General features: G+C 43.1%; 14 protein-coding genes and 5 non-coding genes across 19 annotated transcripts in view; 10 read left to right on the top strand and 9 right to left on the bottom strand.

Moving 5' to 3' along the window:
• Positions 1–219: 219 nt before the first annotated feature.
• On the top strand, positions 220–8368 carry LOC137903383 (rho-related GTP-binding protein RhoA-D). The gene is made up of 5 exons (XM_068747538.1): positions 220–356; positions 4791–4946; positions 6777–6897; positions 7634–7764; positions 7840–8368. The coding sequence occupies exons 2-5, from the start codon at positions 4791–4793 to the stop codon at positions 8011–8013; spliced, it is 582 nt and encodes a 193-aa protein (XP_068603639.1). The 5' UTR covers positions 220–356; the 3' UTR covers positions 8014–8368.
• A 151-nt stretch (positions 8369–8519) lies between these two features.
• LOC137903372 (putative helicase mov-10-B.2) lies at positions 8520–19701 on the bottom strand. Its single transcript, XM_068747527.1, has 23 exons — positions 19489–19701; positions 19299–19404; positions 17564–17745; positions 16682–16775; positions 16436–16577; positions 16103–16352; positions 15903–16016; positions 15626–15803; positions 14567–14709; positions 14277–14453; positions 13758–13870; positions 13491–13687; positions 13018–13115; positions 11863–11960; positions 11672–11770; positions 11410–11512; positions 11176–11293; positions 9851–10042; positions 9693–9764; positions 9480–9605; positions 9322–9410; positions 9122–9234; positions 8520–9036 (listed from the first exon to the last, which is right to left on the bottom strand). Exons 1-23 carry the CDS (start codon positions 19614–19616, stop codon positions 8975–8977), a joined length of 2994 nt encoding a protein of 997 aa, XP_068603628.1. The 5' UTR covers positions 19617–19701; the 3' UTR covers positions 8520–8974.
• Positions 19702–37100: 17399 nt separating this feature from the next.
• On the bottom strand, positions 37101–46525 carry LOC137903628 (protein Wnt-2b-A). Its single transcript, XM_068747758.1, has 5 exons — positions 46356–46525; positions 43114–43334; positions 40216–40493; positions 38763–39027; positions 37101–37330 (listed from the first exon to the last, which is right to left on the bottom strand). The coding sequence occupies exons 1-5, from the start codon at positions 46523–46525 to the stop codon at positions 37101–37103; spliced, it is 1164 nt and encodes a 387-aa protein (XP_068603859.1).
• Positions 46526–65149: 18624 nt separating this feature from the next.
• ebp (EBP cholestenol delta-isomerase) lies at positions 65150–66972 on the top strand. The gene is made up of 5 exons (XM_068751558.1): positions 65150–65223; positions 65998–66310; positions 66383–66419; positions 66540–66670; positions 66758–66972. Exons 2-5 carry the CDS (start codon positions 66001–66003, stop codon positions 66970–66972), a joined length of 693 nt encoding a protein of 230 aa, XP_068607659.1. The 5' UTR covers positions 65150–65223; positions 65998–66000.
• A 127-nt stretch (positions 66973–67099) lies between these two features.
• trnaf-gaa (transfer RNA phenylalanine (anticodon GAA)) lies at positions 67100–67172 on the top strand. Its single transcript has one exon. It is a non-coding gene; the product is annotated as a tRNA-Phe (tRNA).
• Positions 67173–67499: 327 nt separating this feature from the next.
• trnah-gug (transfer RNA histidin (anticodon GUG)) lies at positions 67500–67571 on the bottom strand. Its single transcript has one exon. It is a non-coding gene; the product is annotated as a tRNA-His (tRNA).
• A 360-nt stretch (positions 67572–67931) lies between these two features.
• On the top strand, positions 67932–68003 carry trnae-uuc (transfer RNA glutamic acid (anticodon UUC)). Its single transcript has one exon. It is a non-coding gene; the product is annotated as a tRNA-Glu (tRNA).
• An 853-nt stretch (positions 68004–68856) lies between these two features.
• Positions 68857–72574, top strand: ccdc115 (coiled-coil domain containing 115). Its single transcript, XM_068750819.1, has 5 exons — positions 68857–69035; positions 69597–69700; positions 69782–69894; positions 69984–70178; positions 72025–72574. Exons 1-5 carry the CDS (start codon positions 68916–68918, stop codon positions 72150–72152), a joined length of 660 nt encoding a protein of 219 aa, XP_068606920.1. The 5' UTR covers positions 68857–68915; the 3' UTR covers positions 72153–72574.
• Positions 71208–71280, top strand: trnaf-gaa (transfer RNA phenylalanine (anticodon GAA)). The gene has a single exon. It is a non-coding gene; the product is annotated as a tRNA-Phe (tRNA).
• trnaf-gaa (transfer RNA phenylalanine (anticodon GAA)) lies at positions 71727–71799 on the top strand. The gene has a single exon. It is a non-coding gene; the product is annotated as a tRNA-Phe (tRNA).
• Positions 72575–73459: 885 nt separating the features above from the next.
• si:dkey-109j17.5 (zinc finger BED domain-containing protein 4) lies at positions 73460–76133 on the top strand. Its single transcript, XM_068752241.1, has 5 exons — positions 73460–73609; positions 73813–74046; positions 74159–74418; positions 74521–75112; positions 75303–76133. Exons 1-5 carry the CDS (start codon positions 73460–73462, stop codon positions 76131–76133), a joined length of 2067 nt encoding a protein of 688 aa, XP_068608342.1.
• A 2107-nt stretch (positions 76134–78240) lies between these two features.
• Positions 78241–80095, top strand: apobec2b (apolipoprotein B mRNA editing enzyme, catalytic polypeptide-like 2b). The gene is made up of 4 exons (XM_068745217.1): positions 78241–78534; positions 78800–78980; positions 79519–79865; positions 79955–80095. Exons 1-3 carry the CDS (start codon positions 78254–78256, stop codon positions 79858–79860), a joined length of 804 nt encoding a protein of 267 aa, XP_068601318.1. The 5' UTR covers positions 78241–78253; the 3' UTR covers positions 79861–79865; positions 79955–80095.
• Positions 80058–86538, bottom strand: LOC137907848 (carcinoembryonic antigen-related cell adhesion molecule 5-like). Its single transcript, XM_068752205.1, has 15 exons — positions 86346–86538; positions 85464–85748; positions 84991–85254; positions 83926–84216; positions 83456–83734; positions 83052–83321; positions 82603–82893; positions 81916–82179; positions 81715–81829; positions 81481–81638; positions 81286–81387; positions 81028–81096; positions 80784–80843; positions 80612–80680; positions 80058–80504 (listed from the first exon to the last, which is right to left on the bottom strand). Exons 1-15 carry the CDS (start codon positions 86536–86538, stop codon positions 80443–80445), a joined length of 2772 nt encoding a protein of 923 aa, XP_068608306.1. The 3' UTR covers positions 80058–80442.
• Positions 86539–89241: 2703 nt separating this feature from the next.
• On the bottom strand, positions 89242–93814 carry LOC137901215 (proliferation-associated protein 2G4-like). The gene is made up of 13 exons (XM_068745230.1): positions 93679–93814; positions 92896–93024; positions 92707–92812; positions 92527–92596; positions 92301–92393; positions 92156–92219; positions 91976–92054; positions 91419–91497; positions 91210–91343; positions 90993–91087; positions 90449–90576; positions 90262–90315; positions 89242–90174 (listed from the first exon to the last, which is right to left on the bottom strand). Exons 1-13 carry the CDS (start codon positions 93764–93766, stop codon positions 90037–90039), a joined length of 1257 nt encoding a protein of 418 aa, XP_068601331.1. The 5' UTR covers positions 93767–93814; the 3' UTR covers positions 89242–90036.
• Positions 93815–95319: 1505 nt separating this feature from the next.
• LOC137905948 (receptor tyrosine-protein kinase erbB-3-like) lies at positions 95320–106367 on the bottom strand. Its single transcript, XM_068750235.1, has 28 exons — positions 106289–106367; positions 104616–104770; positions 104336–104522; positions 103689–103814; positions 103522–103584; positions 103317–103435; positions 102165–102306; positions 101899–102012; positions 101697–101814; positions 101539–101612; positions 101347–101437; positions 100858–101060; positions 100632–100764; positions 100421–100514; positions 99931–100088; positions 99788–99844; positions 99341–99482; positions 99114–99233; positions 98889–98987; positions 98184–98369; positions 97924–98079; positions 97728–97803; positions 97484–97630; positions 97314–97411; positions 97076–97240; positions 96916–96987; positions 96332–96617; positions 95320–96215 (listed from the first exon to the last, which is right to left on the bottom strand). Exons 1-28 carry the CDS (start codon positions 106365–106367, stop codon positions 95320–95322), a joined length of 4356 nt encoding a protein of 1451 aa, XP_068606336.1.
• A 4069-nt stretch (positions 106368–110436) lies between these two features.
• On the bottom strand, positions 110437–114760 carry arf3a (ADP-ribosylation factor 3a). Its single transcript, XM_068753258.1, has 5 exons — positions 114679–114760; positions 112030–112182; positions 111778–111888; positions 110683–110807; positions 110437–110598 (listed from the first exon to the last, which is right to left on the bottom strand). The coding sequence occupies exons 2-5, from the start codon at positions 112175–112177 to the stop codon at positions 110437–110439; spliced, it is 546 nt and encodes a 181-aa protein (XP_068609359.1). The 5' UTR covers positions 112178–112182; positions 114679–114760.
• A 3642-nt stretch (positions 114761–118402) lies between these two features.
• wnt10b (wingless-type MMTV integration site family, member 10b) lies at positions 118403–121087 on the bottom strand. The gene is given in 6 exon segments (XM_068748182.1): positions 118403–118903; positions 119017–119138; positions 119141–119183; positions 119286–119467; positions 120120–120382; positions 121014–121087. Coding segments are annotated over 6 exon segments (1185 nt in total).
• A 3291-nt stretch (positions 121088–124378) lies between these two features.
• Positions 124379–127336, top strand: wnt1 (wingless-type MMTV integration site family, member 1). Its single transcript, XM_068742755.1, has 4 exons — positions 124379–124479; positions 126056–126309; positions 126474–126739; positions 126845–127336. Exons 1-4 carry the CDS (start codon positions 124379–124381, stop codon positions 127334–127336), a joined length of 1113 nt encoding a protein of 370 aa, XP_068598856.1.
• Positions 127337–136903: 9567 nt separating this feature from the next.
• Positions 136904–139329, bottom strand: part of ttll9 (tubulin tyrosine ligase-like family, member 9) — a 7725-nt gene continuing 5299 nt past the window's right edge. The window contains exons 5-13 of the mRNA XM_068752184.1: positions 139314–139329; positions 139132–139222; positions 138966–139006; positions 138791–138878; positions 138466–138524; positions 138131–138327; positions 137689–137802; positions 137210–137334; positions 136904–137038 (exon numbers count right to left, since the gene is read on the bottom strand). The exon at positions 139314–139329 is cut by the window's right edge and continues 53 nt beyond it. Coding sequence (XP_068608285.1) covers positions 136968–137038; positions 137210–137334; positions 137689–137802; positions 138131–138327; positions 138466–138524; positions 138791–138878; positions 138966–139006; positions 139132–139222; positions 139314–139329 — 802 coding nt within the window. The 3' untranslated portion in view covers positions 136904–136967. The remainder of the gene's footprint in view (positions 137039–137209; positions 137335–137688; positions 137803–138130; positions 138328–138465; positions 138525–138790; positions 138879–138965; positions 139007–139131; positions 139223–139313) is intronic.

Genomic DNA, 139329 nt, shown 5'->3' with positions numbered 1-139329 from the left:
ACAAAAACATGCAATTTATCAATTGATCAAAAAAACCAAACATCTGTATTTCCACTTGACTGATTTGTAAAAATGTAATTACATTTTTTTTCTGCTTAATATTAACCGACATTACCAACACTTGTTAGTTTAATTTCCATTACCATGAGCTTCTAGCAAAAATAATTAGACAGTATGAAACTCTGATTTCCGAGGGACAGTAAAGTATCCTCCTGGGCGGGTCTCGAGCAGCGGATCGCTCTGGCCGCTTTCCTGAGCTTTCTTTCCACCCTGATCACAGGCTGCTCCCACGAACTGGCCGGCTGCGGGACGGAAACGCGGAGTAGTTTGGCATTTGAAGGCACATTGTGGGAAAGGTAAGGGAAGGAACAGCCTTTTCCATGACTTTACATTTATTTTTTTGGAGTAGTCAAAGCGAACGCACCTCTCAGAAGACGCGTTCACGGAACCCAGATACCACCGAGCGGCACCTCGGCGGGTTGAAACCTGTTACTCGTTTGGAAGTTTTCTAGCGGAATGGTTCCGGCTGTCTAAATATTTGGCTGACAAAAAACGGAGACAAGTTAGTATGGATAAACCGCGTGGATGCCTAAGTTTGGGCCATGTCGCCAAATTGCGTCGTAGTTGTTGATAGTAAATGTCCCTTCGCGTCACCACGCCCTTCTTGTACTGGTTGTAATGCAGAACCTCATCCGGTTCCCCACTGAAAACGGTGAATTACAACAAGAGTCCCGAAAATATATATTTAATGCAAAATCAGGACTGATGCCGGCTGTTTTGCGTTGCTTGTTCTACTACATAAATACGACATAGTCCTCGACACGTCTCTATATTTCTTCCCGAGCCTTTGTGGGCATCCTTTATGCGTGTTAAGGAGGGATGGGACGAACAACGCTGGCGTGTCCAGTGCGCAAGCGTGGAACCCCGGATTGGTGCGCGTATCGCTTTAACAGAAACCCACGTGACCGGATACAGGAGTTGTGTAGTCCGGATGTTCCGCGCCAAAAAGGAAACAAAATGTATCGACTTGTTGCGGGTTCGTTGATGGAGATCACGTTGTTTGCTGTCCCTACTGGAGTTCCGCTTTGCTCCCATTCATGGATCGTTCTCGGAAGTGTGTGAATGAATCCATTTTTAGTGTTATTTCATATGATTGAACACTTTGGTTAATAAAATCTCATATAAACATTTTAACTCTGAATTGTATTACACAAATTTGCTATATTTTACAAGCCAACTCTTGAACATTTACACAAACAAGCAAACTTTGAACCCTTCACATGAACAACTTCACTCAGCAAACAAGTGGAGAAAATGATATTATACAAAGATGATCATAGTTTAAGTGAGAGACGAGCAATTTAATAAAGATTAAATATTTCACAGGCTAATGTTGGGTTTACAGCATGCAAGCTTTTCCTTCTTTTTTCCATCTTGTTTACCTGCATTGATTTTAGGTCTACAGCGGTGTGTGTTGAGTGACCAACACAGTGTCAACACAGTTTGTGTAATGTGTCAATGCGCTCCTTGAGGTATCATTAACCCATCACTAGAAGAAAGTATGATGTCATTGTTGCTGAATGCTTTTTCAGATGCCGTTTGCAGATATAATCCTTAAATAGAGACGCTGAAATTCTAAATCTAATCAAAAAAATAAATTGAAAGCAAATTTAAATGATGTAAACATTATGACCAGCCAGAGCAAAGCAAAGCGTAGCGGGGCTATTTTCATTGTGTGATTAATTCCCGTTTCAGTTCCCAGGAGTTTAGTTGTAGTTTTAGATCTGGAACATGACGCCGGGGGGGGGGGGGATTTTTCAAGGGTCAAGGAGTGAGGTTCTTTGTTTGGGACAATGCAGTTCCAGAGTAAAGTGATGTCATAATGGTGATGTCACCGTATTTCTTTTGTACAGTTGAAGGTTGCGACAGTATTTTGAAATGGCCTTGAGTGGAAACTGCCATCCTGTTCGCGTTTAATGACAATAGTGTCTGTGAAGTGATTTCTACTTCTGATGTCACTCGTCACTTTGCGGATGTAATCCGGAGCCGCTGTGAGCGGAGTATGTGGTAGTGGTATTATTTGCTCATACAGAAGCTGCAGATGGTGGTGGTTGCATATATTTAAAATCATTAAAAAGAGGAGGAGGGGGGAGCGAAGAATTATTTCAAAAATATAATTACAGAAATAATGAAAATGTGTTTTACTGCCCAATAGTTTTGCAAGGTTTTTTGAGAATGTAGTACTTCAACAAGAAACCTCACAGTAAATATTGTCTCCCCAAAAAGCATCTATCTGCGCCGCCCGGGTCGCGGGCCAACCTGCCGCGGGGAGAAAAAAGCATCTGTGCTGCATGTGCTAGAAATGAGAACTTTGTCCTTTGCTACCAAACAGGGACAAACATTATGCAAGACAGGATCATTTATCCTAAGGCACGTGTGTGTGTGTGTGTGTGTGTGTGTGTGTGTGTCTACGTCTGCAGTTATTAATAGGTGCATTTAATTTGCTTTGAATAAGGTTAATGTCTGCTGTGAAACTCGAATGGAGAATAGGAATGACATTTGGTTGTACTCCTTCTGCAAATAAAGATTCGTTGAAGTGACCTGAGGGGGTGGAACTCAAGGGAGATCTAATGGGATCAAGTGAGTTGAGGACAGAAATACACGTATAAATGGTGAAATAGAAATACAAAATTCATTAGAGTGGGTCTCTAATCGCACCTAAAGTGTGTGACAAAACTGGATTATCGGGTGTAATGACGTTTTCAGGAAGTGTCGGGAACGTTACAAGGAACAGATGATCCAGAAGAGATCCTGGATTCTGGATCAGTTTGAAATTTTCTGTAGCATTGCAGTCAATGGAGCTTCAAGATGTGTTCCTCAATATCTCGGTTGATTATTGGCCGATATTTATGGAATTTGAAACTCTATGCACAAACAATAGGACACTGTACGCATTTTTGTGTGTCAGTTCATGTTGACAGACCTTCCAGTGTTGCAGTTCTACCAAGAAGATTTAGTTTACATTTCCAGCAGAGCAATGTCAGACTGATCTCCAGTTATTGGTTGCTGCTGAAGGCACAGCGAGCTATCCAGTTCCCGGGAGTGAATATATATATATCATACAGGTGATCTATGTGTTTGGATATGATTTATGTCTTTCCTTATTAATTATAATCATTTCAAACTAAAATTGTGTGTTTCTTCGGGTTGCTTTTAGCTGTTTGAAGATCCAACACGGTTTAGTTTGAGTAACGCACACACCTCGAAGAAGCGAGACCGGGTCCAACGCTTTCGCACCGGGATACGTGGGTGTCGTTTGGGGCTGCGTCTGAAAACATCTGTTTGCTTTGACAGATGCCGTGTGTAAATGAGCCTTGAGTGGCATGTTTGTACTGTTACAGTACGCAGCGCGCTGTGGGAGCTCTCGTCAATACGTTGCGTTGCTGTCTTGAAGCACAATATTTGCAGGACTAGACTTGTTCCTGCGTTCTGGGGGGGGGGGGGGGGGGGGGGTCGGTAGCTCGAGCATTTGTGTCTTCCCTCTGGTAGCAGAATGACTTATAGCAGCCTGCAATGACGGGACAGGCGGCTCTCTGCAGACATGAAACACTGGCCTGATTGGATTCATGGGAACTGAGGGTATAATTTTTTTTTGTCTTCAGAGGAGACGGTTGAGTTTCTCTGTGTCTACTCTTGCAAAGCATTCGCCACGTTGAGCTGCTTGTATTATTTATTTATACATAACCAGTAGATACAGAGCAACATCTATCTCTTGCGTGGAATCCGGCTTATGATTAACTCCTTTCAGCTTTTCTGTCGGCTCCCAACTATCAGGCTCTTTAGCTATTAAACGCTCCATTCTGTTTACCAGTTAACTGTCTGCCTGCTGCTTGGCGGGGAGCAAGGTAGTCTCGTCACTTTTATGGTTGCTTCACTTAAAATAAGAGAAGATGGGACAATATGAGATGAGATAAGAATATGCTATGGGAACACTGGGAATGAAATGATGAAAAAACAAATGCTACAAAGCTGAGGACTGTCGTTTCTATTTTTAATGCCCTCGCTAAAGGAGGAATATTGGGTTGTTCATTGATCATTTCGACTCCAAAATCTCCCCTCCTGCAGCTTAACCTTGCTTCAGAGGATTCTAATCTGTTTAGCCAGAACGATCGTTCTCATAAGAAAGACTCCACAATATTCTGATAAGCCGTGTTATTGCTAATGTTGTTCTGCCCCGACAGTACCTGAAATGAATCTTCTGTTTTGTAAATGTTAAATATGGAGGTGCATTATAGCTGGATCATTGCAGTAAGTCGATTTATTAGGTTTTGTATTTTGATAACATGTATTTGTATTTTTTGCTGCGCAGAAATGGTAGATTGTGCCACCTGTTGCTTTCTCTGCATTATTGTCAGATTGTGGTTGATGGCTACGATTCAGATGCTGTCTAGCATTCCAGCACTGCAAAGAGACTGTCCAATACGGGTGTTGACAGAAACTACTAAGAGTTGTAGATCGCATGGCTGCAGAGATGCAGGAGGAGGCCGTGTGTTTCCAGACGACTGCTGAAGCCTCAGCCTGACCCCGTTTTCCATCTCGCACAGGAAAGGGAAGAGGGTGCGGCTCTGAAACCACTTTGGTCATCTCTTGTTTTTGCCACTCATTCTCACCTTACTGGGATCCAGTTTGGTTGTTTTGCCTCCCTCCTCCGTCTAAAGGGAGTTAGCTCTCACCGTTGCGTCTCCGTCCTTCGTATACCAGATGACCCACTGTGCGCTCTGTGTTTATAGATGGCTGCAATCAGGAAGAAGTTGGTGATCGTTGGAGATGGTGCTTGCGGAAAGACCTGTCTGCTCATCGTCTTCAGCAAGGATCAGTTCCCAGAGGTCTACGTGCCCACAGTGTTCGAGAACTACATCGCTGACATTGAAGTGGATTGTAAACAGGTAGACCTGCTAAATACTTTAAATGTACATCTATTTATTTTGCTCACACGATAATGAATAATTATCAGTAAGTATGTACACTTCAAAGTGCTTTGGATGATGCTATATTTGTACTGTGTTTTTCCTCCAGTGGGCCTTGGTGTCAGATTTTGTCAGTCTTCAGTTGATACTAGTTCTGCCAAAGAGAAATTACAATTTCCCAAAAAATGAAGCAGAGAGTTGACAAATCTGTCTGCATTTTATATTGACCAGTTGCATTGATAAAATGCTGCTTGACATTATTTAATTAGTATTTACATAAAAGGAAAAAAAAAAAAGAAAATGCTTAAATTCCCAAAATATTCCACCCCAAAACATTACTCTTCAGTACATTAGAGGGTGTATACACAAAGATACATGAAAACAATGTTAAACGTTTCTGTGTTGCATCCTGGAAACCGCCATTTGAGAGATCCTAAAACCAACCTGTAAGCATGGAAATGAGGAAAAAGCTTTAACACAAAAGCAAAAGGCAGGATTTTCAACACTTTGTTGTTGTGTGCAGAGAATATGGTGGAAAAATATAGGAGTAGGAGATCTGCTCTGGAAACCAAACCAACCACTAGAATGAGCCCGGGTCTCCTAATAATGGAAATGTAAAACTACCGAAATATCTTTAATGCCAAAGGGCAGCATTCCAGTAACTGTTAGAAATGTTTTTGATTTTGTACTTATGGGACCAATCTTATGCCACTAATGAGAAACAGACCACCAAAGGTGGAGGCACATGTTGGGGGGGGGGGGGGGGGGGGGGGGTTGCAGCAGGAAACGACACATGCGGCATTCCAGCTCAGTACATAATGACTAATACCCCATTTCCTGTGATGCATAAAACAAAATTGACTGTAGTCAAAGCCTTTGAACTATTTGATCCAGACAAATTAGATGTGGGTTAAAAAATAGGCACGTAAGTGTCACTGTTGAACTCAAAGATTACATTAGAGTGAAGGGGTTGTAGGGATGGGCTCCTCTGCCAAGTCTCGTTTTGGGAGCACAAGTCAGACCGTTTAGTATTTCCCAACAAAGGTTTCTGCACCCAACAGTCTCATATTGAAGTGGTAAATTTAGCTATTAACTTATCATTTGTGGTTTTTCCATTTATATGGTTAGAATAAGATTTTAGGAATGTTTACCAATTGGGATTTGTCTTTGGAGTTTTCAGGTTATAACTCAGTAAAAAATGTAAACAAAACTGTCCTAATCTCCTCTATCATTAACATCAGATTGCAACCAGAAGGCATTGAGATTTTTTAAACACATTTGCTTTCTTGAGCTGATGATGGAGGAGTCTAACATGTGAGCCAGCTTCCTTCCATCTCTGAGCATGTACAGATCAGGTGGTGACAACAATAATGGAAAGAGAGCTGCAGAGAGGAAGGTAATGCTTGAATAGATCATAGAAGAGGGCCCTGAGAGACACCTAGTGGTGGAAGAATTCAGAAGCAGCGGGTGGGGGGGGAAGGGTTTGTGGATGTGGTGCCTCTCAGCCCACTGTCGCATGTACTGTAGCTGTAATTCAGAAGGCAGTGTGGTCAGACCATAGCCATAACAATAATCAGCTAACGAGGAAGACTCTGCAAGACATGCTCGGCGTGGAGAGATGTCGGAACAAGCAGGGACGCACTGTGTGGTTCCTCTCGGCTGCACAAAGTGATGTCAGCCGTGTTTTTTACCGTTTCCGTGCAGCTGCTCTCCACGCTCGTATTCTTTCTTTCTTCATCTTGCAGTCACTGAAGCGTGAATGGCATCCCTCGTCCTAATGGTCTGTTTCGTTCTTCCGCTTTGTCGCAGGTGGAGTTGGCGTTGTGGGATACGGCGGGTCAGGAGGACTACGACAGATTGAGGCCCCTCTCCTACCCCGACACGGACGTTATCCTCATGTGCTTCTCCATCGATAGCCCCGACAGTTTAGGTAATTTGCTTACAAACTTCTTCTTCTTGGGATTTGGTTTGGGAACCGGAGGGTCACCGGTTCAAGTCCTGGCCCAGACAAAGATATGGAGGACCTCCAGGACGCTGCCGAGGTGCCCTTGAGCAAGGCACCTTGTATTTAACAAGTAGGATTAAATGATCAGTTAGTGGCTTCCCTCTTCTAGTCTGGTTTTAATCGCACATGACTGTTTCCCTGTAGCAGCATCTCAAATGAAGTCAGTGGAAAGTTGTTACCAAAACCTAAATCTGTAATTAATATGAACTGTGATTGATGTACTCTTGAAGAGACTGTTATTGGTTGTACGGACTATAAAGTGGCTGCTCAGAGATTATTGCGACACTTTTTTGGAAGCACAGATGGAATGTGACACTTATTTTTAGAATATAAACTGAATGTTCTTTGCCCTTAAAAATCAAATCCAAGAGAGGGAGGAAGATGTGTTGTTTAGTCAGACTTGAGCCCTAGGGCGTCTCCCAGTGACTTGATATGAGCAGTACCACAAATACTCTTATCACAGCCGTCTAGAAAGCACAAATACTGACTTTCGGCCCCGCCCGTGTGTCGGGGTCAGTTTGTTTGTGTCCAGTCACAAGGGAAACATCAAGGCGTCACTCAGCAGTCCTTGTAGGGTGAAATGCTGGGAATTTACTGTGCCTGGGCCCGGAGTTGATTTCCTTTCCTTTCCTCTTCTTTCTTTTTTTTATACTTCTTACAGAGAACATTCCCGAGAAATGGACTCCTGAAGTAAAACACTTTTGTCCCAACGTCCCGATCATTCTCGTGGGAAACAAGAAGGACCTCAGAAATGACGATCACACACGCAGGGAGCTAGCAAAGATGAAACAGGTACACCTGGCTTTTTAATCTCACTGTTGAAGGTCTGTATCGTGTTCAACATCTGTCTGTATATTCCACCTGCAGGAGCCGGTAAGACCCGAGGAGGCCAGAGACATGGCCAACCGCATCGGTGCCTTTGGCTACCTGGAGTGCTCCGCCAAGACTAAGGATGGAGTGCGGGAGGTTTTTGAGATGGCTACCCGAGCGGCGCTCCAGGTCCGCAAGCGCAAGAAGAGGGGCATATGCCAGCTCCTGTGAAAGGATGTTTATAATCAGCACCTCCCCCTTTATACCTAAAACTTCAGTTGTTTCTGTGGACTATACTTAAGACACACGCTACATAAGGAAATGAAAGACTGACACGCCTGTTTCAAAATGGCCTTTTAAACACACCCGGTTCCTTTTCTGCTAGTTCGCTGGTTTGTTTTCCTGCCATCCCGTCTGCTTGATGGACCTGCCTCCTTCCTCTCTATGAATGTAGGTTTGTATTTTATACTTTACTTCGTGGATGAAACATTGTTTTGACATTCCTCAAGAGGAGATTGGGCATTGAATGGGGCTGCCTGATAAGGAAAAATGATAGCGAGCTTGAACTCTTTTTGTGCATCTTAAAGGTACACTCACAGAATTGGTGTGAAAAGCCTGAGTCATTGCCAGTCGCTGCAACCACAATTTCAGCTTCAGCTATTTTTTTAAATCAGACGTGTATCCTTGTCTTTCTGTGACAGAAGTATCTGTAGCAAGAAGACGAAACCTTACACATGTTATCCAAGTGTATTTAATAGTTTACACATCGATCACCATAAGCTACAGTCGTGTTGACTTTACCAGTACATTCAAATTCAGATAAAGTTGTGGGCTTGGGCTATTTCCTGGATAGTGCCTCTATATCTGTATTGTCAGACACTGTAGAGGGGGAAAAAGTTGGTCACATTTTACAAATGGGAGTGTGACGTGTTGAATGCCTAATGGAGACGAGTGTAAAAGTATTTTTGAAATACTAAAATTGTAACTGGTTATTTCATATTAAATGCATTAAACAACTTTTAAGTGAAAGTCATGCAACTGATTTAATCCTTTTATTGGTCGTTTACAATCATTGTTTGGGAATTACCATTTAAGTATGAAAACTCATTAAAATTGACAGAGTTTTCCATGATTCCATACGTCAGTGATTACACTGATTTCTGTGTGTCAAAAACCCTGACCATTGTGCCCCTCACAGCTCGCTCCTCCACTCCGGGTCCATGTATTGCTGAACAACGCTCTCGGCTGTTCCCACTGAAACGAACAAGATGGTCATCTATAAAGAGAAATTCAAAGCGTTTATTTTAAAAGGATGATAATAAAAAAGTTGGGATGTCACCTTTGACATCAATGTCGATGTACAGAGAAGCAAGTCTGTTCACTACGTCGTCATCTTCCTCTGCTTCACTAAATCCAGTGTAGCCTCCCTGCTCTTTACAGAACTGAATGAACCTGCAGACAAACGGGGGGATTTGGAGCAACAAGCGTTAGCAGGAACAAGTCTCGTGAGGAGACCAGAAGTAGCCACGTCTCGCGTACTTGGCCCAGGTAGGATCTGTGCTCAGCACTCGGGGGTTTCCTACGACAACCAGCAGGGCTTTAGCTCGAGTCACCGCCACATTGAATCTCTGGACAAGAGCAGATTGTCAGAATGCCGTTTTGTGCATCGATGTGCAGTTCGTGCGTTTGCTGTATACCTTCGCGTTCTTGACGAAGCCGAGGTTGAACAGTTTGTCAATCTCCGCGTAGTTAGGGCTGCTCCGAACTGTGGACACCAGGATTACTCTCCTTTCCTGGCCTTGGAACTCCTCCACAGAGCCAACCTGACACACACACAAATCCTTATACAGTTAAACGCTGAAGCCCCTCCTTGTGTCATTTGATTAGACAATCAGCATATATTTAGATACCTTAAGGCTGTTCATGTCCTTGTTTTTAAGCTCTTTTCCAACTTTGTTCAGAGCCACACGGATTTTCTGCACCTGTGACGAAAAAAACAAGAAACAGCATTCACATGTAAGAATTGTTTTCTGTGGACTAAAATGAACTGAACTGAATTAACTCCCACCTGTTTCCTGTAGGGGGCGATGATGCCTATGTCACCCGGTGAGATTGAAGCCAGGCCTTTCTTGCCTTGTGTCTGCAGCAGCTTCTTCACGTAGTCCATCAGCACCTCCACCTCAGCCACGTTGAAGAACGAAGGACTGCTGGCCTCACGTTCATCAATACCAGTCACGCCTTGGAAAATCACTGGGAAGTCCTGAAAGATATGCTTCATGTGTTAGAACGCGAGAACGTTTTTGAATATTGAACTCCATTCTTCACCGTGTACCTCATCATTCTGGGGGTTCTCTATAATACACACTTTATACATATATTATAAAGACTTTCCATGCAAAAGCTGTTATCGACACAAACAAAACTTGATGTGGGGGATGCCAACTAAATGTATTGTTGGGTAACAAAATCTGACTCATGCTTTTGAAGATTTGAGAAATGAAGAAATGACTGTACCTCTGGCATTTAAATTCACTTCACAAATGTTAATTACAGATCCATGTTATCACAAACTTTCAATCACGCATGATGGCTGCCACACACACACAGCCTTTTTCATGCATGTCACCTGTTAAATCTTCATTACCTGCACATATGGGCTGTACAGAGTCCTGAAATAAAGTCGGTGACAACTCTCAGACAAATACTCACAATCCTTAGAGATCCTCATGATAATGCAAGTCAATTTAGAGATGTGCCACTGAAAATGTTGCCAATTAGCTGTCTATAAAGGCACCTATTGGGAGACAGGGTTGCCAATTCTGTTCGTGCAAAATCCCTCTTCTGAACCAATAAGTATCCAGCTCATTCATTTTTTATTTTACCTTTATTTGATCAGGTAAGTCAGTTGAGAATTAATTCTTTTTCAATAACGACCTGGACCTAAGTTGCATGTTTTTTTGGTGGTGGGAGGAAGCCGGAGAACCCGGAGAGAACTCACGCAGACACGGGGAGAACATGCAAACTCCTCACAGAAAAGCTGCAAGTTGGATTTGAACCTCCGACCTTCTTGCTGTGAGGCAACAGTGCTAACCACTGTGCCACCGTGCTGCACATCAACATCTGTGAAATTCTTTGCAATGATGGTTAAATGCTGCCACATTAATTACAGCATCTCATCATGAACAGGAGTGCGAGGTGGGACGATGGAGGAATAACAGGCTAATGATGCTGCATCGTTCCCATTTGCCGGGCGGGGACGCCCCTCCTTATGTTTCAATTGTTAAGAATGCCAGCCTGGAATTATAGCATGAAGTGCTGAGGAATATGCAGAATCTAAAGCTGCCTTTTGCACATGCAAGTGTAGGTCGTGTGTTCTGAAAGGAGAATCCCTACCTTCTTGGGGAGGTGTTCCCAACTGCAGTAAGAATTGCGTAAGATTTTGTCCGCGCAAACCTGCAGCTCTCCGTCATAGAAGAGGTCGTTGGGAATCTTCAAGATGGCAGGGTGGGACCTGAACAGGCAGAACACAAATGGGTTATAAGAGGTGGAGAAATCAGACATATGTCATTAGCCATATAAAATGCAACCATTACCCCCCCCCCCCCCCCCCCCCACACACACACACACCTGTAGTTGCGCAGCAGCTTGGTGACAAAGCAATTGTCAAACGCACCATTATTCTTCTGGTACAGAGGGAAATCTTTCATCAGACGCTCCAGGAGGGAGATTCCTACAGACAAGAGAATCTTTAAAATCCAGAAAGGCATATATATATATATAAAAAAAAAAGTCTGAATCCACGTGTAAAGTAAAAACAGAATGTCGGACGTTTACCCAGGTAACAGTATTACAAAGAGGACGGCCTTTATGCTAGTGCGACTTCTCTTACCCAAGCCGTATTTGAGCGCGAAAGGTGATCTGAGAATAGGTCCGAGCTGCTGAGGGTCACCAGCAAGAACAAGCTGACCAGAATCTGGATGGAGCAGGCCTTCGATGCGTGGATATCAAACATTAAAAAACACACAAAACAAGTTAATAATAATTACCAAAAAAAACAAAACCAATGTTTGTTCCCATTACCTGCCAATGGCACTAAACATTCTGTCTCCACAGCGTGTCCTGCTTCGTCCACAAATATGTGGGTGAAGTGGCCCTCAGGGATGCCGCCTGTGACCAGCCTGCACACACGTTAAACATGCTTTCACAGATGTTAATCAGGTTGCAGGTTGCACACTGGCAGCGAATACACAGCGGATAAATTAAACACTGAACACATGGCCTGTTCATCTTCATCATCATGTTCCCACTTCTAAACATCGCCGCTGCTGTTATTGGGGTGACGTGTGTTATAGCATCCAAAGAGTTCAATGTAATTTTACTCTCATCTGACCAAACTATATTCCACCATCTATGGAGGACTTGGGGTTTCTCACATCTGGTGAAATGTTCATGTCAGTGTCTCCTTTAGAAATACAGTGACAACAAATTCGTTTAAAATGCCTCAGAAGTCGAACAAAGTGTCGGAGTTCGAACACGCGAGTGGAGCCGAGGCAAACCAAAGACACGCGAACGAAGGCGGCGTCTAACCAAGCAGGTTCAGTTTGAGTCGACCTGCAGAGACTTTGCAGGTTTTTCACTTTGTGTGCGTGATTTTTTTCATTTTTAACTCTATAGTCATTAGTCATGGATCCAAAGAAAGGCAGCAGTAACACTACTGGAAAATAAAAGCGGAAAGCAGCCAGAACAACTGTTGAATTGAAGAAGGAAATAATAAAGAGAGTTACCAAGTCATTTTATGGAGACGAAGGAATAACCCTTCCCTCCCGACACCGCAGCCAAAAAGGTATGTTAAATTGGGTTAAATGTACTTTTATTATGCTTTTGGTTTTTGTACTATTTAGACTTTTATGTGTTATCTATTGCTTAGGTACACGTAGTTAAATATTAATATAACTGTAGGCACATAAATGGGCATTTATCTGGTGCTTAGGAACAAATTGACCTAGTTACCATTATTTCTTATGGGAAATATAGTTTGGGTTTAAAATTGTGCAACAAATTATGTTCCGACAACCGAGGTTTCACTGTGTGTGTATATATATATAATGAACCCAAGATGGTGGGGTGTTTGGTACTTATTTTACCTGCTGCATACACAATGTGAATATGGTAGTGTGCAACAGTGAAATGCAACATTTGTGCAGCGTCATGTAGGTGATCAAACATCAGTCGCACCTTCCAGCAGTTATTAGCGTCGTAACAATGATCCTCTTCTGCATCAGGTTCTCTTTAGAGGGATAAACGTAGCAATCCCCGAACAGGTTAGAGCAGGCCTGCAAAGTACCAAAACACACATACAAAACAACAAACACAGAACAACAGTGCAAAAACATGAAGCACCAGCAAGTTCAACAGTGTTGCAGTAGCCCTGGAATGGGGCGGATAAATATGCCATCAAATTGTTTATCTTTCTAAAGAAGAGTCTTAATAACGTTCTGAATCAAACACACTGGCTTAAAGTGATAGTACGAATACAACAAGCGGGCTGTACCATTTTTAGATTAGATGAATTTGGGTAGGAATGTAAAGTTAGACAGAAAAGTGATGGACTAATGTCCCTAACTTTGAACGCAGGTCCATGCATTATGCAGGAAAAAGGGCTAAAATGACCACGTTCACATTTAGCATCAGTCAGAAGCCCCACCCACTTTTAATCTGTTGGGAACATCATTGGGGCTGCGGCTGCAGGCGTACATGCGGAACACATTGTGTTCATCCACGTGATCCAGAATCTTATCGCAGAGCAAATCGGCAGCGCTGTTGGAAGGAGCACAAGCCAGGATGCGGCAGGAAGCTTGCGACTTCTCTATCTGCTTGATGGCCTCCACCAAAGTCACAGTTTTACCTGGACGGAGAATCATCAGAATAGTCAAATCTCAAATGTACAATCCGTGTAATGCTGGTACTTGCTGTACCTGTTCCGGGCGGGCCAAACACCAGGTAAGGAGCCGGTTTGGATGAGCCGGCTATAATGTGCTGTACAGCCTGATACTGTTCCTCATTTCTCTCCAGCTTTGAGTCAAACAACCTGTCGAGACACAGAGGAGGGGGGGGGGGGGGTGTCATACGTATGATGTCAAATATGCGTCAGCTGCGTTGCCGTTATGTTTACATGCACAGAAAATCCATGTCAGGTAGGATAAGTGTCGTTTCATCACCGTTACAATAACATGGTTTGCGAGGTTCTAAGAATATGATGAACTCCTTAAACCTCCTTTAGGTCTGATAGACATGAATCAAGTAACCAGGAAGAAGAGCAACAATTAACTCACTTTAACAAACAAATTAAGTATGAAATTATATACCCAATTCAAATCAACACGTTGACGCAAATCGGATCCTCCACCTGTACGGTATTTTCTGAACTAATGGGAACGGGAACAACCTGTGGTTGTGTAAACGCACGGTTTAATCCATGTACTGGCACGACTAACCTGAGTTGGGGAAGCGTTGTTTGCTGAGAGGGGGCCGCGGGTGCAGTGGGGAACAGCACCGGTTCCAAGTTGTGTTTAACTGCCAGCTCTGCTGCTCTGTGCGCAAGACGCAATATCAGGCGGTTGACGATGAATTCCACATTGAATTTCATGTTTTCCAAAAATAGCTTCAGCAATCTGTAAACAAATTCAGAAACAGAAAATGTGTGAATGTCGGACACCAAAAAAACGCTTTTAAACACGAGCCCAAGAAATAATTACTTTAATATTGTGTATTGCGAACATCTTACTGTAAGTCGAAGCCGAGTTTGACGCTGTCGAGCTGCACGCCGTGGACGTAGCCGCGGTACTTCACCTTTGCTTGTCCAGCAGGATAAACCAGCAGTGCGTCCCCTCGCAGCACGGATGGACGGTTCTCAGACACCCCAGGCACCTGGCAGGTCAGTGCGTTTCATCGTTAATGGAAATAGAGTAGAATCGTTTTAAACATCTTTGGCCTGTCTTCCAATAATTATCAAACAGCATTCATCAATTGTTATGCAGGAAACACTAGGGGTGTTCACGTGGACGTATTGAACCGGTTCGGTCCACTTGCGTACAGTTTCGGTTATATTGTATGCTTTTCTTCCTCTTTTAATTTATTATTAGCGAGATCCAAGCGCTCCGTGTGGAACGGAAGTCCCGGACGACTTTCTGCACGGACGCACTATTGAATCAAGGGGAGGCGCGCTGGTAGCACGAAGGCGTGCACACATAGCAAAACTAGTAAATGATTAGCTCTGTATTCCAGCTAGCTCTGTTGTTAGTGAGCGTGTTCTCTCCTCTGCTGGAGATGCTGTCACGGCAACCAGCCCTGCGCTTTCTGCAGAAGATGTGGATAAAGTTCATCTTTCTCGCCAAGAACCTTTAGCTTGATTAGGTAGTTACATTTGTCATATTCAGGCTGTTGTGTTCGAAGTTTACAGTTTTAACTTGTTTAGAATTTTATTAAGATTATGAAATTGTTTTTCAAATATCTAAATATCACACAAATGGGTCACTTTTATTTATTTATACAAGTTATATTGTTTTGAATTTGTTTGTTTTTTTTTAAATAAAAGCATTTCAAGTAATTCTTTTCTGCCTGTTTTTGTACCAAAAATTAACCGTGTACTGATACACCACTAGAAAACACCCATTTTAAGATCAATGAAACTAGAAAGAGATGACTGTCAATTATATGCCAAGAAGTGCAGAAGGGCACCTACCACATGATAATTATCTCAATTAAAAAAGGCCCCGATTGGACAAATTAAATGTAAATGAGAGATTTTGTGAATTTGGGGTGAATTTGAGCAGCAGACACTGACCTCCAGAATGAGTAGCTTTTTGTTGACTTTGTCAAAGGTCATCACGGCCTCTTTTACTTCATTGTTGGGAATGTTGTATCTCTTGATGTCCACCTCCATCTGTTGCTCTTCCAGATACAGCATCAGCTGAAACTTCTCGGCGTAGATCTTCCAGCTCAAGGAACTTTCCAGCAAAGTCCTTGCGGACAGACCAACAAATGGGAAGTTAGTCCATTACGCAGACGGTTGTGCCTTCTCTACCTGACTGACTGCTGAAAATCGAATCCGAACGACTTACTTTTTATCGTGGACATAAGCAGACTGCTTCAGCGACTTGATGAGCTGACTCATATACGGTGGCATTCGATAAGCTTTCAGCTCAACCTCGTTTTGCAAGTTCATCACTGACAGTCTGCAAAGAGGAGGCAATGTGCAAAAGAACATCACCGAGTTTACGCTTGATGAATAGTTAATGATGTGTTGAGTGGACAGTGATACCCGTCAGGCCGCAGTCCGTCTACGACCGTGTAAGTCTGTTCGGGGGTCCAGGCGGGGAGGGAGCGAGGTTTGTAGGGGGCCACAGGTGCTAGCTCCCGTCCTAAGGCCGTTATAAACCGAACTTCAAGAAAGCGCATAATGTGGAAGGCAGCGGAGTCTTCCAGATCAGGTTTGAATTCAAAAGCCAGAGTAGCCGGATAGAAGCCAACCGAAATGCAGCAGAACTTAACCTGGATGTCATAACTGCTACCTGAGAAGCAGAACATGTAACCCATGTTTATTGTGTTTATCGTAAATCACCTCAGTTATACTGCGGCCACATATCTGCATTACCTGGTTTCAGAATTAGAGGGTTTTTCTTGGTCACCTTGAACTCATCTATCAGAGTGAAGTACTTGAGCCAGTGCAATGGGGTGTAGTAAGTGAAATACACAGGCTTCGTTCCGGTGTTTTTTACTGTCAGGTTTAACACAGACTGTTTCAAACAGAAAAAGAAAGCCGTTTAAGTTCACATTTGTCACCTGATTAACGAGAGATTCACCCGATTCCGCTGGAAAGCATGCAACTCATCACTATCACCTCGTACGTGTCCACAGTCAGGTCAAGTTTCCCTTGGTTAAACTGGTGGTCGGAAGTAATGCAGACATCATTTTTATCAGCGATGAACCGGTCCCTGTAATGCAACAAGAACAAACGTTATGATGTAATCTACTGGTTTTAACACTGCTCGGTTAAAGTGGCCCAATCCGGATTTTGTTCTATTCCTCCACAGCACAGATTAGCTATGAATGATGAGCGTGTAACATGCAGGAAAGAATCACACGTTCTCAGATCAGATTAAAACGCTTCTGCCAGGCAGTAATCGGACTCTCGTGTTTCTTCTACACCTTAAAATGCGATCAATATTGTTCTTAATATATTGCGGTTAAACACACACACACACACACACATACGTGTGTGTAATTGGAAATGACTGTTTTCAAATGAGGTGCAGAATCGAGTGAAGGCAGGTTTGAACGGCTGGAGGAAAGTACCAGGTGTGTTATGTGATAGGAGAGTGTCAGCGAGGATGAAGGGAGATGTCGAGAGAGGCCAGACTTCGATGGTTTGGACACGTCCAGAGGAGAGACAGGGACTATATTGGTAGAAGGATGCTGAGGATGGAAAGTCCAGGGAACAGGGCTAGAGGACGACCCAGGAGAAGATACATGGACGTAGTGAGGGAGGACATGGGAGTGGCTGGTGTTGGCAAAGGACAGGGTGAAGCGGAGAAGGTTGGTTTGCTGTGGCGACCCCAGCTGGGACAAGCCGAAAGTGCAGCAGTGGTAGTACAGCACTGATGGAAGATTGTAGTGAATGCAAGGTTGCTGTCAGTAATTGTATGAGAAGAACTCTAAGCGACCAGCAGCGGTAGAACCACGATGACAGGAAAAGCATGGGGCTGCTTGAGAAGTGTGTTACCTATCTTCCTTCAGCGTGGTCATCAGGAGTCTGGCTAGATTCCTTCGAGCTCGAACCCCCGTCAGTGCGTCATCTCCGGAGGCAAAGGCCTCCACAGGTGTGGGACTGGCAGCCCGCGCGTTGAAAGAATCTGGCTTACGGCCTCTGGGTGAATGCCACTGATCCTCATAAAGAGACTTGACCTGTGCATGGAGATCACTTGTATTAACTATATATTCCATCCATCCATCCATCCATCTTCCACCACTTATCCGGGGGCCGGGTCACAGAGGCAGCAGTCTTTCCAAAATTCCCTGTCCCCAGTCACCTCATCCAGCTCTCCCGGAGGGGGGGGGGGGGTCCCGAGGCGTTGCCAGGCCAACCGAGAGAGAGTCTCTCCATCGTGTCCCAAGTCTTCCCAGAAGCCCCGACCCAGCAGGACATTCCCGCTACACCGCCCCAAGGAGGCGTCTAGGCCACCTCAGCTGACTCTACTCGGAGTGGAAAGGTCGAGAAGAGTCAGCTGATAAAATCCCAGTGGAAATTCTATTGAGATTTTTATTGTGTAAATCTCAATAAAATCTTGAATTACACTTACACATTATAGCACTGTTATGACCAGTAGTCATGCATGCGGTCACCACTTAGTGCTAGTCAGCCTAGTCTATTCAATATTATCATTGTGTTCTTGAAACTTGAAAGTTCATTGCCAGATATAAAACTCCATAGCAGGGTTCAGACTATAGTATAACATGTTTATAACAGTTAAAGAGCAAAAACAGGTACTATGTTTATCATATATTTTTTGTTTCTGCCTAACTAAGGCGAAATCATTAATAATCTTTGTTTAATTAATATATTGATCAATCCGGGCGATGACACGGTCCTTGATTTTCATTTTTTCATAGGGTTTTTGAACCGCTCTTCGTCTGACCCGTGACCCAGGCAGGACCTGTTTGCCATGGGAGACCCTACCAGGAGCAAAAAGCTCCCGACAACATAACTCCTGGGATAATAATCCTGGGCACTCAAACTCCCCCAAGAGGGTGGCAGTTCAAGGGGGAGTTAATTTCATATTGAGGGAATATATATATATAAACACTGACAGCGAGCTGAATGCCCTGTTTTTGTGATTTTTCTCAGTCGAAGTACGGGACCTATTGGTGTCCTTGACTTTTAAATGTAATCTGGATCTACAATTTAGTTTTCAAGATCTGTGCTTCTAACTTCATGGGTGACACCTACAACATCTCCACATGGGGGGTATCTGGAATTATTTTTATTTTGTATAGGACACAGTTTATTGTGAGACAAATCCTAATTAAACATATTAGAAACTAAAGATCATATTGTAATTTTAAACATGCTGCGCTCTTCGCTATCAAACAGAACGAATGAGACCAATGAGATTTAAAAACACATTCATAGGAGATGAGTCAAACCGATGAGTCAAATCAGTGTTGTTTTAAGTTTATGCGGAAGTTGCTGCTTCCTGAACAGTTTGGTGCTTCCTATTAACGCAAAACAGCGAAACATGAAAAGTGCTGCTAAAGAAGGGGGGAAAAAAGCATTATTGATTATCATTTGACATAACTCTGCTGTTCAGAGAAAAATGGGCATCAGCTGGAAGAGTCTGCGTGACCCGGATCTCGATCACAGCTGCGGAAATGACTGCATGTCCGAGTCGCGTCTCGTACAGAATTAAAATAAAGACTTTAAATCGTCTGGTGCTGATCGTTCGCAGATAACAACCTACCTTGACGTTGAAGTGAACGACGTCTCTTCGTTTTGTTATTACTTTGTTAAAGGTCTTTAGGGCGTAGAGGACCGAACCGAAACATGGATCTTTGGTCTCTGGAGCTCTTAAAAACACGCAAAAGAAGGCTTTCAGCCGCATTCTGGAAAAGTCATCCACGTGACCAAAACATTGTGACGACCCAACTTACCTGCTCCGAAACTCCGCGTTGTAAATGTCTCTCAGTTCAGGTTTGGATGTAATGGATGTTCGATCCGTCTCCTTCAAATACTCAAAGAAGTCCATCCCGACCTGGCAGCGAACACCTAACCGCGCCATGCTTCACGGATCGATGCTTGCGGATTCAGACCAATAAAACAACAAAACAAGGCGATATGTGAAGACGCGCTGCGTTCACGGCTCCTTCTTATCCGAGTGGCGATGCGCGGATTGATACTTAAATATCGATCCCAGACTTCATACTGTCTAGAATCGATTTAAAAATATATATATCACAATTTCTTTACTTCGGTAATGTCAGGTGATGTACGTGTATATCGGGAACACGGTGGAAAAAGTAGCCAAACTGTTGTGATCTCGTTCAAATGAGACGCGATTGGTGAGAACTACTTCTTCCTCCGCCTGGGTAAGTGTGTACTGCGGCACGCGTCTCAGTCAGTCGCTGAAGAAATGGCAGGACGGAAACGGAGCCTCTCTTTGACCCGTTTTAGCTCCACAAACGGCAAAGACGCGGCTTGTAGTATTACGTATGTAGTACACAACAAACCCTGTTAAACACCTCAGACAATAACAACACAACATAACGTCAAACAATAACACAACATGACGGAAGCACCCGAAGCGCGTCATTCCGCTGAAACGAAACTTAACGGAACGGAAAGCTAAACCTGAAACGAAACTTAACGAAACGGAAAGCTAAACCTGAAACGAATCTAATCATGAAAGTGAGCGATTAAACACGTCAATGTCATTTTATAACAGGGAGGGGGGTCTAACATCTGCATCGTGAAAGTGATCCATTTAGATTCACTCCAAAAACTGGTTTCTTCCATGGCGCATGCCTTGTGTTGGTGCTGTATGCAGAGAAGGTCCAGAGCAGCCCGGTTCTTTTAACGGGGTCAGAGAGGTCAGGTTTTTATTGAATCAGCGGAGCTCTGGGGAGAGTTTGGAGTCCTTCGGTTCAGTCATATTAAATGATACAGCGAGGCAGAGCCTTAAAAAAAGAGTTTGGAGTTCTTGGGTTTATGGTAGCGAACAATCTGGCATCGTGGGCAAAAAGCGTCAGTCAAAAGGTTAATACTCCTAAATCAACGTTCCCTCTAAGCTGCGCCCGTGCGTAATTACGCACTGCTGATGCGGTCTTCGCGCAGCGAAAATCTCCGCAGCGCACAAAAACAGAATCCAACCTGAATTGAAAATAAAAGAAGCACGTAAAAATGAATCCTGTGCTACTTCTCAATGTGAATGAATTTTATTTTCCAACATGTATTAAAATATGTAAGTATTTGTAGATACAAAGGAAAGAAATACTGATAAAAAAACAAAAGACACAACAAAATGCAGCACATAGCTCAAAAAAGGAGTAGGAAGAAGTGGAATACTTATTTACAAAAATGTCTACCCTATTATTCAGTTTATAGCAAAATATTCAACATAAATACTTGCATTAATAAACAATAAAATACTATCATATATAAATAAAAAAATATATACTCCATCATCCACAGTTCACACCTTTCCTCTTCTGTATGCCTGTTTAGAAAAACAAATGTTGTACCTCCTTTGCTTGTTAATTTTATGTTGTATTTGTTGATTTTATCTCTTGTTTTTATGTTTTTTTATACTATTGTGCACTTTGAGGTTTGCTTTCAAATATAACGTTCCTTTTCAGGCTCCGCGCTGACGAACACACTCAAATTAGTGAATGTAATAAAAGTGAAAGAACAACAACTTGATGTATACAGAGACAAAAAACTTTCTGAGTCTTTTGGCTCAGTTTTAAATAAGGCAAAATTAATAAAGGCTGAGAATGAATTGAAATAGAGTGACGGAATGGTACAGGATTTTGTGAGGCACACTTTGGCCATTCTGAAACCAGCTTGGGATGGCAAAGACAGGCATGAAAGGGAGCAGATAGAACAGGAGATGCAGGTAATGAGAACGGAGTTAGAGCTGGTTAAAAAGAGGCAGGACACAGAGGAAGAGGAGGAGGAAGAGGAAGCCAGTGCTGCACCCACGCGTAAATCACAAGGTCAGAGGCGAGTCGAGGAGTTAGATTGTGAAGAAGAAGTAATTGTTGTGAGGCCAACTTCAAATGGGTTGAGGGGGGGGTACCTTAGATAGGATGAAGGCCATGGGTGATTTAGGTTTGCGAAAGTACATCCCTGATAAACAGCCTGAAAGGCGATATGACCTCCGGAGGAACCCCGAGAAGAATTCAAAATATATGACGCCCCTCCACCCCACTAGAGATAGAGCAGGAGAGATAACGCACACTTATTCTCACACTCTCACTCTCGGATGCAGAGCAGATCAGGAGAAAGCTGCCTTCACCCAAGGGGGGGGGGAGGGGGGGTTCAGCTTCAAGACACACCAATGTACATGTAAACAGATCATGAGGCATATCGAACTCAACTATAGGTGAGCACAATGTGCAGCAATAACTGAGGATTGAATGTAAATAAATAAATGCTGAATGAGTATAACTGATGTCACAGCAGCAAAGGTGCAAAGAGAGAGTCCCATGATGTTAACTGCGTCGCCGAGAGGTTCCGGTAGAAGTCTGAATTTGTGGGGAGGAAGGGGAAGTTGTAAATTAAGATGTGTGTGACCACTGGATAAGCGGGGAGGGGGCACTGTGTGTGTTTGTGAGTGTGTTAAGAGGTGAGGAGCAGGACCGCTTTGGGGACAAAGGTCGCCCTCCTCCCCTGAGTCATGCAGCCCGGGGCATTAGAGCAGGCAGCCGGTGGAGCCACCAAAAGCTGAGTGGAGTGGGTGTGAATGATCTTTGATTATTGTGACCGCTGGTCACAAACATGTGACAAGGTTCCAGGCAGTCCATTGATCTCTTGTGACTGTGCTCTGTAGGTGGTTTCTGTTCTGCAAGCTGATTGGTGGAGCCGGCAGCTCATAGAGAATGTGTTACCTGTGTTTCTTCAGTTTCTCCTGAAAATCAGCGCGACTTTGATTCGTGCAGAAAGCACGTCTCACCCTTCTGTCACACAGTCTTTAAGTACCACTCAAGGTCACATATTTCTCACAGCTTTCAGTGCATTCAAGGGCTTGTTTTTTCCCCACACAGCTCTTTACACATACACAACAGAAGAACATCAAAGTTCAATGAAATGATCAAAGTTTGCTGCAGAAGAGTTTATTCTTTAAATGCCGCAATAAGCCCCAGTCCAGGATTTTCGAGCGCTGTGTCCCTGCTGATATTCTTTAGCTGTTGGGAAAACCCTGCTCATTTTCTCACCTTCTAGTTACAGTTCAGCCTCTTAACAATGTTTTTTTTTATATAACTCTGACTGGAATATTAGGGACTTTCTGAGTCCGTTTGCATCACTCATATTTATAACCAGATCGCTTGCGTAATTAGATTAATGCATATACTGTATATGCTCTTTTACCCTGTGCTTTCATGTCCTTATTTCTGCTTATGTTAGGACATATGGGTAAAATTAAAAGGTTGCTGAGAGAACCATCTGAGGGTAAATTTGACCTCATAAAGTGCTGAGGTAGGGGAGACCAGGGACAAGACGGGACATATTTGGAATGGATGGGGAAGTACTGATCATGACCCAGATTGTATGTAGGACAAAAAGTCAAACAGGGGTACGAGAGACATTTATGGTAACACCAAGGGGGGTGTCTTTCTCTCAAGCAGTTCTATAAAGTAAGTGTACATTCTGAAGTACTTGGACTCGGTTCGCGGAGCCTTCACCTTGACGACGAAGCTGCAACCAGTCCCCAGAGCTCTGTTCATTTGTCTGCAAGATCTCAATAAACGTGCATCATTGAAACGAACTTGTGAGAATCCTTTCTGAAACCCATCAAAAGAACCGGGGAGGTCTGGACCAACAAATGCATTCCTTGTTTAGCGTATTTTTCTACAACAGGCTTTCTTACATAAAAAGATAATGGCCAAAAAGCAATATTTAAGACATTTTAAAACCATAAAAACTTAACGGCAACATTATAATAATATTACATATGTTTTAAATAAATACTAAAATACGACTAAGTATTCACTAAAAATGTGCAGAAAGTGTGTAGCCTAACGGCGTACCCCATGAAAGTGTCTCTCATGTTTATCTGTGTCGAATATACAGCTGCTGTTGAGACTGTTTTCAGGAACCTCCTGTGTAATGTATTTGGTCCGTGCCTGGGTTCCGTAGTTACGTGATGACGTAGGCATGTTAGTTGTTGTGTGCGCCGATGTGCCATGTAGTTCTGTGACCGGCTGAGCCTCATTAAAGTAAGGATTGTTCCAGTATCCGCCTCCTCATTCCTACCATCCGTAAAGGTGAAAGACACAACATCCTGTTTTACCTATGTGAAAGTGTTTGTCCAGTGGATCAGGTCTGCAATCCCAAGGACATATTGATCTGTTTGTCTGAGAAAAGGATGAGTGAGTGCAAGCCTGAGAAGGTTTATTACTGAACTCTGCCCCCTGCTGACTAACACCCCCTGCCCTACACATCACTGCATACGTACTAATAGAGTAGAATAGAAATAGAATAGAAAGCCTTTATTCTCATGGCATAGTAGCTACACAATGAGATTAGGAGTGCTGCTCTATCTGGTGTCTAAAAACAACATAAAATACAAATGATAACGGAACATTCAAGTGATTGCAGGATAATTAAACCCCCCCCACCCCCTCCAATCACTTCTAGTTATATGGACATGTCACAATCTGTATATTTATTCTATATCCTTCCATAGAAATAAATTATCTTGTTAATGAATCACTCCTTTACAGTACTAAATAGTATCCGGCCTACATTTTTACTATTATTTCTTCAACTTCCTCAGCTGTCTTCATTCTGTTGTGTTGTTCTGATCAGTTATGTCTATTTCTGTGAAAAAGAAATACCCTGAGAGCAATGGCAGAAAAAAATAGTTGAGAGAAATAAGAGTTCCAAATGTTGTGGCATTTGTTCCTTGCATGTGCTAAAGGATTGCTTTTGAATCCTAGGGTAACGGCAAATCCAAAAACTCTATATTGTAGGCTACGAAAATAATTTTGGACAGCACGATGGCACAGTAGGTAACTGTTTTTAATAGTTACATTTGAGCACCTTTGTGGAATGTGATAGGTGGCTTGGTTTACCAATTTTACATTTGAAGATTGGCCACTAGATGGAAGCACAGCTTTGTTTTAGACCAGTAAGCAGACTGGCTGTTTCGATGCTCCAATAGTCATCAAATAGTCAGTGGGTTGTCGATTTACCACAGGGATGACATGACAACGAACCAAATCAAATCACAGTTTAAAGCAGATCACACTAAATACACAGACTTCATTAAATATATATACACAGAAGCATTTTATGTTTGCAATATAGTTGGTGTTTCTCATTTTATTATGTTGCACTGATTTCACTCATATTTTAAGTTTCATTCATTCTTTATTGTCATTGCAACAAGTCTGATCAGATGTGCAGAAATATGAGCACATGTGTATGTAAAGATTACGACTACTGTACTTTCGGCTTGTCCCCTGAGGGGTCGCCACAGCAAATCAACCTTCTCCACTTCACCCTGTCCTTTGCATCGTCCTCCCCAACACCAGCCACTCTCATGTCCTCCCTCACTACGTCCATGTATCTTTTCCTGGGTCGACCTCTAGCCCTGTTCCCTGCCAGTTCCATCCTCAGCATCCTTCTACCGATATAGTCCCTGTCTCACCTCCCGACAAAACAATCAAAGTCTGTCCTCTCTGACCTTATCTCCAAAACGTCTAACCTTCACTGTCCCTCTTATTGTCTCATTTCTAATCCTATCCAACCTCGTCACTCCCAAGAAGAACCTCAGCATCTTCTTTTCCGCCACTTGTCTTGTAATGTTTTTTTCTCTTCATGCTTGTTGTGAAGTTTGGAGTTTAGGAGACGTGTGTGTGTGTAGGTAGGTGTGTAGGTATGTGTGTGTGTGTGTGTGTGTGTGTGTGTGTGTGCGCGTGTGTCTGCTTGTGTCGGAGGTGTTTATCGATGATTGAAGAACATGACCAAATGAGGATTAGAGGAATTAGGGGGTTGTGTTTGTTTGACACGAAACCTTGTCCACAGGCCGAGGTGTTTGTTTCTCCTGTGTCAGTGTCGGTGTTCTGCGTGTGTCTGTCGGCCTCCTTATCTGTCTGTCTGGCCACGTTTGTGTCTGAAACTGTGTTCTGTGAGTCTGTGCGATGACTCAGCTCAGCCGTCCGACTTGCTTTACTGTATAATCTGTCATCAGTCCTGCTGCAAGTGACCCAGCGGTCGTCTCATTGTCCTAGCGGCTGTGACCCCCAACATGAGCCGGAATCACACCACCCATAGCAAACGTTTGTGTGTTTCCGGAAGTGTGCGTTTGAGAGGGAGATAGATAGGGTGTCCCTGATTGCAGCATGCGCGTGTAACCTTATCAGACAGCATGTCAGTTGCATTGTGTGTATGTGGGGGTTTTTTTTGTGCATGTGTCACGGACCCAGAGAGACAGCGGGGCCAAGCAATGACTTAAACGGCCACAGCTGCACTTGCATTGCAACTTGGTGTTTTAATGGAGGGACGCGATGGGCTAGAGAGCAGGATAATGACCGCTCTGGCCGTCGGAATGCCTTGATCTTATCGCAGTGGTAAGAGGGGATGCTCCCACTTTGGGATGGTTTAATAACCCTTGCTCTAATAGAAAAGCAGCGTGGGCCACTGAGGTCACCCAGAAGCACATGGCCACTCCTTCCACACACACTTGTCACACTTCAGTTCAAACCTGCAACCCTGCTTTCCTCGCCCGAGCCGTTTCAGTTTTCTGTGGATGTACGTTTTTTTCTGGTCACGGTTCTTACCTATTATAACACTCATTTTGGTCTGCATTAAAATGAGTCTGTTTGTGATGGGAATGTCCTTTCTTCCAGAAGAGGAATAAACAAGGGAGTAGAAGTCCAGTCAAATGCAACAACAGTCTTCCTCTAATCTGTTTGTTTGAAACTTGTGATGAATCTGTAATTTTCAGGTCTTATCCACACCTATTAGTCCATGTTAAAGGTTGAGTTATTTCTCCACACCATTTGGTTGGATGCCAGTGGAGGATTGTGTGTGTGAGAATGTTCCTCTTTATCTCACTCAATGAGTGAGTGGAGGTTGGCTGTGAGGCTATCTGTCCCTCTCAGACACCCAATCTGTCTTTGTCACTGTGCTTGCAGCCTACACACACACACACACACACACACACACACACGTTACAATAAATGGATGCTGATACGCCACCCGTGCCACATTAATTTGTATTTTGCATGAGCTGGACCAAGCGTCACAGAGATGAGGGGTAAATGTTTTTAGTTGGATCAATTTGAATGTCTGTCTGTGTTTGTGTCTCTCTGTCAGGACAGACAGACAGACAGGCAGACAGACAGGGTGCTTTCGTTTAGCGCTGTGCCTGCTCTGAAGTGTCCCATTGACTCTGCTGAAGTGGACTTATAGCCGATATCTTTCTCGTTCCTGGATCCAGACAGGGCTGAGCGCCGCACTCGTCCTGCCCTCCTCACACCGGTGAGGCGTCTCTCCTCATGGCTTAGTCCCACACTTTAGATCCCCTCAACAGCACATCCTCCTTGTGTTTGGCAGAGTGCTGCTTGATGAGCGGTGCTGCTGTAGGTAATCATCTGTGCATGAGGACAAGACAGTTGTTAGGGTTAGGGTTAGGGTTAGTGATGGTGAGGGTTAGGGTAAGGGTTAGGGTTAGGGTTAGTGATGGTGAGGGTTAGGGTAAGGGTTAGGGTTAGGGTTAGTGATGGTGAGGGTTAGGGTAAGGGTTAGGGTTAGTGATGGTGAGGGTTAGGGTAAGGGTTAGGGTTAGGGTTAGTGATGGTGAGGGTTAGGGTTAGTTATTGTTAATGATGCTTTTACAATGCAGCTACCAAAATCATATCCATGACACCATATGTGCAATAACAACTGCCGTCATAGACCAATCATTCACTCACAAAATCTGTCATTTCTACATTACATTCACACAATTGATGTTCAAGCATTGACTATATTATTGATTAGAAAGTAAAGTAAAAAAGAAAGCTTATTTGAATGAATTAATATTATTTTGCAGTTTGGATTTTTCACAAGGATGAAAACAACAATTACAACTTATGCATACTTGCAAGGAGCAATGTGTGAGGTCTAGGACAAAAATAAATAGATGTTTGAAATACTTTGACAATCCAGCTCCACCACACACACACACACACACACACACGCACACACACTATATATACAAACACTGCAACAAACACATCAGATTAAACAAACAGGATTAAATCGACCATCAGATGTTTCATCTTGTTTATTGAATCTGAGTAAAAATCAAAGTAGGAAACCCTGTAGGTTAATGAGTGAGCAATGTAGGATCTGGCAGGAACATTGTGTGTGTGTTTTTACCTCTCCAAGGAGGTTATGTTTTTGACGGCGTTTGTTTATTGTTAGCAGGATTACGTAAAAATTGCTGGATGGATCTTTGTGGAAAAAAAACTCTTAAAATGGGTCTTGGTCTAACAGATCCCATTAAATTTTGAGAGAGATCCAGATACCCGTCTGGATTAAAAAAAAAAAAAAACAAGACTCCGGATTTAGCCATTTACTTATAATGGAGGCTTTTTCCAAAAATCATATCCTGTAAAATTCAATTCACTCATCAAAAATCACAGTCATAAAGGTTCCATTATTAAGATTCATGTTTATTGTCGTTGACGTTATACACTTCTTACACTGCAAATACACAACGAAATTCCATTTACACTCCAGTACAAGGGCCCCTTGAAACAACCACACACACATCATGCATATATATGCATAGGGGCCCTAGAGCATGCGGGTGAAGGCGCCGCCATGATCGGCACACCTGGAGCAATTGGGGGGGGGGGGGGGGGGGCGGTGCTCAAGGGCAACTCGGCAGTACTCTGACGGTAAAACTGCAGCACACATTCCTCATTCAATCTGGGCTGGGACTTGAACCGGTGAACCGGTGGACTCTCCGCTTCCCAACCCACCGAGCAACTGCACTAATCAGAACAAGGTCAGGAAAAAAAATGTACATTGAAAACCTAATTTACAGATTGAAAAATTGGTTAGAAATACACATCACTTTTACTTTTCAGGGTTGGTGTATAAAAGGTGCCAAGAACAATTTGGAACCTTTTGGTGATGATCCAGATCACCATGTGGACGGTGTAAATCCAATTAGGAGGGGAATGAGCTGCTTGGCGGAGGTCTGCACTCTCCGAACCTTTCAGCGTTTTTATTCCAATTCCAGTCTTTATTTTGAACTAAACAAAGCTATACCAGCCCCGCTGATGGTGAAGTTAGATTTGCATTGCAGGCACAACAGCAGTGTCAATATCGTCATTTCACACACAACAAGAACAATGTTCTGTGAACTGGAGAATGAAGGGACACGCATCGGCAGACACAGTCACAAGAAAAATAAATTCCCTATTTAATGTGAAAGACGATTGATCAGACTGTAGTTTTTATCTTCATGCAAAGTGTGAACCCTGTCAAGGAGCTCTCGTTACATGAAGTCAGTCTCAGAAGTCCTGCAGAGATGTTATTGCATCTGGCACCAACTTAAACTGGGGGGATTGTAAAGACCTGCTGTGCTACTGGGTCCAAGATGTGTGTGATGCATTATGGACGTTGGTAAGCATTTCCTGCATGAACAGCATCTTTTTTCTTATTCTTCTCCTCTCTGTCACTCTCACTCTCTTACCATAAACTATCGGGTCAGGAGTGCAGCGTGATCGCAGGTCTCAGGAGAACCAGGCAGCCGAACTGTGAAGCGACGCCCCCCCCCCCCGTCAGCATCACCTTCCCGTGCGGCATGTAAATCCGCCAGATAACATGTTCCTCGTGTTGTTGTTGTATGTGGCTCGGCTCGCTGTGTGTTAAACAGCTGTTGGCGTGTGCTTTAGTGTTTAATAAACATATTAGACTTCTGTTTATTCTCCCCTAAACTATCACAGTTCAAACACTCGATAGAGTCGGAGCTCCAAGCCAATAATGGAGATATGAGCAGCGCTATGGTACTCTGAATACTGAGAACAAAATTGTCCTGCCCATGCTATACATGTGCATACACACACACAGACCTACATTACACTTTTATATATATACTACATGTACACTTTTATACTATATACACACAATCTTTGCATGCAAGGAGACATTTTTTAGACCAAGGTGAATCAAAACACTGGATCAGGACGTGAAGACAAAAATAAGTGTTGATGTGTTGCAACTTCTGTGGCGGGTGTTGATGTGTTGTGACCGCTCCTCTCTCCTCTCTCTTTCTCTCTCTCTCTTTTTTTTGTATACTAACCAGGCAGACATCTGCTACCACATATATCTATTTCTTTATTCAATTAAATTGTAATTGCCAAATTAAATGCTGAATCTCAAGTTCACAAAGTGCAGATATTAATATTAATGGCAACAGTAAAACCTTTCATCGAAATGCCGTGGGAATAAAATGAAATACAATTCTAGGTATATGAGATCAGGCTTCACGTCTGTAACGCAACAATTGAAGCTTCATTATACAGCACTTGATTGAGTTATTTTCTTACAGAGCAGGGAGGCTGAAGCATAAACAACTCTGAATGGAGAAAGGGACATTGGAGTTTCCCCTCTGCTGTTTTTGTTACGCCAGCACTTTATTGTAAAACTGAAATGATATTGTTCCCGTGGCAGCTCTGTGTAAATGTTTTGCACAAAGTATTCCTCCATTTCATACCGAGCGCTTGCTCTGTTTACCACTGTTTACTGAGCAGCTGAGGCTACTGTCTCGCGTCCTTGCTCTCCATCAGCCACCTCAGTGCTGGTGAACGGGTGAAGCCTAGGCGTGAGAAGTGTGGAGGATTGTCGATGCTGCAGGCATAGGCACCAATCAGAGAAGATTTACATCTGAAGACAAAGATAATCGCACGTTTTGATAATTATATGTCCAGACCAAGTTTAGTGCCAACCCAGATTATACACCATATTCCAGGAAGGTGAACAGAAAATTTAACATTGAGGAAAGCTGCACCTCAAAACACAAACAAAATCACCCTTTGCATTCCACGTAGGATTGTTTGTCTGTGTTGTGTCGGTTTGGGATTTGTCTTTGGGGTGGAATTTTTTGTGTTATCTTATGCAGCTAGTGTTTTTAAAGGTGAGGAGACGTGGTGGTTGGGAACGGGACACTACTTCCAGTCGTGAGGTAAAGACATTTACCTCACTCTAAGCAACAATAAACACAGTCGCGACCGCGGTTTGAGTGCGGGTAGACACTCCAGTAGGTTTAGACACCTCTCATCCGTTTCCCACATAGCAAGTTGGAGCCTTGTTTTTTCTCCAGTTTAAAATATTGTAAAGTTCAAATGTGTCTTTGTCCCGTTGGGGATTTGGGGAGGCATTCTCTTGTATCTTTGCGTGCTGACGTTTGAGCATTGCTTGGTGCCATCTATCAGTGTCACTCAGGTAGCCACGGTATCACTGTTAGTGTCAGCGTCGGTGTGTGTCAGCTGGTATCACTCCCTGGTGTCGGCGAGGCCTATACAATTTGAGCCTGACACTGCATCTGTCCTGTTTCCCACACCTCTGGCTATTCTTCTCTGTGTGTGTATCAGTGTGCATGGTCAGCCCAAAAAAAAGAAAACCAGATTCCCTGCCATGTTGGTGGAATTTCAACTATATTGTCAGGTCACTGTTGTTTGTGCCTTGCGAGGTGCATCTATAAATTCCAATACAGTCAACGAGATAAACATGCGGCCACCTCCAGCAGGGTGCCTGGAAGCCGCACCTGCAGGACAGTCCGGGCTCCGATGCTGAACTTGCCTCCGAGCAGCGGATGAATTATATCAAAGATAAATTAGGGATGAAAAATTGGTGCTCTGTCAGGTCACAGTGGCTTTCCACTCACAGAAAATTCATTGAGGTCAACCTGCATATATGTTTTGCGCATGCCAGCAGTTGGAGCAGTTCTAAAAGTGCTGATGGTTGAGTGCTGAAATACTGCACCTGCTGATTTCCTGTTTTGTTTAAAAGAAGAACTCATTTGGCTGCCTGGTGCCAGTTGAACTGATACTTAGAGTTACTTGGAAAGGAAGAACTGCAGTTGTTGCTGCGGTGTTAGATGGGCACTGCTGTGACGTCTATCCAAAATTCGAACCATTGTGGAAAAAGGGCGGAGAAAATTGGACAGTTAGTGGAGGGACTCGGGGGGGGGGGGGGGAAGTGTTAGGGGTGGTAAGTGGAGGACATTTTTCACGGTAGGTCTGATGAGGTAAGTGTTTTATGCCTTCGTCCCCTTTTTCTCTACGCTACAATTCATACCCACACTTCCTCGCCGTCTCTGTCCCGACACCCCGAGAGTCCTGGCAGGTCATGTAAATATTAGTTTGAGCTCCCTAATAAATCTACACCTCCTGCCACTCCCACACCCTCCCCACGCAGACCTGTTCCCAACAGAGCTGCACCAAATACATAATGGCTGACCCCCCCCCCCATCAGATAGGCCAGGTTTTAATCCAGCAGAGCAGGTGCTCCTCTGAATAAGAGTGCCTCTCTTCTGGCCAGCCAGAGAAGAGCTTAGTCACACAAGTGAGCCGTGAATGTTTCTGAAGTGTCAACAGGCGACAGATCAGTGGTGGCCATTCATAGCACTGAAGGCTCTCTGCTGATACAGACAAACTTTGTGACCATTGACCTCACCAGACTCCCCTTCCAACCTCTGGAAATAAAGTACCCAGGCTCCACCAGTCCTTAAGGGGAAGCTCATTCCATCTCATACACAAACATTTGCATGAGTGACAGGGTAAAAAGTAATGCTAACATACTTTGGGTTTGACCGTACGGGTGACAGGTGAGCTCAGGGGGCCACTGGGGGTGGGGGGTGGGGGGTGGGGGCTGCGGGTGTGTACATGTGAATGTGTGCAAAACAGATCATATGGCTGACACCCGGCCCACCTCAAAACAAATGTTGTTGGGCAAATTGGTGGTGGGTTCTCTGGCTATTTGCCACCAACAAAGAGGCCAGGAGCAGGAGAAAAGTGGAAGGAGGGGGTCAGCGGAAGGGCGAGTAAGGATCATTAAGAATCATTCATGAAATATGTAATGTCCTTAACAAACCAAAACCGATTCAGGTGATTACCATAAAATATTTTACTTATTTGCTGACTATAGTAAATTGACAAATTCAATTACGGTAGATCAAGCAATGGATTCCAAAATGTGTGGGAAGAACAGCATGCATGACTGTCACCTGGAATAAGCACCCTGCATACATAGAAGAAAACTTGTATGGAAAAGAAGTTCTGAAAAATCTCTACTAAAATGATAATACCTTGGTGGTTTTCAAAATAAAATACAGCAGTGAAGCTGGGCTTGAAATAAGAAAAGCTTAGGCAGCAGCCTCTACTATGGCAGAAGATAGTCAACAATGTCTCTGTTACCACAAGGAACTGTTAGAGATAATCACATCTCGGAAAGACTTATTACAAAGTGACCTCGCGTTCAGCAGTCAGGGGGCGTTTTTTTTTTTTTTAAGTGCCAGAGCAGTTGGGTAGATGCCCCTCAGAGGGGAACAGGTTGAACATATTAGCTCCCCTTCAAGGGCTTTTTGGGCTAATAAGATCTGTTGTTACGGATTACTGGAATTGCTGGAATTGGTAAAACATGATCAGAATAACCAGTGGGTGTTGGGGGGGGGGGTCAAGTCCTGTCAGAGTGGAGTTCATCCACAATTCTCAGGCTTGCTGTCATTTGGCAACCATATTTCAGACTGGTATACATTCAAGGCTGGATATAAGACCACAAACCACAAATACTGCAGGTAAAAAAAAAACTCTTTGTATTCATAATCCTGTCTGATGTCTGTTTAATAATATTACTGTTCTTATAACCAGATGTGTGAGTGTAATGTTTTTATAACGAATAATCAATCCTACAAAGACTATGTGAGTTCTGATAAACTAAATTATCTCTTACACGTCCAATATTGCGTGATGACCTCTCTGTGCCTTCGGTGCAGTTTCCCTCACCCGTAGATCTGGCTGCCAGCTGTGAAGACTAATGGGTTTGCTTGTGATCCTCAACAAGCACGTGAATCCTCTCAGCTTGGCATCCAGGACTCCAGATAGCTCTGCCACAGGAAGCTGGCGCTCGAATGGCCTCCGTCTAGAATTGCTTGATAATGTTACCCTGAGGGACAATAACGCTTATCTAATGATATGGGCCCCCTGTGGATATTAAAAGACCACTTCTAAGATGTGGAGGGCTCTATTTGTAGCAGATGAAGTCAGCAGAATGAAAGAAGATTCATGAGTGGTCTAATGTTGGTCCATTAAGAACTTACTGCAAAGAAAGAGATCTTACTGATTGAAAAGACCAATGAGAGAGATTTTCTCAGCTGCTCTGTTGGACTTTAAAGCATCTCCAATATGGACTCAGTGTGTCCAGTCAGGCCTGGACATTCCCGCATTCTCTCCCAGCCCAGGCACTGAGTGCTGTTCATGTCATCAGGATTCACTGACCAATACGCAACACAGTCAAAAAAAAGAAGAAAAGCAATAAAACCAGAAAGTGTATCAGAGCTATACTGCGTAAACAGGAAAGGAATCGCTGTAATGTGTAACGTGTGATTGTGCTTAAATGTTTTCTTTAAAATCCACACCATTAATAATGCTGAACTATACCGTTACAGAGACTGAACTGGACGGAGGAACTGGGGGGCAGGAGGGGGCCGAGACAGAGAAGATTGCTGGAAAGTATTCCCTTTGATAAACCGGCCAAGAAGCCTTTGATTAAATGTGGTCAAAACAGGAGCCCACACTAGGTCCTCTGTGGCACGACCATGTCCAATCACCAGCTCTCAACGGCCTGGGGTAATTACAGCCATCTAGTCAATAGCCCGGGACCCACCTGGAATTCCGCAGTGGGAGGGGTGGATTACCCCACCCCAATTCACTCTGAATTAGCTTTTGTTAATAACATAGATTGTATTATTACTGCCTGGTGTCCTTTGTGAGGAACAATGATTGTAAATGAATTTGTGTGTGTGTGTGTGTGTGTGTGTGTGTGTGTAGGTGTGTGTGTGTGTAGTTGTAGGTCAAATATTCAATCCGCTGTTTTCAACAATCAAATCACACAAAAGTAATATAAATCCAAATGCCAAACTTCATAGACTTGCTCTGGCAGTAGACGCCCAAACCTCCCCAGGTAAGAGATGGATGTTTCGGAAAGCTGATCTGTGGAGTGATGAAACAAAACTGAAACGTTTCGCTCCTATGTGTCCGTAGAAGGAAGAATGAAGCTGAAAGGAACGCCTTACCTGCGCTAGAACACGGAGGTGCTCCGTGATGAACCGGCGAGGAATGGGCTAACATTCCTCAGGAATGCTGCCGGGACCTGCTGTCTGGCTCTGCATCGCGTTTGCGGTAGAGGTCAAAGCAAACTACGACAGATGTTTGTCATGAAGGAGTTGAATAAAGCAAAGTTGCATTATATGCGGTATTTTGGAGAAATGTGTAATATCTTTTGAAACTGTTCATGCGTGGTTTGGTTGCTGCACACTGATGTACTACACACATTAATAAATACTGCTGGTTCTCACTTAATGAAGTACTCATTTAAAGACGACTCTGAGTTACGACGGGGCTTTTTACGAAATGTAAAAGTATGTTTAGCAACAAGGAATCGCTGTTAGGATGAGCGGAAAGCACTGGCAGCAGAGTTGTGAGTGAGTACATACGTAGAGTATAAATGGCCTACAAGTATGCAAATATAAAAACATTTAATCTCTGCTTTATCCGCCATGCAGGTCACGGGTGTTGCATGGAGCCTATCCCAACTTTTCTATGCGAGAGAGCCAGGATACACCCTGGAAGCGTCGCCAGCTTTTTGCCGGCCCCGCGATACGCTGGCAACACATTCGGGGTGTGCCACGCCTCTCGCCCTTAGCAAGCCGGAATAGGCTCCAACAACTCCCTTGACCCGCAATGTGGAACAATGGACGAAAACAGATGAATGAATGAAAAATGTTGGCCAAGTTGTGGCTCCACAGGTTGCTAAACGATGTCGGGGACTTCGGAGTATAACTGCGTCGTTAAGTGACGACCACCTGTTGTATATCTGGTCAGTAAATCTAACGTAAAGGAGGGGGTTGAACAATTTTGTTAGGTTACACAAAATGCCTACATACAATCCACCTATTAAGAAACTAAATATCCTGTATATGCTTATGGGTTGCAAAAGTGTTTCTAGTTCACCCTCAAGTTTCGATAGAAGTACAAACATGTACTGCACAATTCAGGGATTTCAGACGCACTTCATTTTGTCTGCCGTTCCTGGCTCGGTGCCTCGACTCTTCCGGCCACACGGGTGTTGGTCATAGTGCAGAAGCTTCTCAGTGCACCAGTGGAAGCGATGGCTCACAGAGTGCAGTGGTACCGTGGTTGAGTTGCGTCTGTGCGGGCCTGACTATCATTTGCTCTGCTCTGTTGGTGCTACATAATCTTCTTATCATCAACCTTTATGTTTGAGCTGCCCGGACAAAAAAAAAACAAAGATTCCAGTGTCATACCAATAAACTGTATATTTCATATGAATATCTGTTTGGATAAGGCAAAATACACAATGTTATACAAGCAAGCTGGAGAGCACAGGAGTCACATTTGCCAAATAGTTTTTGGTTATGTGCGTATGAGTGACCATCCAGGTCTTCTTTTTTTATTTTTTTCCTCTTGTTTCCTCTTTTTATTCTTGGCACCATCAGTTTTTCATCGTAAAACTAGAGTACACTGAATATTTAGGATAATGGGAGCGCTCTTCTCTCTCCTTATGTCAACCATGTAGTGCAGACTCATCCGCAGATGAGAAATGAAACAACACATTACAATTTAAATAAATCCATTTCAACAGCCTTTTTTTTTTCAGTTGCATTCAAAGTTTCATTAACGCCATCCGCCCATGTGCTCGTTTGATCGTCCATCTCCCCGTCCTTCCTTGTGGTCCTCTGCCTTGACTTCAGTTTGGCCACAGCGATGTCGGCTTCTCAAAGTGCAACTTGTCAAGCTACTTCCCAATGTCCAACCAAGTGTTTGATTTTGTGGTACATAAAGTATTTTCCCTCACTAAGAAAGAAAGTTATGTGAGTATATGATGTTGCAATAATACTGAAGGCTCAGGTAACGTTAAAAAAAAAGGGTGTCTGGAAAGCCTCATGAAAGCAGCAAACATTTTAAACCAGAAACACACACAAGAAAAAAGGCCATCTGGACCGAACCTCTGATAAAAGCTCAATCCCCTTGAACCATAAAGTTTCACTGCTGATCATCATATTCCATTTCAGACATTGGGTCCTTCCCAAGGGGCTAAAGCATTAATGCATATTGACTGTTACTGAACTCTAGTGCTTTAACAGAGATGGGTAGAAAAGCCATGCATTGATGAACTGACGTGGGGGGGCGGAGATGAACAGTACTTTTGGACAAACTTTCCCAGAATGCAATGTTCTACAGGCTGTCCTGCAAAGGACCAAGGGGTGGGGTGTGATTATAAAAGAAGGAAGGTGCGGTCTTCAGGTCTTTTCCAACCATTCGGCTCGTTTGGGAGCTTTGCATGTGTGTACGTCCACAGCTTCCTCGCAGTCCTTGCACTCCACGGCGCAGCACCATTTGAACTTGCACTCGCACTTGGTGATTTGTTTGACTCTCGTGGTGTCGTAACCCCGCCCACAGCACATGACCTCACAGCCGTCCGTGCCGCGCGATGTCTTGTTGCAAATCCGCCCAGCTGTACCCAGGGATCCTGCAAGGAAGTACGAAACAGTTAGTTACCGAAGAGGGGAAGCTTCTCTCAACTCGTCTTCGGGTCTGCAGTGAGCCGAAGTTCTCACAACAGCTGCAATGATTACTTGACAAATCAATAACTTGGTGAAACGAAAATGAATGAACTGTTTCAAAATCAAAAAGTAAATAGCCTTGCTCTTATTTTCGTGGGATCTACTGAATGTGAATGTCTATGTTTTCAAATGATTAGCTGGTCTTTGCTGGACTGAACACAGCGCTGAAGTGTGATGGTCTTGCACTTGTGGAAGCTAAAAACAGAAATAGTGAACATAACACTACATTTCCTTCCTGAATTTTCCTTCTCTGTCTCGACAAATAAGCATCATGATATTCTGCAAATAAATATATTCTCCAAGGTCACTGGCTTCTTTACAAATGTCTTTATCTAAGATTAAGACCCCTGCATCCACTTCAACTCTCTGCTGAATTCAATATTTGATATAAAGAACCATGCGAGTCATTGAGTGCATCAAAGTGTTTAGCAGTCTCGCTAATGCTGTGACATGTTGTCTTGTGTGAATGTCATCCCCACAGAGATTAGTGCTAGTGTGTTGTGTGAGAAGTTCCCTGTTGGAACTGCTACCTATCACAACAAGCTTTTCATAGAACAACAGACCCACAAACACAACTATGCAGTGTTGGTAGAGCAGCCTGTAGTTACACTGCCTTTCCCAAGCCACTGCTCCCTTTGAAGCCAGTGTGTGTGTGTGTGTGTGTGCGCACGGGGGTTAAATGGACAGTGGAGCGTGACAGACAGGCTCTCATACTCTGAGGCCCACTCTGCCCTCCAGCTATGCTTAGTTCAGACAGGGAGAGAGGGAGAGACTGTGACAGACAGAAAGAAATGGGTTTTTTTTCTTATTAGATGCTTGTGTCCCGAGGGTGTGGATTCCTTTGGGAAGGTGAGAAAGAGGGGGGGGGGGGGAGGATGGATAAGGAGATTAAGAAAAGACAAGGAAAGGGAGTGAGAACATGGAAGAGCTGGGCTTCAGAGGGATGGAAGTGTCAATGTCAAAAATCCGAGAAATACAATACAGATCGGATCGATGGGGGTGAATCGTGTCAGGGCTGATCAAGACTTCTTCTCACCATGGAGATGTGTGTGTGTGTGTGTGTTGACAGAGATTGATAGAGATCAGGTGGTCACAAAACCACCATGTCCCCAGGGTACAAGGATATTAGCTTGCACAGACATCACACAGGAGGCCTGCTGAGTTATCTGACTGCCATTACACAGACACAAACACACATAAACACACTAGTCATGCATGAACATATGCACAACATACACATAACACGCCTAAGACACAACACAGTCGGGGCAATCCATCAACATCCATGAGAAACTGCCTCAGTCAGTCAGTCCAGTCCGTCTTCTTTTACCTTCTTACCTGCTGATTTGTCTTGCAGGCAGTAATCTGGAGAGTTCTCGAAGTAGACCAGGTCGTTCTTGGTGGCCTTCCTGAAGGCTTTGTTGGCCACCGCAAAGCCAGTCCCGTCCTGGTTCATTGTCACCTCTATGGCCCCGTTGTATTTCCTCCTCAGGTAATCGCCAGTCTTCCTGAGGTCGGCCATGGCCATCCAGCATGTCCTCAGGGTGCAAGAGCCGCTCACGCCATGGCATTTGCACTCCAGCTTCATGAATCGCTTCACCGCCTGATCGCATAAAGAGAGGCGGGGATTGTGTGTTTTAGCCATCTGTAAATTTGATTTATTCGTATGTTTAAAATGCAGCAATTGTGAAAGAATAAGCCCCCATAAAAACATTTTACAGTGAAGTCTGAATTAACCAGAAATACAGGGACACTACTTCTGAAAAAAGATTAAATACACAGGGCCGTGATTATCATGTGATATGTATCTTATAATATATGATATGATATATGTTTATGCACACATGTCAATGCAAGCTGTATGTCCCTTGGGATTTTCGGTTTCACAGCAAATCAAGCTCAATATAATTAGAAATCAGCCCACACAGCTTATTGACAAAACACATGAAAGTGTAAAAATGTTACAGACAGATCTTGATACAATTTTGAGGACAAATATTGGGAATGTTACCAGGAACAGATTATTAAATTTGGTGATGATCCAGAAGAGATTCTGGATTATGGATCACGTGGAGTGATGAAACAAATCTCAAAATTGCCATTAACATTGCAGTCAAAGGAGCTACAGAATTTGTTCCTCAATATCTCGGTTGATTATTGACCGATGTTTATGGAATTTGACGGTCATGTAGGGTGGGAACCTCTATCTCTATTTTACCACCAAATTTCATCTGGATTTGATCCAGAATGGAGTCAGGAAAAAAAAGTAAATCTTAAAATTGAAAACCCCATTTACGGATTCAAAAATCAGTTAAAAAATACACACCAACTCCAATTCACTTTTACTTTTCCTGGTTGGTATATAAAGATACCAAGAACAATTTAGAAGCTTTTGGTGATGATCCAGATCACCATGTGAATGGTGTAAATCCAATTACGAGGGGAATGAGCTGCTCGGCTAAGGTTTGCGCTCTCTGAGTGCTTTTATAGTCTAGTTTAAATTTACAGGAAAAACAATTACAGGCATATTCAAAATGAGTACACTCTATTTATCTGAATCTATGCATTTATTTTGTGCAACCTTTCAACATAAAAGTGTTTAATGAACCCCTCTTTTTGCACCAAATTAATGGGATAAGTCACCGAACTCTTCCAACTAACTGATTTCCAGGTGGAAATCAAATTCAGGACACAGACGTATCAAAACATGGCCTACAAAACCAAAATGTGCACTGCAAAATAAACTGTTTAGCATTGCATTAAATTGATGTCGCTGTGATCACACACTTACGGTTCTGCCACAGCGGTTGTTGTGAATATTCATGAGGGCCCGTGCGTCTCGCACCGTCCTCTCTTTGGCATCTATGAAGGCTTTGGCGAACTTTATCCCATAGTTGATATTGTCACTACAGCCACCCCAGTCAAACTCTCCTCTGTCATCGCCCGACCTTCCACGCTTGTTGGGGTCGCAGTTGCACGTCTTCAGCTCCCCCTGGCTACACGCTCGAGTGAGCGCGTACACCACTCCTGCAGATGAGATGGCGTAGACAAACGCCGCCTCGCGGCTGCCTGAGAGACGGGAACAGACGGAGAGAGGAACGCAAACAGTTACTCATCACACAATGCGGTTTTGTGCATGACTAAAAACTGGAAAGTGTGCGGCCCAAACGTTAACAAGCATGCACAGACACGGATCATGCCATGACCAGCGCTGGGTGTGAGCCATGAGGGCAAGAAGGCGCAGCTGACGGGTGCATATCAGGCCTGATGTGGTGTATAGGACAGCGCTGTTTAAATATTATCATGGAAATAATCCTCACTGTGGGACTCACGTAAATTGTTTAAATACAGACACAGTGATACCCCATTAATCAGCGCCAGGGTGATGTCATGACATTATCTATCATTGCTGTGCTTTTTGTGGTTCTTAGAATATGACTCATGTTTTGAGTGGCTCAGAAAAGAGCTGATGTGTTGTTATGAACGTTATTTCTCCGGTAGTGTAGAAAAGGTTTTTAATGATTTTGTGTCCTAACTGGCCACCTGATGACCATTTGGAACCAATGCTGGCTCGCTCTCTCGCTCTCTCGCCCTCTCTCTCTACCAAATCTCCGCAATTCAGGTGAAATCCTTCTTTCAGACATTGCATTTATGAAGAAGCCGCAACATTGGGAAAACCCTCTATTAAATAAATGACCATCACATTACATTTACTATGCATATTCGCGCTCACCAGAGGCAAAACCCCTTTCGTCCCTTAAGCAGGACCCAAAATATTGCATTTATTAAATGCATGTTTGCTGTGGAATTTTCCAAGAACATTCAACTCCCAAGAGGATGAACCTTATTTTAGAAGCTGCCAACACATGATGTGTTTCGGCTGCGTTTCCCAGTCACTGAATGTTGAGCCGCGTCCCGTGACTCCAGGCTCCATCTCATATTTGGGCCACATGAATCAGCTTTGACCTCTATTTTAATCAATACCGTTATAAACACATGTTTCACTTTGGTGCCGCATGAGTAACCGACTTCAAGCGTTTACGTATGATTTTGCCGCTGCCCAAACACGGATGACCCCGGCAGCACTGTGACTGAATGCTTCTGCCTCGGTCTTCTGCAGACACTGACGGAGGACTGAACACGCTCACTGCTTTCACCACCAAGTCTGTGTAAACAGGATGCTGGACCTTAAATGTTGTTTTATATTAGGTTGCCGCGCGGTTGCACGTTAACAAAATGTGCACAAGACAGTTGTTTCTTGGCTTTGTTGAACTGCACCTTCTTCCAGCCATGCCCACGTATATAATTGCTTTATGCTGAACTCAACCTCAAGCTCTGACGTGCTTAAATGCTGCAAACAGTTCCATAAAGTAATGCAATGGTGCATTACATTTACTGACATGTATGAATTCAGTGTTAAGCAGCACACTGCCCTGCACAGTGACATATTGAATGCAATGTACACATTCCATCATCAGACCCCCTCAAAATAACATATTAAACTAATATATTGCTGATTATCCAACGATTATTGCTGGGGTTAGTTTAACATCGAAAAACCAGATGCAATTCTGTCTGAACGAGCCCCGGCTGGAAGAGCCTACCTGCTCTCTCTGCATTCACTGGAATGTCCCATTCCTTCTCTGGGGTGAGGAGAAGGGGGCAGTGGGTGCTTTTGGGTGGGGGTGAATGTGGGGGAGGATGGAGGGAGGGCATTGCTGGTCATCATTCAAACCTGTGTTGTTTGTCTGATAGTGAGAATATCTCTCTAAATATTTACATCTACATTACTGTTTATTCCTTCCACCGCACACACACACACGCACACTCACACACACACACACACACAGTTTCTATCTCCATATCTGCTACTTTTTCCATGCATCGTTGGACCTCACATGCTTAGGATGGCTGTGAGAGGGGTAGTAACAAGCAAAGGAGAGTCCGTGTCGACAGATAAAAAGTCTGTTCAGACAAGCATCCAGCGGTTGGGCAACCTGAGTTCACGCCAGTGAACTAAATCAAGCATTTACTCAAAAATGTGTTTTTTTTTTACCGGTTGTGCTGCACGCACGGGAGACTCACAGGTTCATCACTGCACACATTGCTCTGCATTCAGAGCACGAATCTGCTAATGTATTTGCACTGGCCGAAGCATTATCGATCGATCAGTAATCATTTAATGCTTTCTGTGCTATAACCAGCTCACACAGAAGCACAATTTTTGTTTCGTTTCGACTAAAGAGCTCAGACGTAACTGTTTAGACATTAGAAAATGTCACAAGCATTTAAAGGATTCATATACTTACACTGGATTTTAAAAAACCAGAAACATCTACGCTAACATTATGTACATCTCTTTGTACATCTGTAACAAAAGCACGCATCTATTACAAAACAGAGACGTCTGGCGAAGAAGAGCGAAATGACGACAGGCCCTTGCCTCGAAGCCTGCGTGTTTATTGACGAGGCTTAAGGCATTGCAACAGTCCATTAGCGACTATAAACATGGAGCACCAGCATATATGAGTATGAGAAGGAGAGACCGGAGAAAGAGCAGAGCGAGGGGAGAAGGACAGACAGGAGAAGGAAGAGATAAGGCAGTAAAAGTGAAGAGGAGCGAGAATGAGAAGCAGATGGGGCTCGGGTTCAGGCTAAGTATCCGTACTCTTTGGCCACATGGACTTACTGCGTAGTAAGACGCGTCCAAACACGGTGTGGTCGCGGTCTAGAGTGCTGCAATTCCAACGGTGGTGTCTGAACTGGTGCTGGCACTCTCTGATCCACTCTTTGGTGCCCTCGCCGATGGCCTGCATGATGTCTGGATGGCGCTGACAGAGTTGCCGTTGCTTGTTCACCAAGCCGGGAATATTGTCGCAAATCACACGGGCCCCCAGGGCACCAATGTACCTGAAGACACAAAACAAGTTGCTTTACTGTCAAACAAGTCCGGGTTCATTCGTGCGAGTTAATAAAACGACGGCAAGCACACGATGCACCTGATTGCTGCTTCGCTCACACAGCAGGTTGACACAAACGTGGCTACACACACACACACACACACACACACACTTTCATCAGGAGGAACTGTAGTAACAGTCCTCTGTGAGTCAGAGTTCACTACACTTAACAGTTTAAGGTTTGTAAGAAGGAGGGGGAGGGGAAACCATTTACTCTGCTCTCCAAATAAATAAGCACTTAACCTCTCCACAAGACCTGCGTGTGATCGTGTGTTTAAATGTTTCCCAATGGAATGGATGAAATCACGTTGTCACAAATCAGAGCACAAAGTCCGGGGCCTCCAATAACCCTGTCAAACTAAGACCCCCATTTACTCTCGGCGCTGCTCTGTCTTCCGTCTGCTCGCTCTCATTCTCATCTCACTCACAGTTCTCCTGCTTTCTCCTTCCAGCCTCCTTTGTCCAAATCAAAGAGATTCTTGCAGTGTCCTCTTGTAAATGCTGCGCTGATCTGGCCAAACCTTTAGTCCAATCACCATGTTCTCTTTTATATCTGTGTGTGTGTGTGTGTTTGTGTGTGTGTGCAGGAGCCCGTCCTGCAGCTCAGTGGCTGCAGCGCTTTGGCGGGTCACTGAGGGGAGGTCAGGGAGCGTGTAGCTGTGTGGTCAGGTTTTATGAGGCTATAGGTGACAGGATGGAGACTGGAGGCTCTCGACTCTCCATGAGTGGGATTAGAGAGGAGCGGTAAGAACAAAGTGCTCGTCAGGGGAAAGAGCCAGAGCAGCAATTCACACTTCATTCTCTGTCTTGAGGACTTGTGGATTTTATTGGATAATAAATCGGGATCCACAGGCCTAATGCAACATGCCGTGAAGCTCTGTAATTTATATCACATAGATCAAAACATTGATGAAGGACAAATGGGAGACAAGTTAGTGAGACTTCTATTGACGGCTGATGACACGACTTCTCCTCCTTGATTACATTCACCTTCATTTTTTGCATTTCTGTATCAGGGGTCTTTCTATTATATTGTTTACCTTAGCTAATTAAAAATGTTGTAAAACGTTTTCGCCACTGTGATCAATTTCCTTTCAATTTAGTCTGACGTCACTTTTCTTAAAATATATGATATCTAATTGCAGAATCAAAATGAGTTTACTATTATATAATCAATAACGCTAGCCATCAGGAGGTGTAATATATCCTACCAGCCCTCGAGCTCATGAATCAACTGTGTCTCCAACTCTGCTTAAGGTTGCCATGGTGACCGCAAAAGAGCAAAAAAAAAAAAGAATGCTTGTCCCTCAGAGAATGAGAAGAAAGCAGAATCTCAGTACAGACAAATGAAGCTCTGGAGAACAATGTTGACCAAGGAGGTTTCTTAACACATATAATTTGACTGGATTAAGTTAATAAGGTCAACTTTAAAAGCAAATATTGAGCTTTACTGCTTTTAATGACAACGGAGTTTCTCGCTGAATGTGTAACTAATGACTGAAAGCTGTGACAATTGTGGCTTTTTGAGCATTTTTGTTTGAATGGGAAGCTTTCACTGACAATTTTTAAATATGAAAAAAGTTTCACAATTTTTTTTTAACTCATTTTGAGCAATACTTAAATCAACCTTATTGGCCAGAGAGATAAACATAATCACAAATATACATTAAATTGAATATAACACGGTTTTCTGGACTATTATAATAAATGAAAAAAAACCCACTATCAATTTGCTTTCCATATTTGATTTTAAAAAATGTAACACCATTAAATGATTTTATTGTTAATGCCACATACCAACGGAAATCTGATTAACATTATTAAACTGTATCTCCAACACTAAATTCCCCTGAAACACACTCTCTTCCCTCTACTCCCCATAACTGCTTTTAATCTACACAGATTATTGGGCATGCCATCCCTGCTCTGCCCGCCCGCCCACACACACAGACACTTCTTTAAACACGTTCACACAAATGGACAATTTCGCGTGTTGCGCAAGCAAGAAATATATATATATTTCCGCCCCTCTCTTATGATGTAGATAGATCTTTCTGCGGTATTTCTTTTTAGAAAAGTCATTCCTGGATGTGTGTGTGAGTGTGCGTGCATGGTACCTTCGTGGTGAATTAATGACCGCCCTGCCTCGTTGAATGCGCGCTCCAGCTGAGCTGAACATGCGCGCAGCCAACAGCGCATAAATTACATTTATTGCTCTATTATTATTGCTCAATATGGCAGGCCAACAATATGAGCCGAAGAAAATGTGTTTCAGAAACAAAATCCTGAAGTAGTTTAAATAAAATAAAATTCACCAGCTCATAATTTTTTTTTTGTTTTTTTTTTTTACTATTAATGCCCCATAACTTTTAACTTAAATTAAGCGATGACAGAAAAACATATGTAGAGTTTTGCTTTCATTTCTCCGTAACAACTAATACGAGGCAAAAAAAAAAAAGAAACATACTGAAACTGTTTCCAATAAACCCTGCTGCATGCGCCCAGATTATTTGTAGCATAGATGCACAAAAGAGGAAGAAAGATGAAGTTGACAAAGGCAGCTCTGTGCAGTTATCCGATACAAATCATGACGTTATATATAACATCATGTCTGTCTGATGGAAAATCGTTCAAATAAAATCATAGGATCAGTTTTTTCTTTTGGAAAATATTTATTAAAACAGTCATAAGTTTAATTATTTGACAGTTTATGACGTTTCTTGTGAAATATCCAGAGCAGTTCCAGCGCTGATTTAAATGATCAAGATCAATGATTGATGTTCAAAACGTGCACGGCGCTTCCTCGAGACTTTTATGCCCAGAGCCGTTATTTAATTGGACTATAATAATAATAATAATGTTATTAATGTAATTATTATTTATAGTTTATTTCTAAAGGATGCGCTAGTTCACCTCCCATTCATCTTCTTGGCAGACAGGTGTAGGTGTGATGGATGCGGACAACACTCACCACCATGAAGAGTCCACCCGCGGCGTCACCAGCAAGAGCAGCAAGAGACACGCACAGTAAATCCTCGAACTGGCACCCGGGTTTTGGCATGAAGGGGACCGGGATGCGAGCCTGGCTGACGGGCCACTCTTGCCCGTCCGGAGGCTCAGAATCTTGTTTAAACCCAGCATGGCTTTGTGTTTTTAAACCCCAAATGATTTCAGGAAAAAGAAAAAGAAAAATCCCAACTTTATCTGTCAAGGTTTGTGTGACGTTGATTACGTTGCCGGTCAAAAGGTAGGCCTCATTATCCAACGTGTGCCTCCATATTAAAACTGTCAGGAGAGTGAGACGCGCGTTCTCGCTGCCATGTGCGCACCAGAATCCCCCAAGAAACACGTCTGGCTGCAGACAAAAGCTTTACCTGACGACGCAAGCAACAAGTGTGGGCTGCTGCGCCGCGCTAGTCCGTTCTCCAAACACCTAGTATCCTTGGGAGGCAGATGCAGAATCCGAATCACAGCTGGAGCAAAAAAAAAACACACACACACACACACACAACTTAACCGGTTCTGTTGGGCGTGTGACTCTTTGCTGGCTCGGATGCTCACGCTGGACCGCTCCTTTATCAGTGCGCTGCAGACAGTCAGTGCTGTGAGTGAGAGGAGGGGAGGGAGAGAAGGAGGGAGAGAAGGAGGGAGAGAGATGAGGGAGGGCTCCCTGCTGACAGCTCGTCTCGCCCATTGGGCAGACGCATGGGGTTACAGAGTTTGACTAGGAAGGAGATATGAAAGAGGGATGGATGGAGAGAGGCGTGTCCTCGTGGGGTGATGATGATGAGGCGGTCATGGTGGAGATGGTCCTATTTTCAGGCGTTAACCTCATACAGAAATTATTAGAGCCGTTAATAATGATAAATTATGTTTTATGTTCTTCACATTGCAAATTTATTCATTTATTTTTAACAATTTTTGTTCATTCCCAATGGAAACTATACGGACAGTCCTATTGGTACAGACCGTCCACAGTGAGGGAGTGAATGTCTGACTCGCACCAATTTGGAAATGCAGTTGTGACTTTTCAAGTATTATTTTATCTGCTCTACTGTAATCGTCGCTCATTAATGAGTGGAATCATGTTACTCACTGGATACCCCCCCCCACAATCACTTTTCACACATTAATCTGCAACTTGCTGCATGGAAGGGAAAAGTAAAAGCCAGCTGACCATCTGGCGCACTAATATTTAATTTTAAAATTGATTAATGTTCACACGAGTAAAGATGCAAACAAATGACGGCAAATCTCTGAGATTGTTTGAGTTCTTGTTATTAACAAATACGTTGATAAATATTTGCCATTTTGCCATGCACACCACCCCAAAGCACAACAGAAAAATGAACGTCAGAGAGAAAAGCAGGGAATGTGAGATTCGGAGAACAGAGCCAAAATTGTCCAGTGGAACAGCACTATGGCTTAAATATGAACCACATGTGTGGGAGAGTGAGTGCTAAGACAGTGCATGAGTGCTTGAGTCAAACATTCACACACACACACACACACACACATGTTGAGGAGAACGACTGGCCTTACCTACGCAGTGCACTGCCACGCAAAATCAATTCTCTTCTACTTTCATTTGTCGTCAAAGGGTTCAATTCAAATCTACGTTTAAACAGACCTCAGACATTTCTGCTAGACTTTTTTTTTTTTTCACCGACACTATCCCATTGCTAGATGTGAACCTTTGTGGCGAGTTTGTAATACTGGATCAAGAATGCCACAGTTCATTCAGCTGACCCGTAAATACGAAAGAAAACAAGTAAACACATCAGGAAAATCCCTTACCTCAAAAGCTCGAGGAAACAGCCCTCGTGTTTGAGCCAAAGCTACTGTTAAAGCTAAGCTCCTTTTGGAGACGTTTGTGTTTCTGCTTATCGGCGTTCTGTCAGCATTGGACACACCAACCTTTTTCAGACACACAGACCAGGAGTGTCCAGGTTTGCAAGAGGACGCGAGGTGGAGCAATGAAGCACCGGTGAATATTGGTGCACGGCAGAATTTTCTGCTAAATCAAATGGAATTAGGGAAGCACAGGCACGGTTGAATTATTCGCTCGTGGGGTTGGAGTTGGACCAGCTTTTCTCTCTCTCCATCTCTCCCCCAGCCTGTGAACTTGACCCCGTCTCTCTCCTCATAAACAACAACATAATTGAGTAAAAGGAAAAGTCGGAGGAAAGGTTTGGCCCAATCTGCCAACTGTCTCCTTAGAGGAAAAGTACTGATAGGAGTTACTATAGCTTAAATGCTGCGCTAGACTGAAAGAGGGGATAAAGGTGAGATTTACAGAAGCAGCGGTTTTGGCCTAATCCAACTGATTTCTGCGGTGACACGTTGTAATCACTCAGGATTATTTCTGAAAGGAAAGTTGCAGTGAGAACAGGCAGAGGCCGGATTGAAACCGAGGGCAAATGAGACAGATGCTTTGAAGGTGGACGAGTTGGACTAATAGAGTGAAGGGCCTCTTGTATAGGCTTCACACTGTGGGCTGTCACCCGTCAGGCAGTCCCCTGTATTCCATCCCCAAGCAGGCTGGAGGAGGGAAGGCAGCCTCGCTGGGTTCCATACTGATGTGACACGCAGGTACAAACTCAGCCCAGGGCAAGACAGAGGGATGGGTGGAGGAAGGGCAAATCCAAAAGAGGAAATTAACTGAAGCAAGTCGGGATGAATCATTTAGTGATTTGTGACACTGCATGTATTTGACTTCTGCTGTCGTCTAAACAACAAACTTATTTTACTACCTTAAACATGGGAATATTTTCTGATCTTTCTGTTATTGGCAAAAAAAAACGTTACAACTGCAGCGACAAATATGATTGCACCACGCATGGTTAAGGTTAAAGCTGCACTTGGACAGACACCAGCTCAGCACACGGAGCCATATCCATCATTCAGTGTGAGGCTGTGTTTCAGGTTCTCCGCTGAAAATATCTCAACCTCAAATTTATTAGAACGAGCCAGTCCAACCCAACGCACCGGTCTCACGAGAATCACACCAAACCGTCAAACTCCAGAGCGTTAATAATATTCTGATTATAACTTGCCTCGAATGTTTTCAAGCAAGCATCTCCAGCAAAAATTGCAGGGGGCAAAAATGGCTCTAATTATTATTTAATAAGCTTTAAATGACCTTGCCCTAAATAACTTTCCAATCTTTGCCGTCTTTGAAATTCTCCCTCAAAACATTCCTTGGTGAATTGGCAGGTGTAGATTACTGTGTTTCGACAATCTACTCTTGCAGTATTACAGAACTTGATTTGAGCTCTACGTTTTTCATCATTGTAACCTTTTTATTTTTTTACTGCACATTTCTGTGCAGTACTTTGTAACTTGTAAGTGGTCTGTGTGCTCTATTAAAATGTTTTAATGCTATCAACCCTGCAAGTCATGTGCCGTCATGTCTGATACAATCCACTGAGGACAGGAAATGTTTTGTGCGCACGCGCCTCATTGTATGGATAATTACAGTACTTTGATCAATTTAAACAAGCAGCAAGACAAAGGAAACAAAAAAAGAAACAGAGTTCAGGAAATTCTTTCTCAAAGGTTTTTGTTTGAGTAATGTTTGGCCACAATGCATAATGATGTAATATTCCTGAAAAATACCGTTTCCATGATAAATATTTTAATAAAGGTGTTGCAGGTTGACTTATTGCAGGTGGATTTGATGCTGCCATAATTCTGCAATGCTAAGAAGCAGTGAGGACAAAAGTTGCCAGGCCCGAGCGGTTGTTCACATAATGATCAGCTGAAAATCCAGTAGCATCTATAAAGCTAACGGACGCATTACAACATGCATCCTAAGAATACACCTTCCTCCAGGGACAGATGGAGCAGGTGTGCTCGAGTCTATGTGCATGCATAGGTGCAAGCCAGAGAACCAGATCAGTGATAATTTATTGTCCTGTAAATTTAGATCTGCCAATATGGAGACGAACTGCTTTGAACAAACACAGCTGGAACTTGAGAAGCTTCGGACACAGAAGGTGTCAGGAACTGTTGTCTACCGCTTTCCCCTGGTGTGAGGGCGCAATGGCAGGCATGTACATTGAGAAATTTGATCTTAGGCAGGTGCAAAATTGTTAACAGACATCCATAACTGCTGCTACAGTGTGTGCCCTTACAACACGGTCAGTCTCCACAGAGCTGAGCTCTTTCTTCCTTTCTTTCTTTCTTTCTTTCTTTCTTCCTTCCTTTCTTTCTTTCTTTCCTTCTCCTGATGTCATTAATAGATTTTACGGCACATGTGAACACTGTCTATAGATGTGATGGTGATAACTCTCTAATAGCATGTTTACTAGCTAACTGAAGGATGTTGTCATGAACGTAAATGAAGGCGCGCTCACACACACACACACACACACACACACACACAGACCTTTTCTCTCGTTATGTCAAAGGGATATAAGGGGGGGCAGCAGGACATCTTTGATATTCAAAACGTCTCTGACACTCCTCAGGAAAAAACATTCTGTCATGCAGACAGAAATAATCAGCCATACATCATCCACATTATAAGGGACAGGCGGGGGATAATATGACTGCTTTAATTTCCTTTTCAATTACAAGGCTTATGTTTTAGAGAGTCAACATTTAAGAAGCCAAATGAAGATTCACCTTGGTGGATGTTGGTTATATTTAAAGCACAGAGTCCTTGCCCCCTCTGGGTAGAACTTGGATTGTGCTGAGTGGTTTCCTGTTTCAGAGGGGACCTGTCTGTGTGACGTACCACTGCAGGTCCACGGGCAGCTGCTCACACGGTGGCTGGCTGAGGGAGTTACCAGTGAATCAGTGAACTGAAGTCTGACACTTTTCAGTCTCACTGCCTTTTACACAGGATGACTAAAACCTAATTTGCACCTAATTTGGTCAAAAACATCAACTGAGAAAAGATTAATTGTGTCTAAATGGTGGAAATAAAGAGACGTCGAGTCTTATCAAAGACTGGTGATGGGTCATACAGGAAAGTCCCAAGCCTCTTTGGTGTCTGTTTGATCTAATGAGCCTTATCTTGCTCTTACGTTTGTCCTTTTTGTGGTGTAATCGGAGTCACTGGGTGACGTTGGTGTCTGTTATGTGAGATGAGTCAAACCTGATCATCAGAAGTGATAACTGAGCTGGACACACTCAAACTCAATTAGTGGTGTGTTTACTGACAGCTCCAAACACAATTGTAGATCAGGCTGCCAGATATTCATTCCAGGATAACATCAAATCCATTTCATACATAATACAGATATGATTCAATAAATGACTCTGTATATATTTCATATATAAGAGCACAACATAATTAGTTTTTGTACTTTTTCTACACACAGTTTTGAGACTTCCAGTTGTAATTCTATATATGAGAACAAAAGAAATGCACTTCCTGAACTATCTAATGATTTGTTCTTACTTTCATGGGAATAATACCTCATTTTGTAGCCCAAATTGTCTCAACATTTATGTCTATTTATGGTGGATAAACTCTCACCTGCATTCTCTTCATTCCAATTCGCTGATTTCTCAACATACAATATAGTTATTGTATATTTAGATGAAGTTACTAGGAAAAACAAAACACAATTCATCTAAAAAGATAATACTCATTTTGTAACCTTTTCCTCCATCTTAAAAAATATTTTACATTTATTTCCCTCAGGAGAGACCGGTGGTTGATATAAATAAAGAAATATTCATTACATCAAATGATATGTGGTAGTTTGTGTATCCGAAAATCTTTGATGTCAGAAGATTCTGCTGCAAAGATTCTTCACAGAGATTTATATTGAAGGGCATGCATCCTGAGAAGTAGTAGTGTTTATACTTGGAGTCCAGACACATGTGGTGGTGGCGGCTCATGACTCTGGTAAACCTGCTCATGCTGGGTAGTGTGGTAGTGGAGGGTGTGCAAAAACACAAGCATGGAGGAATTAGAGGATGGGAGAGAGAGTCCTATTTTTTTTCTTTTAAAGCAGCATGCTGATTGGCTGATAATGATGTTGTGTTGTAATTGGATAGATATGACCTGCTGATGACAACAGCTGATCACTCGTTTGAGATCCCCAGAACTGTGATGGCAGGAAAATAAGATTGAGCATGTGTGAGATGTCTGGATGACAGAATAGCATGAGAAATCAAGCACAGCCGGAGTGCACAAAGGTTTAGCCTTGCTTGCTGACCTTACAGTAGAGCTTCAAATGTGGGCCATGTTTTCTGATAATCCCAAACATATGAGGTTTAGTCGCGTTTGACTGACTTTGTCAGCCATGATTACTTTGTCCGAGCCATTCCAAATAATTATTGTACAAATTTTTACCCATCCCTATATTTTAAAAAAACCAAAACAAAAAACTTGTAGATTGAAGAGGAACTAACATTGTCCACAGACTCAGTGGCGTGACCAGGGTGGGCTAGCACGAACCTGACGGCTGAGGCAGCAGGAACTCTCTCACACCGCGTGATTGACGCTCAGTGCTGCAGCAAACGTTGCATGGGCTACTTGGTGTTTTAGGCTGAATTCTTGAGGGTGGGCCATTACAGCCCTTTGGCAGCAGGCCTCGTGGTGTGGGCTCTAAGTTGTAGCAGAGGTCCTTCCACGCCCTGAGTGATGAGAGCAGGGTTTAACAGAGAGCAGGTGCGCTCGAGACAGGCCGGTTAAGGACTTTGAAGTAACAGCCAACTGGGACCCCGGCCCATCTCTGACCAGCAGCCAACGCAGACACATTGGCTTTCGATTAACACTCCCTTCTTTCCCGATTATTGCTCATTCTGTTTTCTGCTTTCTTTTTCAATGTGCAGTATGTGTATGTTCAATCGAGAGCAGCCTGCACCACAGGTATTTCATTTCACATCGATAAACTGACAAATTCACTGCGGTCACACTGGCAGGATTATCTTCAGATGGATTTTGACCATCTATTATTACGTTTGTGTGTCTGCATGTGTGCGTGAAAACTCTCTCAGACTTCATGTCTCAGGGCTAACAAGTTGAAAGTCCAGAGGACTGAGAGTCTTCAGAGCTCAGACTCCCTAATGTATCTTTCACGTATCCTCATGATGACATCATGTGTCTCCTCACTCTCATGCTCCGTCATCTGAAATTGATCGAGAATATTGCAAATACTGACGTGGCTCATTGGCCGCCTTTATTTGTTCAACACTTACACACACAACTTTTGTAAGCATGCATGCGCACATCTCATTAAAAGGAGTGAAAATGAGAAATACATGGTTGTTTCGATGGTAATCTCCCTGGAGGCAACTACATCTGGCTCCTGTTAGCCACAAGCGTATAAAAATCAAATGCGGTTTCGTCCCAGGCATTCTATGCTACAGACACACACTGGGAGGTAGGACTCCAGCATGGTGGCCACCCCCCCTCCAGTCCCAGTCTCTCCAGTACCAATGAGAGGGAACTCAGTAGACATCAAGGGGCTCAGACAGAGACTAGTCTTTAGAGACAGTAACAGCAATGCCTATAGCCTCCATACAAAATATTAAACCGGTAAAACCCACTGGATACCTGTCTACCGGGTCGCTGGTTATTTGTCTGAGTACGAGCGGGGGGGTCAGTAGTAGAAAGAGAACCTCATGGCAATGTCTGCCGACAATTTATTATATCTATATAATATGTATATAACAATATAACAATGTTAACTTTCTTTTTCCATCCTTAGTTATAACTGGAGCTGAAACACATGACTGGCTGCTGATAATAGGGATTGAAGTACCCGTAAGTACCTATAAGCAGTAGCTAGTGATAGGGGAGATGAAAAAACACTGCAACTATTTTCATAATTATTTAATAATGTCAGTAAATGTTTTGAGAGGAAGTCATGATCACAAACATGCTTGCGCTAAATGCTAACATCAGCTTGGTATCATCCTCCCTCGTATTGACAATGCTCACATGCTGATGTGAAGACGATCACTATTCCAGGTTCAGTTTTACTGAACTGGTATTTGATAGTATGGATGAGATGGTGGGCTCAGGAAAAGTTTTGGCATTTCAGATATAAAATTGATTAATTTATTAACGCTAATTTTACTGTTTTCATATTTGAAAATCAAATTTCAATGTTTTGGTTTTATTTAACAAGAAATTTTATATTATAACTAAAATATTTTTTTTCAATGAAAATTTTAGAAATTGTAAAAATGATTGCAAAATTATTTAATTAACTATGGGGTCTAGAAACTCACTACTGTATATTTATATTTTGATCTAAATCTATATTTTGCTCCCAACAAAGTTTAGAATCTAGGTCAAAAACATGGATGCCATACATTTTTACAATCAATAATAACTCTATCAGCTTTGATCACAACAATAATCAATGCTCTTTATTCATGTCTTTTCATGGGATGGGTTAGTTTAACACGAGACAGAACATTTGGGTTTATTTCGATAAGAATGTGTGGCCATTTGTATTAAAAACCATGTTTTCAGTATCAAGACTACTCAGTGTTTTACACCGTTTCAACCAACACTTCAATAGAAATCCTTCAAGTAGGTAACACTGTATTGAGTGCTGTGCCGCGAGCCTATAACACGCATTAAAGTCAGAATGCTACTGTACAAGAGGAGGATGAGTTCATCGACAGGATGTAAGAGAGTTTATCCAACACAAACAGACTTTCAAGGACAAGCAAGTGACCAGACTCCAACCCCGTCCCTGATGTCCAAACAAATCAGCACCCACTCAGTGACACACGGCTGCACAATGCCTCAGTCATCATCGTCATCATCATCATCATCATCATGCATAATAGTGAGATCGCTTACACAAACTTGAAGCGTGGGCTCTGGTGTGCAACTCACTCTGAAAAAATGCTATAATGGTTGTATGAGTACATTAATTAATAGCATGATCTCTCGTTCGCATTGCTACAATCTTCTGAAGTTCTTGTCCAAATGGTACTGGGTTCAAAGCTCATCCTGTGTGTTCCCCCAAGCCCAGCAGGCCTGTCTGTTTCTGTGAGTCTCAGACTCTCAATTTCCTGCCATGTTAAATCCTGGACAAAACATCTTTGTTTCAGCTTGGGTGGGACAGTGCTGCAATAACGTTTGTATTAGTGATATTATCATGTAATATCATAGCAACATCACCAGTATGGAAACCAGGAATCCTAACCGCTGGACCATATGGGATTTAGTGATGCAGTCAGCATCAAAATGAAAACCAGAGTTGGGTTGTGGCATATCTTTGGCAGCAGGCTGGCACTTGACATGGACTGTCAGAGTGAAATGTTGCCCTTATGTCAGCCCTCAGTAAACTGTGCTGTCTCTGACTGTGATGGGACCGCTCCTGCTCTGTGGAGGTCTGCCTCACAATGAGATAGGATGAGGCTTAGATCAGCCTCTGGACTGCTTTAGGAGCCTGAATGCAGATGGCTTGTTCTCACCATGTTTCAGCAGAAGGATGAGGATCAGAGTGTTTTCGCTCTGGTTCTTTTGCCTTATATGTTAGACAGTGGTGGAGGGGATCCTTTATGTTGGAAATAATTCATTTATGTCAAATTCCTGCATTTAAAATCCGTCAAAACGTCAAAAGTGCTGAAGTGTCATGAGCTCAGCCACAGGATAATGATTTCTACAGTAAAATAATTACTTTTCAGAATACTTTATTAATCCCGGAGGGAAAATCTATAAGAAGTAGTTCCCATACCGGGAAGTCACAAACCAAAAGCCTTCATAATCATTTATACTGGGTTGCACTGTGTGAAATAAACTCACAATCTTATAACTCTCTACTAATTTATGGTACAATGTTACAATTTCAATGTTACAATGTTACAAAGGTACAATGTCTAAATTCAATCCAAAACTAAATTCAAATGTAAAATGTATTACACATTGAGCACAGCCAATTTAGCATTACATTGCATTGTATTTCACAAGATCATATGTCTACAATCTTAAATGACATGCAGCTAATAGATACATCTGTGAGATAAATGTTACTGAGTGGGGGGGGGGGGGACCCCTTTGAATTTTAGTGCAGGTGTAATGAACCGTAAAATAGATCATAATAAGTTCACTTAAGGTCTTGTGAAAATTATTTTCATTTTGAGGAGTTTTGGTCTAGATTTCTTACATTTTTGAATTTAGCCCTTTGAACAGCCACCCATGTCATTTCTGCAGCAGATATTTAAGCCCTCCCATTCCTGGGAGTGCCTTAATGCACATCTGACTTGCTATAGCAGCTCTTATGCTTACATGCCAGTGTTGTAAGTCTTGCCATGTGCTTCTAATCTAAGTTTTTTTTAAAGTCCTCTTTGGTGGTCTTCTGTCTTACTGTTCTCCAAAAAAAACAAAGCACTGTCACTCAGATTCCGCTAACATCATGCATTCTTTACACAGCCTCCGCCCAACACCTCCTACACCTCCACCATCATCCCACACCTTCCTCTCTCATTCAAACCTTATCCCAACACTCGCATTGCACCTTGATGATAACTCATCCAGAGGCATAATTTTGCTGATGGATGATGCCTGTTACTGAATATCTTTTAAAACTATTAGAGTTTTAGCAGTGATCATTGCATCAACCAGTATTTCTAAACAAATCTCATAAAACACATTTAAACATAAAGAAAATTACTTTACATTCTAGCTCACTGGGAGTCTTTAAAAGGGAAACTCTGTTCAAACATTTTGAAGCAGCTCTGTGGCGTCTGGTCAACCTGGACGGCCGGGCAGAAATGAAAAACTGAGCTTTAGAGGTGCGAGTATGTGGATTTGGTAACGCTTGTCTGTTTTCCCGTGCTTTCGTTCTTTATGCTGTGTCCCTTCTCCAGCTTCAGATTTTACAGACAGATGTGAGACTTCATCAGTCTTCACATAAAAACCCTTGGAAAGAAAGGAAATTTCCCAGAATGTCAAAGAAGAAGAAAGAAAGAAAAAAAAAGAATCTCAGAATCAATTCTTGCGCCTGATAGATCAAAATATGCACATATGGCTTGTTAAAACTTGAATGCTTGGTCTCAGTTTGAAGAATATGAAAAATGTTTCTCATCGTATAATTTCTGAAATTACTAATGAACTATTTTCTTTTGAAGCTTTCCTTTTCATTTTAGTGCGTCTTCTTCTAATCTGAGCATGAAGAGAAGACAGATTGTGACTTCACGTGGCGTTGCATGAGTGGCAAATTAGAGGTCTGACCGCCTTATCAGTCTGCTCACTCCGGGATCTGAAACAGACTCACTTGCTCATTCAGTGTACATGCATGCCCTGTAGCAGGGGAAACATATGTCCACACTAAGTGGTTCCTCTGATCAAGCTGATGTGACTAGAGATGAAAGAACAAAGCAGGAACCTGCGCACCTCACCCCCCCCCCTCGATGCTGCTGCTGTGAACTGTCGGCAACAATACTCACTGAGCCTGCTTGTGAAATCATTCAAACTGGACGTGGGTTCATCAGAAGGCAAAATAAATACAAGGGAGAGATGTTCAGGGTAGGCGTCATTGATTTGGATGAGGGTGCTAGTCTACCACACGGTATTAACTCAGTGGTCAGCGGGAAAGGCATCGCAAGGATTGGTAAATATCTCCGGAATGAGAGCGATGAACGGGAGAAAAAGAGAGCCAAAGACCTCAAATGAGAACCAGAGACTTTGAGATGTCAGAACTACCACAGATTTATATTTTACCTTCTCCCATGAGACCCTCCAAGCACACATACAGCCTCTCCAAGCAGAACAAAAGGGGGGGGGGTATGAAAAAGTATAGGCACAGAGTCAAAGGTCCAATGCAGCAATAAGATGAGTAAAATAGGTTTGCAGAGATGGAGGACAAGAGAACTGTTCTGAGAAGAAAGTGGCAGCATCGGCTGGGTCTTATTTAGGCCAACCTTTTGTACTTTGAAAGGAGCCCCGTGTGCATGCCTGTACATCTGCCCCCCGCATGTTGGACTGTAACGGGTGGGCTGCCTTGCCCTCTGCCTTCACACTGCCCTATATCTTTCTCCAGGTTACAGAGGAGTCCAAATGGCTCTGCTTGAACCAAAATGACAAATTTCAAGGCAGATATTGTTTCCCTTCAAAAAACAATTTCACCATAAGGAAGAAGGAAAAAAGTCATATGAAAGAAATATGAAAGTTGTTTTTTTAGGAGTGGTTGACACGTGCTGCTCCGTGCTGTGATGTGTTTGCTCATTCCTAATGCCACCACCGTCATTAAATTCAGCTGGAGGGACCGTGAATTAAGAACGCTGAACTTACACGGGTCATCTACTCCCAACTACAAACAGGCTGGCATGTGTGTGAAGCTTAGAGCATCATGAGCAAGTTCAAAATGTTCCGAATCTACGTCACAGAGATGGCATCACAGAGGGCAACGCGCAAAAAAAACAATGATTCCTGGTGGGAAAAAAGGCAACTCGTAGGACAATAATCATGATCACCACTCTGAAAGGGCCAATAGATCAACTCCACACATGACCACCTGCACCAGCGGTCATCGACTCAGTAGATGGTCGAGAGCAGGAAGTAGATTGTCGAGAAACTTTTGGGTGCATACATCAAGCTTTGCAAAAACAACTGGGTAAATGTGCAAATAAAACAAAACAAAAATGTCAGCTTTTATCAGTATCATATCATGACGGGCAGCAATAGCCACACATGTATATAAATATATAATAAAACCCAGCATCCTCCTTGTAATCCCAGCACTGGTATGCTGCTTCCCTGAGCCATTGGCAAAGCAGGAAACGTTCCACCACCTGAAATGCACGTCTGCCTCGTCTGATTGACGCAGACAGCGTGTTGAGAGCACTGCGTGAAACCCCCAAATGTAGGCTAACTGACAGGCATACATGACAGCGGACAGACCGCGGGAGTTTCTAAGTGGTACTTTGACTTGAGACTGTTGTGAATTAGAGTGCCTCGCCCTTTCCACGGAGACCCCATCCGATGTAAACTTGTGTAAAGCATAGCTGATTTCTGAATCCTGTTATTCATTTCTTTTTATCTGCAAACGTCTACTTCTACTTCTACTCTTCTCTGTCCATCTTTAGCGCTCTTTCGAAAACCGACTTTTTAGAGAAGAGCCGAACGCCGACGGGGCTTCAACTGTGCCGAGTTAATGCAGGGCAGCTGATACACGACTTAGTTAAGCCTCCAGGTATAACAGACAGGGCTCTCCTAAACACAGCTGTACATTTCTTTATGAATGTGTCAACCAAACTCGAGCTTCTAACCCAGTCAGAGTCCAGAATAGGACATAAATACTGCTTTTGGTGTTTACTCTGACAGTAGATCAGATGTAAAGAGATTACTGACTTTGTATTTTATTCTGCAGATATCTGACAGGGGTGGAAACACTGATTTATCTTCTACTGGAAATCGTGGACATAATAGCGTGCAAGCGGTGCGCCATGACATAAGCAAGTGTGTGTGTGTGTGCTAAGAAGTCTAACTGGCTTTATCTAAAAGTACTCAGATGGTATTAAAAGGTCACTTGGACTGCCTGACTGTATGTAGGTAGGACTCTTCAAGGAAAAATATATCCAGATGTGTGTTAGTCTGCATGCGTGCAGAGGTCTAATGGCTCACAGTGGCTTTCGCTGATCACGCAACACAAACTCACAAAACGTAGCACAGAAATGCATGAAGGCTGTGTCAGAAGAAACTCCGCCGGCCTCCTCACAGGAAGACCCCATTACAGCCTGTGCATTGATAAAAACAGTCCCCCTATCTGGCCCGTGGCTACTGATAGCCATCTCCTCCCCTCAGCGGGTTCCTACGCGGGCTGCACTGATCCGACTGTATAACTGGCCCCCAGAGAAACAACATAATGGAGTTAAACTCTGTTTACGTTCCAGATAAAACAAATTTACTCTTACTTGATGCCAGATTCCCCGCACTGCTGGTGGGCAATCGCATATTAGCATGATATGCTTTACATGTGCTCTGCAAGGGTGAAATAGTGACATACACGAGGTGCATTTGTGCATCTGTGGGAAGGAGCAGATTTAATCACATCAGACTGTTGCCCTGCAGAAGAAGTCAAGGGTGTCTGTACTCTAGTGCCTCGAACGCAGCATCAGAAGTGAATCACCCCGAGCGGGGTCAACATTTATTTTTACCACACAAAATGTTGGCCAAATTGTCAAGCAACCGGGGGTGTCGTTTAAAGACACAATCAATGGCGAGATGGTGAAGTAAAGGTCAGCCACGCCCTGTGAGAGGTTTTGGGATTTGATGCCTTGCTCAAGGGCACTTCACCACTGCTCGGGTGGTGAACTGACACCTCTCCAGCTTCCAGTGTGTGTGAACTGGTGATGGAGGTGATGTGGACTGAGCTATTGTAGAGTGTAACCCCCTCCTCTCTCCTGCCACTCCTGTCTCAGTTTAAAATCTGTGTGACGAACTGAGGGCCAGTCTCTGAGGGCCCTGCAGCCGTACGCAGGATAAGCAGCTTCAGAAAATGGATGGATGGATGGATGGATGAATGGATGATTTCAAGGTTTCCTGTTGCACTTGAGCCAAAGAAGCTCAGATCTGCCATTTACTTTCTGAAGGCAGGCCAGCGGAGGAGTCTTAATGAGGTACGATGATCCTTCACTTGATCTAGTTTGCCTAATCTACTCATGCTGAGTGTGGGAACCACTTAGAATAACACTTAAGCCTTCACACGGAGTCTATATACTGAAGTATGTGTCTGTTGTCTCAATATAACCAACAAACAGCCCGGAGGGAGCAAAGCTGCAGCTACAATTAGAGTGCTCATTGCACTCTCACATACGTGCTATGCAATGGGCTTGTCTCTCTGAGAGAGGTAAACACCCCGTCGTGTGGCCCGATGGGTTTCCGTCTAGCCGGCCAGGGTCGTGGACTGTGTGGGTGTATGTGTGAGTTTGTGTTACAGGCGAGTTGGCCGCCCGCTTTCATGAGGAAAAAACAAACACAAAGCACAGGCAATGTTAGACAAGCTTAATGTTTACAGCTTTTGGCGAGGGAATACGTTTGCTATTGAGATACGCAGGCTGTCGCTTCACCGAATAAAGGCTTGTCGCTGTTGGTCTTTCCGCCCCCTGATCTAGTCCTCTATTTTCATTCCACTTTAATCCGCCTTGCGGGTCCCGGGTGCTGCTGGAGCCTATCCCAGCTGACTGCGGGCGCGAGGCAGGGCACACCCCGACTGCGTCGCCAGAGACCCAGAATGGCACATGTCAAAGCTCTCAGTTGTTACAGGTCGAACCAACATTCCGTGGGGTGCAAAGACCCGGCCGCTATGTTTGCAACAGTTCCCTGGACCAAACTACAGGCAGGGTTTCTGGTTGACATCAAGCAATCCATGAATTCTGGGATATGTGCTTGTGAATTTACCGATTGGGATGTCTCATAAGAGGCCAGCTGGGAAGTCGGAGGGAGTCAAGATGAATATGAGGGGGTTGAAGGGAGATATTCGGCAGGAGGATCAGAGGATAAAGAAATTATAGTGATATCACATGGAGAAAGATTAACAGTGGAGGAAGACGCATAAGAAGGGCAGCTGCAAGATGCACTCACTTTGCTTCCTGTTGTAACTTTTGGTTATATTTTCAATAAACCAATAAAACACTACCATTAATAAGCCATTTGAAAGAGTATATTTATTAAATGCTTTCTTAATGATAAGGATGGTAGTTTGTGAACCCTTTAACGCCGAAAAGCAGTTAATTTTTCAATTTGTTATACTGCACGTGATAATGTATTGAATTTTGCCCCTTTAGCAAATAAAGTACAGTCCTCTGTCTCCCCCTACTGGAAGAGGAAGAACATAGTTTATATATAAATATTTAAGACTGCGTAAAATGAGATTTAATATGAAGAGGGTTTTGTAAAATGTGAAGAAAATTAAATAACTCGGGCAATAAAATGTTCGATAACAATAACAATGGAATAATCTATTCTAGAGCGTTTATATTTCAGTACAGACAGGGGGTGGCGGTAAAGCACGTAAAAGCAAAGCTCCCGTCCTCAATAGTACACGAAGAAGAAAAATAAGACGAAGAAGAGTTGCCTCGGCGTTTGTTTACAGTTTCCCCGTCTGAACATGTTTTGTGTTTTAGACTGATATCGGTGGCGATGCTTGTTGTCAGACTTGTTTAAAAGGTAGAATAACTCGTTTTTAATTGCTGAAAACATTTTGCTACTGCTCAGGTGTTGTACAATAATGACATTAAGTTGTTTTGGATCGTCGCCTTAGCTGTCCGTCTAGTTAGGGGTAAGCTAATGCAGTTTATAAAACAAGTTTAAGTATCCCATGCTAGACCACTGCTTCATTTATTCATCTTGGATCATGCCAAAGATAATAACTACGTCGCGTCGTCTTTTTGATCGCTTTCAGTTGCTTCTTCACAAAAAATTAATCTTTGACATTAAAATGTTTGTCTGTTCAGGCATGGATGGATTAATGAATGAAACTCTGCATAGTAATGGCACTCATGATGGCGTTGACGTCACCTCCTGGGTGTCGGTATGTCCCACGGGCCTCTACGATGTCCATCGAACGCGAACAGAAGGGAGAACACAGACCATTTCTTATTCTGGAAATGATACATGTATGTTATTTTGCAATTACTTTAAGTAGTAGCGGAAATTAGACATTTACAGTCCAGATATTACAGCAGAAATTGTTTTTCGTAATCTTTGCCACACGATGTCTCTTTCCTCTTCCAGCATCTTCATCCAGCTGCTGTCCGAGGTTGGGCTCATTGTGCCAGGTGCGAGTGCAGCTCAAAGCTGACGCGGATGAAGCAGAAACATCGCCATCTGAAAAAGGAAATCAGAATTCGTTAATCCAACCTGACCATTCAGTCGCTGAGTTCACAGAGGCAGTCTTTACAAGGTGTCAGAAATCTGTGCTGCAGGTCCCACTTGGTGAATGGACAATACTGAGGTTGGGTGAGGGGCAGTGCGATATCACGGAAGCGTGTGTGGAGCTGATGAGGGCAGGAGAGAAATGTGAGGTAAAAGTCGAAATAATGAAATCTATCGTTTGCGTTGTCCGTGCGGATTTACATCCATGCAGGTCATGGTTGTCTTAAGAAGTTGAAAAAGCATCATTTAGCTGAAACCTCTTTGACAGCATATTACACTTTTTGCAAACTTCAAAGGAAGTCTCTTCTTTATCGAAATATTCAAATATCTTTTACAAAATTTACATTTAAATAAGTAAAATCCACAACTTCCACTTTTGATATCTAAATACTGAGTACTTTTACAGTATTATAGCTGTGTAAAAGTATAGATGTGTAAACCCCTCATTAAACTATAAATTGGCAGTTTTGTTGTCTACTATTTAAAGTTTTTTAAATATAGTCGGTTGAATGATTGTCTTTTGTTTCTCAGATCATGATCTCTCCAGTGCAAAGTGGATCAGATGTCCCCGTTTCCAATGCGGCTAAAGAAAATACACCATCGTGTGCCATGGTTGAACTGAAATATTTTACTCCAGGAAAGGAACCGTGGAAAATGACCCCAGGTGAAAAGTGGGGATGGGTGAAGTCGCACAAAGAAAGGGGCGGAGTGAGATTCCGGAGCTGTGACGTATGGGGAGCAGCGGACAGCTACAGTCGAGCCCTCAAACTTCTAATCACACTCCATGGTCAATTTGGAGAAGTGAGGGGAAAAGGACAACAGCAGGAAGTGGAGGAGATGAGAGACACAAATACTAGTGAAAACGTACAGTGTCTGCCTTCTGCCAGTGAGTTCAAAACCACCAAAGCAGAGCTGCACTCAAACCTTTCTTTATGCCAGCTCAGACTGAATCAACCAAAGCGGGCTAAGGCCAGCGCGGCTAAAGCCACTCAGCTGGAACCCAGTGGGGCGAAGGCCTGGTATCGGCTAGGCCAAGCCTGCCAGATGGGGATTGAACTGGAGGAGGCCAGGCAGGCATTCAAAAAAGTGCTGGAGATCCAGCCAGAATCACCTGCTGCTTCAAAGGCACTTAAAGACATAGCAAGTAGAGAGAAGGAGACAAATGCACAACTGGGACTCAGACTCAGCAAAATGTTCAACTGAAAAGTCATTAGCAGTTTGTAGTGAGATGCTATTAAAATGTTCTGAGTCTACCAGTGTTTCACTAATATGCAGAAGGGCATCCTCACTGCCATCGTCTCAGCTGAAAAGCATGAATGTAAATGTGAATGTACTCGTTGCTCTGTGTTGCTTCTTTATTGAATGTAATAAATTAGGAGGGGGGGGGGGTACACATAATAAAGCTCATTTAGAAGCAATTTATGCACTCAAGCATATGTGATGCATTACAGAAAGAGTAATATTGCTTTTCTTGTTTAGGCCCCAAAGTCCTTATTTGTCAATCCTACTCTTGGCGGTCACTAGAAAGGACAACGAAGATGTGATCCAGTGTAGCTGGTTTAAAAGCTGCCTTTCAATGTAACAACAATCCAGCAAAATGCTCCGCTTTTTCCATAATGGACACAGTAGTGCATAAAACAGCTCCACACAGCTTCACTCCTTAATTGCGAACATAAACTGTTTCCAGTATTCTTTGGAATTATTAATATAAAAGTTACAAATGCAACACTGGTTCGTAGTATAATTTGGCTAACGTGCCATATAACGGGGGGGGGGGGGGCTTTGGAACAAGCGGCATGATTTATTGGTAGATACCCATGATGACGTCCATGTTCCGAGAGGACGAGCCAATCAGCGAGGCAATAGATCACGTGTTTCTAGCTCTGTCCATGCAACGTCATCTGATTGGTCTGTGAAAATATGACCAATATGAATATTTTAAGGAGTTCCGCGTTTGTCTTTACCTGTCTGCGCAGAAGTTGGAGCTATATTCCATTACTGTTCGTGTTTATTGCAGTTGGACAACTAATTTGGGGTAAGACCAATGTTGTTATTTTTCATGCGTCTGAGCAAACACACAAACTCCCCGAGCAGTCCCTTGGACAACTTTGAGCAACATCATAATAATACATTTTATTTTAAACGCACTTTACATTTGAAAGCAAATCTCAAAATACACAATAGTATAAAAATAAATAACATAAAAACAAGATAAAAAATCTACAAATAAAACAGATACAAGCAAAGGATGTGCGTCCTGTGGTCCCGAGAGAGTCCTGGACCTCCGATCACAATGGCGTCTATTAGATGCGTAAAAACATGTGAATCTCATCATTAGCCGGAGCAGCCAGTCACCGGCCACTCACTGACTCAGTGGAAAATAGCACGGAATGAATTAATACGTGTTTATGTTATTTTCAATTTAGGTAGGATCTGTTTTTTGTGCGCAACGTAGATTTTCGCTGCGCGAAGAGCGTATCAGCTGTGCGTAATTACGCACAAGCGCACCTTAGACTAGGGAACGTTGGGTAGGACACTTTCGTTATGGCTTTTGCCTCCCCTTTGGGCTCTTTGAATATAACATTTTCTCTAAAAATGTAATTACCGCTGTAGCTCAGCGCAGTGCGAGTCCAAACTTGTGAATTATTCCCGCACATATTATCGATAATATTATTTGTTTAGATCAAGGGTGTTTTTTAATCATAATATTTGATTACGTTGTACTGGTGGTGGTGGTAGTATAATATTACCAGCAACAACTCGTTGAAGCATGTTTCTGAAAGGTGTTTACTGTATTTTCTTGAAACAGAGAATGGAGGCTCCATCAGAAGGTAAAGTTCTTCATCCCTTCTGGCCTCGGGACCTTCTGATTCCCAACTACGTCGCCAATGACCGGTCCATGTCAGAGATACTGGCGTTCCTCTTTTGTGTGTCTGGCGTGATTCTCCTTGTGACTTGGCTCATCACTGGCTGGAGGGGGGCCCCTGGCAGGTTGGGGACATGGAGGCGTCTGGCTGTGTGCTGGTTTGCTGTGTGTGGCTTCATCCACTGTGCCATTGAAGGCTGGTTCACGCTGTATTACGATATTATTCCCGGTGACCAGAGCTTCCTGTCACAGCTCTGTGAGTATATACAAGAAAAGAACAATACTTTTGTCTGGAATGGCTTCTTGATTTATGCATTTTTGTTCTCAGGGAAAGAATACTCCAAAGGAGACAGTAGATATGTAATGTAAGTTCATCGTTACACAAGATTACGTGTAACCCTGATCCTAGTTTTGGCATTGGATTTTTTTTTTTTTTTAACAAGTAATGTAAGTAATTGTACTCTGCATATTGTTTCTCTTTATAGAGCGGACAACTTCACTGTCTGTATGGAGATTATTACTGCTTGGTTATGGGGGCCTTTTAGCTTTTTGGCTGTGTTTGCCTATTTAACAAACAAGCCTTATAGATTTGCTCTGCAGCTCATCATATCATTAGGTAAGCAAGAATTCTCAATCTATTATATATATATATATATATATATATTTGACAGGATGGATCATATATTATATAATCTGTTTCCAGGTCAGCTGTATGGAGCAGTGCTTTATTTCTTCACAGAGCACAGAGACGGTTATGCTCACAGTCATTTTGGACACCCAGTGTACTTCTGGTTCTACTTTATTTTCATGAATGTGCTGTGGATCCTCATTCCACTGATGCTCATTGTGGATTCGTGGAGACAACTGTCGGCAGCCCAGGCGTACACAGATGGCAACAAATCAAAAAAGTCCAAGTGAAACTGACCAGTCAATCAGTCAGGTAGAAAGTCTGAAAATAATAAACTTTTAATAAAAAAGATGTATACTTGTGTATCTGCACTACTTCACGTGATCATTACTATTTCTTCCACCGAACGTTTTGGCAGCCGAAATAGCTCAGTTGGGAGAGCGTTAGACTGAAGATCTAAAGGTCCCTGGTTCGATCCCGGGTTTCGGCATTTTCCTGCGTATTTCAGTGACCAAACTACTTCCCCGTTTTAAAACAATGAATTCCTCATGTATAGGATTTGCAATTTACTGTAAGAGCATCTGCTTTATTTAGCGGGTTTTTGCACGTTTTTCTCCGATAAACTGTAATTTCCTGCGTTTTTGTTTGGATGCGGGGCCTGCCAATGTTGGGGAGTGGGGGGGGGGGGAGTAGAACCGCATGCAGAGGAGAGCGAATGGCTCTCCTCTGCATGCGGATTAAAACCATTAACAAAATGATACTTTATCTTGCAAAATAAAAAAGTTACACCCACATGCCGTGTCAGGGAATTGCACCCTGCCGTGACCCGGATTCGAACCGGGGTTGCTGCGGCCACAACGCAGAGTACTAACCACTATACGATCACGGCGAGCTACTGCGGGATATAAGCGGTTCGCACAGAAGTGCTTATAGATAGAGGGTAGCTATTGGGTTACGTCACGGAGAGAATTTGGACCTGATATGAAAGAAGAACGATTCTGATGGCAGATAATCTAAAGCTGTGTGTCGGAGAAGGTGTCTTACTCTCTTAGACATCTTAAATAGAGTCAAATAGAGTTGCTCGTCAGACATGACTCGTATTTGCAGCCAACATTTCCTGCTGTCATTAGTGGTTATATGTTGACTTGCAGAACAGGTTTATACCTCGTTTCGGTATAATATATACCTCGTTTTGTTGGTAAATTCTGTCATTATACAAAGTAAAAATCTCGTCGAAGAAGCGTATTGGTCCCATATGGTCTAGCGGTTAGGATTCCTGGTTTTCACCCAGGCGGCCCGGGTTCGACTCCCGGTATGGGAACTTGTTTTGATAGATTTTCCCTCCAAGATTAATAAAGTATTCTGGTTCTTCTGAAAAGTAATCATTTTACTGTAGAAATCATTATCCTGTGACTGAGCTCATGACACTTTTGACGTTTTGACGGAGTTTAAATGCAGGACTTTGACATAAATGAATTATTTCTAACATAAAGGATCGGCCCCATCACAGTGAGAGACAGCACAGCTTACTGAGGGCTGAAAATAAGGGCAATATTTCACTGGTGGTCCTTGGAACCAGATGGACAAACTTGCATGCTGTAAACCCAACATTAGCCTGTGAAATAATATTTAATCTTTATTCAATTGCTCGTCTCTCACTTAAACTATGATCATCTTTGTATAATATCATTTTCTCCACTTGTTTTCTGAGTGAAGTTGTTCATGTGAAGGGTTCAAATTTAGCTTGTTTGTGTAAATGCTCAAGTTGGCATGTAAAATATAGCAAATTTGTGTAATAAAATTCAGAGTTAAAATGTTTATGTGGGATTTTATTAACCAAAGTGTTCAATCATATGAAATAACACACTAAAAATGGATTCATTCACACATTTCCGAGAACGATCCATGAACGGGAGCAAAGCGGAACTCCAGTAGGGACAGCAAACAACGTGATCTCCATCAACGAACCCGCAACAAGTCGATACATTTTTTTTCCTTTTTGGCGCGTCACATCCGAGCGACGCAACTCCTGTATCCGGTCACGTGGGTTTCTGTTAAAGCGATACGCACCAATGCGGGCTTTCACGCTTGCGCACTGGACACAGTGCTGACGCGCCAGCGTTGTTCGTCCCATCCTTACATGTCACGTGACGCTAACACGGAAGCAGTATACATTGACCGTGTGTTATTTCCAGTACGACGGCGGTGAATTCTCTGTGATAAAGTCGACGACATGCCTGCGGCAGAGTTGGAGACGTCGTCTCTGATACTGGATGAAAATCTGCTTCGTTTCTTGGACCAGCTGGAGCTGCTGGACGAGAAACGAGCCGCTCTCAATTCTCTCGTTGAACAGGTAAACACTAGAAAGTCACATCGTTTATCTGTCATTTGTTTCTGGCTGGCAGGTTTACCACGTTAAGCCATTTGTCGCTGAATGTGTGGACGTGTAATTTCTTGTTTTTCTTTGCATGTATTTATATATATTTTTTCTACGTGTTCCCTTTTCTGCCAGCCCCCTGTCTCCTCTGTCCTTCCCCACACCAGTCATCTTCACGTCCTCCCTCACTGCGTCCACGAGGCCAGTGAGGGAGGTTTCAGAGATAGATAGATGGATAGATTCCTTCGTTACCGTATAGCAGGTAGGATGTAGGACAGACAATAACTACGCAATGCATATACATGCATTGCGTAGTTATTGTCTGTCCTACATTCGTGTCCAAACAATCCTAGCCTCATTGTATTGAGTGAATAAAATCTGCATAAAGATACTTTTGAAGATGTTGTTGGCCTTTGAGATCAACCGGCTTTTATGTCAACATTATAATGTTTTAATCAATTACATGCTGTCATTTTTAATTCTCTTTTCCCACGCACCTCAATGTAATGTGAAGTTCCCATTTCTTGTTCCACATAGGGGTGGTTTTCCATGTCTCAGGCTCGATATTCCATGGGAAACAAACATGTATCTGCACTTCAGTATGCGAGTGAAACGGAGCCACTGGTTTGTGTTCATGCGAGGTGAGTAAATAAATGCTCGACTGGAATTGAACAGTCGTCAATTTAAGTTGTTGTCCTTGACTTTATTTTATTTGTGCACAGAACACTGGACAACGGTGAGGTGAGTTTCTGCACGGAGCGGGTTGAGCAAAAGTATAGCAGTGAAGATGGAAAAGGTGCCGGATCAGTAGAAGATATTGGACCTCAAGAAGCGAGTGAGTCTGCAGGAGTCAATGTGTGGTTTAGCAGAAATGAACAAAGCAAAACATTACATTTGTCTATTATTCAAATCATGTGGTTTCAGGTGGCGTCAGGAGACGAATGAAATCTAAAAATGAGCTGTCACAGACGGAGACAAGTGAAGAATCAAGTAGTCGGAAAGCTTCTGAAGTTGCTCCGGTAAAAGGATGTGACCGGTGTCCTTACCAGGATCCCCTGAAGTGGTTTGGGATTCTGGTGCCGCAATCTCTGAAACAAGCACAATCCTCATTCAAGCAAGGTAGGATGGGGCATTTCCAAAAGGTGACTGTGCATTGTTTCGGTTCTGATCAATCAAAGATTTGTTCTGGTAATGTTTGCTGACCTAAGAATATAGCTGTGTTCCAACTATTGTGGTTTTTTTTATGTCATACACACATATAGTAAAAGAAAACTATACTTAATACAACTGCTGATGTCACATTAAAGAAGTTCCTCAAAGTATGGTACACAAACCTTTTGCTTTAATATTAATAGCGTGCACATTGCTTTGGGGGGAAAACAAAAACATAATTTAATGAAGCACAACCTACCATTTGTAGTATAAAGTTGTATATCTATTATTTTTCTACTGTGTTTTCCTTTTTTTTAAAGACATGTAATTTATTGCAAACCTGGGATTATATTCTGGTGCCTCATGAGGCATTGAACGTATAGTGCACGTGTGTCAAACTACATATGGAGCTGTCCAGTGCTGCTTTCAGCACTGGACAGCTCCATAGGTAGTCGGCTATATATGGAGCTGTCCAGTGCTGATCCTGAAAGTGACGTATTTTCTGCGGCATTGACTCGGGGAATGTTCTTTTTCTTGTCCACTTCGGTTGTGTTTTTTGGGGGGTTTTCCACATTATTAGATGTGTTAATTTATTCCCATCACAAACTTTGCAGTTTTCTCATTTACAGTATGGCTTTATCGCTAACAATTTTTAAGTTACAACCTTTTCAAAAAATGATGTAAAAACTGAATATTTTATTGTTATTACTAAAGAATTAAATAAAACAAATAGTTATTTAACAGCATGTTAAGGAGTAGTTACATTTATTTTACATTAAATGACATTACATTTAGTTACATTTTTTACTGCGTTATGGTTTACATTTGGCCTTTGGAGGGCGAATATAATGCTAATGTGGCCCCTGGAGAAAATGAGTTTGACGCCCCTGGTATAGTGCTTCAGGTCTTTTCTCTATAGATATGCGCCGTTTCAAATGATTTAACCGTAAGAATAACTGTATCATCCTGATATCAGGTACCGGTACACGTTTGGCAGCCGAAATAGCTCAGTTGGGAGAGCGTTAGACTGAAGATCTAAAGGTCCCTGGTTCGATCCTGGGTTTTGGCATTTTGTTGTCAAAATTAATATTAAAACAAAAATATGAGAGCTCCTTTGTTCATGAGCACCTCCTTTGCAGTACAAAAACACGGCATTCTCATGACGAAAGAATATTGAAAATTATATTATCAGAAAATATATCATGATAATTGTTATGCTTAATCAACCCATCAAATTAGGAAAAGTGATGAAATATAAAGTGAATTCTAATTTTTTTAATGATGAACATTGAATGGTGTCAAATAAACCCCACGGATAACAGCTGGGTTAAAAGAGAAGCTTTATATGTAAATCACAAAGGGCAAAAACAAAGCATCAACTTGACGTTAGGTTGAAGACGTTTCACCTCCCAACCCAGAGTTCAGTGCTTCAGCTCTTCTCTCGATGTGCACCGTTCCAAATAATTTAACCGTAATAATAACTGTGCCATCCTGATATCAGGTGCAGTTTTTGCGGCCGAAATAGCTCAGTTGGGAGAGCGTTAGACTGAAGATCTAGAGGTCCCTGGTTCGATCCCGGGTTTCGGCATTTTGTCGGAAACAAAATAAGCTAATATTAAAACTATATACAAAAAAAGGCCATACTTTTTTTATGAGCACTTAGTTTGCAGAACGAAAACACAGCATGCAAGAATATTGAGAATGGTATTTGAATGATTTGTGTGAAAAGAACACAAGTTAATGTGGTCGTGTGCCAGTGGTACAGTCTTTTCGCCGCCCTTCATCTTCTCTTCTTTTTCATGCACTATTGCAGTAATAGAGCTGTCGGCTGAGATTGCAGCCCTTCAGACTGCAGTGTTGAGCACCAGACGGGAACTGAAGCTTGGAATGAAAGACAAACACAATCTCCAGCAGAACGCTTCAGCGGAGCAGTTGAGCTGAGCCTGTGTGAGCCGACTAGATTATGCTTCAAGGCCAGCTGAAGTCATCAGTGATCCTCTGGGTGAATGTTACTGATGAACTAGATTAATCATTAAAATAATACATATTTGGCCTTGAGCCATTTTGACTGTATCATTGATATTTGTGTGGCCTGTCCCTGATGTCAGTTGTATGTGATGAAAGGTTGTAGGCACTTGTGATTGTTGCACAGAAAACACTGCATGTTTGAATGTGTTCTCTAAATTGTCAGTAATGTGTCCCCAACAAGGCGCAATTAATGTCTATGAGCAAGCCACTAATAATTAATTATCAATTGTAATTAAACCATGTTTATAACGTTATTTGAAGTGTGGTAGTTACTAATATTGTGGTCTGGATCCTCCACCTTTTAGAGAAAATAAAAAGTTGTTGTTTTATTCTGATTCAAATGTTTGTCATTTAGCATATAATATACATTGTGTTTGTCTTGATGTTTTATTGCCTATTTTTTTCTATAGATTCTTTCTTTGGTTAGATTATTTAATGTAAACCACGTCATGATATTGCTTTTTTAAGAAGTGGTGGACACAAACAGTGTTTATCACAACCTGCCAACCCGACCCTTCATCTTAATGTCTTAGAACTGATGCCTAAAGTATTGGTTAATGACCTGTCAAAAATAACAATACATTACTTTCAACTTCCTAATTATATGAAATAGTAAAAACGAGAATGACGTCTCGAAAAAGTGAACATTTTTATGCTGTTTTTCCGCCATGTTAAAATCATATCACAAGAAAAATCAATGAATTATGGTTTAATATTATTACAGGCGTCCAGTCTCATCTTATTGCGTCACGCCGCCACCCTCTCGCACAGTCGAAGATTGCCGGAAACTGTCGAATCGAAAAACGAAACTCGTCTTATTGCGCGCACTGCCTGCTGCAATTACAGTACTGTCCATCTGCCTCCACGCACACACACACACACACGCCGCTCTAATTGCTTGCGTTCGGATGACGGATGATAGCGCAGCAGCAACGGAGGCATCGTCGATCATTTGATCGATATTCCCAGACATCTGCAGCAGAAGCCAGCGCGCCGTGCAGCCAGATCGCGGGCGCGACGCACCGCCTAGACTTGCAACAACGTTTCCTTTTGTCTGCGTTACTGGCAGCGACGGTTTGTGATGCGTGATCAGGGATTGGGACGGAAACACGCCGGCCTGCGCCCGCGATAAGAGGCGAGGCGTTATTGATACCTCAGACACCTCAGCTTGTTCTTGATCGCAAGTCGATTTCAATTTTGGAGCAGTGGGACTGGCTCCAATGGCGTCGGCGTCGAAGGTGTCTATTCTGGACTACTTTAATATTGTGTTTGAAGGTGAAAATGGCAAAATCGAGTCCAACTGCAAAGCGTGTGGCACCAGAATCCAGGCGAAACGGAGCGTCACGTCCAACTTCGTAACCCACCTTAAGGTAATGGCTTCAAAGTAAAACGTGTGTCCTTGTTAATAAACTCTCGCTGTGGCATTCCTGATGGGTTTTCTTCCAGCCCTCATTAGCGCAGTTCCAGCTAGGCAAAGATAAAGCCTCTTCTTCAGATATGCTTAATCAATAAATGAATTATTCCGCCTGTCGACTGATACATCGCCGTGTGTCATGCCATCTCTCCAATCCAGAGGAAACACCAGGCTGTGTATGATGACTTTGTGAAAAGGAAGGATATGAAAAGAGAGGGTTACTCCTCCAGTTCCCTCCATGGTTTCCCCACCAATGGAGGGAATGCCCGCTACACTCTCCCCGTCAACGCAGGAGGAGGTGCAGGTGCGGGAGGAACGGCATCTCTCGAGGGAGGAGCAGGTGGAGGTTCTGGAGGAGGAGTGACCAAGTTTGACAGACACGACCCACGTCAGGTGAGGGTCGTTGTCCCCGTCATCGCTCGCAACCAAGCCGCCGCACAATGAACGAAACGGACGGCGATGATCTCAAGGCTATTTTGACGCGCGAACGTTTTGAACCCGATAGGTTCTGATCTCCGAGGCTATCACCAAGATGATTGTGCGTGATCTTCAGCCGGTGTCCATAGTGGAAAACCAAGGCTTCAGAGAACTGCTGCAGCTCCTTGAGCCACGTTACACTCCTGAACGGCAGCATTGCATCCAGAGCCAGCTCCTCCCAGCCTACGCCTACCAGGCCCAGCTCGCGACCCGTCAGGCCTTGGCCTCGACGCACGCCCTCAGTCTCAGCCTGGATCTCTGGAGGGGGTTAAGTGGAACCTCTTCAGGGTAAGGAGGTAAAATAAACCCAAGACTATATGATCCCCGCTTGCTGTGAACACCTCTCTGAGGAGTCCGCCTCTGTATCTCTCTCTCTCTCTCTCTTTGTAGGTACCTTGGCGTCACCTGCCATTATCTTTCATCTGATTGGCAGATACGTTCAGCCCTCCTAGCATGTCTGCCTCTGACTGGGCGCAGCTCTGGGAATCGTGTCCTTTCCGATTTTGATGAAATATGTCACTCTCACGGTGTGTCGGGGAGAGCGTTCCGCGTGGTTGCGGACTCTTTCCTAGCAACAACAGTGAAGCCGAGGTGTATTCCGGGTTTCCTCGTTTCATCGCCAAATGGGGAAAATGAAGACGACGAAGGGGAGGTGCACAACGGTAACGGTGTGGAGGAAGGGATCAGGAATGGCCACGGTGATGATGGAGGGGACAGAGAATGCGATGACCCGTGGGAGCAGGGTCTGGGTGTTTGTCGGGTGGACTGTTTCTCTCGTTCCCTGGAGCAGTGTGTCAGCGAGGGGCTGCGGTCGTGTCCACGGCTCTCCTCAACACTGGCCAAAGCTTCCTGTTTCTACAACTACGTCACCTCCGCTGTCCCACCTGAGAAACTCACTCAGGTGTTTGATGGTCCAGGGTGGATCACAGGGGGGTCAGGAAGCGCTTCTGCTGCTGTAAGCGACTGGGCTGCTCAGCTTAAGGTGTGTTTGCTTAGCACTTTTTTTTAACACATTATACAAATGTGTACCGGTATTTGTAAAATAAGTATTTGGCACATCTACATTTTTATTATGACAGAGAAAAGTGTGTTTTTTTTTTTGTCTTTCTGCACTTGCAAAATCAGGAATGTGCTTCTATATTTTTTAGTGTTTATTTTCCTTTTTGGTGCAGGTGCTTCGGCGACTGTTGGACTCGGTGGAGTTTCTGGAGGAGGTGAGTGGCCCGGGGGAGCTGGTGCTGTGTGCTTCAGAGAGAGCCCAGCTGAGGGAGCTCATTGACACCCTGGAGCCCTTCACCGAAGCCTGGGACATGGTGCATGGATATACACAGAGAGAGGCACAGACGGACAGACACGTGTCTATCAGCCTGGCTCTGCCTTGTGTCCTGGGCCTCCGTAAGCACCTCTCTGAGACATCAACCCCACACTGCCCCTCTCTCCTGGTGGGCCTCAGCCAGGCTATAGAGCACCGGCTGGCACCGATCCTGGAAGACCCTCTCTACATCACTGCCACCACCCTGGACCCCCAGTTCAAGCTCACTTGGAGCAGCAATCCAGATTGGCATAGGCAAGTCCTAATAGAGGAATTATCCAAAACTTCGCCAGCCTCCAGCCCCACAGACCTACACCCTCAAACACAGACTCCTCCCACAGCAGCTCCGTCGCCGGTCTCCTCTCTTACTCGGCCCTGCAAACTGTTCTCTTTCATCAAGCAGAGACCCACGACACAGGCTAAGAGCTTGGAGCAGGAGTTGGCCATCTACCTGCGAGAGGAACCCACAGATGAGGAGGCTTTGCATTACTGGTACCGTAAGGCCATTGACTTTCCTCTGCTCGCCCAGGTGGCCAAGAGGGCGTTCACCATACCTGCTTGTGGCACTGTGGTAGAGAGCATTTTCACCACTGCGGGGCGCTGCCTGCGGCCAGAGAGAGGCCACGTCTTACCAAAGAACCTGGAGACACTCATCTACCTCAAAGCCAACTACCGATTATTATGGACTTAAACCCGAGACTCAAGCATTTTTTAAATCCAAACAGAAACTGAAGGCTTTATACTTGCAGTAAATAAGTCACTTATTGATCAAAGTCCCCACCCTCTGTCGTTTGACCCCTAAGGACAGCTTTGTGTCTCCTTCAGCCAACAGGGACACACTTACATGAACCAAATGGTCAATTACTCCATGCTGCAGCATTTTGATTGATTTTCACTGCTGTCCAATAACCTTGTAAGTTGTGCAATGATTTCATTCTATGCTGTATTTGAAGGAAGACGTCATTGTTCTGTTTCTTCTCTCTCCAATATGTGTGTGCGCCTTATTGGTGGGACATCATAATAAATGCGTTTTGCTTCCAAATGCACAGCTGCGTGCAATATGCAGATGTGAGTGTGTGTGTTCACGCATGCATGCATGTTATTTTTGGCAATGGAGAAACACTCAAATCTGCTTCATATATCTAATCTACTTCAATAACCCATCCTATACTCCTTTTGAGTGGAGGTCAGTTCAATTTCATTTTCTTTAACTGTTTTTTTCTCTGTCCTAATTTCATGTCCAGTTCTGCTGCTGACCCTTCATGAATTAGAATAGCTTTTAAAAGTATTTGCTGATGTGTGGATGAAGCCTTTGACTTGTCTGAGCTCACCGGAGTGTTTTAAATCCACTTTGCAGGCCTCAGTATTGAAGTAGGAACTGAATGTTGCAGTGTGGGTTTACCTTTGTTCAGGGACGATGATGCTTCCTGGCTAGGCTGACAAGGGAGGCGTGGTCATTGCATGTAATTCCATTCCAGTTAAATCGGCGTCAGCAGGAAAGCAGCAGCCACATCCTTCTTAATCCTTTTCCCCCCTCATAAACCTTGACAATAATATACTCAACACGAAATGCAATGAAACAATATAGCACGCCATGTTCATGATCTCTGGTGCTACGCCAGGGTACAGACCCACAGAAGCTATTCCATTAGAAGTGTACTTTACATGTTTGACATATCATTGATCTCGTAGGTCATAATTATCCCTGGATGTGTAATTGTGTTAAATCTCTAAAACAGGCGCTAGCTCATCCCCATGTGTGTGTGTGTGAGTGTGCGTTGTTGTTTTGTTGTCGCCGTTGTTTGTGCTTGTTGCTGTTGGTGAGTGTAAGTTGAGATGCTTGAAGCGTCTCCCCTGCCCGCTCTCCTTCCTTGCTGTGACAGCTCATCCATATAGGTTCGGCCAGCAGGCTGGGCTTGCAGTCCTAATGGTAATTGCCTCTGAAATGAATTACTTGGCAGCAACTGAGAGTGAAGGAGGGAAGTAAATTGTAATTGGGCTGCCCGCTTCTCTGTGCCTCAGGATATTACCGCTGATGTGCAGAAAGCCGTGTAATGTGTATGCACAGAACAATAAATGCACTTTTGCAAAAGCAATGTTCCCCCTCCCCCCACTGCCTTTGCAGAAGGCTACTGATGCAGGGTGGTTTCATAGACTGATTGCTCACAGAGACCACCATTAACAGTTAATACTCTCTTAGACAGTGTTTATATTTGTCTCTGCTGTACCGCTACCTAAAACCCCCTTACTTTGGGTGCCCTTTAGCTGTACTAATCCCCGGGACCCAATGGGGTTCAGGATACTAGAGTTGGAGCAAACATAAATGGTGTTTAGTGTCAAGTGAGCCCTGGTTACTACACACACACACACACACACACACAGCCAAGTATTGTTATTAATAACCTGCCTGCAGCTGGCTTGGTGGCAGTTGAAGTCTCAGGGATTAAGGACCTTCCTCAAATTTGTGTTTGTAGTTGAAAGTTCTACAAAGACTACAACGATTTTCTTTCTCAATTTGGTAACGGTGAAGTTTGTAAGAGACCGGCGTTGCTCTCATTTCTTCTTAGGACACAGAAGTACTCACTTTTGGGTTCTTCCTTGGCCAACCAGGGCATGGAAAGAGAGGGCTGAGAGTTGAGCTTCCTAACCCTCCTGTAGCCAGACATGTGTATTCTGTGACTCCAAATATAGCACACAATAGGGTCTATTTCAGTAAAGGCACAAGGGTTATTATCACTCCACTTAACGCTGAACTCCCTCCCTCTCTCTCCCCACTCTATATCTAACACTCTCCCACACTTGTACAAAATCATGGCCGACCGAAACAACCGGTTCAACGTTAAGAAGAAAGAGAAGAAAGTGGAAAACAAAACAAATGATGAGAAGGACAAAGAAAAGGGGAAGGGTAATGACAAAAATCTGAAAAAGGCTGAGAAACCGGTGAAGAAGCCAGAGAAGAGCCCAGAGCAACCAAAGCCGGGTGAGAAGAAGCCTGAGGAAAGTGGAGGAGCAACGGGAGCAGAGGCAAAAGCCAGCGAAGGAAGCGGGGAGTTTCAGCCCCTCGAGCTGCCACCATTTGAGATTGTCACAGGGTGGGTACGATTTAATTCACGCACTAAAGTGATACACTCAGACGTGCAGCTCTTTAATTCATTCACCTTGAAGCAGAAATGGTTTCTGTCTTTTTATTTTTTTGTATATCACAGTCATATCATAGAGACATAGACGAATGATTGCCTCTGTCTGACTCTATAGGCAGGAAGTAAAGAAAAAGGGATGAGTCGCTAAACTAAAATATATATACATATGTAACAGATAATAACAGATTCATGGAGACTCCGTTTCACTCTTCACCAGGGAACAGATGAGCCCATTCTACTTCAAGTTTCAGTTCCGGAATGTGGAGTATTCATCAGGGAGGAACAAGACGCTGCTGTGTTTCAGAGTGGAAACACCAGGTGGCAGCACGGATCAACTGAAAGGCTATATGGAGGATGAACATGCCACAGCTCATGCTGAAGAGGCTTTCTTCCTACAGGCAATAAAGAGTCTTGCTTTCTATACTATGCGGCCCGGTGGCACAGTGTTGCCTCAAAGCAAGGAGGTCGCGGGTTCGAATCCGACTTGCGGCCTTTCTGTGAGGAGTTTGCACGTTCTCCCCTTGTCTGCGTGGGTTCTCTCCGGGTTCTCCGGCTTCCTCCCACTACCAAAGACATGCAGTTTAGGTGGATTGGTGACACTAAATTGCCCGTAGGTGTGAGTGTGGCTGATTGTCTGTCTCTGTGTTGCCCTGCGATGAACTGGCGGCTTGTCCAGGGTGTACCCCGCCTCTCGCCCATTGACTGCTGAGATAGGCTCCAGCTTGGTCCGCAACCCGATAACGGACAAAGCGGTTGGAAAATGAATGAATGAATGAATGCTTTCTATACTGGTGTGTCATGTTCCCCCATGTGAAAACCCCCACAGGATCATTTCCATTAGCTCACAAGCATTTCTCTTATGACTTACGTTTTAAGTAATGCCATGATGGCTTTTGTCCTCTGAGCCATCATAAATCCCCGCTCTGTCCATTCCAGGTCCTGCCCAATGCTTCCCAAGAGTATGAAGTCACATGGTTTGTGTCATCCAGTCCATGCGTGTCTTGTGCCACCAAGTTGGCCACCATCCTCAAGCAGCGCACAAAGGTCCGTCTCTGCATCCTCTGCTCCCGTCTGTTTGACTGGGAAGAGCCGGAGGTGGCGGAAGGGCTCCGGACTCTGGCGAGCGCCGGCTGTAAACTGCAGATGATGAAGCCATCTGACTTTGCGCACGTTTGGGAAACGTACGTGGAGAAGGAGGGCGAGAGCTTCACACCCTGGGAAGATTGTCAGGATAACTACAATTTCTACATGGAGAAACTGGCTGATATCCTCAAGTAGAGTCCGTAAGTATCAGCTATGATTCCTGTGGGTCAGTAGAAATGTTTTAATCTGAAAGCCTGTCTGGTTAATCACCGTCTCCTTCCTGTTGCAGGCTCTTATGACGCGGGTGCGAGCTCTAATGACTGAACCACAATCATGCCATTATTGAGCTTCCAATGGGTTAAATGTGCCTTTTTTGCACACACCAGATGATGCAGCTTTCACTACGAAAGGTTGCATGATGGCAACCTTTCATAGTTTTAATTTTTATTTTGACAATTTCATTAGGTGACAGGAGATTTGTGTTATTTGTGCAGCACAGTAGATAAATACATTATACAATATCCAACTGCCTGGCTGTACCTTTAATATCTGAGCTATGTGATCCTATTAAATAAGCTTTGGTCACTCTACTGACATCTGGTGTTTGTTCTGAGAATTGAAAGATTCACACACAAAAAAAATCTTAGCACATTTATTTGACTGACCATTTAGCTCCAAGGACAGCTGGACAAGAGTAGCTCGCTCTCCCCAGTGATGCTATGCTGTTTGGGCAGTTTTGACATTTTCTGTGTGAAACTAAAAGCAGCTTTATGTGATTCATTGCTTGAATGAAACAAGGCCACCGTTTTCCGTTGCGCCATGGCTCTCCGTTGTCTGAGCTACAAAGACACAAAGGGGAAGATGTAGAAACACAGCTAATGATAAATGAGCAGGATGTCTCTAAAGTGCTTTAGTGGGGGAAATGCCTGTCAGGTGACGTTATTACCTTGGTCCTCCTGCGTCGCTATTGGCAACGGTGTTGTCGCATTGTCAGTCAGACCGTTCTCCTCGCCTTCTGCAGGATTTTGTGTTTTGTTTTGTTGAAAAGCAAGACAAGACATGAGAAATTCTCGGAGAGTAAACTCGTTCTAAACTCTTCTACACTCATGTCAGGTTACCTTGAGAGGAAGAATTCAGTTCTGCATCAGTGATGAACTGAAACAGCGGGCAGGGCGGGTCTGCGGGAGGGAGGGAGGACAGAACTTTTAACAGAGCGGCACTAGATTATGAAAATCAGGCTAAAAAAATTTCACATTTGTGGGTTTAGTTTCACAATTCAACACACAAACAGCGGGGTTGCATCTGCAGCATATCAGGAAATGGCAACCAGAAGGCGAGGAGTCATGAAGGGTGTTAACGTACCGTCCAGGCCCTTTATCTGATCCATGCTGAGGAACAGCTCCGCTTCTTCTGGTTTAAATTCCCGCTTAGCTGTATGATAAGAAGTGATAACAGGACAGCCCAGTGATGATTAGGTTGGTTTAATCTGAGATTAAATATATTGAGCAGCAAAAATAACTTTCTAAAAAAAAATATGTTAGCAAACAGGTGCTTACTACTGATAATATTGACCCTATCTCCTTTATGAATGCTTGGAAGTTCCAAAATCGAAAACAAAACCTGGCTTGCGGATGACTCTGAGGAAAATGCATCCGATGAAGACGACAATGATGCCGAAGAAGATACAACCAGAGATGGAAAGAAGCACCCTCCTCTTCAAAACTACAGACCAGAAAGAAAAACAGGGAGACTCAAAGTAGGGCAGAAAGTTTGCAGGACAACAACTCAAAAATTCCAGAAATGAGGTACACTCACGGAGATTCTTGGTCTTGAATTGTTCGCTGGTTTTTGAATAGGACGGCCTTCCATGGCGGTTGCCTTGGCAGGTGTACAGGCTCTGGTCGGGATCATTCTGTGGTGTCACTGTATATTTCTCAGAAGGCGGTAGATCCATTGGCCGGTCCTCTTTGAACCTGCATGATTTTCACATTGTCATAAAGACCATCAAATAGTACTTCTGAATACACAGGGTAAAACTCGTGTTATTACCATGTGTAGTTCCACGAGTATTGGCCTTCAGGCACATGACATTTGAGCACCAAGCTATCAGTGGAAAAGGCCTCTGACCAGCCAGTCATCAGGACTACATCAGCCTGTGGACGTTCTGCAGGCACAACATCAGCACTGGGATAGACGTTCAACAAATGCACATGCAGAAAAGTGTTTGATGGGAAATCTCTAATAATATACCTTCAATGTCGAGTCTTACAGTTTGACTCTGGAATAATGTACTCCTCCCTCTTTTTGTTTTGCATATATATGATCCAGAGTCTTTTGTCAAAAGGGAAGTGATGGTATGGTTGTCTCCAGATTCAGCAAGTGGACTGTCATCTTTGTACCACAGGTACTCCCATCCAGAAGAGATATTAATGTGGCAGCTGAATGACATTGAATCTCCAGTGTGCATCACATTGTGACTGGGCTCCTGCACCAGTGTGACTCTGGGTTTTGAACCTGAGGGGAGATTCAATATTATTTCTATTAATATAGCACCATTATAATGTTTTTAACGTATGTGCACTACAATGCACAGCCACAAAGATAAAAGAGGAGCTGGCCTTTAAGCAAATGGTTTAAATTATTATTTTGATATGTTGAAACTCTTGACCAGAGTGAGAAATTATCTCTGAGTAGTTTGTAAGAAATGTATTTGCTTTCAATCACATTGAGAGTGAGAAGAGGCCAATTCCACTCCCTTATAGGTCAAGCAACAAGAAGCCTAGCTCTAAAACATCAGCAATTATTGCATTGTCAAATGTGTTGTATGAGTGGAAAAAAAAACAAGAAAAGAAAAAACATTGTATGCAAAGCTTTTAAAATCTAAACTAAATTAAATCTGCAGGCATTAATATGCAAAAACTATTCTGAAAATCTCACCATAAACATCAAGCAGTAATCCAGGACTGAAGTCGCTGGTGACGGACCTGCTCTTCAGTTTCCCCGAGCAGCTGTATTTCCCGAGGTGAAAGGCTGACGCAGCATGGATGGAAAGAGTTGTTGCATCCAAGTCAAAAGACACAGCTTCACTAGCCTGGACCTTCTGTCCATCTTTGTACCATGTATATGTCCATTCCGAGATGCTGCTCATCCCGCAGTGCATCTCCACGCTCTCCGTGGGAAACACGTCCATCCATTGTGTCAGTGGCATTATAGACGGGACAGGAATTTCTAAATGGAAATTTAGATACACAATCCTAAAAGACCTCCTCTCTCTGTGTCTGACTTTTACCATATCATGAAATCCATAGTCACAGTTGAGGCCTGCATGCATTGAGGTCTCTAAATAAGACTCAACAGTCAACTCCAAACAGCTTCCAGTGACTCACCAGATATGTACAAGATCCTTCCATCGCTGGTTGTCGTGTTGTAAATGTTCTTGTTTCTTCTGGCCATGCATTCATAAGTACCGCTGTCTGTTGAATAGGCAGCATCAATAGATATCTTGCTGCTGTTGGTTAAGAGTTGTGTTCCATCCTTGCGCCACACATACTCCCAACCAGATGACAGCTGAACTTTACAATTCATCGTCACCGACTCGCCAACATACACCTGGTCAACATCTGGCTGTTGAGCAATTGAAGGCTTAGGCTTGTTTTCTGTACGCACAGGGAAATATAATTGAAGAAGAAACATGTCGTTTAAAGCAGATGATGGGATCACAAGTAAACAGAGATTCACACAACTGAATACTGCATTTTTTAATAGTTCTAGAAGGCTCACAGAAACTTACCTTGAACTTCCAGGTATTTTGCCTGACTAGTGGCTAAGAAAATGTCTTGATTTGTTCCTCTCCTTGCCTGGCATTTATATGACCCCTGATTTGTTGTTCCGACGCTGGTAATCACATACCGGTACTTGTTTCCAGATATGCTAAGTGCTTCTCCGTCTTTGTACCACAGGTACTCCCACCCAGAGGAGACGTCAATGTGGCAAATAAAGGCGACTGACTCCCCAAGGAACATCAACTTGTAGTCTGGATCCTGAATCAATGTGACTGTTGGTTTTGAATCTAAAGGTAAATGAGCACACCATTAGTTTCCTAAATTCTGCAGCAGAAAAAAGCAAGTTATGCTTGAATCATCAATCCATGCATTGCACCCAGCCTGCCTAAACCCCAGTATGTTAGAAATATGAAGTTACAGTAATATATATGAATAAATGTTTTGATGCTTTTGATATCTTGAAAAAAATAAGACTCACCATATACTGTGAGACCACGTCCAAGACTAAAGCTGCTGCTGACAGACCTGTCTCTTAGGTCTCCCTTACAGCTATATTGTCCTGCATGCTCTGCTGAGGCAGACTTGATAGTAAGAGTAGGCCCATTCAAGCTAAAATACATAGCATTAATGGCCTGGATCATCTCTCCATCTCTGTACCAGGTGTAAATCCAGTCAGGTCCTTTGTCCATCCCACAGCTTAACCTCACACTCTCACCAGGGAACACATCCAACCATTGTTCCATTGCTTTCAAAGATGGAACGGGAATTTCTGAGGAGACAGAGACACACCAGCTGCTCTTCATACCCTTTTGCATTTGATTTTATCGTGAGGGTCGACGCAACCGAGAACATAATAATGAACAACAGATCTGAGTTTAAGCTTGCTTTAAAGGGGACAAAGTAATAAACGTGGACTTTGAGATAACTTAGCTCAGGAAATTTATGGCATCATCTAATAAAATAATAATAAAATTTCTAACTGTAATCACTAAAACAAATCAATACAGTCAGGTTTTTCAAAAAAGTAAAAGTAGTTAGCAGACCTAATAAAATAGAGCTGGAAATATGTGGAAAATATACCAGTTATCGTAATGGTGTTTTTATGACTTTGATCAAACCATAATATTCCAAGATTGAAGAGCGTATTATAATAAAACACAAAATTATTCAACAAGTATTGTTTAGGGACTAGTAATAAAAATTACATTGAAGCACAAAGCTGTCGGTTCAGTTCCTTTTTTTAGTAAAACATGACTGCAACATAAATACTGGCTACACACTTCTGAACCAACCCTCTGTGCTTTGCTACACCGCAGCTTCCTGTTTCAACAACAAAACACAAAAGCCCATAAATAACGCAAGGGAGATGCTCTCAAAATGTTTCCTAGAATTTGTGAGCAGCATGTAGGTTTTTTTCAGGCTTCAGTGAGAACAAAACTGTCATTTACATTTTAGTACATTTTAAAACAATTGTACATTTCCTCCCACCTAAACCATCCCGCACTCTTTTTTATAATACATTTACTTTGCTGAGTTGACCTACCAATAGCATCTTGGCGTATTTCCTCACTGATCTCAGTTGATGTTACTTCACCTCTGGTAGCTGAACATGCATAACCCCCCCCTGTAGAAGGACCGAGATGGACGCTGTTGGCTTTGCTGGACTGAGGGAGCCACTCTCCATCTTTGTACCACTGATATGTCCAGCCAGAGGCCACATCAACATTGCAAGTGAAGTTCACTGTTTCTCCAAAATACATCGGGTTAATTCCAGGAGCCACTGTCACTGTTGGTTTCGGTACATTTTCTAAAACAGAATAATATAACAGAAGATATATCATTTATAATATATATATATATACATATATATAGTTTTGTATGAGGAAACTGAGCTGCTTCCACTTGTTTCCAGTTTTTTTTTGAAAAGCTAATTGACTGCTACCATCATAAACAACATTGTCCCAACAACCTTTCGCAATAAAAAAACAAGTAAGTATGTGAGGCATGACTGCTCACCATAAACGGCGATACCCAGTGTGTTGCTTGGCATCACAACGCTCCTAGATTCAAGCTGAGCTCTGCAGACATAAGTGCCTTGATAGGCTTCGGTGATCGCGGTGATGTTCAATGAGGATTCCTCCGGGTTAATCATGAGGCTGTCATCCTCACTGACCTCCACTTCATCGAGGTACCAGGTGACCGTCCAGTCAGAGCTTTCAACGTCACAGCTGAACCCCACCGTCTCATTTTCAAACACATCCGTCCAGGGAGTCAGCAGCCTCAGGGAAGGTTTAGGTGGGTCTGAAAAGATGCAACACCAAGAATAAAACATATTGAGAAAGAATATCATTTTTCATGAGTTGCTGCATCAGAGAAGGACACAATAATAAATTACATTTTAAGGACATCACCTGAATTTTTAAATACAATTATCATAATATCTGCTCAGTAGACTTACCAGAGACCTGCAGCATTGCTGTCGTACTCTTATCTGTGTAGAAAGGTGACTCGCCTCTTGTAGCTATGCAGTGATACTGTCCACTGGCAGAATGATTTATAGAATGTATGGAATATGTACTATGATTTGCTTGAATTCTATTTCCATTATGGTACCACATATATTCCCATCCAGTGGACACAGCAACCATGCATGTAAAGGTGATGGATTCTCCGGGGTACATCTTGTTAAAGTTTGAAGTCCGGCTCATAGTGGGTTTTGGTATATATTCTAGGCAAAAAATAAAGGCACCATTAAAATTACTTTGTATTTTAAGATGTCTGGATATTCAGCAAAAAAAAATATGGTAGCAAGAAAACAATGAAGCATACCATAAACTGTGAGTTGAAGAGAGTTACTGGCTAGAGTGGTAACGTTTATTGTTTTGTGATGACCTTTACAGTTGTAGCTTCCAGAATACGTTGGCGTGGCTGCAGTCAATTTAAGCATCGATCCCTCTGCAGACAAAGACACATTTGGGTCTGAATCCTGCACTTCCTGTCCGTCTCTGGACCAAGAGAAGGTCCAGTGTGAGCTTCCAGTGATGCTGCAGATGAACTCCACTTTTTCAGAGGGGAACACATCCATATACATCGACTGTTTCTGCAGAGTTGGTACAGGAGGATCTGAAAGATTATTAAATAAATATTATTGATAAGATTCATGTAATAAAAAGACAATTACCGCAATTCAATATTATTCACTTTGCGTGGAAGTTATTAAATTCTTTGATATGCCTTGATTTTATTTTCTTCAATGGAACAAAACAAGATGAAGGTCAAAACAGAAGCAACAAATTTGATGTTATCAATATTAATTAATTACATTTTTTAAATCTGATTTTGAAAGCGATTCAATGCTTTAAGTTCAAGTTTTCAAAGTTCAAAGGGTAAAAAAAAACAGGATATCAGGAAGCAATAACTTCCACCCAACTTCAGCAGAATAATAAAAAAAAGGTTTTAAATCAACTTTAATTATTAAAAAAATTGGCATTTGATTTCAACATATCTGCCGCACAGCTGAGGTTAAAATCTCACCATAAATGGTTGGAATTGCTGCTGGCATTGTTGTAGGAATGGCTGGAGAAACCCTTGTGAATATGGGGGTGACTAAAGAGAGGTGGAGAACACAGTTCACATTAAAACTGTCAGCATTTAATACAAATAGCAAAGAAAATAGCCATTAAGCAGCAGCTGCAATGAAAAACTATTTCAGTAAAGTTTCAAGTACAAATACAAACACAGGTACCTGTTTTTCACTGGTTTTATTTTGTATTAATATCACATTAAAGCAAAACACAATATCTGGGTTTGAATAAATGAAATAATTATTAGTTCAATTCCTATGTGAGCTGCTGTGGTCCTTTATGAAACGTTCAAATGGGTGACTTTATACCAAACAGCGATTCTACTGCACAGCCAAAAGGGATGGATGATGAAATGCAGACACACCTCAGACATTTCCAGAAACAAAGTTACAGAATTTCCACACATTGCTGGACCATCCGGTGTCTTATTTGGCAGTGTTCTATCTACCACTTGTTATATTGGATGACGCACCACCAGCTACGCTGCAGCTTAGAAAACATTGCCATGAAGCCTGAACAGAGAAGTGAAGTACGATCTTCCGCCAGTAGGCATCAATTTGAAGGAAGTGGCAGTCTTGTGATAACAAAATACTTTGTGTTCCCTATTCTACTTCGTAAACATTGTTGTGGTCTGTTACATCATTGAGAGTTAAAAAATGTGATGCCATTAGATGAACGATTCACACTTTTGTGAAAGTTGTTTAATCCAAGAGCTTTCAATCTAAAAAAAAATATTATGTGTTAGCTTTAAACTGTTTTTTAAACACCAGTTTCATGTTTTTGAAAAACTTCCTTACCACTTTTGGGATCCTGTGCAGCACACACAGCAGTGAAATCTGGAAAATCAAATTAGACATGAGCAATTAGTGAGTGTCACACACATGTAAAAAAACAAACAAACAAAAAAAAAAATTCTTTGTACATTGAAAAATTAACAGACTGTAATCTCATAGAACTAAAAACTTACATATTGCACTGAAGATATTGATTATCCACATTTTCCATGGAGTTAGACATGTAAAGGTTGGGCTGCTGAGCATCAGATAACTGCTGTGGAACAAAGTTCAGTAGGAAATAAGCAGAGCTGTTGGGCGTGTCGGACATTCATTTCTAAACTTTCCTGTTTCTCTGACGACTCTTTTTTTTTTGCTGCAGCAACCGGAAATGTGTTAGCCAAAAACACATGTCTGTCTTTTCAACATGACTAGGAATTGCTGATTTGGGCTAAAACATGTCACAAGATTTAGCATATTGAAACAAATGTTAAAAATGATCAACAAGAACAAATAACGCGTCTTGTAACAGACGTGGAAGGAAGATACACATTTTAATTTCATGTTTAGTTTACTTTTTTTTTTAAATATAGCTTCTCCTAAGACAGATTTAAATACCTTTAACATAACTGCATTTTATTTTAAGAATACACTGATATTTATTGAACTAAAGTCTAAAAAATACATTAAGCAAAAGGTGAAAGCAGAAAGCCACAACCATTTCCAGTGAGCAGTATCAGACAATATTTCGCTAGACCCGTGGGTGTGACATCATGCCAGCGCCCTGAGCGGAAGCCACAGATATCTTTTAAAACAGCCCACTTGCAGAATCGATCCTCCAAGTACCCGGTTCACACACCACATGCATAACCACGCAAGGCCCGCCCGACTCAACAGGCGACCTTATTATATTAGCCGCCTACTCATATTGTATTTATCTCTCCCTTCACATTTTCTCCTAAATCATGTGAAAACTCAGTTTGTGTAAAGCTTTTTATCCCATTAGAACAGAAAAAACTATATCCATTACTGCCAGTGCTTTAAGTGGCTCAAAAACGGTGCCGGTGCCTCAATCTTAACCCAGCAACGTCCACTGACTCAGAGTCCGGGAAGAGGAGTTAACCGTTATGTTGAGCTTTGATAGGGCGCTGGAGTGGTTGACCCAGCATGCATGGAACCTCCACCAAAGGAGAACGCTGTCACCCCGGACCCGATACGGGACTCACTCACTCACTCCAGGATCTCTTCTGAATCATAACGATAATTTAATAATCTGTTCCTGGTAATATTCCCAACATTTCCTAAAAATTTCATCAAGATCAGCCGGTAACGTTTTGAGGGTAGCCTTTAAGGAACAAAGTAACTCGGGCTTGGTTTCAAGTTCAACATCTTGAAAAAGACCATCACACATCAGGTTAAATAGTCAGAAAACACAAATGATGTCAGGTGGCTTTTTAATGTTTCCAAAAATAGTTATCTGAAACTGGGACTTGTTTTACAAAAGCATCAATATATTTAACAGGTTCGGACTTCTTGAGTAAACACACCGTCAGACTCCCAGGTGGCTGCAGTTGGGAGGAATTTGACCATCCATGATGGAGAAAAAGTAACTTGCTAGTTAAATTACTCAAGTGGTGGCCTTAAAATATAAGTTTCGAAAGGAGTAGATGAGTAAACCACAACAAGTTCATAAAGGTATACACCAAATACTACCAGATGGGCCCAAGTCAGCAGTGTAACTGCGCAAATTCTGCTAGATTCAACAGTAATGACTGCTGTAATGTTTACAATGTGTGATCATCATATTCACAAGGGGAATTGCACATGTCTGCTGACAAGTTAACACTCCTTTCAAAAAGACATGGCTATAAGTTTATGGGTAAGTTACAAATGTCATAATTACGACACAGAATTGTGCATTCCAGTATCCTTGACTGCTCAGTCAAACTCCTTTTCCCTATCTTTTACTCCAGTCATTGTTGGGGATGAAGGCTCAAAGTCAGTCGAATGATCAAACGCTCCAGTGGGTATACATCCCTGCACAAAATGCCCTTTTGTGTAGACAAAGTGGGTCCACACAGATCTAAAGGTCATCTGAGAAACAGTGATATTTGCTAGGTGCGCACATGTATGCATATTTTAGGTAGAGTGACAGAATTTAGGAGCAGCATCATCCCAGACTGATACCAGTTAGATTCAGAGCTATTCACAGCAGTGCTGCCTTGAAGTGGCTCAAACAGTTGGGGCAGAAGGCTTGGTGACATTCTTTGGGCCATCCGACGTTTGAGTCGATGCTTTGGTCGGAGAACTCGGTTCGGCACCTTCTGTCTCCATTGCCTGTCCTGTTGCACTCTCAACAGTCTTTGAGGCCTTTTGAAGAGAAAACTTTGGAGTTAAAAGCATACATTTGCAACCCGTGTACTTGTTCTGCTCATTAGTTTCATTATCGGGACTCACCTTCTTTTTCTTCTTCTTCTGAGTCTTACGGCTGGCTGAGCTCTGAAGCAAAGCCTTCATATGGAACAAAAGGCAATATTTTAACCTCATTTAAGTGCAACACACAATACATTAAAATGCACTGGCTTTCAAAATGTAAAAGTCAGCCAACAGGACCCCCCCCCCCCCATCAAACAAACACATTTACCTTTAGCTCTGGGTCCTCCACTTCATGCTCCGACTTGTATAGTTCAGGCTCAAACAGGCTGTTTGTGATGCGAAGAGGTCCATTGGCCATGAGCAGCACAGTGAACTTGAACTGGGCAACAAATTCACCTTGACAAAGTTGAGGATAAACGTTGCATTCAAGTCACAGTTGGAAAATGTACGTTTCAATTCAAAACCCAATGTGGACGTTACACTACTGTGAACTCAACATGTAGTCCAGATTCAGACATTAGATTAGGTCAAAGCACCTACGCTGCTGTGCTACGCATCACATCTCTGTTGCTCGCAAAAACATCAGTTCACCATTGAAATCAAAACACTCATTTATTCTATTCCCTTTAAATAAGCCACTAGTAAAATGTATACCTGGATAGCTTTTAAAACAGCTGCTGTCTCAAGCATCTCCAATATGAATATTTTTTATCAGCAATATGTGGTTATAAACATGTGATTTTGTCTAAAACAAACAATCAGACAAGAGGTGAATTTTCATCCTCACCAAAAACATGCATCAACCCACTTACCTTCTTTCTCATGCAGCACAGAGAATGGCTGCAGCAGCTCATGTTTGGCACACTCCACCACACCCAACCTGGTCTTGCCTTCATCTCCAAACGCTCTGATAAAACAAAGACAAAGAAAAGTAGACAGTGAAGACAGGAAGATGCTTTTACAAAGCAACGCAAGAATGGAACGGCAACAATCGTCAGCCACAAATAATGCCAGAATAAATTAAGCAACCTGAGAGTGAAAGGCATCGTATCAAATCGTTTCTCCATCTCACTGAAGAATGTCCGAGAAGTCTTCATCTTTAAGCCGTACACTTTATTGGCATCTCGTTTGTAGACAGTGGTCCTCTGTCCTCCATCCTTTGCCTGTCAAAACAAACAAAACAGGATAAATATAGCGTAAATTTCTCAGCTCTCAAAAAACGTCATCACAAATCTCACCTTCCCCTCTCCAGTGCTGAGAAGAACATCCACTGCGTATACCTCATACACCTCAAATTCAGCCTTTTCGTGGTCCTTTCTGCAACAACAGGTGCAACAGAGGGACAAAATGAGTCACTGGGCAAACAGCCTCATTGAAGCATTTACGCATACAATCCGACCACCTGGTTGAAAGTCAGAATGGACGCAAGTCGGACCAAACGGCCGACATGGGGGATATACTTTACTGTACATATAATATAATCAGCGGTCCCCAACCCTTTTCCTGCCACAGACCGGTTTCATGCCAGGAAATGTTTCCGCGGACCGGGGTGGGATTGAATTAAAAAACGAGGCACGTAAATATAACCACCAAACCTCGGTCGTTTTTCAAAATAAAACACCTGTTCGACGCGAATAATAAACACAATGGAAATTATACAAATTATTTATTCTTATTCTGGACATGCATCTCCCTCTGCTGTGCATAGTTCGCAGGCACATTCATAATAGGCATCGGCCAGACATCGGAAGTGCGGCTGGTCGCAACTCGGATAGGTCGTGCACTCTGAACTCACTTTTGCTGGTCCGTTGGGTTTTGGATGATAGTTTTCTCCCCATCAATCACATGTTGTTTGAGTTGATGGGATAGCATGCCTGGACACATTTCAGGAACAAAGTGAGTCAAAAATTTCAAATCACATTCGATACAAGTACACAATTGGCATTAAAGGCTCAAAAAGAGCACAGACACTGACCCTCAATAGGAGAGCACTTGAAAGACTTAGCAATCTTGTTCCAGGCTTCTGTGACCTGTGTGTTCTGATGCAAGAAACACAAAGCTGTTCATTTCCTGCAGCGTGAAGAGGGATGCCATCGAGTCACGATAGGCGACGGGTTTACCTGGTTCCCCGGCTTAACAAGACGGAGAGCCGCCTCAGCACAGAGGTGAGCCGCTTTGATAACGTCAGCCTTCCTCCCTGTCTGTGGGTTGTCCTGAAGAGAGACACACGGAAAGTTTAAGATTGAAAGAAAGAGCTGATATACCATGACAACCAATAAATCGCAGTACAAGCCATGGCTCTGGTAAATACAACAGATATAATCTATTCAGCCAGTGATGAAATACCTTCGTCACTCCAATGATGAAGCTGTGAGCCACATTTGAGATAAAGCCATCAACATGAACACCCAGATCACTGCGGACAAATTAAAATCAGACAACATGAGTAAAGCAGAATCAAAGCTACAAAATAAAGTACAAGAGGCTTCCCCAGATGACAGATCCGTGATCCATTCAGCTTCTTACATTTTGACAAGGTTCCCATCCTTCAGCACGACATCGGGATCACTCTTCAGAGGAGAGTAATGGCATACACAGTTGTTAACTGAAACGCAAGTAGGGAAAGCAATACCTACGAAAGAGGGGGGGGGGGGAGAGAATGAATGAAAAGATGAATGATTGACTGTTGCTACAGACATGCATTATAGGACTTACCTTTCTTCATGTCTTTTTCCTTCTTGTAGATCTTCCCGGTTTCTGCCATGATGAAGGCATCCCCCTTTTCACACAGGCTGAGCACAGAGACTCCAGCCACAGCTGCCCCGACTATCATCTTCAGGGCCTCTGCAAGAGAAGAGACGGAAAAAGGCCAGTGAGGGGACATTAAAGAAAAACATTATTTAAATTAATCAACAGTTCACATGTTCACTATTTTTATGCGTTACATGGATGATTGTTCTAGAAAATATTAAAAAAAAATATACAACTATGGCACCCACGTGATCTCCACATTGTAACTGGAGTAAGGCTATATACAGCTAACAGCTACCCTGGAACGTCATCCTGAATGGTGGTGATAATTGTAGAATTATTTATATGCAGTATATATAATCGCAATTTTCCAGGTTGGGATGAAATATTGTATATACATACATACATACACACAAGTTCGCTTTGCACCTGTCATTGTTAACTGTAACTCTGCTAGCTTGCTAACAGGGTAGCTCGTGCACGCAGCTAACGTTACGTAGCACACCAGGCTAATGTAGCGTTCAAATAAAACTCAGAATAATATGTAACTAAAGGGCATCTACATGATCGTATTAGCGTTAAGCATGTTTTGTTCGTAAACAAAGTCATGTTTTCCCAACACGATGTCGAAGTTGGCCGCGCTTGCGCCACATGGCGCATCTGTTACCAGAGACTCGCCGACACCGCTAGCTAACATCACACACATGCGGTCTATTCATTCACAAATTTAACACGCATGAGAGTTACGATTTGCAATCTCGGCTCCCATCTTGTACTTGGTGACCACCAAGTCATCGGCGATGGTCTGGTCCTGCGTCTCGTCATCTCCAGACATGTTGGCAGTGTGTCCGCTCGCTCAGACTAACTTTTCCCCCCAGGTGGGTGTCGGGCGGCGGGTAGAAGGAGGACCACGCTAGGCTAGCTCACAGTCAAGATAGATACCGGCCTGGCTCAAGACACGCAGCCGAAAAAGGCATGGGGGGCATTTTAAATCATACCAGACGGGCATTTAAAATTAGCCGATCATATAGCCGAGAAAACACTCTGATAATACACACAGCTTCTGTTTCACACATCCAGTCTTAACAAAAAACACGCAGATTACAGAAGAAACGACTCGGCGCTACAATTAAGAGCAAGCGAGTGGATGCATTCTGAGAGCTTTAATTTCATGTGTAGAAACGCTCTTAAGGAGGAAATATGACTAAAGATAGCAGCGATAAACAAAATAACATTGTTCACATGGAAATTATTGTCGTTGAACCTCACACGACTTTTTTTTAGCGATGTAGTTCATCGCACGTTCACCGAGGCAGACGAATTACCCACGACGACCCGGAAGTGAACGAAGACGGAAACGTGATGACGGTGATGATCTCTAGCTTCTCAAATCATCTCTGATCTGTCTTTGACCAAATCGCGCGCCGCGCAGCGCGTCACCGAACAGTGAACTCGATGCCTCCATCTCACTTTCTTGCAGAGATGGGTGAAGCCTAAGATGTCTATGGAAGAAGCCTTCGATGTTTCTTCCTGATTGTATTCCAAAAGATTCGAAGCTTCAAGGCCTTAAAAGACAGACCAGAACATTGACATCTAGTGGTCAGATGTCCATATAGCAGCCATGAATTTACAAATGATTCACACATTTCTCATTTATTAAGATCCCCATTAGCAACTGATATTTCAGATTTCCCACATCCAAAGGTTTAAGACATGACTGTCCAATTTCATGCTTTTATTTTTGATCATTGCTAAACTTTATTTTTTAAACATTTCACACAACCCAGATATTCATGGTTTAACAATTTCAAATAGAGAGATTAAGAAACTTTCTGTTTCTGTGAAACTAATCAGACCTTTCTCTTTCACATCCCTATCAAGCAAAGTGTTTCATACTTTGGAATCCATAACAATCAATAGAACTCATAGACAACAAATAGCACCATTTTCTTTCATTTTATTGAAAGTTGTATGATCTTCATTGCAGTTATTTGAGGATGATGAGTCTTTAGAAACATTTCATGAACATTCTGTAGATATTCTGCTTCCACTTCAATTTTCAATTTAAAATTTCCCACAGAGACTTGGGAAGAACAATCAAACCCCAGCACACAACAATGTACAGCAATCAATGATGAGGTTTATTATTAGCAAAATAATTGTATTTATTAATGTTTATTAAGTCAGCTGAGATAGGCTCCAGCAACACCAGTGACCCGCAAGGCAGATAAAGCCATAGACAAGGTGATTGAGGTCGTCTCGCCAACAAGAAAATGGATAGCTGGATGGAATTCAAAGGAAACAGGCAGAAAGCACGATCAAACTAGATACATGTAGAATAGAAAGTAAAATAACGACATTCGTTTCCATGTCTCCCAATCCGCATCATTAGGTGCGTACAGCATCTGGCTTGAGGAAGAGTCTGCTGTGCCAGTAGTCTGGATTGTCAAATGATGTGTTGCTGCCAGGCTCCCCTATGCCGGTGCACACTTTGATGTACGTGCCTATCCCTGCACACCTGCCACTGCCTGTCTCCTCAGGTACAGCCCTCCCCCTTACTGGGAGGTTCTGGTAGTCTGTCTGCTCCCATCCACTGGGCACCATGCTCATCTCCTCATACTCCTCTATCTTTTCTCCCCCAGATATGAACACATCTGGCTCCGTCATGATGAGATTCCCCTGAAGTGCAGGTTGTTTGTTTTCGTTTAGGTGCTTCTCCAATTCCTCTTCCTCCTCACATAGTTTTTTTAAAGCCTCAATGATTTGGTCAGCTTCCTCTGTCTCTGCTTCACTCTTTGCAGATGTTTGATTCCTACATATCTCCTGAGCCCGATCCTTGTCTTCCGTCGAGTTGGACCTCCTGATATCCATGTATTCATACCTGCCTATCCCTCGTGCTTCCCCTTCTTGGTCATCCGCAGCGCTGAACTCATGATCAGAGTCCTCTGGGAGCTGACGTTTCTCTGTGGGGCTTCTATGTGCTGCTACTCTTCCTTCACACTCCACCTCTAACTGCTCGCTCCTTACAGCTAAGATTCCCGTCAGAGTTTCTCTGTCCTCCACGGCCACCGGAGCCATGGCGGTTGGGGAGATTAACGGTGATGCTTTGTGGCAAAGTGCTGGAGAGGATCCATCTACGTCTGATAAGATGCCACTGCCTGAACAAGAAGGAGTTCCGCACTTTTTTCCCATGATTTCATACTCCTGGGGGGAATTTATCACCACAGGAGGCAGATTATTCTTCAGTCTCGTGCTTCTTCGCCCAGACTGAGAGGCTCTGCAGACTGAATGGAAGATCATTACGTATTGTTCATTCTATAATTTGTTTTATTATTTTCAGAAAGCAGTGCAACAAATACTGTTTGTCAGCATTCTGCTGAACACATGGTTGGTAATTTACCTCTGTCTGGAGAAGCAGGCAACCCAGCGAGGATGTAATGGTCCACCTCCTCCTCTTCCCCTGCTGTGCACGCCTTATACGAAGACGGACTCGATGCCGTCGACAGCTTCCTGTGCCAGCTGGTGGATATTAGGGGATTACCACTCTCGGAGCCGAACCTGGTCCTGTGAAGACTCCCACACTGTAAACCTTCAACATGCAGCTCCACTTCTCTGCCGCTCGCCCTGAACTCTGACCGTTCAGGTAGCGTCCACACAGAGCTCAGCCAAGGTCTCTGGATCCACGGCTGAGAGAGAGAAGTAAAGACTGACTATTGCTGCAACTCAGTGATGCAGATACGGTGATTTTAAATAAGGCCAGCAGGGGTTGGAAGGGCAAATTATATTTTGAGGCGATCACCCGCTGCTAGGTCATAAAATACATTTTAATACAGCTATTGGAAAGTGTATTGATAATACTTTTATTAAAGCCAGACTCTTGCAGAAAACATACCTGTGCAAAATAAGCATGAAACAATACTATCTGCACAGGGTGGACATGTGATTATTTGTATGCGTCTGTGAGACCGTGGAGGTTTATCACACCTGCCGGATGTTGTCCACAGGGCTGGGAGTCATTGGCATGTATCCCATGTGCCCGGCCTGAGAAGTGCCGCTCTAATAAACGGCAAAGAAAAAATGATATATGTCGGTTCCTGCTTATTATCCAGGCACAGTGTATCAGATCCAACATCTATTTTGTTACCCGGTAAGAATTAATTCGTGAACGAGACAGACTCCACGATGGCGAGTGCTGGAGGGGAGGCGTAGCCAAGCCGTCCCCATCCTGCTCCTCAAAATCAGCCTCCAGAAGCCCTCGCTCTGATTCTCTTCGATGCATCTCTCCTGATGCTGTTTCTGCTCCTTCCACCTACAGGATATCACAGCGTCTAAGGTCGAGGTAGTGGCCCAGCGGGCTTTATCAAAACAAATAAGCACAATACCTTGATGACAAGATATCTCGGTGGGTCTCTTGCCATGCGGGTAAAGTCACTGGCCAGCTCCTTAAAGGTTGGCCTTGTGTTTTCATCAATCATCCAGCCTAAACGTAAGAAGTAGAATAATTAAACTCATGTCTCTGGGTTTTCTATTCACTAAATGCAATCACACTTACATTTAACCATCACCATGTAGACATCTATGGTGCAAATATGGGGTTGTGACAGGCGCTCGCCCTTCTCCAGCAGACTTGGTACTTCCTGAGGATGCACAGATGCATATGGCTCTGCACCAAATGACATCATCTCCCACACCGTCACCCCTGTCCAGATAAAGAGACACCAAATTTAAAAGCTCTTCCTGCCAAAATATCCAAATAGCGGTTTTCAAGGGGACAGAAAAGCACGCAAGCCCCTCACCGTAACTCCAAACGTCACTCTGATGAGTGTACCGTCGGAACAAGATGCTCTCAAGTGCCATCCATTTTATGGGCGTCTGGATTAAGAAACACGTTTTACACAAATTATGCAGTTTGATTCCATTACATGATGAGAAAGTGAAAAAATATCCTTAATAATTCAAGGTGAAATCTCAAAATTGCAGAGTCATCGGAACCTTGGTGTCGGTGTAAACGTATTTCTTGTCGTCTGGATAAAGAAGGTCCGCTATGCCGTAGTCAGAGATCTGGACTTGGTAGTCATTTTTCAGCAGGACATTGCGGGCGGCCAAGTTCCTGTGCACCATGCAGTGCTCCTCTAGGTAGTACATGCCCTGAGGATATTTGTAATATTTATTTATATCTACATTCTATAAGTTCTCTGAAAGCGAATTCTCTTTGCTGCATAAAAAATATGTGAATTTCAAGCTGCACTCACTTTAGCAATCTGCACACACCAGTTGAGCAGGCGCTGGGGGTCCAGGCTGTTCTTGTGGTGCCTGATGTGCTCCAGTAAGGAGCCCTGTGAGCTAAGCTGGGTCACCAGTTGCAAACTTGGACCTGGACAGATGCCCAGCAGCCTAACGACATACGGGTGATCCAGGCTGCCCATGGACAGCATATGCTACACAGAGAGTAGATGATCATTCATAATACATCTTTATACCATTGAAATTTAACCCCCCAAAAAGTTGTAATACTGATCTAGCAGTTTCTTAAGCCGCTCACAGATATACAGTATTAACTCATTCAGTGCCATTAACATCTAAAGACGTTTTTTTGAAACCCAAACATTCACTGCCAACCCTGACTTTGAAATCTGCCTCTCTTCAACGGCCAATAACTCTGGAACAAAAAATGGTGGGAACAGACCCCCTTTTTTCCTGGTGAAAGGGGAGACTTTAGTCTTTCATTTGTAGGTTCGGTGTTTGCACAGTCATAGTAAAGAATATTCTGTGGGGCTTGGAAAATCGCACATAGCTGAGTTGAAAATGGTTGGCACTGAATGAGTTAATAAATATCAAAGCACTTGATTTACCAGTCTCGTAAGATTTCATGTACCGGTACTTTTTTTTTTCCAATACAGTAATATTTCTACAATGTTTGAACTTCTTTTAAGCATTTAGGAGGCTCTTGTGCTCACGTCAGTGATCTCAGTGAAGGTCTGTCGGCCGGAGCCATCCTGGATGGTCTTAATGGCCACAGGAATCTTTACAGTTTCTCTTTCCGGAGTCCAACATCCCTTAGAATAGGAAATAAATGAAACATCAGTTGATAAATCTACGAAAATGCTGTAAGACTCCGAATCTATAACATCACATAAATTAGTGGATAATCACAGGTTCAATAAGACATAGAGATTAGATACTTTGTTGACTGTGCCAAACACTCCTGAGCCGATGGCCTTGATTTTCTTGAGCTCTGAGGGCTTGAGGATGTGGGCATGCACCTTGGTGCCTTTCTCGCTAGGCCCCAGCGGCTCAAAGCTCTGACAAAACAACAAGAGCAATATCCCAGATTAATATTTCTCTCTTTTTGAAAACAAAAACCGGACCTGTTGCAGCTCATGCATTCAGATGGTCTCTAAACTCTCACCTCTCCGCTCTCGAGGTATCTTCTCATGGCTCTCTTGCGGCGGATGGCAAGGCCTCGGTGGTACAGCACCCCCAGGAAAAACAACACCAGGCAGAAAATCAAGCCAGCCGGGACGCCTAATGCTATGCCTGTGATCTGTCCACTGCAGAGTGAAGCAAGGAGAGATGCAAGTGTTGGTATATATTGCAAAAAATAAAATAAAATCAGAAACAGCATAACAATAGTGATATAATATGATGTTATTGTACAGCATCCCCATGGCAGAGAATGCTAAATTGTAGAGTCGGGTATGGTGGCTCAGAATTTTTGTAACTTCATAACTTCCATTCATTTATCGAGCCTAGACCTGAACATATAGATTGGATATATATGCTAAAGAGAAGATTACCAACCTTCAGCTGTGTATGAGAGTTGTGTTATTTATCACCAGCAGGGGGAGACACTCACCTGCTAGCAGCTAATCTGGGTCCCTCCAAGCATTCCTTGAATCCTGGGCCTGAGCATCTGTAGCACAAAAACACTTCACAGTTTCTGTCACACACAAATGAATGGACACACAACAACAACACACATCGAGCCTAGAGTCTCACCCCTGCGTGCAGTTCCGGTGACAAGGTTCGCAGTGGCCCTCCCTGTTTGGGTATTTGAATATCAGCCCTTTCTGTCCGTCATTCACCCCAGTGGGGCAACGCGACATGCAGTAAGGTCCGTCTCGAAGGTTGGCACATGCCACACACTTGTCTGCTCTCTATGGAGGCCAGAGATATGTCAGAAACCAAAGAGATTGGAGTCAACGAAGGACAGATGAAGCATGTTTATATTAATTAGATGTAATTCTGCTGATCATTTTTCTTCAGGACCATTAGCTTGGTCAAACGTTATTATATAAAGGGTTAATAGTTTGTTTTAGAGAGCATTTTCATGGAGGTACAAATGGACATTTTAATGGACATTATTGGAATTTTCTTGGAAGCAGCGCAGTATATCAAGACAGTAGATGTATTATTATGTCAAGAGTTTTAGGTTTGATTACATAGATGGAGAGAGGCAGTGAAATAATCAATCAAAGACTATGATTACCAGTCCGGTGCAGCTGACTTCACCAGACTGAGGCTTACACTCCGGATGGCAGGCGACACACTTGCCATCAGGCCCTGCAAATTCCCTGGGAGTTCTTTGGACACACAATAATTATTACATTTTTACATGAAAATCAAATACATTTGAAATACAAAGTACATCAGCAAGATCATGAACAAACACATTCATATATATATATATATATACTGACCCAATGTAAAAATTACAGCTTCCCACACATGTGCTGCCTCGGCTGTAGTTCCTGCAGGACAGACACTGGTCGGGCCCCGGGCCCCAGCAGCCGGAGTCTGAACACAGCAGGTGGCATACATGGCCCTCTGCAACTGCACACACAGCAATGTAATGAAAGCATTATGATGCTTCAGCAGCAATGTGTTAATCATGAAGTTGAAGAAGGTTTGTGTGATTGCTCTCACCACACTCTGCCAGCGGCCTGTTGTTGTTGAGGTTGTTGACTCGAACTCTGCTGCCTCTGAATAGCTGCGTCCAGTTCACAGTGTGCTGGAAACAGAGGTTGGGGTTCTGGCTGACGTACACGCTGCCGTCATTGATCTCCCGCAGAGAACGCAGGCCCAGTGAGGTCAGGGTGGGGATGCGCATCACCATCAGAGAAAAACGTCTTTGTTCAGACAAGGTTGGATGTGAGGAAAGAAGAAAATACAGCTGAAGTCAAAGCAAGAGGGAATGATTTTAAATGCACCGCCGAAAAAGTGCAATTTTGATCTGCAGATTATGTTTAGCTTTAGAGACACAGACGCGCATTCTGTACCTGTGCACAGCTGTGAAGCATGGAGAAAGGAAAGAGGAGGTTAGACAAGTCGGCAGAATGAACAGGGGACGCATGCAACAAGTAAGACGGTGCACATGTGAGTGCCTGTTTATAGAACACAAATAGCAGGCCTTACGTGTTGAGCGATCTCCCTTGGATGGTGGTGAGACTCGAAAAAACAGACAGATCATTCAGCTCTTTAGGCCACGACTGGATGTTCAGGATATCTGACAATTAAAGAGAAAGGCTGTTAAACTTTACCACCCATTCATCACCATGAAGCAGGAAATTAGTTTTACACTCACTGGTATTAAGACTTTGTGCAAACCTGTAATTTCTCTGACAGTGTGGAACACCTCTAACCTTTTGGCATCTAAGGGCGGGATGTTTTTAAAGTCATCTCTACGGAGAAAAAAAACACACAATTTGAAGCTGATTGCATGGAGAGTGCTGTCTTATACTCTTCAGGCGGTGCAGACAAAATACCCAAGGATCCCCGTGACCAGGAAATGAAGGCTGCCCCGGATCTTGGTGCAGTTGATGAAGCTGTCGATATTGCTGGAGTCCACGGTCTGCCTGTGTTCAGCACCGGTGCCTTCACACACTGCAGCAATGACCGAGTGACGTCACAAGCTTTAACGACTGACGCAGAAACCCTAGATGTCACAAAGTGTTCATCAGTGTTCACCTTTTGGACAGAGTCCACTGCAGAGCTCACACTGCCGCTGGCCCTCTCGCTCCACCTCAGTCTTGTCTGGAGGACAGACGCTCACGCAGGAGCTGCCGTCCACCACAAAATGAGCTACAAGGAATGAAAAAAAAAATATGTTGATTCATTTCAGGAGGGATTAAGAATGTAGATCTATCTTGATACAATAGAAAGGTTGGCCAAAGTGTCACACTGCATACATACTAAGAAGAATACAGTATAAAAAGGAAAACAATGCCACTCACTGGGACACTGGGAGACACAAATGGATCCGTACTGATATTTAGCATTAGGGTTGGTCTCCATCTTAAACATCTGCTTGTTGTAGATCAAAGTCTGGGGACACTGAGGGACACAGGCTCCAGAGTCGTTGAAATGACGACAGGCCTGCAGACACACACACACACACACACACACTGAAGCTGCTACAATCTATATTATGAAACTTTGTGGGTAAATGAAATAAGACTTCTCGAGGAATCTCGTGTGATGTTTTAGGATGTTTTCACGTTGATCATACAGATGATTTCACTTATTACATGCAGGAAATCAGTTCTGTAGTTTGAGGCGTTTGAGATGTTAGAGAAAATGTGTCGGCTGCGTCCCTTGATCTGTGTTCCTTTCGTGGCCGAGCAACTCTCATGTCCAGTAGTTCCGATTCAATCTGTATGCTGACTAACCAATAAAGAAAACAGACAGAACATGCTTGGTGGACGTGATTATCATACATAGGAAGTGATTTCTGGAGGAACTCACCACAGTCCTCGAGTCAGAGCTAACTCAATGATTCATTACTCTGTTTCTTACTTGATCCTTTAAAGTGTCACCACCTCAGCCCGACTTTGTGCTAAACAATAATAAATAAATGCTAGCACGCAAGCCACGGGTGATACTGTGTTCCCTAAGCACAGATGTGACCGCTGCAGCCTCACAAGCGGCTAGCACGACTGCAGACTCACAAGTCTTCTTTCACCTCCAGGCACTAAGAGTTTTAAAGTTAGCAGTGCATGAACTGTGATTTACAAGGCTTTGTAGTTATACAATCAAAGCTGAGAGAGAAAAAAACACAATGATAAAGAGTAATGTGAAATTGATGCTGCTCTGCAGCTGGCTTGCAGATATATCAGAAAGAGGCCGACAAGTGAGTTGAGTGTCCTCATTGAGGAACGTTTCTTGTGTCCGCAAAGAAAATGTAACGTCACAATAGTTCCACAGCATCACTTCAACAAAATGCAAAAGCTGAGCTTATGATGCAAATTAAATTTAAAGCGTTTTAATGGTGTCTTAATCAAAGGTGATTTGAATCGCAGAAAATTATTTAGCAAATAAGCCCCTTTTCTGATCAGAAATAAGGCTTTTCTTCTTTAATGATGTACAGAAGATTGAAAAATCTTTACCAAACAGTCGACGTCCAGAGGGCCTTTGCATCCTGCTGCACACTCTATGTGACAGCAGTCCCTGGGGCTCGTCCCAAAGCAACGGCCATTGCACTGAGGAGCGCACACCATCTTAGTCACTGAAAGAGAAGAGGGAGGAGGAGAGGACAGAAAATAGAAAGAAAATCAAAAAAGAATGGAGGGAAGAGAACAACTGGGCACTCACAGATCTGACACTGGCCCTTGTCTGGCCCCCAGCAGTAATCTCCACACGCTTGGTGGCATGGGCCTGAGAGAGAAACAGAGAGAGAGAGAGAGAGGCAGCGCTAACAAGGAAGAGGCCATCCAGAGATCATTCGGAGATCTGTTCAACAGGACTATCCCAACACCTACCGCGCTCGCCATTGTACTGGATGTCAATTTGAGCATTGTTGTCCCTGATGATGTCTTGCCAGAAGATCCAGGGGCCGTATCTCAAGTACTTGTTGTTGATAATCTGAACTCCTCCCTGCAGAATTTCTGTGAAGTCAGACAGCAAGAGCAGTCAGGAGATCTTTCAGCTGAGGATACAGTTAATGAGTTCCCCAAATTGCATTGGAAATATGTTGCACATACACTTACTGGAAGTATATTATGAGCATCACAGCAAATACAGGAGTAAACACATTTGCATTTATACATAGTGCACATATAGTGCCTTTAAAGTTTGTGCCATATAATTCTGCAAACGCGTGTTTTATTTTCTTCTACTTCAGGGTAAATTCACCATAACATTAATAAATAATTAGACCCTATACAGTAGCGTGAAGCGCGTAATCCTACCCTCCATCAATCAAGCAGCTGCTCATCCAATGAGAAGCAGCAGCACAGAAAGAAATTCTTCCTTCTTACAGTCCCCGACACAAATCTAAGTATTTGATCTTTTATTTGTGAGTTGCTTTAATCGATGTGTGAAATGTACACAACTGCATAAAGTATTTCATTATGAAATTTCTAGCAGGATGGACATGATTAATTTCAGTGTTTTTTATTATCTTTACCTGTCAGATTCGCGAGCCCCAGCTGCTGCAGGCCGTTGGTGCCATCCTTACGGTAGTTAAATAAGACAGAGAGAGCAAAACGTCTCTCGAAAAGACTGCTTCCTCTGATGACCCTTAGCTGTCCGAGAGGTATCTTCTGAAAGTGATTCATGGCAATGAGGACATATCCGGTGACCTCCCGGATGGTCTGGATGGAAAACATAAGAGCAAATTCCCTGTCCTTATACGTGATGAAATGAGTTGAAAGATAAGTGAGAGAGAAAGAGTTGTTGTTCTTTACCGTGAGAAAGGAGAAGTCCCAGTCGCTCTCAATCTGAGTGATCTCAAGGTTTCCCATAATGATCTCACAGCCATCGTATCGGTCCTTGGTTAAGTTGTATTGATTTTCCTGAGAGCCAGAGGAGCTCAGTCCATTCTGTGTGCCGGGACACACCACTGATGGAGGAAAGACATCAGTCACTGATCAAAACAAGGGAGACTTGGATTGATAAATAACTTTAATGTGCATATATTTTCTTTTTTTATTTTTGCTTGTATATATGCTTTTGGTCTTCAATGTGTTTTTAAAATGTGTCTGGGAATCATCTGATTTCTGTGATATCAGTTGTCTAATTTATTATAAGCTGGTGTCAAGTCTGTTCTATAGAAATGAAGATAAAGCAATATTGTGACAAGGATAATTTTGTTATATGAATCAGTACTGTAAAGCATAAAATAAAAAAAGATATATTGGGATGATAGAAGTAATAAGATATTAAATGTCATGACATGCAGTAATTATTAATCACTAGTACTTCAGAAGACAATAAACATCTAACGTGTTCCTTCGATTATTAACAGGGTATTTGCGCACTAAGCTTTTATTTTTTCCACAGTATTTATGGGTTTGCTGGGTCTTCCTGTTGATGTATGTGTTGCTATCCTGGCTGCAGAGAGAAAGAGGCAGACGATGACACTGGAGCAGAGAGGGGTCCAGGCCTGGGGCTGAGGGAAGGGAGGCCAAGGGTCATGGAGAGCAGAGCTTTTCTCCAGACAAAATGCCTCCTTGTGATAAAGCTATAAATGTGGACAGTGTGTCTCAGTGAGTGAACAGCAATGCAGTGACAGTGCTTCCTGTGTGTGTGTGCATGTGTGTGTCAGAGGGGTCTGCGATGCTGAGATCATACCAGCGGACAATAGGACATGTATAAGTAGGCTATTGTGGTACAAGGAAGAAAAACATCATGAATGAAGGAGACGCGCCATCTCAAGCAGAAAAATGTGGCGCTACTTTTTGGTGTGCAAAAATTAGCCACCTGCATCAGTCAGCTTGCATCCCGTTGCCTGCCCATGTAAAAACAAGAATCTTTGAGCTGCACGAAAAGTAGCAATTTTTAGTATGTGGTAGAAAAAATTGGACAGACAGCTGCAGCATAACCTATAGCTTTATGCGTAAAAAAACCCCACTTTGAATGACTATAACCTGAACTTGCATCTTATCTGAGAGTTGCATGCTGCATCAAGTACTAAAATAAAAGCAGAAGTCTGCAGAGTAACATTTTACAGCATGGCTAAATGCCATGGAGGCAATTTGTCTCCACTATGGCGACAGTGCTACTTCCATTCATCCCTAGAAGTATATACACCAGTCATATAATGGTGCACCAAGGACTCAGATAAGAGGCGAGTTGTAACAGTAAAAAAGCTCTCAAGGAGATGTGATCTGAAACAAAGGAAAAATGAGGATAAGTTAAACTAAACCCTTTACAAGGTTAGACAGTATCAATTCTATTCTATTCTATTCTATTTGATTGACAATCAGCTTTTGAGTTCAACCAGAAAAGTTAAAACAGAAGTCCACTGGAACAAAAACAAACACAAACAAACAAACAAACAGTGGATTTAACAAAGTTGTGATGATCAAAACAAGCCTGCAAAAAAAGTATTTTTATATAGAATTGTAATTTCCCCTACCTTCATGGGTTTGGGAGGATGCTGTTTGAAGCCCCCATTGTAAAGTCACACAAAGTATTAACACTTTCCACTGGATCATGTTGATGTTGAATCTCTTCAATTAGGTTTTATCATATCTTCCAGGTTTAGTTGGATCTCCAAGCAGTCAGTGTGTCAGAAATTGTGTGTGGGGGAAATGGAAACATATATTACAGACCAAAAAATATTCAGGTTCCAAGATCTGGAAGATGAGAGAGAGAAAAAGACTCCAATATCAGGAGATCAGGGTGAGAGAGAAATGCTGCTTCTTCTTTTCAACTTTGTGCAGACACGCTAATTTGAAGTCTGATAAAAGGAGAACAAATGGCAGTTTATTTTTCCTGGGTTTTCCCAACCAGATGACAGGTTGGGAAAGCTCCTGATTGGCCAGGAGCTGGATTTATCCACCAATCAGAGGCTGGTCCATCATTTTTTTCAAGAGTTGCAGCCTCATTTAATTCAGTGAGCATCCAAATGGCCAAAAATAAATAAATACCCATACATTCATTATAGGTAAGCATTAATAAATTGTTCTTGTTTCCTCTCACACACACAAATAAATGAAAATTAGGCTTACATGGAAAAGATAAAGAAATAAATCACTCATTAAACTTAGTGATAGCTGATAGCATGTATGTGTGTAGATTAGAACTACAACGATAAGGCAAGCAAAAGCCTAAGTCTTGACTTGATCTTTTTACACATGCACCAGTGTGAACACCCTGTACGTCCCTTTATGTGAAGTTACTCTGGTTCCATGCTGTCAGCTGCTGCATGCAGCAGCAGCAGCAGTGCTGCGGTCTCCCAGTCTCAATGCACAGCCATGTGTGGCTGCACTGTGTCTCTGGTGAAGGGCCGTATTGTCCCCACGGCCCTGTCAACTGGTTAATCACCTCTTTGATGCGTATGGAGCAGCCTGTCACACAATGGGAACATTGTCACATGATCTGAACCCCAACAAGTTCATGCTAAATTTGATAAAATGACTTTTATCCGAAAAGATTCCTGAATAGTGAGTGGACAGGGGGGGGGGGGGGGGTTTCACAACAACACGATATTGTTTTTTTTGACACGTTCAATAACAAAGGAGGTTCTGTTTTTGCCATCCTTTACCAAGGGACTAAGGTACCAAGATGGGAAAATGGATTTGTTGTGTCCTCAAAAGCTCTGGATCTAGACCTAGAAGAATCCACCGTTACTGGAAGTGGGCTTTTAGTGAATAACCTCGAAACTAATAATGACGTCAATGTGAATCCAATTGCTAAAGGTTTGTTTTCCTGGTTAAGGAATCTAAAAATATATATATAAAAAATGTAGGCAATCATTTTTGGTCTTAATCACAATATCGGGGGACTGAGGTGCTTGGCGGAGGTTGCGCTCTCCGAGCGCTTTTCTTGTTTGTGGATGAAGTTGAGCTCATAACTGCCATCCACTAGCAGGTTTCCGACCAGCAGGGGGAGCACATTCTTAAGAATGAGTGCCATCGTATCTGACCTGCTGAGGGGCATTGTGGGAGGTGGACCTCCCTCAGCAGTATCTGCCCCCCAATGGCTGTGTTTTTTTTTTTTTACAATACTCTTTATTGACTCATAAATCCCTGAGCTCTTCTAATTGAAACAATGCGCTGAGATTTGTCCATTTACTGAAAATGTTACAGATCCCCATTTCTCAGTTTGAAAATGACCCATCTTGAGTCATTGATTCTGTTGAACACGTAAACAGCAGCAAGTGGGATTTCTTTTCATACTCACTCAATAAAACAGAATAAAGAAAATAACTATAGCGGTATATAAAAGATTCTCAGTGTTTTAAAAAAAAACAAATTCTCAGGAGGGCATCTCTGCTGTGAGGTCAAGAAGAGTTGCTTCAACAAAGGCCCGGTGATTCCATGGTTTCTGCAGTCTGGCGGTTTCACGACGCCACTGCGGTGTCAGCCCCGGTGGCCCGGTCCCTTCCAAAGGCGAGCCGTGGGGGTGACTGCTGTGGCCTTTTGCGATTGCCACTCCCTTCAGAGAATGATGAATTGATTGTGAGGCTGCTGCCAGTGTGTCTGTGCCCTGGACGAAGGCATCCCGGTTACGGGTGGGAATCCCATGCAGCTATGGCATCCACCCTGGGGCTACTATTGTAGCCATCCAGCAGGGTGCCCTGGGGGGCTGGTGGCCCTGGGCGCAGTGTTGACCCACATACTGCTGTCACAACCCTGGAGACACAGCAACACTCTGGTCTACAATGACTTATGATTGGCTCAGACAAAATGACTCTGCAGACTGCAGCAATTCCACAAGGGAACTCCCTGATTGTACAAAACGTCTCTCGATGGTAGCAGTCAGAGAAAGGCCAACGGAGAAAGACGACACAGACCGATGTCCTCACCGCCTGCCTGAGCAGCGTCCCTGCCCACAGTTAGAAGTACATGTTCAATAATCAAGCTTAATTTATATTTATTTTAGTCTTGATTGGTAACTGATAGGATGTTCTGACCTTACATTATAGTTCATGTAAATGTAAGTGACAGTGGGACGTTTTGACATTAGGGCTATTTTGGAAGTCAAACGTAAACGCCGTTTGGTGAACTGAACACTAAATCCATAACATTGATTATTACAGCGTGATTCCAACCAAACGCATGCATTTTAATGAACAAACACAGTCGGAGGAAACTGGCTGTTCACTTTTATTGCAGCTCTTGTACAGTGTCAAAATGCCTTATGAGGCACCATTGCTATCATTCTCTCCATTCTGTTTTTCAATGATGCGATTTGTACCAACGCTCAAAAGACAACCAGCTAATCAGCAAATAATTAAAACCACTCAAATTAAAACTGCGCCAAAAACAAACAGACATTACATTTTGTACATCAATAATGCACAATGATTTATTTTGTACAGAAACACATGAAACACATGTAATATCAGGCTTAATAGGTATGGATAAATTAGACTTAAAAGCAATGTGCAGCTTCTCGCATCAATGTATTTTTTAAATAACATTTTAAAATAAATCATGTAAGAGCTCTGATGTAAATCACTTGCTCTGCAGCATCTTAAGCAGGGGAGGCCGATAGCAGCAGGTTTTCTAGGCTATGGAGCTGGTACAGATAAGCTATCACCCTTCACTGACACCAGACAGCAGGTTTTAAACCTTACTGACTGATCCAGGCAAGCAATTTCATTGCATCACTGTGCGTAATGACAGCAAAGTGCCATTCTATTCTAAACTGATGAAACACCTTTATTTACAGCAGCTCCTATACGCCCATGAGCCAGTTCGGGGGGGGGGGGGGTCTCCATGCAGATCAGGGACGCAGCAATGTAAAGGCTTCTTATTTCCACAGCGGCCATCCCAGAAAATGTGCAATAAAGGCAAAGAAAACCGTACAATCCACTAAAGTTTAAATCCACAAAGAACCAATAAATAGATGCTGACAAAATATCAATCGTTTCCATCGTTCAGTGTGTTGACAGGTTTTGTGTTTTATTAAACAATTATTGAACGATGCAAAAATAAGTAAATAAATACATTGAAATAAAATTCACAGTAAGATTTTGGTGGTGGTAAAACACAAATCTTTGTTTATCTAAGCCTGTATGAGTATACTGTATTTAAACAATGTGATACTAGTCTGACAGTATTAGTACTTCCACGATTCTATTACGCCATTCTTTACAATTTACACAAATTCAAATGTATCTGAGGAAAGTTTGCTCTTTAAGACTATGACCTTCTTTACAATTTACATGAACATTAAAGTATCTGAGGAGAAGTTGCTCTGACATCATCGCTTGTGTGTAAAAAGGCAAAGAGGGTTGGTATAAGCCTTTGCAGTAATGTTACGCCATAACGTCCCAACATTTATTTATTCAGCTCGAGACGACGGAAGTCATTTTGGTCAACTTCGACACACTTGGTTGGTAAATATTTTCAAATGCTCACTGCAGATCCAAACATATAAAATCAATCGAGATAAAGAGATGAAATGAAAGTATTTCAGGGGAGGCAGCCATCGAGGGTCCTCCCCGGGGAGCTTTTCAGCACAGCCTCTCCGCGTAAACGCAATGGATCCACTAGAACCACTACCTGGAGCTGGCACCCAAGCTCTTCCCCCCCACTCTACTGACTGCGCCCTTTACTTTTTGTTCTTCAGCTGATTGGCGAGCCAGTCCAGACCCTCGTAGAGCCCGTCTCCGCTGGTGGCGCAGGTTGCCTGGATGTACCAGTTACGGTGGCGTAGGGAGTGCAGGCCCAGCTTGTCTGTTATCTCCGCAGCGTTCATGGCATTAGGCAAGTCCTGGACACAAATCACAAACCAGCCGTTTAAACGCCGATGTCGTTTGGAAAGAGTCAGGAATAGAAAGAGACGGCTGCCCGAGACCTGCTTATTGGCAAAGACAAGGAGAACGGCGTCCCGCAGCTCATCCTCAGCCAGCATCCTCATCAGCTCCTCACGCGCTTCATTCACCCGCTCACGGTCGTTGCTGTCCACCACGAAGATCAGGCCTGAAGGATAGAGCTCTCTTTAGGAGTTAAAAACAACGATGCTAAAATCCCCTTCGGTTCAAGTTCAGTAAAGAGGCTGTTAGTTTGAAGGCCGTATATGCGGGGCAGGGGAGGGGTGGGGAGGGGGGGGGGGGGGGCATGTGCTGAAGGATCTGCTGTCACGTGGATGTGGACAGAGCCTTCTTTTCTCCATGTCCTCATGTTTCATGGCCTGACAAACCACCGCCGAGCGCATCAGTACCCGATTGCTTCGGCTCATTTATACTTCATTTGCACATGAAAATAGATTCGTCCGTTTCAAACGGTGCATCCACTAGAAGCCAGCGAAGAAACAAAAATTTTGACAAAAAAATGAAAATGCCACACTAAAGGAGGTAATGTAGTACATGGGGTCGTCGACTTGCGACTGTTTGACTTTACGGCCGCGCTCGTGCGTTGTTGGTTTTTTTCTCTTGTTTACGAGGTGTTTTTAACGACATGCCGGAAAGCGAGCGAGCGAATCGAGCTGCCGTCTCACCCACGACGTCTACCGAGAGGAAACTGTTTCTTTCCACTCCGATATTCTCCGTATCATGACGCAGCATAATATACTTATGGTAATTTAACATGGGGCGACTTACGACCGAGTCGGCATACAACAAAACACCGTAAGTCAGCGACCGCCTGTAAATCAAAAGCAACAAAACTGGATGAAACAATCTTGTCATCTCGTCTGAGAGCCATTAAATGCATTGCGATATGAGAATGGTTAGATTTTTGCTTTCTTTTGCTTTTTCACATCCATTTTTTTCTCGCCGTGCTTTGAATCACGGATTACACCCCCCCCCCCCCCCCCCCGCACCCCCCGACCATTTTATCTGCATCATACGGATATAATTAATGCAGATTATGAACAGACGGCTACATTTCTATCTGTGCACGTCTTTAATGAGCATAAATGAAACTTGAAAAGGATACTGCTCTGGCTCACCCTGGGTGTTTTGAAAATAGTGCCTCCACAGGGGACGGATCTTGTCCTGGCCACCCACGTCCCACACAGTGAAGCTGATGTTCTTGTACTCCACCGTCTCCACATTGAATCCTGAAAAACGAGCAAACTAAAGTAAGTTAAACGATCTGAGCAATTTGCTTCATCAATTAGTGCTTTCCTCACACAGACTATAGCTCGTCACTTTGTTGGCAGCTAATGGGGATCCTTTTAAACAATAAGCAATAAACACACCAATGGTGGGGATGGTGGTAACAATCTCCCCCAGCTTCAGCTTGTAGAGGATTGTGGTTTTCCCAGCAGCATCCAGCCCAACCATGAGGATCCTCATCTCCTTCTTGCCTATCAGGCTCTTCAACAGGTTGCCAAAGATGTTGCCCATGATGACTTGGCAGCACTCGCCTCAACTGCAACACAACTGTTACACAGGGCAGTAAAAAAAAAAAAAAAAGAGGAACACTTTCTACACATGGAAAGAAAGCAGCGAAACAAGACATAAACCCAAATACAGAACGTCAAAACCCACACAACACAGTCATACACAAAAACAAGTCCTGCAGCGAGACGCAGTAGCTCTTAACATTATCACCTCGTTAAAGATGGAAGGCACCTCAGAGGAGAATCAGCCGAGCCGAGAGTCAGCTGACTTAAAGGCAGGTGCTTGACAGAAAACGTCACCATACTGGAACACGGTTATGTGTGCGGATCAGCTTTCAGGTCATAAATAAACCAATTTGTCTTGTTTTGCAGTGTGGCAATCAATTCATACCACATGAAATGACACACAACCTGAGGCTGGTGGACATACTCGCTATAGAAGGAGTTCCTGTTCTCTTTTGCTGGTACTGGAGTTAATAGGCTGCTGGTGTGCTATACAATTAGAAAAAAAATAATAATGAAACCATTGACCATGAGGTTTATTGGAAGAATGTACAATTTACCAACTATTTGCAGTTAAGATATAAAATAAAAGCCCAAATGTAATATTTTTTTTTTACACAAAAACCTACTACTATATACGCAGTCTCAAAATGATGTGACCCCCCCATCTGAATAACATCCCTCATGAGAACACATTTGAAAATCAGATGTTTTTGAACTGTTCCAGCCCCCAGAGACCAACTTCAGCCGTTAACGGTTACTTTACACACGAAATCCATGCTGGAGCTGACAGATGTACGCCATGCTGAACAAAAAACACAAGAAAAGTCAACTCTAGTTCGCTCAAAAGCATTCTACACAAACTTTATTCATCTTTTGTTGTTGCTCTTTGGAACGATGCAATGAAACTGGAGCTTTTTGGGCCCATTGGTGGTTTGTCTGCAGGAAGAATGAAGCATATGTACACAAAGGAACTCCCAGCCTGCATAGAGGCCCGGCGGTGCGGCCAGTAATCCTCTGGGGCTACGCTGCTTCCTCACATATTGCAGCCCTGCAGCATATAGAGGGTAAGACGGATTCCATCAAGTAGTGGGACATCCTGAAGAAAACATCTCTCTGTCTGTGAGGAAACCAAAGCTTGGGCGATATTGGACATTCCAAAAGGATCGAGCAGGCCTCAAAGTTCACCGAGGACTGGTTTCAGAGGACATCCTGGATGATTCTAAAGCGCATCCCATGGAGGTCCGCGAAGATTCTCCATCGTCCACGTCATAGTCGAACTGTCATAGAAAATCTCAGGTGGGATTTGAAGATGCGTGCAAATCTTGGATTACAACATAATTGGCTTTTGTCTGTGAAGATTGGGCAGAGGTTCCTCAGCACTGCCAGAGGCTGGTTTATAGATATGCATCACATGTGCAGCAGGTCACAGCATCAACAAAAGGTCGATTCGAAGTACTAGTGATGCATACAATTGCGTGAGACTGCAGTACGACACGAAAGCAGCATTTGTGTTATTAAATGGGGAAAACACTTTGTTGTGATTAGCTGCTTCAACCGTTCCTGTTTGATTTGGTTACTGCAGACTCCTGATAAAGAAGAATAATGAGAATATTATGCTAATTAACCTCATAATTTATTCATTCGTTCATCTTCTGAACCGCTTTGTCTGTTGCAGTCAAAGTGCGAGAGGCGGCGTACACCCTGGACAAGGCGCCAGCTCATCGCAGGGCCACACAATAATTTACACACACACACATACTCTTACAATTTATTATGGGGCAATTTATTGTAACCAATTCACCTAATTTGCATGTTTTTGTTGGTGCGAGGAAGCCGGAGAACCCGAAGAATATTGAAATCCTGTTAAATGACATAACCTCGGGTTTTTGGGTGTCTGTAGAGGCCCTCTATTCTTGCTGAGGCTCCTTAAAAAAAAGGCCAACTCCGCTTTCAAGCAGCGTTACCGTGTCCAACCTGCGTTTGGTGTCACCGGGAATAATCTAATTTACCTAAATATATGCGGACTGGTTTTTTTTTTTGACGTTTGGTCGTCCTCGGACAAAGACGTAACGAGTCCATCCTTATGAAGCGCATGAATCCCCGGACTATATATCTTGCGTTGCCTTTTACGCGGCTGCAGGGGCGGCATAATATAATCTGTCATCACGCGGCGCACGCACGGGAAGAGGCGTCTGATGCTGCAGTCCAAGCAGACGATGCATTTGAACGAATCAAAAGATGTGTTGGAAGGAAAATCATTCTAGTATCGTTTGCTTGCAACTACATTATTTGATGTCACCAATATATATATATTTATTAATAAAATAAATAAAACCCGAGCAAATTACGCGCTGTATTCCGTTCGTGCGGTCACGACACGCGCACCAGTCGGCCTGATGTGCGCGATTATAAACGTGACATGAACCACGCAGTGTCAGACGGAGGTGGGACGGCGACAAACGCGTCCCGTTACTTGTGCACATCTTGGAGGTTTTTTACTATTCGTTTCTCGGTCACACTTACCGTCAACGGCGGGCAGGTTACCAGCTGGAGTCAGGCACAGGTCTGGATGGTAGTCTCGCGATGACAGGCGTCTGTGGTTATTTGAGATCTCGCGGTGGTTGCCCCCCCCCCCACACACACACACCAATAGAACTGCGGTAGGGCATATGTAATTTATTTAATTGTGTCTTTGTAAAATAAGACAAATGCTTTTTTTTCTGTAGAATGTGTATGGAAAGACTTAAAGTCTGAAATGTATTTTCGAGCGATCAAAAACAGCTTTCCAGACATCGTTTTTGCACAATATTCTCATTGCACAACCAAAAGATGCTGCTTGTTTTTTGTTTTTTGTTTATATTTTTTTGTTTTCCCTTTTATGGCAGAATACCACAAAAAACAAGATCTGAAATAAGGCAGAGAGTCTGCAGGCAAACATGCTTAAATAATTAAAACGGGAATCATCTTAATGAATAAGTAAATGACTGCGTAATAGGATGCCAAGTGATACTTGCTGGCAGTAACTCTGTGTGACACAGATAATTAGGTGACAGGAGGGGGGAAAAACCTCGCTGATTAATATTTAAGCAGTTTACTAACAGTCAATGAGGATTTGTTGTTTTTAAGTTGTCACATATTTCAAAAGGTGATGACTCATATTATTTTACAGCAAAACAATAGCTCCACACACAGGAATGGGGGGGGAAGGAACTCCAAGATGTGTGTGTTTAAACTTTAAATCATTTAATCATAAAACAAAACAGACTAATAAAGCAGGGCCATAACATGCCATGCACGAAACTAGCCCACCAGCCACAGGTGAGTCCGTCTTCCTCTGTGTTATGTGTCAGTCAGCGGTCCGGTGATAGATGTGTTTATCAGTCCAGTGGTGAAGGCAGAGCGGAGCAGATGTTTGCAGCTGCAGACCAGATTATGGGGTGGAGTGGAACCTGCTGAGCTGTGTGCACTGGGATTTTTGGAGAGGGTTACGTGGGGGTTACAGCAGGCTCATGTGGCGGCGAGAGAGGTGGGGTGGGGAGTTATGAGTTAAAGGAACCTTTCCTCTGAAGTGTCTGCCAGCGTGCACCCCAGCAAACACAATCACAAGTCTTGTTGGTTCTGCTAGCTGAACTAATGAGGGCCTGCGCGTTGAAGGCAGGGGCTTTGATGTTCTGGGTAGCTGGCTCCCTCAGTTTTCTCTCCTGCTCTCCTTCTCGGCCTGTCCCACATCAAAAATGAAAGGGGAATTGAGAAGCAGATGTTTCGAGGCATGTATTTATACAGAGTACACTTTATTCACCCCCATCTCATACCCCATTTGTCCTTTGCTTCTACATCTCTCCTGTACGTATACCGAGGAATATCTCCCTATCTTTATATCCAACTAAACACTCCAAATCGCCTTACTTTATACATATAATCATCCTGTCAGTCAAAGTGGGTGACTTTTATCTCCCCTAACTTCCTCTCTCTGCCTCCCTCTCTTTAATCCCAGCCCAGTCTGGTTGTCATTACTCAGGGGGCAGTCAGTGTGTTTCTGTGCATGTGCCTATGTATGTAGCGATGAGGGGGGAGAAAGCAATCCCAGGCTGTCCACCAGCCTCTGTCTCACACATGGGGGAAACAGTGACAGGAAATTCCCTTTTGCAGCCGCTCCAGGGTGAAATGTTGAAGGAATGAAGAAATGCAAACCAGAGCCTTATCATTCCTTACCAGTCATTGTCTTCCTCACTAAATACTAAACAGACAGAACGGTTGATTCAGCCACTGCCATTCCTCCGGCATCGGGGATAAGTCCATACAAACAAGTCTTAATGGACATGAAATCCTATATGTGGAAAGAAGGTTTTCCCTAGAGAATGAGAGTGGAGATACTTTTGATCATCTAACCTATCAATGAATGCTATTATCATGAACTCAGCTAGGTGTCGACGTGAGTGTTTTAACAAATCTGCAGCATAAATAGACATTTTATGTCACATTTACCTGCATTTTCTTATATTATTATTAGGTTGCACTACGCACCGGATGGAGCAGTGCTCATAATCTCTTTGTATATCCACTATGCAAAGACAATAAAGGCTTTCTATTCTATTCTGTTCTAAATAGAAGCCAAATGCAAGTGACTCAGGTCACCAAAAGTGCTGTCTGTCAGTTCATGTGTGTGCAGCAGCATGCATTTTTTTTTTTATGCTTCAGTGCCAAGGTTTTAATGTGTCTTTGCACATAAATGCACACATGTTTATATGTGCCTGTGTTTATATTTGTGGCCTCTCTCTCCCAGGTAACAGGGACATCGCGTTCCACGTGGTTCAGTGAGTCCCTCCTTTGGCTATGAACCCTCAACAGATGATCCCCTCAGATGCTCAGGCAGCAAGGTTGGTATAATTACCTCCACTCTCTGCTCTCTTGATGCTTCTTTCCAGTAATAAAACTCATACTTGAAGGAAACAATATCTCGCAGCCATAAAAGGTTCTTCTCTCAACATGACGTGGCTGTAAAAAAAAGGCTCTCACCTCCCAGATCTGTAGTGTGTAGAACCTTTTCCTCATTTGTACACACGCACACACACACACACACCCTTCAGCATCAGTACTAAAGCAGGACCATCTCTCACTCTGACATGTACTGCATGTGGGAAGAATCTAGGGAGCACTCAGAGCAATGTGAAATAGACAAACGAAAGCAGAGAATAAAAAGAGCTCAATTGTGAATTCACAGGAAAGTGACACAGTTTTATCAAGAGCAAGTGTATTTTTGACATTATGTTGTATAATAATTATGAATGAATGAAAAACAGTACCACAAGAGACCAATTTCAGGATGTTACTACTATATTTATAATGAAAAATAAATATGACTGATTCGTTTAGTATAGACCTTTATCCCCCCCCCCCCCCCCCCCCCCCCAAAACAAAAACTGATATTGTATGAACTTCCCCATGTTGATTTTTTACAAGTATGCACTGTGCAGGCTTTGATAAGTTCATTTGCATTATATCATGGCTCTTCTATTAAAATAATTCTCCATTAGATTAAATCATTCAAAAACACTGCAAGGAGAAGTTTCATTTTCTACGAGTCCATCCAATTTCTAGACATTTTGGAACTGAATCACAAATAAGTATGGCTGGTCTCTCTGTGTCACCTGTGCAAAATATACAAACGTAGTAAACAACTTGGAGTTTGTTCGATGGGTAAAACTTGAGATAAACATGTTGTGAAATATCACTGGCCCGTTACACCAGCACAAATCTGTTGTTGACTCAAACTCAAAAAAACAGGTTCCGGAGTGATAATAATATTAATAATAATAATACATTTACAAATATGTACATAAACTACACAGCAACTGTACGATGAGACGAGTTGGCATGCAGAAAGTAAAATAAAAATTGGATTCTGCGGTTGCTCTCTTTGTTTTGTGGCATAGGAAAGATGGGCCGTTATCACGGCTGAGAAGGCAGCGTCTAAACAGGCCACAGCAAGACAAATGACGCGAGTCACCTCTTCAATCTCTGACTTGGCATTTTGAGAATAACAGCGGCTACAAAGAGAAAATAGATCCCAGATGATGGCCCAACAAAAGGAAAAAGAGGGATAACAGATTCTCTGGGAGTACAACATAAGGAGCAAAACAAAACCACAGTGGTGGGCGAAGGAGCAGGCTCGCCGTTTGACTTTCGGGTGGAGAGAGGCTGCTGGGATTGGGAGAAATGCAATCTACTTGCACACGTTGACCCACTCCGTGAGGCGACACTCCTCGCACAACACGTAACAACACCAGTGGAATCGACAGTTGCAGCGCTCGCTGTGCGTCTGTTTCAGGATATTGTGTCCACGACCGCAGCACAGCGAGCTGCAGCTGTCTGTGCTGTAGCTGGTTTTGTTGCATACGCGTCCTTGCGTACCCAAAGAGTCTACGGATACGTCGTGCTCGCAGAAGTCAGGGGACTTCTCAAAGTACACCAGCTCTTTGGACATGCTTCGGCGATGACCTCCGCTAAGAGCCCCTTTGCTCCTGCTGGCGACGTTTCCAGTTCTCGAGTTGAAAACCCCATTGTTCTTATTCTGGGAGTTGACAAAGATGGCTGACAGGAACTTTTCCTTGAGTCGAGAACCGACCATCCGAAACTCCGGAGACACATGCCAGCAGGTCTTAAACTGACAGCTCCCTGATGTGCCGTGACATTTGCATTTCCTCTTTGTGTTCTCTGCAACAATCTATGGAAAGACAGACAGAAAATGACGTAAGCTAATTGTAATCGTTTACGCCAAAGTGATTCAAGGCCACTCTCTAAAGACACTCTCACACAGTGGATGGGCATATTACTCACCTGTCTTCCCACTCGGTTGTTATGGATCCTCATGCGAGCGTGGATGTCTCTGGGAGACCCCCGGGAGTCAAGCCAATCCCTGGAAAAACGGTCCCCAAAACGGACATCGTGACTGCACCCCCCCACTGCCAGGTCTCCTGTATGGGGCTCAGTTCATCCGGTAAAGCCTTGAGCAGGGTCGAAGGGTGGGTTGAGCGCAGGTCAGTGGGCAGGTCGCCATGATGACCGTTTAGCTCTGAGGGTAATGGCCGTGTCATGCTGAGGCCTACCCCACCCTTCTGCAGGGTCTGCAGCTGCAGCTGTGTGAGTTTCAGCCGGATGTTGTCATCGTCCTGGCGACGCTTGGCCTCGCAGCCACACCCCCGCAGCTTGCCCATACTGCAGGCCGAGGCCACGGAGTGAGCCACACCCGCTGCCAGCAAGGCCAAGGAGAAGGCACTCTCGCGAAAACCTTGGAACATGAGACACAGTTAAACAAATGAAAACTAGAAAAAGACAATCAGAGATTGCAGACCCTCGCCTCCAAAAGACTATTCGATCTTGTGAGACAGTAAACAGGGCTTCCGGATCAGAGGGGCCAAACCTGCTCTAGCTTGCTGCTCCGGAACGTGCTACAAGACACCTTCTGGACTCTTTTTCCCATCATGCCATTCGTGTCCCTCCCTCTTAAAGTGACACTTTACAGCACAGGCACAATTCCAGATGTAAAAATAATTCTAGAATGTGGATCCAGATCCGGATCAATGCCATTCTCGGGGAGGGCCGAGCCACGGACAGAACCTTGCTTGTGTAAAAATTTCAAGTCGATTAGGTTACTAGTTTTTGAGTTATGCTCTCGGACAGACAAACAGACAGACAAGCAAACAAGCAAACAAGCAAACAAGCAAACAAACAAACAAACAAACAGACAAACAGACAAACAGACAAACAGACAAACAGACAAACAGACAAACGCACCCAATTGCAATACCCTCGCCTCCCCTTCGGCGAGGGTGACAATGACTACTGGTAGCTCACAGAAAAATGTCTATACATACTTGGCAGCACCTCCACTTCTTAAAAAAAACCTTTTTGACCATCATTAGCGTGCATCAGACTCTCACCCCTATTGAGGATGGTGTTGTGCTGAGGAAGTTTGCCAAGACCCGCCAGTGAAGAGCAGTTCCAGCGCTGGTCCCGGAGCTGCTGCTGGCATTCATGGATGGCCACCTGGATGCCCTGCAGAGCAGAGGCTGTTACATCGGGACTCCGAACACACATCCGCATCTGACGTTTGCTGAGGCCGGCCAGCCTCAGGCACACGGAGTTAGGGGTTAGCACTGGGTCTCCTGCCACCTTCAGGCTTAGAATATCGTTACACAACACCCTGCAGAGACAGAGAGAGAGTTAGAGGGGGGGGGGGGGGGGGGGGGGGGGGCATCAGCGCTGGTGAGTAGTTCATTAGTCAATTCCAGAGAAGTATGTGGCAATGGAAAAACTTTATGGATGGTTAAAGCAACCACAAAAATATAAAACCAGGAAAGATTTATTTGTCACATTCTATTAAATATATTTAATCTCTAGGTAATTTGCTAAATGGACACAGTAATAAAATGTATCGATCGCCTCTCCGGTACTTAGTATAAGTGTTTCCACACATATTGCTTAAGGTAGAGAAAAATTATAATGCTAAACAGATCACCCATCTGAAAAGTCATATACAAGCAAGCAATAAATTCCCATATATACATCTTTTGTGCTTTAAATTGAATTATTTCTGAAATTGGTCAGACATATCCAAGGCTGCACAATCAGTACACATTATTCCATTGTTTAAATATTCCACTAAATCAGCCTGTGAAACCAGATGCAGATGTTTCTCTTTTTTTTTTAACTATACATACGTTGGATATTTGTTTAAATCATGCAGCAACATACAGTAACTTTCCTCAACTCATGCCGAATTCCATGTATCCAGAACCCGCATCAACTCCTCTGACGCGCTCAAGTGCACTCACGTTAAGGCAGGTGACATAAGTGCTGCTGCCAAAATCAGGAATTGGTCCCAGCGGAGTCTGTTTGGTGGCTCCATGTTGTTAATTGGCTTTCGCGACGTGACATTAAAACACCGGTAATGAAGTCCCGTGTTGAGGAAGAATGTTTAAAAGAAGAGTGGAGTATAATCGATGCACCGCCAAACAGCCGAAGAGTGAAGAGGAGAGGAGAGAAGCTCAGGGGCGAGAGTACACGGGAGGGGAGGGGAGGGGAGGGGAGGGGAGGGGAGGGGAGGGGAGGGGAGGGGAGGGGGAGATGCCTCCACAGGCGACTGTGTGCAAAAGGTTGGCCAATATAGTTAGAGCACCAGTTGATCATTTTGTTATTTGAGAACGGACTTATTCTTCCAAGAGTAAAATAGCGTTTCCAAAACTTTACGCAAAAGAACCACTTTCCAAACAGCGCAACTTCTGCTTCATGATTTCCAATAAGGAATATATATATATATATATATATATATATATATATATATATTGTATATATATTGTAATATTTCGCGGAAATGTACATTTGTTTTACTCTTGTTTTTAGTTTTTGTTGTGTCTTTTTTTGTTGTTGTTAGTGGGTCGCATAATGTGTAACATAAATTATGTAGAAAACGAACAGAAAGAAAAACGAAAGAAATATGGGGGAGTCGAATAAGTTTTTGTTCATAAAGGGGGGAGTTAAATGGTGGCTGGGGGAGGGGAGAGGTGCAGGTTGCACTGTACGACAGGGAGGCAGCAGCAGGCAGGCGGGCCCGCCGACAGACCCCCTGTTCCATGCCCCCTTCCTCCAGCCTCAATCAGAGCGTCTGCTCCTCATTGTTGCCTCTGAAACAACTTCATTTTATCACTCCAAAATTTTATTTCACATATTGTAAGATTATTTTTGATAAATTACGCAACTTTGCACGAATTATTTTTTAAATTATTTATCATAAAATACATACTGAGACAAAAATCTAACGCCAAATGACATACTTTTAGTTAATATGGAATGTAATTGAGGCACGAATGTATATGTTAAACACATTATTATGGGAAAACTACCAAACAGTATCTCAATCATCCTTGATGTGCTTAAAACCCGGGCCTGCATGTATACCACATGCAGAGGCCCTCTGATTGGGTCCCCATGCGGCAGTTCTGCTTCCAATCAGCGTATTTGTCCAAATTAAGCACAACAAACGCTTCTTCTATATTTACGATTACTATTTACAATATAAAATCTAAACTTTTAATCATTCGGTGAATTATAAAATGACCACATTTTAAGCAACCACAGACTGCTGTTGGAACCGTGAAGGTGCATGTGCGCTATTAAGTTAACCCCCCCCGGAACACGGTTCGCATAGTGACACCAATTCATCTAATCTCCTTCCATTCCCTAAACCGCAGCAATGAAAAGTGCATTAGCATTCTGCCTTGGCGTGTATATCTAAGTGGCTTAAAAAGTGATTTGAAGTTGATTTGTATATAAAAGGTCGCCTTTATCCGGATTGGAGGTCTAATCTGCTCGGAGTCGCATGACTGCTCAGGAAACCCGTTTGAGCACCGTCGTATTAAGCGTAGGGTGGCTGCCACTAAAGCCGTTTTACAAAAGCCTATACTTCCTTTTACTGTCATCCGAGGGAGGGAGAAAGAGAGGGCGAGGAGAGAGAGAGAGGGGGAGAGAGAGCGAGAGAGAGAGAGAGAGATTACTCAAGGAGCTACAGTGACTATAAAGTGGAACATGCAAATTGGAAGATAAATGTCACAGAGCGCAACATTCACACGTGAACCAACATGGAGAAGTTTGGGTACATGCGCGCAGTCCGGTGGAGATGCCGCAAAACGGCCCAAGATGTGATTATGGGCTGCAGTGCGTCGATGGAGGTCTGCAGGCCAGATGTTAGGAATGATTTGTATTCTTCCCCCTCTTTTCCTGGTTCATCATACGTCAAACGTCTGATTGGAGAACAAAATAGTTAAGTCCGGAAGGCATCTTGAGTTATATGACAATTTAGATCTTCTTATTGTTGCATTTTTACTTCTTTATAAATGCGAGTTTTCGTTCTGTGCGCGCGCCTGTCTTAATGAAGAGCAGGCCCCGTTTTTTAATATAATGAAATAAATCTGGATTAATAAACCTATATCTAATTATATTATTAAACGCCATAAAGGGCATTTTATCGAGTTGATGAATGTTTATTATACATAAATATTAAAACAAGTGCATACTTTTACATTGATTTGTGCAAACCGTTAACGCAAAGGGCAGAAATGTCCTCAAAGTTTCAGTACATTTTCGGAGCACATTTGGAGAAAGGAGGAGGAGATGTGGTTAGGGAGTCGGCTAATCCAACCACCGGGTAAAAAAAAGGGCAATTTTAGATTGCTCATATTCCGCTGCAGCCTAACTGCATCGCACCGTGACACCAGCTTTGAGCGGCGGCGGAGCACCAAACCGGACGCACCCACAGCATCTGCACCAGCACATCTTCAGGGGCGCTTCTCCTTTCTTGCAAGACTGGATGGAAACACGGCGGGGAGATACTCAGACGCACGCTTTCACAGAGAATCGATTCATGTGATGACCGTGAGATTCCACAAGTAATATGCGCAACTCTGTGGATTGCCCTTTTTTTCTGTTCCTTTCTCTTTTCTGCCCAGTTGTGTTTCCTCATTCATTGTGCGCCCAATGAAGAGCATTAACTATCCCTCCCTCCAATCCCATTGAAAAGGCTCTGAAAAAAAAAAAAAAAAACACAGAGGGAGATGAGAGCAGCAAATCCCTTTTTTATTCCCCTCGTATAGCGCTCAATAAGAGAAGAATGTGTTGCCTATCAGTCACCGAGGGGATCAAGTCTTCGGGACTGTCCCACGCGTTCAACGCGCCGTGCAGAGCATCACTGAGACAGGCAGAGTGAAGAGGACCGTAGACGCGGCAGCATCCGACCTATTGCTTCACATCATCTAACCTGTTTCCACTCAAGATACATTTAGATCAATTAGGGGCTGCCTGTTTCTCTCACCTTTCACGTCCACTCCCCGGACTGTGGCGTGGTGAGTATATATCCACCTTGCACAATTTCTACTTCTTTTTTCGTTATTCAAAACATTATGGATTCTAAAACACGTTATCACTTTATCTTATTTATAATAGTACAGTGTAAGAAAACTTGCAATGCATCTTATCATGTTTTATTCATGTTCATATTCATTTTTACGCTGATTGCCCCCCCCCCCCCCCCACCCACCCAAAAGGGGAAAAAAAGCATAATTTTGCGCTACCTGTCCATGGACGTTTGGAACTCGAGTCTTAATTGAAACTGACAATCTCCTGCTCATCTTTGACTGAAGCCACGATGAGGAGCCTGGCTCTGCTGCTCGGGGTGAAAGCCGCCTGCATCCTGCTGGTGTCGTCGCTCTCAGGCACGGGGGCCGTCAACAACAGCGGCCGGTGGTGGTGAGTGCTGCAGCGAGGATGCGATGATGCGCTCAGTCGGTTATCAGCATCCTGCCATCAAAAAACGCGCACGGATGCTGGTTTGACCGTAACATCGTTTTACTGCAGGGACACCACATTCCACGCCGCGTGCCTGAAATAATGTGGTATAGTTTTGGCACAGTTCTCAACTTCTGTGCAGCCAAATTGCTCAGCGTGAACTCTGGTGTAAACTTTTAAAAAACTTTTGAAGTTTCTTTTCTTTTCAGTAAAAATGGCCTGTCAGTCTATGTATTTAACAACATGCGAATTACATTTGTAATAATTACAGTTTTGCCTTGGTGTATTTGATTTATTCTCTCCTCTCCCGATCCCCTGTCATAGACTGTGTGGTTTGAACACGAGACAATATTTTTCAATCCAATGTGGGATAAATTAAAAATTGATTTTATTTGTACATTCCTGTCTTTCCAATTCAGGATAATTTCACAAAGAAAGCAAATGCAATATTTGGATCTGTATAGCTTTGCACCAGCGGAACATAATGACTTGCTTGTTAAAAATGCATAAACTGTTATGTTGGTTTGGTGGAGATTTAATGGGAGACTGTTTTTTTTAAAAATGTTTTTGGTGGAAAGTATTTGCACGTTATGTAAATATTTACAATTTGAAATTAAATCCACAAAAACATCTCACGAAAAAAGGCACAGCTGAGTTGTGAAATGATGACAAGATTATTAATGTGTCCATGGTTTGACCACGTAACCCTCTGGAACAGGCCAAGAGTTGCTCCCATGGATGATACTGCTCAACAGACAGTCATTACAGTACATGTGAATAAAAAATGTGGTGATACACATCTCACAGAAATCCCCAGAATGTAAAGTCAGAAAAATATGCAAGCTGAATGGAAGAACTAAAACTGTTCTGAAAGCTGCATCAAACAGAACAAGTGTAGGCAGCATGGTGCCACTTTAATATGGACAGACCTGAACACCAGAGCCTTTCTTGAAATAATGCAGCAGAAGCACGATGTAAGCAGAGTTAGGATTGGCTGTTAAAATGCTTTATATGCTACTAGTGACAAAGTTCAATCTACAGAGTTAAAGAACAGAATATTTTACACTAACCCAATTTGTAATCGTCTTCTCTTTGATTATTTAAAACATTTCGGCATGATAGGCATGTTTGGAAACTCAAAGGTTGTAGTCAGTTTTTGGTTTATCACAAGGGACAGTGAAAACTATTTTAAAGGAGAAGACAGAGGAAAAATGAGATGAAGAGAGATTTCCTGTGAGTCCCCTCAGGTTTTGCACCTGACAGTGTGATGCCCTCTCTAGCCTCAGGAGTGACAGATGCTGATTATTTAACCTGGATGGTAAACCGTTCAATAATGAAAATGTCATGCATCTGGTTCAGATCCAAGTTAACAATAAAGATGTAAAAACATAGTTTGCCAAGATTTACACTTACTTTTTCTTCATGGTCTTGGAACAGTGGAAATCACGAGGTGACAGAACGGATGAGTTCAAGAATGTCCTAGAAGTCGGTACCAGCTGCTTGACCCTGATTCCCAATGTGTTTTGTGTGTTGTCAGGGGTATTGTCAATGTGCCCTCTTCATCCAACCTCCTCACCAATTCCAAGAACGTGCAGTTGGTCCTGGATCCAAGTCTTGCACTGCTGAGTCGTCGCCAGCGTCGGCTGATTCGGCAGAATCCTGGCATCTTGCACGCTATCGCCGCTGGGCTGCACACTGCCATAAAGGAGTGTAAGTGGCAGTTCCGCAACCGCCGCTGGAACTGCCCGACCACCTATAGCCCAACAGTTTTTGGCAAAATTGTCAATCGTGGTGAGTCTCTCTCGTCTGTCTAACTCAGCCATGCTTTTGATGTTCATGCACGTATTGGAAAGCCCGTTTCAAAATAGTTTCCACTTTGGACTATATAAAATTGGCACAGCCACATTTAAAAGGTCAGATCCATCTCTAATGAAGTTTTGCCATAATTTCTTCAGGTTGCCGAGAGACAGCTTTTGTATTTGCCATCACCAGCGCAGGGGTAACCCACGCTGTGGCACGATCCTGCTCAGAAGGAGCCATTGAGTCGTGCACATGTGATTACCGCCGTCGAGGTCCTGGTGGGCCAGACTGGCACTGGGGGGGCTGCAGTGACAATGTGGATTTTGGTCGGATGTTCAGCCGTGAGTTTGTGGACTCGAGTGAGAGAGGCAGAGATCTACGCTACCTCACAAACCTACACAATAATGAGGCTGGCAGAATGGTAAGGGTACGACACTCAAACAAGCTTTCGGCACTTTCTGCAGATGTTTCCTATATATTTTTGGATTTCCACTTTTGCAGCAGCATTTTGTCTCCCTTCTTGCAGACAGTGTCATCAGAGATGCGTCAGGAGTGTAAGTGTCACGGCATGTCAGGCTCCTGCACCGTGCGAACCTGCTGGATGCGCCTGCCCAGCTTCCGCACAGTAGGAGACTTCCTAAAGGATCGGTTTGACGGTGCATCCAGAGTTGTTTACGCCAACAAAGGCAGCAACCGTGCATCTCACCGAGCCGACCCCCGACATCTGGAGCCGGAGAACCCAGCTCACAAACCCCCCTCTGCTATGGACCTGGTTTATTATGAGAAGTCACCAAACTTCTGCTCACACAATGGCAAGACTGGCACTTTTGGAACTTCCGGGAGAACATGCAACAGCTCTTCTCCAGGCCTGGATGGATGCGAGCTGCTGTGCTGTGGACGCGGGTATACGACACGGACCGAGAGCGTGGCTGAACGTTGCCACTGCACGTTCCACTGGTGCTGTCATGTCAGCTGCTTGAACTGCACCAGTACACGGACGTTACACCAGTGCCTATGATCACAGTTTAATGCTGAAATTAATCTTCTTTTCATGAATGAAACACAAATCCTTCTAAAAGAATCCCACTAACGCAACAGGTGGCATGAGAAGTTAGTAGAAGCTAGGAAATGTTCATGGTGGGTAAAATGATGCAGGGAACTTTAGCACAAAATATTTAATTAGCGTTGTTGTTTTATTGTTGTTGATTTTTTTAAAGAGGGAAATGTAAAAAAAAAAAAGCACAAATATGAGAACAGGGTAAAGTGCTTGCTCCTTGCGTTGGAGATTTAACCGCAACAAGCATCAATGTAGAATGGAAATCATCCACATCCCTCAAGTGTTTACGCTGTGGATAAGTAGAATTAAAACTAAAATGACACAATGATATGGTGGAGAACTGATTGTTATAAGTAGGTATACTATGAGACCCTTTGTCTCCTCCCATTGAGGGCAGAAACTGGACACAATGCTTCACAGATGTTTCTGTGACCAGAAAGCCACAAACATGCTCTCATAAACTGGTGACCTCTGGAACAAGAGCGAAATCATTTGAAAATGTTTGGCTTCATTCCACAAATTCTGTGCTATTTTGTCCAGGGATGGGGTAAGTGTCCCTAACTCTAGTACTCAGGTCATGGAAACAAAGAGCTTATACATTTCTCACTAAATTTGGCCCTGTTCTTAAATTTATCTGGAGCTGAATACACCTCAACCTCGATTTGCCACTAATATTTACTTACTTACTTACTTACTTACTTACTTACTTACTTACTAACTAACTTACCAACCTACTTACTTACTTACATACATTGGATGGTCCAGGTATTACATAACTGAGACCAAAGCTCACCAAAGAAATTTAAAAACTGACTGAACAAATTGTACTCGGGCAATAAAAATTGAATGTATAATCTACACACTGAATATCATGGCGTGTCTAGATGTATGACAAACATGTAGGGTCAGCGTTCGAGCAAAATGATGAACTATGATCAAGATCTCACCATGCTCACTAACTTCAGTCCAGGCTGTGAAAAGTAACTCAGAGACGGATAAACATTATTATTATTTTTAAAGGACACAGCCTCTACTGAAGACATCGTACAATATATCAGCTATAAGAGAACCAAAATGATGAATAAATATTAAAATACATGAATATATTTATATTGATGTCATTTGTAAGTTTTTTGAATGATTTATGCACCTGCCAATGACTGGAGAAAATGCTATCAGTAGTGTCAAGTGAGAAGATGTATTGATCACGTCTTTATTTTTGATGTATTGTAAGCTGACTCAAACGGGCTCTTATTAGAAACATATTATTACTTCTTTGCTTGTTTACCTTGTTTCCTGCAAAATAGTTGTGTTCATGCACTGAATATTTACCTTTAAAAAAACAATTTGTGAATACAAAATATTTATTTCTGAGGATTTTTATACTGTAATAGAAATGTCAGGAAAGGCATTCTTTAGATTTTGATCCAAATATTTAGGTTCCAGTTGGTTTTGTGTTGTAAGATAGAACAATAAAGTTTATATTTTCAATTAAGTTGCCCTCCTGAATGTGTCAAAATATGCTAATGTCCCTGTTGTAGTCTATGTGTTTGGGATAGTTTTGACAATCATCCAAGTGAGCATATAAGCCTTTCCCTGGGTGTCCTTTGCTTAATCCTATTACCAACACCAAAGCAACCTTTCTCTCTCTCTCTGCTCACAAAACATCCTTGTGTTTGTGGTCCCAACAACAGAGAACGCCTCCGTTTATCCAGCTCCATGAAATGTTGGATGCGGGATAGGATTTTTCTGCATTGGATGTTTTTACCTTATTTTGCCTTATTTTGCATAATCAATAAAGAAACAATATGAACAAAAATAATGAAAATTGCCTACAACCAATGACAACATGACAAACCATGGGAGTTTAAAAACGTTACATAACTACAACATGGGAGCAGCACGGGTCATCCGAACAGAGTGAAGTGGAGAAACACTCAGGCATTGATCCAAACAGCCAATGGTCCATAGCAGCAGAGAACCGGAGTTGTACCTGTAAGGAACGATGGGGTGACATTAGGCCGAGGGAAATGATGAGACTATATAAATTGGGGCTGCTTTGCCTTGTGATATGAACAGAGAGCAAGACGCTAAGTAATCAATCAATAAACTGAGCAAAGATTCATTGGCATCTTACTGTGTAGATAAAGGGTAGATAAGAATATGCATAGTGCATGTCAGCAAACATGAGGATGGATTATCGACAAAAACTGACAAAGCAGAACTTGAAATTTATGTTGATCATGTCTGAGTACTAAAAACACTAATTATGTATCTTATATTACTGGATAATGAGCTGAATGCTTGATTTGGGTTAAATCAGGATGAGCAAGCACCCAGGTTGGCGAAAAGATGAAGTAGCAGGCAGGATTGAGAAAAGAGGAGGGAAGGCAGAGTTCAAATGCCAGGCGTGAGAGTCAGAGAGTCGGCAGTGAGAGTGAGAGGAGGGGGTACTGCCTGTGGGAGTGCTAAGGAGTCGGTGATAATTAGCTCAATTAGTGACAAAGGCAGTGTAATAAATACCGACTTAGTGTCTGGGTCCCTGCTGGCCTCTCCCTGCGCAGCCTGCGATGTGGCCCTGGCCTGACGGACAATTCATTAAACTGACAAAATGCCCCACCGTCCAGGCGTGACGCAGCGAGTTAGCCCCCTACAGGCCCAGCTCATTGTTCTAATTGTCTGGGCTGGAGTCACTTTGTGGCCGCCTCCTCCTTCACCCACCCTGTCTTCACGCTCTGCCTTCAGAAAACCCATGGAGTTAATGCCCCTACCTTACTCTGTAAGTAGGTGATCGGCAGGTTGGAGGGGGGGAAAAAAGCAGTAAGAGTTCCTTGGAGTGGGGTGGCTGGTGGAGGGGGGGGGGGGGGGGGGGTGGCAGTGGGATTAGGGAATGGAGGTTGCCCGGGAGTACCGGGAGCAGCATCGATCGGAATGTAGGAGAGATGAGTCCAGAAGCTCGGATGCAGGACAAAGCGAGAGTTAATAAGGAAAGATTGAAGGGGCTGGCGACAATGAGCTGCCACCCGAGTCGAGATGAAATTGCTTCCGAGGATTATTGGGAGAGGGTGTGAGTGTTGTGAGTGTGTGTTTGGTTGGGCATTTGTGTGTGTAGTCGCAGGGGGAGTGCTGGATTGATGGCTGCCCCTCTGGTTGGGGAGCAGGGGACCAGGGGAGGCTAACCGGCTGTTCCCACAGTCTGTCCTGCTAAAGCCACCTTTGACACGCGGGCTGCCAGGCGGCGAGCAGGCAGCCATGATGAGAATGGCACAAACAAAAACAACAGCTCTACTGCAGATACCTCATCGTCTCTGGGAGGTGGGGGACAAAAAGGAATGAGCGCAAGAACGTGTGACAAGGAAGGAAAAGAGAGACAAAGTGCACAGCTAGATCAGATCCCGTCAACTCCTGAATATCCAATGTCAGGAGGTAATAACGAGCTGGCATCCAGTTGTGATCACATGACAGCATTTAAACCGTCTGCAGCAATGCTTTGCTATTGCTAATCCATTGTGAGAAAATTATTCTTTCTGGGACTAACTAACCACTAAATGTTCCATTTTGATTGACATTAAACCAAAAGAAAAGGTTAACTAAACAGCCAACCGGTGCTTTAACCTCAGGAACAATACAACCGGGTTACAGGGTCAAAGTTAATGGAACCATTTTGCCAATTAATTATATAGAAAAACAAGAAATATAGCCAGACTGACAGTGTTTGACCTGCGACTGTCACTTTTAAAGAATGTCGATCATGATTTAACACTCGTGGTTTTCCCTGACTTCTGAGTGATGCAACAATATCAGTCGTCAGTGTGACTGCATAGAATATGAGAAGGTAAAAAGGTGTAGTGGCTGCAAATTAAAGGCACAAAATCAATGCTTCTTAGGTTACATTAGTGTGTGGGTGTACCTGTCAGAGCAGTGGCCCTAATTGCAGTAATACCTCGACATACGAGTGCTTTGACATACGAGTGTTCCGAGACACAAGCAAGTGATGGGTCCAAAGAAAGCGACTGCTAAGGATGGCAGTGAGAAGAAAAGACGCATGATGATGACGATGGAGATGAAGCATGAAATTCTTGATCAACGTGACCATGGTGTCCGCGTAAGGGATTTGGTACGCCAGTACGACCCCCCCTCCTCGCACCGCTGACCACCATTAGCGCAACCATCGGTCGTGAAGTTAATCTCATAATAAAACCACATATTTTATTACAGTAATACTGTATATCATTTATTATATCATTGTGTGTGTGTGTGTGTGTGAGTGTGTATCTATAATGGAATTTAAAAATGACATTTTTATTAGTGTTGATTTGGGTGTTTTTAGACGGTCAGAATGGATTAAATTGTTTTTGGTTATTTTATGTTTGAAAAATTAATTTGACATACGAGTGATTTGAGTCACAAGCTCGGTCCAGGAAAGAATTATACTCGTATGTCAAGGTATTACTGTATTTGGAACTTCACCCACAGGGGATTAATGAACAGGCTGTGGTTGACATGCTATCAGATCATTATGATTTATCATCCAAACCTGATTCCATATATTTTTATCACATAAAAACATTTATATTAAGTGAACTCCACCAAAAGGTTTTTTCCATCCAGTAGCAAGAATGTTAAGTGACCACAGGTGTATTACATAACAAAATATACATTTACAATTTCATCACACACATATTGCATAAAGAAATATAACGGTTTTTTAAAATTACAGCAGTCAAAAATGCTGGGGGGAGGAGGGGGGGGGTGCAAAAACATCTATTCAGATTTCAAGGAAACAATGAAAAGAGTGTGCGTGTGTACAAACGTGCGTGAATGTTGTGCATTCTGGTGACAGTGTGTGTGAGTGCGTGTGTGTGGGGGTGTGTGGGGGTGTGTGGATGGCAGCTGGGAGGCAGACACGGTCCAGGAGAATCATCCCCTAGCAACTGACCTTTTCGGCAGATGGCAGTTCCACAGTAACAGCCACCCAGCATCACAATGGTCCCGGCCTCCTAATATCTCCATCACTTCATCATCTACCGACCTGCAGGAAAGAGGGACGTTTGAATTAATCTGCGTGAACGTTAGGGCCAACACATTCCACACACACACACACACTCTACTTTGCGTCGGTCTGACTGTTCCCATGTTCCTGGGATGTGAATCAGGGTGCTGGAAAGGGATGAGAAGAGGATGGAGCTGCTGGAGAGGCAGAGCGACTCGTCACTGCGCTCTACAAACCTCTGTTTTCCATCATTGCGTTTTCTACACATACTGAATCCGGGTGGGAATGTGGACAGGCCACTCAATCATGGTGAGCAATCAGCATTATGTCTGCGGTCAGGCTCTGTGCCTCTGTGCAGTGAGATGGAGAGCAAGTCTCACAGTTGCGGGAGGCTTATGCATTTGATTTTTCTTGCGCCTGCGTGTGTGTGCACGTTTGTGATATACCAGCACGTTACAAGTGCATGAAGCCCTTGTCAATTGCAGTCTTGTGCATGTGAACACAGCAACGTGTGAATCCGCATGAGGTGGTAATATATGTCGATGTATGAACACCCCCCCCCCCCCCCACCCACTACTCTGCACAAACACACACTTGCCTCTTGGTTGTCTTGGCTATTGATATTAAACCCTTTTTTCATTGTCAAGACTGCGGAAGCCAATCACCATGAATTATCACCTTGCTAAACACCTTCAAGTGATCTTGAATCCATTGTAGATGTTGAATGGTCAACTTGTAGTAGTGTTTGAGAAACAACATGGGAAGACCTAACTCACTATCTGTGAATGGTTGACCTGGCAGGAGCAATAAACTGACTTGTCACAATCTGTTCTCCTGGGATTAAGAGAGTTCACTGGAAAACTGTACGTGTAAAAAAACATATTCCAGAGCAGATCCTATTCTAGACTGGTGAACAGAGCAGCACTGGCAGAGAGAATTGGTTGGTGGACGTCTGACGATGTTTGGGTACAGCAAAAACAAAAAAGCTTCAGCTCCGACCTCGACATTAAATGAAGTCTGCATCTCTTCAGATCAAGCAGACTATGCTCAGTGATAGATTGAAGCAATATGTGCCTGGTTATATTGAACGCTTCTCATTAGTCCAAGTATGTCTAAGGTTAAATATATGATCTTTATATATCGTATCATATGCAGTTTTACTTTTCCCGAGATTGTTTGAGCTACGTGGTGAAATATGGCTTCATATTCATCTTTAGCGCACATGAAATGACAGTGTATGAATTTTAAGTGATAAAGAGGATTATAATAGTTTTATTAGGCTGTCAGATTGTTTACTTTGACATCATCTGGATTTCTTTACATGCTATCTTCGAGTCAGTAAACAGCACTGAGGAATGGTTCACAGGCTTGCGGTCATTATCTTAAATCTTGTCATTCTTCTGGAGACAAAGGGAGAAATGCTCAGTTCTTGGTTTTAATTACTAGCTGTGATTTACAGCTACGATGGGCGAGGACGCAACGATGACACAGCAGCGAAAGAATGTTAATTTGCTGCATTTTAGGAGCTGAGTGGCTTGCAGGAACTGTGACACATTCTTGTGTCACTGACTCTCCAGCTCGGACATACTTTCACATTCACACACTGGCGCCCCGTGCGTCGGTTCACAGACATTTATGATTCCCCGAATGCACATCCTGCACAGATCCTCACAGTCTGTGTGTTACAGTCTGCAAGAGGCTGTTGTACAGGGATTCAAAGACAAATCCCCCACGCCTTACTTCCCTGCCTATACAAAGTGTATATCTGTGCGTGTTTGTGTTCAGTTGCATTTCGCACACCTCTCCCTCAACATGTTTCCTTTTTGCAGTCCTATCTATTATCCCCTGCATCTGGCAGCCAAAGCATGTAAAGAAGACATTTCTCTTGGCGACTGTTTTTAAAGGCGGTGACACAGGGGACAGCCAACCACAGGAGCCACACGTCTTCCAACCTACATGCATACTGAGAACTGCTTGCATAACAGAACCGCCCCGATCTCGCTCTCCTCCCCATGTCTCACTCACACTTGCACACACACACACAATACTGCACCCGCCCGCCCTTGTCTCTCTGCAATATACTTAACCAAGCTTTGAGGGCTAATCGCTTCCAGAGCCAGAGCTGTCCTACAAACTGTGCCAGCAGACATTCGGTATGGTTTGCACACTAAAAGCTTCCTTCTGGCCCCCAAATGAATATTGTGTGATTATAACACATGAGCTCTGAGAACTTCACAGGAGAAGCTGTTAAGTGCCGTGATTATATGTACAAACATTTCTAATTTAGACATTAAATGCTGCCAGTTGCTGAAATGGACAACTTCCAGCATGATGGATAGATCATGAAACTTGATCTGTGAGTGTCATCAATGAGGATGCTGCAGCTGGCAAAAAAATGTATCAAAGGGCACTGAACCCTCAACACTATACCTTGTTTAGAAACTATTGCAGCACTAAGCCCACTTGAATATGTCTGAGGTTGACACAGCCACAAAACAAACATGTCCTTTTCATAATGAAAATGCTTTGATTAATATGATGTGCATGTTCGTTGCTCATTCAGTCACAGCAGCAGAGAGCAGCTTATCCCAACAGTCAGCTTGTTGAGACATGTCCCTCTTTTGACTATCTGCCAGTCATTAATGTTTCTGACATCTGGATTCGTCTAAAAGAGAAATAGGTGTGTCAGCAGTTTGGTCTGGTTTTTTAACACACTACCAGCTACAGGGATCCAGACAGATTTCTTCAAAAAAATCCTCTGGGATATAGACATTTTTATTACAGCCTGATTCACCTTTTTGGAAGATATGTGACAATGGAAAAATTCCAGGTGGAAATGTTTGGCAGTGTTCACCTGCATTTGAACTGTGAGGGTCTGAAGGATTCTTTAGGGGTCGTCTTTCTGGGTCATGGTGGATTTATTTCCCTGCAGCCATTCTTTGCAGTATCTGGTATTTTCCCTCAAAACCATGGATAATTAATGATAAGAAAATAAGATATGGAATTCCTTGTAGAAAGTTTTCACTTGTGTTTTCAAGATATTCCAACTGTTTATGATTGAGTTCTGAGGAAAAGACGCTCCACTTCGGTACACCTAAATGTGAAATGTACTCGATTTTAACCCTAGCCCATCTTGAAACAATAACGAAAAAAAGTCACATTGGGTTCTATTTGAAAATAATCATAAATTGTCCCAATTTATCGGCTGTTTGGAGTGAAAACTCTGTCTGAACTTCAACTCAAATTTAAACGTGACCTTGAATGGCAATCACATCTTGTAGTAGGTCTTAATGACGTTGCGTGGACAAGCAAGACAAGCATTTCAGGAGACAGGGCTCTCAACAACAGAAAATGAACGTCCAATGTTTTAATTGTGGACGGCTGCCATCTAGAGAGACAGAGTTGGAACTGCAAGTATTAAATTAGAGTTTTAAAATAATCGGTTCTGTGTATATATCGTGTTCGGGGTCTTGCTCATTGTTGATTAGTAAAGTTTTAAAACCAGAGTCACAATATCTTATCCAGATTCACCTGGGGAGTTTAAATTCTGGCATATCCTATTGCATATTTAATTAATTTGTCTGTTAAGCACTCCATTGTACCACAATCATGGAAGGTGGCCACAGTTACCCCTATTTTTAAGGCAGACGATAAGAGTAATATGAATAATTATAGACCGATCAGTATATTGCCAATGTTGTCAAGGATTCTTGAGAAACGGATTGCAAAGCAGTTAATTGAACATTTAAAGACTGGCCAAACTCCCTTACACGCCATGCAATTTGGTTTTTGTGAAAATCAATCAACGGAATCTGCCTTAATTATGTTTTTGGAAAACGTCAAAAAGAGTTTGGATAAAAACAAATATGTAGGAGCAGTTTTCTTAGATTTAAGAAAGGCATTGGATGTAGTGAATCCTAACAGGCTCTTGTTAAAGTTGCAATTTTTTAATTTCTCTTACCAGGCCTCAAAATGGATCAAATAGGAAACAAGCCATTGTTGTCAATGGAGTGTAGTCTTCTTGTTTGGATTGTCCACTAGGGCCCCCCCTAGGATCGATCCTGGGGCCCATTTTATTTTCACTCTTTAATTAATGATATTAATGATTTATTAATGATATGCCGGGCAGCACAGTGGTCATGAACGGTGACATAATTGTCACTGACTGACAACAGATGGATCAGCATCTCCTCTGATGGCAACTTCAAGGTGAATCTTCTCAGCCAAGCAAATAAATATTTTCACGATGCAAACCACATCATTAATAATGCTGATGACGCGACAGTGAAAGATCAAATCCAGAATGACGACGACCAGGCCGAGAGAGAGGAAGGAAAGGAGCTGGTGAACTGGTGCTGCAGAAACGATTTTCTTCTTAATATCGACAAATAAAAGAAGATCATTGCCAACTTCAGGAAGAAGAAGCCCTGTTACACTTTGCTCTGACAACTCAGCAGTGGAGGTGGTGGAGTATCCAGGTGTGTGAGGCTTGAGTGGAGGGTAAAAGAGATTGCATCAGAATTTTACTTATTTGTGTTTATTGGAGTTTGTCTTCTCTTAGGAACAAATCAAATACTCTTGTGATGGATACAAAGTCTGTTACATCTTCGTCTGGCCTGGAAATGGTATTAGAAGGTGGCGGAGTTGTTTTTCTCTGTCATTCATGCATCCTGAAGCAAAGAACAGATTGGTAATTGCAGTAATCAGTCATAGCTTTACCACATGACTAAAATATTATCTAAAATGCACAAATACCGGTACTCTAGCACATTTATCAGAGTGACTCAAAAGATTTGGACATTTGATGCTTCAAAAAATGTGGAGCACCGTAGTCGGATTACCTAAATGCGTATTTGCAGGGAAGCACGAACTGCCAAATGTTTCTAGGTTGACATCCTCAACAGAAACAGGCCCGTCGTTCCACATGAGATCAAAGCCACCCACCCTTTTCTCTTTTCCAGTAAGCCTACAGAAAAAAAAAGTTTTTATATTGCAGCACAAACTCACAATCTCCTGTACAGCATCTTGGCATACAGAAGAGGAGATGATATAGGCGACCTCTTGCTCTATATTACCCATAGGCATGAATGTAAGCATCTTTGAGTATCATGAAAAGGACTATATAAATAAAGTGTATTATTATTATTATTACTAGTAGTAGTATTACAGGCATTACCTTCTATAAAAGTGCTTATTTCCCGTGTTCTTACTTTACAAATAAGCTGTGACAGTCTAAAAAGATTAAGCTTCTGGGTTTTTGTTTCTAGATGAATGAATATCAATAAAGAACATGATGGGCACAATGAAAAGCGACTGCTACCTTCTCTCCATGTCAACGACATTGAGCATGTCTTCCAGTAGCAGGTACTTCATTTCGTAATCCTCTTGAGAGCTGGGAGTGAGTGACGGAGAGGTGTTCACTTCGATTAACCATCTGCAAATAGACGGAGGATGACTCGCGAAACATTTACCTTTCTAAGCCAGTGCAAGAGGAACAGCAAATTGTAGGTGAATGAATGACAAAGTAACTAATTACATTCAAAAGCAGAAGGCTACTGTTATTATAGCAGGATTACTGCATACATGTCATGATATACAGACAGATTTAGGAGGTTTGCAGTCATACAAAGCCAAACACTAGCAGCTGGACTGCCCTACAAAGCAGCCAGGAAGTGAAGCTGACTGTGTGCCGTACTACTCTGTGAGTGAGCTTGTCTGTGCTCATGAGTGAATGCGAGTATGTTGATCAGACAAGAGCTTACGGTTTAAGGTTCTGATCCAGGAGAATGTCATAGCCATAGAGTTCAAAGCAGTGTTTGTCATTTATCATGATCTTTTGTACACTCTGTAGGCTGCTCACGAATATGTTGTCCATCTCTTTAAACAGAGTTTCAACAGCATCTCTGCCATTTTTCGCAGTCAGGTATCTTCTAAGCTGTTGCATCTGCCACTTACATCCCTATTTAGAAATGAAAAAAAAAAACATGTTAAGAATGAGAAAACACATTTAAATGTGTATACTTTCCAGCAGAAAACTGAGGGAAATATGCAGCAACATGATCTGTTAATAGTTGTGTGAGGTTTTTGGATTACACACCTTTTCAGGATTATAGTCTGGAGCTTTTTTTTGAACAGCCACATTGGTGAGGTGCATATCTGGGATGAGATGCTAAATAGAATTTGGGAACTTTAATGACACAGAATCGCTATGGGGAAGTCCATGAAAATGCTAAAAATAGAAACAACTGCCTCAGGAATTGGGTCAAAATAAGTAATTTAAAACTGACTAGGCTTGAATATTTCATCAGACAAATGCTCAAATTGGAAAGGGATGATTGGCACACTGGAACTACAAACCAGACCATCAGACCCAACACAATGCAACCTTAACCTTTACATCAAATAGCATCAAAAAAGGATACATTTGTCGTCAATAGCGCTAAGGCAGAAGCGCGTGTTGGAGAAGCGTGCAAAGCCATCTCGATACAGCCAGGCCTTTAAGGGAACATACTGAAACACATAAACGCACTGGTTAGCTTGTGAAGCTAAATTTACATCGTGTATAAAACAATGGGAATTTTAAGCTTCACTACATACTGATGTGACCAGCACAAAAACCCTCAGATCAAATTTCCTGCCTGTGGGAACAAAAAGTATATACTTTTTTTTAAAATTGAGCAAGTTTCACACTAGCACATTTGATTAATTAACCTTACTTCTAAATAAGATTAACAATAAATGTGCATTTTATTAATTTCAGTGCCATTTATTAGGTAGGGCTTCTCTATATAGCGTTGAGCCACATAGTTTTCCACTTGAGTCGCATCCTTCTGTTTCTCTGAACGGGTTCCATCCTGTGGAAGCACAATATTATCAGTCTGAATATTTGAATGTGTATGTAGAATGCCTGTTTGTGTTTTTATTAATGATATTAAGACACAATACCTTTCTCCAGTCGATG

The sequence above is a fragment of the Brachionichthys hirsutus genome, chromosome 2, assembly GCF_040956055.1.
Source record: "Brachionichthys hirsutus isolate HB-005 chromosome 2, CSIRO-AGI_Bhir_v1, whole genome shotgun sequence".
NCBI classification, from domain to species: Eukaryota; Metazoa; Chordata; class Actinopteri; order Lophiiformes; family Brachionichthyidae; genus Brachionichthys; species Brachionichthys hirsutus.
The sequence above is the reverse complement of the archived record's forward strand: the minus strand, read 5'-3'. Positions and strand labels throughout refer to the sequence as shown.

Bases quoted from the DNA above. Each gene is read 5' to 3' on its own strand.
- LOC137903372 (XM_068747527.1), bottom strand. From the start codon at position 19,616: ATGGCGCGGTTAGGTGTTCGCTGCCAGGTCGGGATGGACTTCTTTGAG. The intron at 13,688-13,757 runs GTACAGCAAGTA...TTCTCCGTCCAG, and splicing joins GTTTGGCCCGCCCGGAACAG to GTAAAACTGTGACTTTGGTG. The intron at 11,294-11,409 runs GTGTGTGTGTGT...CTGCCTGTTCAG, and splicing joins AAGCTGCTGCGCAACTACAG to GTCCCACCCTGCCATCTTGA.
- LOC137901215 (XM_068745230.1), bottom strand. From the start codon at position 93,766: ATGTCTGGAGATGACGAGACGCAGGACCAGACCATCGCCGATGACTTG. The intron at 92,813-92,895 runs GTAAGTCCTATA...CCTCTTTCGTAG, and splicing joins GGAAAAAGACATGAAGAAAG to GTATTGCTTTCCCTACTTGC. The intron at 92,055-92,155 runs GTCAGTGTCTGT...AAATGTGTCCAG, and splicing joins CAAGTGCTCTCCTATTGAGG to GCATGCTATCCCATCAACTC.
- apobec2b (XM_068745217.1), top strand. From the start codon at position 78,254: ATGGCCGACCGAAACAACCGGTTCAACGTTAAGAAGAAAGAGAAGAAA. The intron at 78,535-78,799 runs GTGGGTACGATT...ACTCTTCACCAG, and splicing joins CCATTTGAGATTGTCACAGG to GGAACAGATGAGCCCATTCT. The intron at 78,981-79,518 runs GCAATAAAGAGT...TGTCCATTCCAG, and splicing joins AAGAGGCTTTCTTCCTACAG to GTCCTGCCCAATGCTTCCCA.
- wnt1 (XM_068742755.1), top strand. From the start codon at position 124,379: ATGAGGAGCCTGGCTCTGCTGCTCGGGGTGAAAGCCGCCTGCATCCTG. The intron at 126,310-126,473 runs GTGAGTCTCTCT...TAATTTCTTCAG, and splicing joins TGGCAAAATTGTCAATCGTG to GTTGCCGAGAGACAGCTTTT. The intron at 126,740-126,844 runs GTAAGGGTACGA...CCCTTCTTGCAG, and splicing joins ATAATGAGGCTGGCAGAATG to ACAGTGTCATCAGAGATGCG.
- LOC137907848 (XM_068752205.1), bottom strand. From the start codon at position 86,538: ATGTATATGGATGTGTTCCCCTCTGAAAAAGTGGAGTTCATCTGCAGC. The intron at 83,735-83,925 runs GTGAGTCTTATT...ATTTACCTTTAG, and splicing joins ACGTGGTCTCACAGTATATG to ATTCAAAACCAACAGTCACA. The intron at 81,097-81,285 runs GTTTTGTTTTCG...CTTATCATACAG, and splicing joins CAGAGTCATCCGCAAGCCAG to CTAAGCGGGAATTTAAACCA.
- LOC137903383 (XM_068747538.1), top strand. From the start codon at position 4,791: ATGGCTGCAATCAGGAAGAAGTTGGTGATCGTTGGAGATGGTGCTTGC. The intron at 4,947-6,776 runs GTAGACCTGCTA...GCTTTGTCGCAG, and splicing joins TTGAAGTGGATTGTAAACAG to GTGGAGTTGGCGTTGTGGGA. The intron at 6,898-7,633 runs GTAATTTGCTTA...TACTTCTTACAG, and splicing joins CGATAGCCCCGACAGTTTAG to AGAACATTCCCGAGAAATGG.
- arf3a (XM_068753258.1), bottom strand. From the start codon at position 112,177: ATGGGCAACATCTTTGGCAACCTGTTGAAGAGCCTGATAGGCAAGAAG. The intron at 111,889-112,029 runs GTGTGTTTATTG...CTCGTTTTTCAG, and splicing joins TACCACCATCCCCACCATTG to GATTCAATGTGGAGACGGTG. The intron at 110,599-110,682 runs GTCTCGGGCAGC...ATTTGTGTCCAG, and splicing joins TTGTCTTTGCCAATAAGCAG to GACTTGCCTAATGCCATGAA.
- si:dkey-109j17.5 (XM_068752241.1), top strand. From the start codon at position 73,460: ATGGCGTCGGCGTCGAAGGTGTCTATTCTGGACTACTTTAATATTGTG. The intron at 74,419-74,520 runs GTAAGGAGGTAA...CTCTCTTTGTAG, and splicing joins TTAAGTGGAACCTCTTCAGG to GTACCTTGGCGTCACCTGCC. The intron at 75,113-75,302 runs GTGTGTTTGCTT...TTTTTGGTGCAG, and splicing joins ACTGGGCTGCTCAGCTTAAG to GTGCTTCGGCGACTGTTGGA.
- LOC137903628 (XM_068747758.1), bottom strand. From the start codon at position 46,525: ATGCTGGGTTTAAACAAGATTCTGAGCCTCCGGACGGGCAAGAGTGGC. The intron at 43,335-46,355 runs GTGAGTGTTGTC...TTGTGTCTTCAG, and splicing joins CGGGTGGACTCTTCATGGTG to GTACATTGGTGCCCTGGGGG. The intron at 37,331-38,762 runs GTAAGAAGGTAA...ACTTCCTTGCAG, and splicing joins CCTGCAAGACAAATCAGCAG to GATCCCTGGGTACAGCTGGG.
- ebp (XM_068751558.1), top strand. From the start codon at position 66,001: ATGGAGGCTCCATCAGAAGGTAAAGTTCTTCATCCCTTCTGGCCTCGG. The intron at 66,420-66,539 runs GTAAGTTCATCG...TTCTCTTTATAG, and splicing joins GGAGACAGTAGATATGTAAT to AGCGGACAACTTCACTGTCT. The intron at 66,671-66,757 runs GTAAGCAAGAAT...ATCTGTTTCCAG, and splicing joins GCAGCTCATCATATCATTAG to GTCAGCTGTATGGAGCAGTG.
- ccdc115 (XM_068750819.1), top strand. From the start codon at position 68,916: ATGCCTGCGGCAGAGTTGGAGACGTCGTCTCTGATACTGGATGAAAAT. The intron at 69,701-69,781 runs GTGAGTAAATAA...ATTTGTGCACAG, and splicing joins CTGGTTTGTGTTCATGCGAG to AACACTGGACAACGGTGAGG. The intron at 69,895-69,983 runs GTGAGTCTGCAG...ATGTGGTTTCAG, and splicing joins TATTGGACCTCAAGAAGCGA to GTGGCGTCAGGAGACGAATG.
- LOC137905948 (XM_068750235.1), bottom strand. From the start codon at position 106,367: ATGATCCAGTGGAAAGTGTTAATACTTTGTGTGACTTTACAATGGGGG. The intron at 101,815-101,898 runs GTGAACACTGAT...TCATTGCTGCAG, and splicing joins CAGTGGACTCTGTCCAAAAG to TGTGTGAAGGCACCGGTGCT. The intron at 99,845-99,930 runs GTGAGACTCTAG...TTTGTGCTACAG, and splicing joins CACCGGAACTGCACGCAGGG to ATGCTCAGGCCCAGGATTCA.